General features: G+C 43.5%; 8 protein-coding genes across 20 annotated transcripts in view; 3 read left to right on the forward strand and 5 right to left on the reverse strand.

Moving 5' to 3' along the window:
* LOC105683033 (netrin receptor UNC5C) overlaps positions 1 to 14134 on the reverse strand; it is a 17503-nt gene extending 3369 nt beyond the window's left edge. Inside the window, exons 1-9 of one of the 2 annotated variants that reach the window (XM_020850705.2) lie at positions 13570 to 14134; positions 8156 to 8452; positions 4028 to 4441; positions 3129 to 3410; positions 2721 to 2888; positions 2528 to 2560; positions 1597 to 1761; positions 1348 to 1389; positions 16 to 153 (exon numbers count right to left, since the gene is read on the reverse strand). In XM_020850705.2, the coding sequence (XP_020706364.2) occupies positions 16 to 153; positions 1348 to 1389; positions 1597 to 1761; positions 2528 to 2560; positions 2721 to 2888; positions 3129 to 3410; positions 4028 to 4441; positions 8156 to 8258 (1345 nt within the window). In that variant the 5' untranslated portion in view covers positions 8259 to 8452; positions 13570 to 14134. The remainder of the gene's footprint in view (positions 1 to 15; positions 154 to 1347; positions 1390 to 1596; positions 1762 to 2527; positions 2561 to 2720; positions 2889 to 3128; positions 3411 to 4027; positions 4442 to 8155; positions 8453 to 13569) is intronic. The other variant, XM_012395320.3, reaches the window with a different exon arrangement.
* A 53285-nt stretch (positions 14135 to 67419) lies between these two features.
* On the forward strand, positions 67420 to 68691 carry LOC105683075 (NEDD8). Of its 2 annotated transcripts, none has more exons than XM_048650796.1 (4): positions 67420 to 67646; positions 67713 to 67730; positions 67969 to 68071; positions 68396 to 68691. In XM_048650796.1, exons 1-4 carry the CDS (start codon positions 67629 to 67631, stop codon positions 68464 to 68466), a joined length of 210 nt encoding a protein of 69 aa, XP_048506753.1. In that variant the 5' UTR covers positions 67420 to 67628; the 3' UTR covers positions 68467 to 68691. The 2 variants fall into 2 exon arrangements, with proteins under 2 accessions (XP_048506753.1, XP_012250830.1); XM_012395407.3 differs by having other exon boundaries at positions 67444 to 67646; positions 67969 to 68081.
* LOC105683073 (protein bric-a-brac 2-like) lies at positions 68153 to 86440 on the reverse strand. Of its 8 annotated transcripts, XM_012395397.3 has the most exons (7): positions 85933 to 86434; positions 85584 to 85778; positions 85311 to 85508; positions 84708 to 85227; positions 84561 to 84620; positions 78010 to 78090; positions 75288 to 76336 (listed from the first exon to the last, which is right to left on the reverse strand). In XM_012395397.3, exons 2-7 carry the CDS (start codon positions 85767 to 85769, stop codon positions 76077 to 76079), a joined length of 1305 nt encoding a protein of 434 aa, XP_012250820.1. In that variant the 5' UTR covers positions 85770 to 85778; positions 85933 to 86434; the 3' UTR covers positions 75288 to 76076. The 8 variants fall into 8 exon arrangements, with proteins under 8 accessions (XP_048506751.1, XP_048506750.1, XP_012250822.1 ...); XM_048650794.1 differs by lacking the exons at positions 75288 to 76336; positions 78010 to 78090 and adding an exon at positions 68153 to 69081 and having other exon boundaries at positions 85933 to 86433; XM_048650793.1 differs by lacking the exons at positions 75288 to 76336; positions 78010 to 78090 and adding an exon at positions 69598 to 70194 and having other exon boundaries at positions 85933 to 86436.
* A 62-nt stretch (positions 86441 to 86502) lies between these two features.
* LOC105683074 (39S ribosomal protein L14, mitochondrial) lies at positions 86503 to 87395 on the forward strand. 3 transcript variants are annotated; one of them, XM_012395405.3, is made up of 3 exons: positions 86503 to 86643; positions 86787 to 86981; positions 87063 to 87395. In XM_012395405.3, the coding sequence occupies exons 2-3, from the start codon at positions 86792 to 86794 to the stop codon at positions 87311 to 87313; spliced, it is 441 nt and encodes a 146-aa protein (XP_012250828.2). In that variant the 5' UTR covers positions 86503 to 86643; positions 86787 to 86791; the 3' UTR covers positions 87314 to 87395. The 3 variants fall into 3 exon arrangements, with proteins under 3 accessions (XP_012250828.2, XP_048506752.1, XP_012250826.2); XM_048650795.1 differs by having other exon boundaries at positions 86562 to 86690; XM_012395403.3 differs by having other exon boundaries at positions 86568 to 86714.
* Positions 87396 to 91182: 3787 nt separating this feature from the next.
* On the forward strand, positions 91183 to 109617 carry LOC105683022 (frizzled-4). Its single transcript, XM_012395305.3, has 7 exons — positions 91183 to 92252; positions 92618 to 92861; positions 93114 to 93369; positions 93540 to 93777; positions 101415 to 101641; positions 104715 to 105499; positions 106543 to 109617. The coding sequence occupies exons 1-6, from the start codon at positions 92020 to 92022 to the stop codon at positions 105485 to 105487; spliced, it is 1971 nt and encodes a 656-aa protein (XP_012250728.2). The 5' UTR covers positions 91183 to 92019; the 3' UTR covers positions 105488 to 105499; positions 106543 to 109617.
* LOC105683095 (V-type proton ATPase subunit D 1-like) lies at positions 105786 to 106635 on the reverse strand. The gene has a single exon (XM_012395444.3). The coding sequence runs from the start codon at positions 106633 to 106635 to the stop codon at positions 105844 to 105846; it is 792 nt and encodes a 263-aa protein (XP_012250867.2). The 3' UTR covers positions 105786 to 105843.
* Positions 109381 to 114352, reverse strand: LOC105683093 (recQ-mediated genome instability protein 1-like). Of its 2 annotated transcripts, none has more exons than XM_012395441.3 (9): positions 114213 to 114352; positions 111855 to 112072; positions 111634 to 111777; positions 111339 to 111539; positions 111103 to 111260; positions 110404 to 111028; positions 110024 to 110329; positions 109855 to 109950; positions 109381 to 109759 (listed from the first exon to the last, which is right to left on the reverse strand). In XM_012395441.3, the coding sequence occupies exons 2-9, from the start codon at positions 111966 to 111968 to the stop codon at positions 109604 to 109606; spliced, it is 1800 nt and encodes a 599-aa protein (XP_012250864.2). In that variant the 5' UTR covers positions 111969 to 112072; positions 114213 to 114352; the 3' UTR covers positions 109381 to 109603. The 2 variants fall into 2 exon arrangements, with proteins under 2 accessions (XP_012250864.2, XP_048506749.1); XM_048650792.1 differs by having other exon boundaries at positions 111855 to 112079; positions 114220 to 114350.
* A 9-nt stretch (positions 114353 to 114361) lies between these two features.
* Positions 114362 to 116165, reverse strand: LOC105683094 (26S proteasome non-ATPase regulatory subunit 5). Its single transcript, XM_012395442.3, has 2 exons — positions 115893 to 116165; positions 114362 to 115803 (listed from the first exon to the last, which is right to left on the reverse strand). Exons 1-2 carry the CDS (start codon positions 116087 to 116089, stop codon positions 114474 to 114476), a joined length of 1527 nt encoding a protein of 508 aa, XP_012250865.2. The 5' UTR covers positions 116090 to 116165; the 3' UTR covers positions 114362 to 114473.
* Between the last annotated feature and the right edge of the window lie 2779 nt (positions 116166 to 118944).

The raw sequence follows: 118944 nt of genomic DNA on the forward strand, positions 1-118944 counted from the left end.
ACACGCGAAACTTACCGTTGCGTGCCATAGAGTAAAGAGAGTGATCGCGACCTTTTCTTCGCAGCAATCTGGCGAGGAAAAAGGCCAATCCTCCTATAACGAGGCAGGCTACCGTGAGCCCGACGTACAGGGTGACATCCATTTGGCTGCTGGCTATAACAGAATACGGCAGTCGTTTGCATTTACGTTTGCTCTAGAGAACGTACTCCGCTCCGTTGGCTCGATAGGTCGATAGGTCGCGGTAGGAAGGCAGCGCGTACATATGTTACGGAAAAGCGATAAAGGGTGGGTCAGATCTTATCTGATATGGGGAAACTTTGGCGCAAAGTTACCCAGCTGCACGAGAATCGTTGCGTTCCATTGGTTCCGAAGACATTTTCAAACTCGATACCGAACACGGTTGTTTTTCACCATTCGCGGAACCGAGCTCCTTTTATTACCACGTTGAACCCCGACGAATCTGAGTAGCCCTGGCGCGTTGCTTCGCTACCCCCCATCGATCTTATCACGCGTAGAGTTACGCTCTACGTTGGAACGAGAAACGGACCTTATTCCAGCAAAGTTTTCCATCCTTTTCGCGCAACAAAGCTCGAAACTGCCGAAAGCTGGAGTGAATGTACCCCGTGAGTGCGAATGAACGTGTCGATCGATGCCGATACGGCGGCGACGCGCTCTTCGGCTGTGAAACAACTCGATGTGATAGCAGATTTGGTGTTTCGTCGGTCAGACCATTCGGCGACTTTAAATTACGCGACTTTCTTCATTACTCCGTAACGCCGTGGAAACGAAAGTCCCAGCTGTACACATTGCTGAAGATGAGCACAGGGAGTCGGTATATTAATAGTTTATCGCGTACGCTATCTCACGGATTTGTAAAGAGGGTCGCATTACAATTAGGTCGCTTAAATAATTAGCAAGTCCTGTAATTAAAAGTAAATATCAACCAGCGCTGAGCAAGCATCGGGCTCGCGCCTGGTGCATCCGCGGGCGCCAGACTTTCCCCCGCTTATTTACAAAACTCACGAAACCTGCACCGAAGTAAGCCCGCGGGTCGTTGAATGTTGAAGAAAATTACCCCCAATCTGTTCAAAGTAGCGTGAATCACTTTGTTTGTTGAAAAAATTTCGTTTCGTTTCCCGTCCTCTGATTTTTCATTCCCGTTTGAATTGATCGCGTATATGCGCGAACGCTGAGAATAATTCACTCGGCGTTCACGAGGTTCCCGGTTTCGTCTTACCCCGTTTCGCTCGTTATGTACACGGGACACGCGTTGCTCTCACATTCCACAAAGCAAAGTAGTCGGCACGGCGAAAAATCGCATCGCTTCGCGACAGACGTGAGACTTACCTTCTTCCGCAAGCTGAGCGCCGCCGATTTTAGCACTGCCGACTGAAAACAAATAAAATGCAACCGATGTTTACTCCTCCATCACGCAGAGCGGCGAAGGGAACGAGTTCGAAACGAACGCCGGGGGTACAGCGCGATTCAAAGAACACTGAATTGCAATTGGAACTTGGAAAAAAAATCTAGAATTTGACGCCGTCGAAATTTGAGCCCCGAAAGGTTTGGTTTTGACGGTTGTGGCGGAAAACTCACCGTTGCACATTCCACCGGTGCAGTTCGCCGCGCTGATATCTCGGCCTTGACACGGCCTTCCTCCGTGACTTGGTGGAGGATTGTCGCAATATCTCCTTCTCGTGTGCGAGCAATCACCCCCGCAAACCGACCACGCGGACCATGCCGACCACCTCCCGTCTACAGCTGGGGAGAAAAATTTTTCACTTCACTCCAAGTAATTCCCCATTAGAATTTCTCCGCTTCGGAATACCGGTAGGTTTTTTCCCCGATCTCCTGTACAAAGTGCTCAACGGATTCGGGATAACCCGAACCTGACGTTGCTTCAAAGAAACCCGGAATTTATTTCCATAGAAAGAGGAAAAATAAGTCGCTTCAAATCTTTAGAAAATGCTCAGCGATGTCTGCTGTTAAAGGCTGAAAAGTTTCGTAGCTAGGTGTATGTTGTCGGTAGAAGTCAATGGATCGCGATGATGATAAGAAACGTAGGCTACAAAAGGGACGCGTCAATAGACTCCCGTTGGTAATGTTCGTTGCGTGGGCGAGGCCGCACGCTGCACGGCTGTTCCTCCATTCATCGCTGCTGCTGACTCGACTATTATCATATTCCGAAATTTTTTCTTTTCTTTTCTTTTTTTTTTCCCTTTTTTTTTTTCACCGGCGAGAGAGTTGCCCAACTCTTTGAGTCGAGTACCCGACGCGGATCGCGTCATCTGCTTGCCGCGTTTCGTGACAAGGTTGCCTATCGTGACGATCGGTCAAAATCGACCGAAAGCCCGTGCGGTAGACCTCGAGAAACGAGATACCGTGATTATCGTATTGCATGGCGTGGGAACAGTTTTATCACGCGAATCGAATCGCATTATTTATCGCTCGGCCGTATCGAAATAATGGGCAAACCAATTTGCTGGTCCTTAAAGCAATCGCTCGTCGATTACACTCGGCCACTTACCCAGGGTATTTGTGAATTCCTCTATCGCTCCAGCTGCTCCGATAGTGATGCATGGGGTAAAACAAATATTGTCACTCGCGAAGGATTCACCTCGTGTTTATCGAATTCTCGAATCAACTCTCTCCCGTGCGACATTGATTCCAGAATCGAGTTTCGCAATCGCCGTCGACGAGACGTAAAAAGTGTTACTCACCGGGACACGCGGTGTTGCAGTCGTTCGTCTGGACCGGAGGACCTTTGCAGAAGTCACCTCCGTTGATCGGTAGGGGATTCGTACACGTTCTCGTCCTTTTTTGACCACCCTTACCGCAACGGGAATTGCACTCGGACCACGCCGACCACGATGACCATCCACCGTTCACTTTTTAGAAACACACAGAAAATCATTGATTCCGTAAATATCGGTGCTCGAGAAAAAAAGACTCGGGTGGTTTTTGACCACCGGAATTGCCGACGCGAATCTTTGTCGAGCCACTTTCGTAAGAGTGCCGCCATGATGTCCGCGCGAGCGAAATCGCAATCGGAATTGAAGACAATTGCCACTCGAGGCATAAACGAAGGTCGGGGGGAGCTACGATAAAATAGGCGATCTCTCGCTTACCGTAAACCGTGAGGCTCGCAGGGTCGCTGACCCTCTTCGCGGCAACGTTCTCAGCCACGCAGGTATAATTCGCCTGGTGGGTCAGCTTCGCTTGACCCAGAAGGAGGTGGCCGTCGCTGGATATGAGGAGAGTATCCGTAGGGGCGTCCAACGTCACTCCGTTTCGGAGCCAATAAACTCTAGGCGGCGGTACACCCGCGGGTGGTACGCAACGGATTTCGGTACCTTGACCTGCTTCAACCGAAACGGAATAAGGCGGTGACTCGAACTGCTTCTTCAGATCTGAAATAGGAGGAAATCCGAATTCGGGCTTACAATTAGCGTTGAAACAAATGATCGACGAATCCGTCGCGAAGGGGGCCAATCGAAACTGTATCGCGGGGTCAGGTTTACCCGGCGATCCGAACGGTCAGAAGCGACGCTCATTAAAAATCCGAACCGCTTGACTCGAATCTGTGATGGTTATCTAAATCCAGTTCCGCTTACCAAAGCGCCTAACGACGCATTAACATTTCAGCGTCGTCATCGCGCCGTTACCATCGGTTTATTGCAGGGCTCTCGTTTAATGATTACAAAATGACTGTGCAAGCCACGGCACGCGGTCCGGTGACCCGTCATCAAGAATATTACGCTAATGACTGTGATTAGATACAAGAGCAAAGCGCGATGGCCGCTCTGTTTCCCCGTAGTCGTCCGTGTCGCGTCCGCAGGTAAGAGCATCGCTTGAATTTAATCGACCCGACGCGAGTGGATTATTGTAATTACGGCTACCGGAGCCCTCGCCGTCAAACCCGTGAGATCCGTCTCTCTCTTTTTCCGGGACGTGCGATTCTCTCGTTCTTACTCTCGGCGAGTACTCGATTGTTGACGACGACCGATCGCGTACGTTCGATACTCACAAGCCACGTCCAGTGTAGCCGGTTGACTTTTGATTTGACCGGCGCTCGCCCAGGCGATGCATTCGCATTTGAACTTCTCCTGGCCGAAGTATTCCTCCACCTGGTTCCTGGTCACATTCAGCTCCGCCTCGACGATCCTCGTCCCGGTATGGGGATCGACGAACTCCGACTGCTGCGAGCCGACTGCTCGCTCTTTGTTGCAAATGAAATACAATTCCAACGCCTTCGCTGCCCTGCAATGAAGAGTTGCCGGCTTGCTCTTGACGACAAAAGAGTCCAGCGGTTCCGCGAGGAAGACCGGTAGAGAGTCGCTACCGCCCGATATCAGTTCGGCGTCCGTAGCGATCGTCGCCGACGGCATGTCGTCCTCCTCGAGAATGTAGGATTCCTCGTCTTCGCCGCCGTCTTCGGCTTCTGTAATTATAGAGAAACGGAGAGACGTCGTTGAGAAATATGATCACGCGTTTTCCCGCGGCCCAATTATTATTCCGCGAAGGAGCGCTCGTCTTCGTCGACGTCGAGTTCGACGAGTTAAGATCAGACCTCGCACGAACGGACGGACGGACGTCCAAACGTTGACCGACATATTATCACGGATTAGTACAAGTCCCATACATCCAAAGGCGGAGTCACACCCACACCTGGAGGCCGCCGCTTGTGCGCGCTCCGCGATCTACCCGCTATGACTTCTTGTTAGCTCGGATGGGCATATCCGTCTCATTAGTCGCTTTCAGTACGTTGACCGCAGATGAGTCGGTATTGGAGTTACGGGTATACGGAGCGAACGAAGTCGAGGGGCCGGGACAACAAATAGCGGATAGCCGATAGCGTTTAGAGTACATCTAGAGTATACGAAAACAACTCGGGACTGCGGACCGCACACGTCGCCTCTCAATTAACGAAATTACATCGTACCGCATAGGAGGCAAACAGCCGGAACAATCGGGGTCCCGGTGACCGAATGAGACGAGGAACGAGAGCAGAAAGAGAGACGAGAGCTAGTTAGTTCTTCTAGCATGCTTAACACCTAGCGCTGCTCTCTTCTTTTTTATTCAAAGATCAATTCGAGCCTACTTTCCGACGTCTCCAAAGGTCTCGCTCAATTTGGATTGCATGAGGAAGCTAAATCAAAAATAGGTGAAACTGCAGATGTTGGGAAAAAAAAACGTATCTTCCCTAGAGATCGAAATGAGGCAGCAAGATCTGGTGCTACGAGTCAGAAGAATAGTTTTGAAAAAATCAATCAACGAACGAAGATTTATGCTCCGATCTCAGGGCGTCGAAGATGGTCGATGCTCGATAGGGATATTTGTAAAGTCGCTTCGCCAGCTCCCGCTCGTAATCTTCGAGTCCCTTCTGCACCGCGGTTATCCAGAGAGCGTTCGACGATAAACGAAACGTAAAACGCCGAGGCGGAACGCCGAGTGACCGTAGATATATGTATATAATAATATATAACAATTTGTAGCGCACGCCGCACTAATCTGGTTCACGGGGTGCGATCGACCGTGAAAATCGGATTCATCGTCGATTTTGCTTATGTTCAACGCGGGCGCCGTCGATAACGTCGAAAAAAAGGAGATGACTCTTCGCAATTACTCGCCTCTCTTTGTCCTCGGATTATCCTCGTCGACGTTTTTCTTCTTCTTTTTTTTCTTCATTTTTATTTCGTATCGCCGACGCTTATTCTCTCGAAGAATTACGCGATTGAAAGAGGGTCTCTGGACTTTCTCCGGGGCGATCGGTTCAAGTACCTCGCCAGACTACATGTGCCTCGACTTTGAATTTATACGCGAATGTTCAGGGTCAGGTTTCGCGAAGGATACCATTAATTGCGGCGGGAGTCGGCTGCGGCGCTCCGGTATCTCCGGAGTAAAATGTGATCCGCGGCTACACGACGTTCTCCTCGGCTTGAAATATACGCACGGCCAACTTACATCATCATCCTCAATTAATGGAAGTGATTTTATCTCGGGGGGGAATTTAGCCGTGCGGTATGCCCGTGGATTTCAGATACGAGACTTTCTTCGCGGTACGGTTGCTCATTGAAAATCGCGCCCTTTAATTAGCGTATCAATGTTGTATCGCCGTTCGATACGATCGGCCGTCGCATTGCGGTGAACAATTGCCGGGAGAAGATTAATTATCGCGATTATTTGACTCGTACACACGGAGGGCAGACTCCGCGCGTATACCTCATACTATATACCCGCGTTCGGACGGCATCTCCGCGAGGAGCCTACGGAAACGATGAAGATAGCGCGAAACGTTTGCGCCATAACCGCCACGATGTACGCTAAGCCATGTAATTAAGCGAATAATAGAATCAGATACAGACCAGTCATGCCTAACCCCCGGAGTACGCCTGGCGCGATTCGATATCGATATTACGGCAATCGTGCGCCCGCTGCTATCCCGCTGCTATTTCTACCTCTTGGTTCTTGATAGCGGAGGAGAGGAAAAAAAAAAAAACCAAATCGGTCGAATAAAAATCAGCCGTAACTGAAATCTCGCGGGTCCAATTCCAAATCAAATATGAATCTCCGCGCGAACCCCCGGCACAGCCGCGCAATTGAGAATCATTGATTTACTCTCGTCACGGATTTTATGAATTCGTACGACGCCCTCGTGAAACAGTATAGGTTTAATTAATGCGACGTCACAAAAGGGGCTGTTTGCCCCCGTAAAGACTGGTATTAAATCGTTATCGTACTTTGCTACATACTGCTGAAATATCATTCGTCCGCACTGGAATTGTTCGAAAGTACTTTCGACTCTAATATGCGTATAGACCGTAACCGGATCGATTGAAAATACCCCGGGTAAAAACGAACCGGATAAAACGGGCGTTCGCCAACTTTCGCCGATTCTATTATACCGTCAATTCATGCGGTAATGCATCGGATCATACTGCTCCGATAAAATATCAACTCACACCGTTGAAACGGGGGGGGGGGGGGGGGGGGGGGGAAGTCTGCAATTATCCGCAGGAGATTGGTCGACCCCCCCCCCCCCCCCCCCCCCGCGGTGAAATATTGTTGCGGATAAACGGAGATAATGGCGGAACCGGAGTTACATAGTACAACCAGCTTTCAAAATTTCGGATACACGTAGTTAGGCAAATGCGAGAGAAAGAGTCGAAATGGGACCCGAATAACCTTGAGAAGTAACTACGATAATACGCGGCCCCGCCTTTCGCCGAGAAAGGCAGAGCCATTCATCACCGAAGCACGATAATAATAATTAGTCGATTCCCGACTATTTCTCATTTGCCAGCGTCGCTTTGAAACCAGCTCAAAACAGTGATCGATCATCGCGGTCCACGAGCACGACAGGCGAACCAACGGCAGCGGCGCACGAACCGTGCCGGACACACTCTACATACGATCCATTATAACGCGTGAACGCGCCATTTCTTTTCTCGCCCCCGATTTCCAGCGGATCTTCGATTCCACCGCGGTTCACCCCGTTCGCATCGAAGAGGGTAAATAATCGAGCGATCCGAAGACGTCGAGGTGGCGGGAAAATTCGATTCGAAATCGGCGCGATGTACGCGTAGGGTCCGCGGCGCTGTTGCGATGCGCCGCCGATCTCGCGTACACGGGGCGGAACTCGAGGCGTGCGAGAAAATCTCCGGAGAGCTATTAATCACCGAGGTGGTATAAATTAGGAAGAGACGGACATTTCGCAAATATAAGAGGGTAGCCCGTCGGTCGAAGTGTTTGAAGTGTAGCCGCACCGCGGGGACCGGAGATGATTCCAGAGGTGGCTTGGAAATAGATCGACTTAGGAAATTAAAGGATAAGGTCTGACGGTTGTATACAGTTTGTGACAGAGAACGAAGACGAATCATGTATAAAAGTAACGGATCTCTCGCGGAACTTTTCGAGACTTTGTACGACGGCTTATGAAACGTAAAGTAGCAGCTAAATATAAATGAACCGGCAGCTGATTAATCGCTGTCTTCGTTTCGGCACTAGTTCGCCGATCGTCATTAGTTACGGGCGTGCGCGCACCTCTTTCTCTCGCGCACCCTCTCCGCACAATGGTCGCGCGCCGAAGAGAGCGAAGAAAATTCGTACGGGACGAAAAAATTTTCGGGAAGTCCGAACCTCCGTTGCCACTCACCTTCGATGGAGCTGAACGGACGAACGCCCGGCAGCACGAGGTAGAACACCAGGAAAAATGCGCACAATCTGGGCTTCATGTTGGCAAGCTTCCGCGTTGTCATTCGTACATTTTTTGGTTCGACTATCGAGTGAATATAGCAGACCGAACGAACACCGAGAACACCAGAACGCACTCCACTACAACATCGTGTACAGATAACTGGTCACTCGAACACTTTGAGATAAACTTTGACACCGTCTTCTCGGTGAATCGCAGGATCCGACGCGGCGCGTCCACGAGGTTAACCGTCGATATCTGTAACAGAAAAAAAAAGAACATGGCTAATTGCCGATATCGATCCAAAGAACGACGATCGGAGAAGGTGACCCTTCAACCGTAGAAGTGGAGCAGATCTCGTCGTCGTCGTCGTCGTCGCGGTGGTGAGCGTACGGAATATTTCGGGTTGATTGAATATCCGTACGGTCGGTTCGTACGGTGTGCGACAGCTGGCCGTACCCCCAGATATATATTTAAATTATTTCGCCCGTTTCCCCCGACATGCCCGGTCGTAACGTACGCCGCGATTCTCGCTTCGCTCAGAATCGGATCGGCCGCAAACCTGGGCAGGAATTTTTCCCGCGGAAGTAGGAACTGTGTACAGGGGTAGTCGGTAGTCTTTTTTTTTTTTTTTTTCTCCGCGTAACGACTGTTCCGATCCCGAAAACGCAGACGTCGCGACGTCTGACAAGTACTTTTTGGGAGTATTCGAAAATTAGAGGGTAATTAACGAGTTGAACATTCCAGGTCTCTCCCGGGACTCCAAAGCCCTTATAAATTTGAAAACTCCGTTTCGAACAAATTTGGAAGTCGCATCGAAGCCAAGCACCATTGCTTCGCAATCCCTCCCGAAACATGCCTCGGAAAATCTAAATTCAAGGTATTACATAATCCCCCGCGCGAGAAAGTCAAGTTTTACCGTAGAGTTGGAAGTTTTAACTCTAATCTCTCACGTACCTCCTATCGACGAGTCACTCTCGCTCTCTGCGGAGCGAAGGTTTCGTCAGTTCGACAGTAGCTACGGATATTACGGATCTCAAAAGTGGAGACATCGAACAACCTTGAAAAATTTTCCGAACGGCTTCTCGTTAAATAGGAAATTACTCGAAGCCAGGATCGGTTCGGCGGTAACAAAACCGACGGTATTTTTACGTACCGTTACCCATACATGTACACGCCGGTAAAATGCCAAGTTGCAGGTTGACGCGTAATAAACGGGAACGTCATAATTTCGGCGGTAATCTGAAAAAGATCTGAAACATCCCATCAACAGAGATTCCCCATTGCTTAAGCCGTTGATCCGGGATTAAAATTCAATTTATAAACGGTTCGCGGTTGCATTACGCGCTCAGAGAAGCTTATAGAAATATTCTCGAATCCCCGGAGCGCTGTGTGTTAGTTGTACCGCATTTCACAGCGTGTTTGACTCGAATGGTCAGCTGACTCGTGTGTGCCTACGAGCCAAAATAAAGGAGACGAGAGAAAAAAAAAGGAAACAGAAAAAAAGAGGGCGTACGCGCAGCGCGGGATACCCGCGGAGCCATTGAGCTGGCGCAGCTCGCGATCATCCGCTGCATTTAGCGATTAGATGGCCAAGGATTTTTCTCCACTCCTCGAACCAGCGGCGGCGTTGCGCGTTGTACGACGTACGCCGATAAATGCACCGCGACGTCTGTGCAACGCGGAAGGGTTCGAGGAGTGAAAAAGCCCGTTCGTACACGTCGAGGGTAGGACGTGCGTACGCGTGTGCGCGTGTTTATTGACGGGCGAACGATTCAAGATCTGAATTGCGCGTGGTTCGAAGGGCTCCGGTTTCGACGCAACAATACATGCGACTAGTCAGGTAGAACGAAGGGACGTAACGGGCACCCAGCTGCGCGCCCCGGTACCGGGCTACCGGTTTTTAACTCCGTTTCCATTCGTCCGATGCGTATATTTCGTCTTTCTCGCTCCCTCCCTTTTTCCGTAATCCGAGAAGATTACCGGGCGAAATAAACATGTCAACCGCGCCGGGGCTGTGGGTTCGCAGCGTCTTTATGGACCGTAGATTCACCCGACGCGCTCCCTGCGCACCGGCGCGAGCGAGCGCACTTTTTCAAACAGATTCCCCGAAGATAACGTATTTTCGACGTTGTCACGACCAGATGCGCCCAGATGTGTCCTTAAATCTCACCACTCCGGGCCGGCACGTCTAAATCTTGAATCTCGAAACACACGCGCGCGCCGCGATGCCTCAGCGGACGTGGATCGGAAACAATTTCTGTAACCCGTTCCTATCTCACCTCGTCCGCGTGATTCCCTGCGGTCGGGCACCGCTGCCTCCCTATACATCCGACGTAATCGCGCCGGACGGTTTTGCTGCTCGCGAGGAAGACTACCGCGTTGTAAATTGTCGCGTACACACGAACGGCGCGGAAAATAACGCTCCGACGTACGGAGAGATTTGACAAGTATTTTAATCCCGGATCGGTTGGGTGCGAACAGGATCGTCGTCCCGGAAATAGCGCGGACATACGCGAACGGGTTTAACGTATACATGTCGCGGCGGAGGCATCGCGAGAAACGGCCACGAGCATACGATATCCCACACTCGCAAGAGCCGCGCTGGCTTCCGAGGGTCCTTGATGTTTTTACGTGTAACACGGACGTGTAACGTTCGTGCGATACACGACAGATATCCGTACCGATATAATTAAATGTGTATACGTATTCGAATGGCCGTGGCTACGAGTACATGAATAACTTCGGAGCTGCAGCTGACTTTGATGAGAGTATCCCCTCCCTCTCGATGCCGACAAACGGGCGAGACGGTAGAACTCCGAAAGATATTGTACGAACGCCGAAACGCGTGTTCCGGTAAATGGCGGGTGAAAAACGACGAGCGGAAAGAAACTCCGGGAGATATCGTCCGAATCGCACGACCCTCCCTCGGATGGAGAAATATCGGCGACTTCGAAGAGAGAGAAAAAAAAAAGGGACGCTCATTTCCCGCGTGCATCACCGCATTCGAATACGAAAGTCTCGTTGCCTGATTATCTCGACTTAAATTATTTCGACTCTGATCTTTTCGTTTTCAATTATAAAGAAGTCGGGGTCGTTCGTCGCCGAGGAGAGTCTGGGCCGTCCTCCTCGTCTCTGCAGCGGAACTTGAGATAAACTCGAGTGTATTTTTGCGTTCGACGTCTGCAAAAATTTGGTACAAGGGACGCGATCAATGGGATCATTTGAAGCACGTAGATAAATATCTCTCAACACCGCGTCGTTCTCATGGAAATATATTCCAATCTTCTGGCTCCACCGGAGTCTGAAATCGGAGGAAAGATTCTTCCCTCATGCGTGCATGTGTACAGTGTCGTAGTTGGAGAGAAAAATGAAGGTTGGACGACCAATGGGAAGATACAGAGAACGAAAGGAAAGAAAAAAAGAAGCACTCGAGGCTCTTGACTGTGTATTGATAGATTTTATTATGGAAACCGCACGAAACCATTCAACTGTAAATTGCCCATTCTACCATTCGGTGTTTCCCCTGTCATCCGACCTTCCATACGGACGCAGGTAGCACCGTGTTCTCATGACTCCTCACAAGGTGCAACTGCCGGACTACCCCCGACGCGACGGACGGTCGATCCCTCCTGTCTACTACGGTAGTCCGCAGATGTGGCACCACCACTGCATCTGCCAGGTGCCTTGGAAGCTGCACTTACGTACCTACGTATGTACACAGAAACGCAGACTCTACGTACACCGTCGGCCCTACCCACCCTGCAACTTTGAACTCTACATATTCCGATCCGCTGGCGGATCACGTGAGGCAACATCTCCCGAAAGCAAAAATGCCGAGGGAACGTATTCGTACATAAAAAAGAAAAAAGAAAAAAAAAAAACCATGAAAAATTTACTGCTCTGGCGAATGTGATCGCTGGCGCATCCAGTGACGGTATAGTAGAGACAGCTCGATCGCATATCCTGTAAATGCGCCGGTGAACATTTACACCACCGGAGTTCTCTCCGTCCTCTGTACCTATAACACTCGTGCGTTCGGTACGATATTTTTTCCAAAATCTTTCCATTGATTATTAATATTTCCATCGCATGTTTTTCAACGGCAGGGTATAAAAACCTCGGCTATCGTTCGGGAAAAAGCTTCTCCCCAACCGCGCCCATCATCTTTGCACGCCTATCACGTGCTAAGCATTTCCTGTTTGGCACGCTCTTAGGAGTAGTAGGGCGTGTAGGCGTGCTGTTTCTCTATCCGTCAGACTATCCATTGCTTCCGTCAGTCAGTATGTCAGCCTATCTCTTTGTCCCTTCGACTGTTCTTTTCGAAGCTGAAACTATAGATGAAATAAAACAAAGACGAGCTGCAAAGCCCGCACGCTTCTGGGGTCAAAGGCACCGTTTCCATACCTCTGCACCCCTCGGTGCGCTCCTATGCGAAATCTATGGTGCTATCGCCTTCGAATTCCTAGCGCAGCGAGCCCTTACGCAATGGAAATGGTATAGGCAGCGAGGTGTCGAGTATAACGACGATTACGAGCGGTGGCCCGAGGTACCGAAGCCCGCGGAATTATTCTTTGTGATTTATGAGATACTTGGATAGTTTTGTTTTTTTGTTTTTTTTCTTTTTCTTTTTCTTTTACGCCAGAAGCTATTCGCACGTACTCGCTCTGTGTCGCGTAATCCATTTATCCGCGCGTAGAGGTATTCTTCGTCCACCGTGCGGGGCCACGTTTCGCATTTCGCGACGCGTTTGCCGCTCGCACGACCGATAGCGAAATATTTTCCACCCCTGGCCGCTAAGCGACGCGCGACGGCCGCCACGAATCGCAGGGAATTCAAAATAAAGAAGACGCACGAGACGAAATTCTCCGACGTATCCGCGCGACCGTATAATAGCGTCGATGCGCGACGCGGGGTCGTAAAATCCCCGGTGATGTCGGAATGCCGTACGTCGGAGAAAACGAGTCGATGCTCGAGGCAGCGCGTCCTCCTCGACCGAAATTTCAAATTAATCGCCGGAGGCTCCGAGTTGTGATAATATTTGTTCGTTAATGAACAGAGTTACCGACAGCTTCGTCTTAGTCGTAATTGCGAATGGACCCACGCCGTTCACGTCTAACGAGAACACGAATTAGGGACCAACGATTATACATCGGGGTTTTATTGGAAGCGACTGTCTTTGTTCTTCGGAGTGCGCCGAGATCCCCGAAACTTACGATTAGCCGTGGACGGAGTGGCGGATAAAAGTAAGGCGCAGCTCCTACGTCGCGGTAGAAACGCCGCGACACCGCACAGCCGGGTGAATGTGGACAGTCGGCTTTCACGAGATTGTAGAAAAAAAATATGTACACTGTGTTTCCAGTGGAATTACTTACAGAAGCTGTTCCGGTGGCTAACAGTATCCATTGAAAAGCATTGCAACTCAAATAACACTGCACCGATACTTCCACATTCACAGTATACGAAACCCTCGCACCTCCGCGTTCTAACCGATATAATACTCTCCTACCACATCATCGAGCAGTTACTCAGAGCAAAATCATCGTCACCGCACTGCCTCATCTTTCGCGTAATCAAGCACATCGCGGGTCGTTTGACTCGGTCATCTTTCACCAAACCCCCCTTCGGAAGGCTTTTTGCAGTCCGGAACGAAGAGGTAATAGTTGCGAAGGGCTCACTTCTTCACGAAGGGCTGGACGGGTCGAGATGCACCTTGAAATTTCGACCGACCGTTCATGTTGAAAATGCGGAAATCATCCTCAATCGGAATTCCCATGAATGGGGACGCGAAGCACAACGTGAAAATCGCTCATATTAGGATGAAAGTTCGCTCTCCTCGCGGCAACCCTTAGCGCGGCCCACCAAGGCACGTTCAGCAGCGAAGAACTACCCTCGGACGATGTTAACGCACGCGTCCGCCGCGGGTAACTGAAGCCAACTGAACCTACAGGCAGGCAGGGCAGGAAAGCGTGGCGGCAAGAGGAGAGGGGCACGGCCCACGGGGCCAGGGGGACGTGGCGGTGCACGGGGGGGGGGGAGTTCGGAGGACGCGCGGTAACGTCGGGGCGAGGGAATACCCCGGTGGACCCTCTGGGATGCTGTGCGTGCCTTCGAACGACGGACCCGCAGCGAGAACTTTCCAGTGAATATTCAAGATCTTGGACGGCCTCGGTTTGGCGGCTCGCTGGCTTTTCGACTTTCCACGCGAGGCTGCGGGAACGCAGCGTGTGCAGCGGCCGACCGGATCATTTTGTTCCACCTTACGCGGCATCCCCGATAATTTCTCCCCCGGGGTATTACCGTAAGGATCGTGTCGTGGAATGATTTTCATTTTCGCGCGTTCGCTCGCGCGATTACGGCGTACTGTCGATGCGATTTTGATTGTCGTTGACGCACGGCGCGAATCCGATTTGGATTCGATTGTTTGACTTCGGAGTTGGTCTCTCGGAGCACCGCGTACCTCGCTGAGGTGGTGCACATACCCGACGCCAGTCTTTCACTTTTCGAATTCTTGTCAGCAACCACTTTTCCCCGATCGCTGAGACAATATTTGTTTTCGTCCGACGGGCGATACCTACCACTAAACGGGTATTGCCTCATTTTCATATTCCATCGGTCTATCGCGTATTTGTCGAAAGTGGAGAGCGTCGGGGTACCGCGTACCGCACTCTTCGCGCTCGAGACGGCTTCGGAGAAATTCTGTAATATCACGTCCGTTCACGCATCTCTCTAGCGTGCGTACGTTTCCCTTCGCAAAGATCATGATACAGCCACCGTGCAACGCGTTCGGGCACTCGATTTACCGCGTGATCGAGAACCGCGGTAAATTATCGTCGCGATTCGCGGCAGCTACATAAATCGCCCGAGGCTCGAGCGCTGGCCGCTGATCTTCTATTAACACGAGCGCGTGTGACTGGAGATTAAGTCGTAGGCTGGGAACGATGTCGCAGCGACTCGGAAAGGCAGCGGCTGGAATTCGGTTATTTCACTGGAAGTCGGACTAACGGACGCGCTTCGCACGCGTGTTTATTTATTTCGGTGCGCGTGATTTTTGTCTTTTTGTTTTGTTGTTGTTGTTTTTTTTGTCTACGTTCACGTGCGCTGCAGGCCGTTCGTTGGCTAGCGTTCGCATCCGTACCGGCGAAATACCTGGCGTCGATGCCTTCCGAGCTCCGCTCCGCTCCCGCCGATGTGGTGAAATGAAGCGTACGCGTTGTTGACGCAACACTTGCCCGGATAAATAAATATTGACTATCCAGCTGCAGGCACTGCAAACAAATTCATTAATAATACAAATTTGACCGTAGACGGGCGTCGGCGTATCACGTCGCGTTTGCCATACGTGACGTCACGTGGCGAGACGGGAGGCGACGAAGGACCAGCGCCTAGACCCACCGCGTTGGAAATCTGGCATCGATCTACGTCCGGGGGTGGGATTTAGCGTCGGGCCCGTGACAATTCAATGAAGTTGACTTCGTCGGCCCTCGTGCGCGACACGAGTTATACCACCACTCGCATATAATCATACTCGACATTTTACAATCGAATGATACAGTTCAATAACGGGAAGTTTAGCTACGGTGCAGCTCCACCCCGCCGCCGCCGACGCCGCCGCCGCATCTCTCGTTAGTTGCATTTGCGCCAAAACAAACCATAGCCCGCGGTTTCGACCGAGTGACAATTGATGTAAATCCGCTCGCCCGTAGTCGGGGAGGTGCAGTACGCCTCCGAATTGGCTGAAAATGGGACGAAATTAATTGGGCGTCAATTTTTTGAGTCCAGGTTTTCGATGAAATTTCACTTCATCGATACGACGGATGGGTGGCGAAATCGTTACTCCTTCGACGAGAGTCCTTCGACGATTATTTCACTCGTGAGCGAATAATCAGTCGCGTCTGGGAATGTCCTTTATTTCCATCGATTCGAATCCTATTGTTTTCGAACAATAGCATTAATCATATGCGATGCCGGCCACATCCTGTCGTATATGCGTTTAGCCGCAGGTGTTTCGTTCGACACTGTACAAAATCACGATTCTGGGCGAAAACCGTAAATCGACTGATTCGCCGTATCCCGATGTATTATGATCACGGGACAGAAGCGATCGTGACTCGTCGACTAAATTGAACTACGACTAAATAATCGCAAAAGGCGATCGAGGTATTCCAATTTTTTTCCGCTTCGCGGAGCGAAAAACGGGCGACAACTCAACGGTTTCAACGATCTCCGCGTCCGGCGGTCGGTGAAAGTAAACACGGCCGACGTCCACGTTGAATCCACAACGGCGTCGTTGCAGGTATACGAATTTGCATCGTCCGTAGTTAATGACGTACATCAGGGGTTCGAACGCGAAGATTCGAACGCACGGGACCGGCGACTCGTAATCATAATTATCCTCGCGATGATTTGACCCTGCGATCCGTCGCGGCGAAACCTCAAACGATAATTCGGTATTTTAAACATAGTTACTCGCGTCCCATTATAATAACTGTGGTGCAACGATCGTCTCGGCATAACCCTCGGCCAACGTAACGCCACACAGCCTCCGGCTCTCGCGGGGTCCCGGTTGAAAGGCCCGCCGCCCCGGAGGCTCCATGCAGTATCTGGCTGACCGCAGGTTTCGGAGTGACTCCTCGAGGGCTGAGGGATCGCAGGGTCCCGGTTCACCGGTTCCCCGGGGCCTCGGGACCGGGCCACACCCCCCACACCCCCCACACCCCCCACACCCCCCCCCTCGCCCGAGGGATCCGAGCCGTTTGCCAGCAGGGGGTGATCGTCGTCTCGGGTCCAAGACGCGCACAGCCCTTCTCCGATGCGTTTTTTCGAACGGTTCGAATTTTCAGCCCTCCCAACCGTCCCGGCCCGATGGGAGACCCGGAGAAAAACCGCCTTTTCCATCAACCGCATACTTCTTCTGGAGGGATGCTTTCGGGGACGAGTTTCGTACAGCAGCGTTGACAAGTAGGCGGTCGATGCCGGAATAGCCTGTGTCCTTCGGCTGCGGTGCGATTCGCGTGGTCGTTGTTGCATCGATGTCGAACGCGAGTCCCTTCGGCCACAAGTTGCACGTGTCGTTTTTCGGTACGGTTTCCACGACGTTTGAAAGCGACGGCTGGACGCTGGAATGAACGTCCGACTCGCTGACCGTGCGTCTTCGTAAATACGTCAGGTCGAGATGTAAAAAGTAATTAGCTCGTCAGTTGCCAGCCAATTGTTTCGTCGTAGGTTGGGGAGTCCGGGTCTACCTGGCACCTGCCCGCGTCTGCCGGCTTCCTACTTCTTCTTCTCACAGTGGCGACCGCGCTATCCACGCCTACTAATCTTATCTTTTATTGTTAGTCGAGTCGAAGAGCTCTCCGTCCTTATATATACCATTTAGTGTTTGCCTTCCTTGAGAGTAAACTCTTGTACGGTTGTTCGGCATCTCGGCATCCACTCGGAGAAACGCCAATCGTCGAAGACGCCGTGTCGGGGCAACGTGTTGCAGGAAATCACCGCCAACTCACCCCTAACTAAAAACCTCCTACGAGGAAATGCTTTTCAACATTCCTACGCGGTTGAAGCAACCGCCTGTCACTCTTTTTATCTTTGATTAACGTCCTTTTCAAAGCTTATTAAATTTTTGAGAACGAAGCACCGGGTTTAGAAAATTATTTCGAATTGTAGATCCAGAGCTCGCGGGGATCGAATGATAGTTTTAATAATTCCCTGCGATTCTTTTAATGTCGGAGGGGTTTGTATTTCCTCGAATAATTTCAACTCGGAGAACGATTCCGAGCCCCCCCGGCCCCGAGGGGCGGGGGCGGTGGTGGTGAAATATTTAAATAAAACGGAAATATAGAGTTCACTATACAATAAGGTATGTAATAGGTATGTATTGTACATAAATTTTCTACCGAGAGGAATTCTTCATTTTTCTTCAGAAGCACTATCCTCATTAATTTTGAAAAAGAAATTCAATATTTACTCGTCTCGAGTTACAGAAAGTTGTCCACCCCTGTGAAATTCGAGCCCCGTTATACTCTCCTCTTCGGTTCCGTGCGTCGTCTCGCTCATCCAGGACCTATTTCTCAAATGCACCGATGAATCTGGGTAGATTCTGACCTGAAAAAAGTCCTCCCTAGAAACGTACGAGCTATACACGACTCCCCCGGCCTTTTTCAGCTCTGTTATTTCCACGATCCTCCGCCCCAGCTGGTCCGTCGACCTCCCGGAGATTTTTAAGGAACGGATATATTTTTCCTCGGAAACTTTGAAAGGGTTATCTGAAAGGTGGAATCTTATCTCTCGAGGCCCTAAAACAAATGAATCCACTTTGGAGCCTCCGAGGGTGCGTATAAGGTGCGGATGCGTAAGCGCAGCTCTATACCTGAAATATCAAACGTTTTTTAAGAGACGTAAGATCCTCGCTAATAGCGGTTAATGGCTCGGATACACGGCGCACTCTACCGAGTACCGAAGATCATTATCGAAGCACCTTCGAATGCTCGAATATATAGGCCCGATGTTGAAACCCGCTGGATCTACGCGAGTCTCCCGATTCTCCGATCGATCACCTCAGAATTGTCGTTGACACCGACGTCGGCCGTCTTCGAGAAAAAAATCATTGACAGCTGCTCAAATCGAAACCGTGTCCTTGAAAAAGGGCTCATATCGTCGACGTTATTCGTTTACACAGGTACATACCTGGAGTATATCTGTGTCCCGGTTTGCGCGCGATTAATCTTCCGAGAATAGAAGGTATTGTTTGATCTGCAGGCAACTCGCGGTAATTTCGGATACCCATCCACCGAAACCCACAATCTTGAAGATTGCCTCCGAGAGGACGAGCGCCATTCAGATACGCCTATAGGTATAACTGTAATTGCCTAGAGTAGAATTATCTTTCCCTCCCCCTCCCCACAAGTTCTGCCCATATCCTTGAATTTCTGGTTGCAGCGGTGTAATTTATACAAACGAGATATGTATTCCCGACTTATTCTCCGAGATAATTGCGCGAGCCCCGCCTCGGGAATTCTAGGGAATGTATCGTCCCGGGAATGACGTCAACGGAGCATCGCGAACTTGTCAAACGAGATCGGTCAATTTTAAAGCCCTCGTCCGCTCCACGATCCGAGTCGGCGAAATCTTGGGATTCGCCTATGGTGGAGGCTAGGATCCACCGAGCTCCGAAATTCCCAAGACCCGATCCTTTTCGAGAACAGACAACAGTTTGCCATTAGTGCAATCTAATCGGGCAGCGTCCCTTAATAACAGGTTGGAGCTAGACCCTCTTTCTGAAGGCTGTTACTCCTGCGGCAGCGGAGCGCGCCTTCGTACGTCGACTGCACGGGGCCCCCGGACTCGCCCTCTGAATTTCCTACGAATTTTTGAATCCCCTTGCTCTATAATCTTTGTCTGGCGGCAATTAATGTTTAATGACAATACATGGGGCAAGGAATGCCGTTCAGAAGATACCGCTAATTGAAAACTGCGGTTTGGTAAAAGGCTATCCGTTCGTTCCGCGTGATTATACACATTATACGAGCGTATACGCGCGCGCGGCTGATATTCCGGTAAAATTTAGCGGACGCGGAGAAAATTCTACTTCTGTGGAGCCGAAATTCCATAAATTCCCGTTTCGGTTTTGTCTCGTTTATCGGGAGATAATTTCCAGCCGTCGCGACGATCTTCTTCGTTGGTGAATTTCGTTCGGTTTCGGTTTTTCGAATCGCTTCGCAAACAGGAGCGAAATTATTCCCGTCCGTGTGTATATTCCTTTGGTTTATTTTTTCCGATTCATCCTACACTCCTTTGTCCGCAGTCCCTGCACGTAGGTACTCGTGTTTCTCGTGGGAACGAAATTACAGCGAACAGAGCCTCAAATACCCTATAAATGAATTGATCACGTTATACGTTCTCAAAGTACAAACAAGTCCCGTAGTGACGTTTCCGGTAAGGTGATACCGCCTATTATACATGTGTTACGGCGTATACGCGACATCGTTTTACGTAATGGAAATCCCGACGCCTCGCTACCATTATATTAATGGAACAACGCGAAAATCCAGATTTATTTTTCAACCCGGAAACGTGAACGCCGTTATTTTCAACAAAGTAGAGCCGGTGAAAAGGTAGGACGAATGTATGGGCGAATAACTTTTTCGCAATTACGAGTACGTGGCGTTCTGAAAAAAAAATAATGGGGAGAAAAAAAAAAAAAAAAACAAGAAAAAAACAAAGAAAAAACAACGACGAGGCTGCAATTGTTTCTTGTTTCTATCCGTATCGGCGAGCAACGGGTCGTATTTCATTTGAGCTATTTAACATCCCATATGGTCCACTCGAAAGCACCTTAAAAACGTATTATATAGGGTAGGTATAGGTATAGGTATACCGTACGGCTGCAGTACGGTTAACTGACTCCACTTGGGTCGAATGCCCTCGAGACCGGGCGATCCATTGTTACCCAGAAACGCAACCGGTGAATGAAACGAATAATATGAAACAAGTCTGGCGTATCATCGGAATACATAAAGTAACTCCTCATATGTGGCGTTCGCTCGTTTGCCAAAACTAACTTTCACCAAGATCCAGCTTAGCTTTACGCACGATGATAAAAACCTCGATGTCCTTGATACACCTTTCTCTCATTTCCGGACCCTCCTGCGAATAATGGCGATTGCACGTACCTGTGCCATGCACTTCTATCCGCTGTAGGTCTACACGCAGATTTATGGTCAGCGGAACCAACAATTAGACCGACATGAATTGAAGACAATTCGAAGCCAGAATGGACGGAATCGAGGACAGCCAGCCCGCAGACGTCGCACAGGTTGAGCCGCCATTTTCCGAAATTAAATTTCACCGCTCCGTGTCACCGTGATTGGTGTAACCTCCTCGTTTTGCGCCCATTATCAGGATTGCCCCGATGTTCGGCTTGTTTTAATCGTTCGGAACGACGTTTCTAGCGAATTGAGAGAAAAGCACGGACTGGATGTATCGTCGATGTTTGTACGGAAAATAAACACCGACGACGACACGATGGATTCTCTCGTAATCGAACACGAGTATGAGTTATGAATTGAATACGAGAAAACTTGTTGTTCGGTCGTGGGCTCGGTTAGAAAATGTTTCGGTTCGTCGGACCGACGTACCCCGGCAAAAGCGAGATCTAGCCAGGTATTGAAAACGTGAATTTTCATCGGATACCTTTTCCCCTCCCAGCTGGCGCGGCTTTAAACATGACGCTCGAATAATTCCCGGCTTGACTCGAGCAACGCATCTGATCCCCACACTTTGGTCGCATCCCTGTCGAATATTCTGCTACCCACGTAAAACTTGCCGTCAACTAGGAGGAAATTTTCTGGAGTGTTCCTTTCTTTGGTCTTCCCTTTATGCCTCATATAGTCCTAAAACGCAATAGGTAGCCCCTCCGAAGAAAAGTATATAGGTACCCACGTGGAGTTGTATACTGGTGAAAAAAATTTCAGTTCTTTACGGAAGCTTGTTAACCTGAAATGTGAAAGCAAATCCTCATTGTTAAGGGCAAGTAACAATGAATGGCTTTTCCCCTCCGCTCGCGCTTCTCAGGTGTACGATTGTACTGCATTTTCCACAAAGGGCCTGGTGCCGCCCGCCCTTGTCTAATGGGTTTGTAATCACAGCTCCTCTGATCGCGGAAAGCTGCCAGAGATCAATTTTCATTTTTCCGATGTTCCACGTCGGGGGACTCTTCTCGTACCAACGGTAATTCTCTCTGGTAATTTTTAACGACGACGCTCCAGCTGCAGCTGCAGGCGATGCCGCCGTGGATACGTGTCCGACAACTGCGGTGAAACCAAATTTAACGGACGAGTTCACTTTTCGCGAACGCCGCGATCACCCGCGAAGTGATAAATGAATCTCGATGCTCCGGAATAAGCTGTCTTCGTGCGACGGGGCGACGTTTTATCTTGGTCCAGATTTGGGCGCATCAATTTTATTCAATAAAAGTTGTTTTATCAGGTTTAAGGCAGCCTGAAACAGACGGAGTTGGATACAGGCGCAACTTACCCGAGTCATCTCTTAATCCAGCCTTTTATATTTTTCTTCTCGCGTCTATCAATCACTTCCATGCCACCCCTTCCCTCTCATGTTTGGGATCTCGCGCGGCTCGACGCTCTCCCCCTCTCCCCCTCCCCCTCCCCCCCCTCCGTCGCTCTTTCTCTCTCGTTCCCGCGCGGTTATCCCCGTTTCCCGTTCTTTCCCTCTTTTTTCCCATCGTATCTCTTTCGTCTTCTTTCTTTTCTTCGCCAGCCCTTACGCACCGTCGCTGCGGGGGGCCGGGGTCGCCGCTTTTTCTCAGGTATATTCAGCTGTAACCCCTCACTGTGTAACCCAAAATCTTGCCTTGTTCTCAGCCGTGGGAGGTACTTGTCGACAAGATATTAATTATATTAATCACCGAGTTCGCTCGAAAGCCCAGCGATTGATACGACCGGTTGTATTTTATCGAAGAGGCGCGAGCGCGCGACCGTCCCGCGGGCGGGGATCGGGGCGGCGCGTCGACTTTCGGTTGCGCAACCGGAATATAAAATCAAAGTATTCTCCCTAATATGCAACGTTTCGTTACGAGGCATATCGACCGGCTGCACGGAGAGAACAAATCTGCAGAGCCGTCGATTCACCAGGTGAATCGAGGCGGCCCGAGGTACCCCCGGCGCGAATATATCTCCAAAAGGAAATTGGAAGCCTTTTACCAATTACGCGATCGAAGCCGAGGTGTAGGCAAGAGGACGTAGTCGAGTATCTCCGAACTGATTATCTCCGAATCGCAATTAATTTAATTGCATCGGCTCTCCTCGGCCGCCTGCTTTTTGCTAGTCCGAACGTATTTTTTTCGCCTCTCCCGCAAGAGGGGTATGAATAGCTTTTCTTTTATTGCCGTATTCAAATTACCGCTCTGTAAAGCCAGACGAATTTTCAGCGGGTTTCTCGGCTACCTCGGCGAGCCACCGTGCGCCCGGCTCGCGCTGACCCGGAGTTTTATGAGATTCGGTCGAACCCTCGGCGCTTCTTCTTCTTCCCACGAGAATATTCCGAGGCGAACCGCGGAAAAACATAACGGCGCAGACCGAGACCGAATAAATACATCGAGTATTTAGACGGCGAGGCAACCACAATTAAGTTACGCGGTCTCAAGTGGGGCAGGCTGATTGCGATATTGTGCCACGTTGCACGGATATACTCGAGAACTCGCCGGTTGGTTTACGCTACATGCGACCCACTGGTCGTTACAATAAGGAATTTTCATCCCGAAGACAAATGCCGTTTCGCAAGTATACGAGTACGAGCGGTACAAGTTTCACAAAGCCGCGCGGGTCAATAGAACGACCGACCGACCGACCGCCACTGCAGAGATATCGATAACCTCGCTATTTTACTCGTTGATCTTTTTATCGGGGCGCATTCTACATATTGTGCACCGGCCCAACATCTCTATCTCTCCACGTGATTTTATTTTACGCTCCGTTTACCATAAATCACATACTTTTTACCGTTACAGTTTTTCCGTTCAAGTTCCGACGTGGAAAGGGCTGATTAAACGGATTATTAATTGCCCACCGCCGACAGAGAGATGCGTAATGCTCACGTGATAAATTACCGAACCTTTTTTTTTTTACCGAGACACTTTATCGGATAAGAGGAATTTTTCAACGACCATTGAACGCCTACGTTTCTATACGTACGACGTACGTACCGTACCGTACACACACTTTTTACTTCAATAAGTACCAGAAGTAATCGACACCGTGCGCTCACGAATAAGTCTCATCGATTCGGCGCGATACCGACGTCGCCTCGAAGTAATATACCTGCGGGAGGGGAAAACAGATAAGGCCTTGCCGCGGCTCCGTAAAAATAATCGGACATGCCCCTATATCCGTGGCGCACACATGCAGATTTTAATCAGACCGAGGTAATTATCCGTAAGGCCAAACGGGGGTCAGCTGAAAAACATTTCGCAGAGCCTCGTAGTCTTTACCTTCTACCGCGGACCCCGAGTAATCGTTCGCCTCGAAAAGTAGCAACGGTACTACACAGATGTACATACATCCACATGTATCAGCGTTGCATCGACGTCATTCGATACACGGTGAAAATTTGGCGCCGATTGCCGACGATTATTGAATCGCGCAGTTTATTTCAGGACACGTCGCGTTAGTTTCCTCGCTACGAGACAAGGCCCTACGGGCGAACTGTCTTCGATAAGGCGACCTAGTTACACGCGAACTCGGGTTCGCCATCGACTCCGCACCGGCAACTCGGGACTCCGTCGAGGCGAGTAGATCGCCACGTCGCTCGTCGTTTAAACTTCGTCGAGGGGTTACGTGTACGCTGGAATTGTGTGGAAAATGAACACGACCGACGGCGGGAATGTATGGGTCGTTACGTTTATACACCCTTTGTAAATACACACCTGGTACGTACGGCGAGCGGGTATCGCTATATGTATTATACCGCTGATAGGAAGACGGTTACCGTTTCCGTGATGCAGGTAGGTCGAAAGGCGGTGCGCGTCGTCGTTTGTTTTCATTCGTGTGAAATTTACAAATCACACAACTTCCCCGAATGTCGTTTGTGCGGGGAAAATAACGCGGTGATGTATCGCGGGGCTGCGCACGTCCGTATACGATACAATTCTCCTATGTTGCAGTATTGTACACAAGGCACACGTACGTACGTATCTAAATGTTCTGACCTACGGCAAACTTTGCTCGACAATGCTCGCGAGTTGTGCACCCCGAGGTCTGACTCCCGCAATCTATGCACCTTTGATAAGATTCGGTCTGCGGCGACGGCGGCGGCGGCGGCGGCGCACGGGCAGCTGGTACTTCGTGAAAGGGAACTTTGCTCTCGTTCGTACAGGTTAAGCGACCTGCGATCGTATCGAGAACAAAGCAGGCGTCATGACTTGTTCGCGGTGAATCGTACGGCGGAGGATCAACCGCTGTTGTAAGATTATCGTGCGGTAATTCGAATTTTCGGTGTCGAGGCGAAGCGATCGCGATGATCTCGTCGCGCTCGTGAAAACGGAATCACCGGTTGGGGATCGGTGGGAAGAATACACGGAAGCTCGCTGGATGTTTTGGAAATTAGTAAACGAACGAATTTCGAATACCAAGAATTTCATTGGGTTCTCGCGGGTGTCGTGAGAGAGACCCGTGACAAATTGAATCACCCTTCACGGCCTGACAAACAAGACGTCGCGTCATTTTTCTCACACGCCAAGTACGCGCGTTTCAAGTCCCCCCCCCCCCCCCCCCCCCCAGTTTCGTTGCTCGCTCGCCGAAGCTATTCCAGAGAAACAGAATTCTGGAACGGTTCCAAGACGTTTTGCACCGACCGCCTCGCTTTGTTACCAAAACAAATTGCCGCGCGTGAAAAATAAGGTTCAAGGCTTAAGATGTGCTATAATAATTGCCAAGTGAATCCACTATGATGTATTTATATTTGCTACTCGGCGGTTGCCGCTTGGCATCTGAAACGGGCTTACTTTCCCCTGGGCTCCAACGTTCAATTCGCATACCGCGACGTTTCTGAAAATTCTCGTACGATTTACGAATCGCGGAGTTAGTTCGCTACATCGGTATATCTAGGGGAAGGCGGGGCGATGTGAAATCTATAAAAAAGAAATAAAATGAAAAATTTCAATCCAAAATTATATTTAAGCTCCTTCTCGATCATTTTGAACAAATTTTTGCGAAATTTTTGCGGTGCCCCGTTCTGCCCCGCGTTCCCCCGTATCGTGAAAAATCGTTGCGAGTCGAGAGAAATTATCGTATAGAGTCGAAAGTGACCACGAAAATTTATCCGCGCGTAGGTAGCGTATGCAAATTTTCGTGGCGACATCTTTTTGGTACATTTTAAACGGGTGGTACGACAAAAGGGTATTCCCCGTCCGCCCGCTTCGCCGGTGTACACTTATTGTTAGTCTGTACCCGAACCCCGCGGAAACAGAGGTAATATTTCACCCGAGATTACCGCGGAACTTGGTCTACGGTTCTATCTTACGAGGTACCGCGGTAAATAATTAATTTTCCGGCATATCTTTTGCGCTCGGGGTCGATCGGAATTCGGAGCGTTGCGGATCCGGAGCGATTCGCCTCGTCGGCGATATTCGTCGAATCGTCAATTGTACTCAGGTAACCTCGGCAACTGGTGAAAAATGACGTTATTCCTTGTTCACCCGAAGAAGCTAAAAATATCTACTCCGTATAACAGACGTATAGTTGTTACGAGCGACAACTAATTGTAAGTAGACGATGTAACGATGGTCTCATCGGATGAGTTTGAAGCGAACCGATCCGCGGACTGCCTTTTGCGGGTGGAAACGACGCCTCAAAGAATGATTTACTAACATTTTAATGAAGAAACGAAACAATAACGTATATTTTACGACACTTGTAAAACGGGAGGTCGTAAAACCAGTTGCGATCGTAGAATACGGAGGGAATGTTTCTCGTGGAACGATATTAAGCTGCGCAGCAATCAGACGTCCCCATCCCCGCGTGAAAGTCGAACGTATTATATTATTCTTCTTCCCTCTGTACCGAAACGACCGGGTGTGGGTATAGGAGCGTTTTAAACTACGATCGGACCATTTCCGCGAATCCTGTAAGAATTACCTCTGCCCGCGAAGGATCCGACCGACGCGACGGATCGTCCCGGCATGTTAATTATCCCCCGTAATGGAACGAGCGCGACCTTTGAGTGAACAAGGATTGACCCAAAACCAACAAGGATGTGGCTCGCGAGTCGAGGCTGCGGTTGCTCCTGGTGAACCTCAAAGACCGTATATTGATGGATGGTTAATAGAGAAACTCTATGATTCCACTTTGGTACAGGTAGGTGGTATACGTGTACGCGCGTACACGTACAACATTGATTAAGATTTGGTCGAAATATACCCGCCCTTACCAACAAGCGCGCGCCGGTGTTGCCAGGGTACCGTTGCAAGGGTCGCCCTACCTAATGGGCAATACGTGTTGAAACCCACTCCGGACTACCCTCGAATAAATTGGCGAGAGGTTCTCGTAAGCGATGTCATCTACTGGTCGCGCTACCAAATCCCGTAAATGTTACGGGAATACTTTCTTTCTTCGCCACTCCAACTTTCAAACTCATTCGCACTCGGGGAAACTCCGTCGCACATTCAGGTGCGGACTGTTGCCGTTGAGAAAAAGTGCGGGAATATCGAGATCGATGATTCTACGGTGTTGCGGGCGAGCTTCGCTCGGCGTAAATGGATCGGTTGATTAATCAATACGTCAGTCGTCTGTTCCATAGTTACCTATGTGTGCGCACATTGTGGTTTCCACGGGTGCCAGCATCGGATCTTCGGAACTGGGTGACGGCGGATCGGATCGCGGCATTGTTTCCCGCCTATTATACGGAATCGAGCTGGTGTTTACGCTCGCACAATGGACGTATCGATTATACGTCGGTATACAACGCGTACGTTGATTCAATTGGCCGAGCAGACGAAGTCGGTCGACGACTTTGTCCTTCGGCGAAGCGAAACAAATTTCCATCGGCGAAAAGTGTCGCCTGTTTTCCCATCGAGTTCTCGTTAGTTCGTCAAATTAACGACCCCGGACGTTCTTATTTTGAAAAAAAAAAAAAAAAAACTACGAGGACTCGCAAAGTTTTGAAAAAGAAATCAGGAGGAAGTGCCAATTTCGAGTCGTCCGATTGTTCGAAAATTGTATTCACACTTTCGCCGAGTTTATCTCGAAGGTATCGCCGGAGGCTCTCGGTCGCGATCATAAAATAGATGAACATGTTGTTCGGGTGACTTACAACGGGCGTTCGCGCAACGGGGACGACAAGGGCTGGTGAAAAGCATGGCTGAAAGCCCCCGCTAAGCGCAAAGGTCGAGGGGGATCCCCGCCGGGTCACACGGCTCGTAATGAGCTTCCCAGCCTGCTTGTAACGAGCAAAAACTTATCGTCTGCCCGTCCTGAATCTTCAGCTCCGAGTTCTGACACCCGACGTTTCCCCACTCGCAACTGCGAACTCCAGACATTTGATTTACTCGACCTACCACATAATTAGCTCCGCAATTAGAAAAAACAGGGTCTCTCTCCTGGCCCTCGCTTTTTCCTTCGGTCTGTTTTTTTTTTTTTCTTTCTTTCTTTCTTTCTTTCTTTTTTTTTTCTTCACCGCTGGCTTCTTTCATTCGCTATGAGTTGCCGAAAAAACTCTCTCTCTCGGATGACGGATTTTAACGAGGAGAATATGAGAATCGCACTTCTACGATATTCGCACCATTGGAAAGATTCAACAGCGTCGCGGACGCGGATCGGGAATCAAATTACTCTCGTTGTCGTTCGACGGAATGACGCGAGAAGTCGAGCGGAGACGTTTCTACGATGCACCGATTCCCGTCTATAACGTAATATCGGCTCGACAAAGTCGTCCCGTACATCAGATTTCATTCCACCTCATCGAATTCCACTACAACCCCTTGTCGCGGCCGAGGGCGGGCGGAGCGGATCACGGCGAACGGATTTCTGCGCACGATTATCCATACACGAACGATTTCCCATAGTTGTTTACTGCAAAGCGAATATAATCGGGGAAGTCAAATAATCTCGCGATACCGTTACATCGTAGGTATACCCCGCGGTACCTGAGGTACAACGCTACCCACTCGAGCACATAAAACAACCCCGCCCCCCTACAGACAAAAGTATTTCAGCTGGATTTTGATCGGCGAATTTTGAAAACTTCTAATTTAGAGTCCGCGGGATGAAAAATTAACGCGCAAGCTCGAGTAACTAGATTATCGTGCGTATAATGTACAACAGGCGCGTACGCGCGAGCCAGCGCTGCGTAACTTCCCTATTAACGTTCGTTTTCATCTAGACCAGTAGCCGGGGTAAATCCACCGGGCTGAGCCGGTCAGCCGTTAATTGACCATAAAGGCGAACTCGTCAAAAACACACTCGAGAACCCGAGACTCCGACGGTTCGTTACCGAGTAGGTAGTACATACATACCTATGTGTAATTCGAGCGCGACGCTATTCATCTTATTCAAAAATGGAGCTACTGCAATATTCACAGGGGCATAGAGTATACAGTACGTCTACCGCCTTCCTTGTTCGATCCGTAAATCGGTCGAATGTGTCCGTGTGCGTGGGCCGACGGATGGTAGAAAATATTATTTTACACAGCGGTCAGCTTTATCTACTCCATCCCTGACCCTCCGGTATATCAACACTTTTTCTAGCTCCGGAGGTTCACCTCGATGCCACGATGATATCAATGGGAAAATTCTTCGGGAAATAATATCGGGATAACGAAGGAAATAACGCTGCGTTTGTATCCCTGTCTTCCGGTAGGATTCCTAGGAGGAAATTCGACGGGCGCACCTATACCATCGGAATAACACGATTTCAACGATTTCAATTGGCTGCCACGCTTCGGTTGAAAAATAATACGGGAATTCTCCGAGTCAACCCGATCGCAGCCGGTGGCGCCAAGCGTGTTGCTTTAGGATCAAAGTATCCGCAGCTTGTAGGACACATGTTCGAATTTCATTCGGGCTCTTCCTAAGGCAACAAACGTATAGCCTCCCGGTCAGGCCACCACCGGGGTCCGTTCGCCGCCGCCGACCGCGGTAAAAAACAAGGTAACGTCACCGTGTAGCGACCGATCGAACTTGATCGTTCAATGCCGCGGAAAAAGAATGACCAGAGCTGCGAGACGCTGTAAGAGAATCACAAGCCCTAACGAAATTCCGCGAGTTCGTGATTGGAATCGTTTCTTCATTTTTAACCACGACGTTGTCCGAATCGAGAACATGCCTCTATTATCCTAATCTACATGGCGGCTCTCAAGACGTGAACTGGGGTTTTCTTACCTGCGAAGCATAGGGGCACACTGTAAGCGGAGCCGGAAACGCGTTTTTTCTTCTTTTTTTTTCTTGTCTCACAGTAGAAGACGCCCGGTTGTATCGAGGATGACGACGACGACGATGACGGTACCGGCATCGATCGTCCAACCGATCGATGTCTCCGCCAGGAAGCGTGTTCTTCATTTTCACGCGAGAGCCGGAAGTATCGGAATCGGAAGCGTGCTTTTGACCAGACTCGAGAAGGGATTAAAGCCGAGCATCGATCATTGCCGTCGGTCGCCGTGCCCCATGAGAGCGGAGGAAGGCCGAAAAAGAGTCCCGATGCGGAAGATGCGCCGCTGCGTTCCGAAAGGAATCCCCGAGGATTTCTCTCTCGGTAAGCAAACAACGCTTTGCCACGGGGATCACGTTTCTCAGTGGGACACCCGGTATTGTTTGTGCTAGGTGTTAGTAGTCCCCGGAACCCACCGTGTCGGCGCCGCACGCTCCCTAATAGTCATGTAGCTCCGTTATTCGCCGAGGAGATGCGGCACACGTGGGTGCTTACTGTTTACCCCGGCTTCCCGATGCGATAACGTTGATAATTCGGACGATGCGCTCCGCATACACACGTGGCCCAGGCCTCCGATATTTTGCATACGTCCGCCGCGTCCGACTCGGCGCAGCTATCAACGTCGAGCGTCGCGAAGTCCGATCGAAGGACTTCCGCGTATCGGGGGAACCTCCGTAAATATCTTTGGTCAAATAACGCCTCCTATCGGAGATACGAAAAAATGGGATCGCACGTTTCCGTCATATCTCTAAACTACCATCTCACCGGATTGGGCTACAACAAATATTTGGGTGACCGTATTTCGAAATTTGGAAGCGTCCTCTATCTGCGGTAGACGTTCGCCTCTTTCTCCATCGGGGATACCGATAAGCTTCGCCTTAATTTTGTGCACCGGATGCCGAAAACTGAGCAACAAATCGATCGTCGAGTCAAATCAATCGACTCCGAAATGATACGGATTCGCTCGATTCGCGATAGCGATCGCTACCGGTCAGGGGGATCGTTGCAGGGGTAATAAGGACGACTCGTCGTTTCTCTGGAGCATTGCGCCAAGTCCGCAGGGGGGGGGGGGGAGGGGGGAGGGGAGCGAGTCAAAGAGAAACGAGCTGGCAAAGGCCGACCCGTTCGAGTGACGCGCGGTAAGGTATGTGTGTATAAATTCCAGGGCGACCGAAGCATCCTGCGGGCGAGGAGGCGGAGAGCCGTAGAGAGGAAGGCGAAGGGGCACGGGGGTAGGGGGAAGCGGGTAAGCGAACGGATACCGGGATGTAAAAAATTGACCAGAAGAAATTTCACCAGCTTCAACTTAGATGTTGATTAATTATGCCGAACGAAAAACTCACCGCGTCGCGACCTTTTGCTTTTGTCGAGGACGAAATTCCGAGAAAGATTTCTCGGATAAAGAAGGCGACACAGGATTCGAGCGCCGAACGATTTTTGTTTCCTCCTACAATCGACTTTTTGAGCGCGGTAGGTGGGCAGCGCGACCGGGGCAACGATTTGACGAGATTACGATCGTGAAAATCACGCGACGCTTGAGACGAGGTCCGGTAATCCCTTCGTCGCGCATACGTAATCGGGAAAAAAAGGCTCGCGGTGGAGATTCGTCGACGGCCGCAGGTCGTCCGCGACGAATTCGGATTCAGCTGTCGCGAATCCCATTGTAACGTAGCTGCCAGGTGCAAGGCGCGGGCCGGTAGTCCTGACGATACGATGTCCCAATCCCGAGGAAAAGCTGGCTGGAACAAAGGGAGGCTGGACCTCGAAGACAAAGCGGCAGGAGATGCGCGCATCCTTTTATCCCGCTGCTTCCATTTGTCCCATCCCATTCAATGCAACTTATGAAAGTCCGTTCTGCAAAGTTAGTTCGTGGATTTAGCGGGGCTAGGAGCTCGCGATGACAATAGCTTTCGGTCGGCAGTTTCTCATTCCCGCAAGGATGCAGGACTCCGCCCGGAAGAACCTCCGGCGAGAGTGGAGCGGGCTCTCTCTCCCTCTCCCTCTCCCTCCCTCTCCCTCTCTCTCTCTCTCTCTCATTTCGGTCACAAGATTTAGAAGCCAATTTTCGCGAGCATTGACCAGACCCCCATCACCCCGTCGTCCTCGCTTGCTGACTGCAGTGTTCGGAAACCTGCTACGTTGGTGGGGTCCCCGTTATAATACGTACGCCGCCACGTTACCGTACAAACCGCGCTTGATGTATCAGCAATATGTAGGGTGCTCGACGTTGCGGTACATCTTTCACCCCCCGCATTACCGACCCCTCCTATATACAGGTATTTACCGGCGATGAAAATGAGGAGTTATATCCGCGCGCTCGCGAAATCGAAACCAGCTATAGGGTACCCGATCATGAGCTCACCCCTGTGGGTGGAATCCAGTTGAAAAAAAAAAAAATAAAAAAAAACAAACGAAAGTCGGAGCCGCCTGATGTCGAAGCGCGAGCAGAGATGGTGGCTGCAGTGGGAAAGTCGAGAGTTAGGTACGTTCGTCGGATAAGCTTTAAGCCGAGTGCTGCGCCTTAAACTGATAATTTCAATTTGAGTTTAGCCAGAAGCAACGGTGGCCGATACACAGAAGCGCATGAAAGCACTCAAAAAATACACAAGTCAAGTGTCGGATAAAGGAACACTCGTCCGATATGGATTTACAAGTCGGCCTTCCGTTCTACTCGACTCGCGCCGATCCAGTTTTCCCATGCGTTGGAAGTTGCGGAGCTTAAAATCGAGCTACCGGCGAGTCTCGGCGCAAAGAAGGCCGCGCTTTATATTATCCATCGGTTTGTAACGGCGGGGAGAAAGTTCTTGAAATATTTAGCCGCCGGTTATTATCGGAAGCTCTTTTGTTGGTCCGTCGAAGCCCGGCGAAGAGTATCCACCGCGAGATTCCGGCATTCGCGTGATTATAATCGGACGTGGTAAACCGCGGCGAAACAAGTTAACCAGACTTATTCATCGTCAGTCGGGAAGAACGAGTTTCAGGAGCGGGGCGTTACCCGAGACACTTCACCAGAGCTTATGACTCACAAGCCGCCCAAGCGCCAGGGCGAATAACCCAGGGGCGTGAGTGGAAGGAAGGAGGCGCGGCGGACGACGAAGACAGCAGAAATAGGGAACAGTGGTTGTTGTTCGACTATTTATTGTACTAAATATTCTTTACTCGTCGGTGTGCGGTTACGGAGCGTTGTGGTCGTGGCGGCCGCAGCCGTTCTCATGCCGCACTTAGTCTTCGCTCGGCAGGCTTGGGAAGATTACCGGTACAGAATGTTTAGTTACCAGACGTACACTAAACTCGCGTCGCCTCGCCTCCGCCTCTCGAGGTCCGCTACCGACGACTCTCGTGAGATCGTAAAACATTGAGCACCTAAAGTCTACCCACTGTCGTTTGTTTCGCGGCAGAAATCCTCCGGTACGCGATCGACGACCACCGGGGGCGGCGAAAAACAAAAAAACATATGTGTACATACATGTATATATATGTGATACGGGTCAGTACGGCGTAATTCCACTTTAGGAATGTATAATAAATTTTTCATATAATCGCGTCGTTCGTGGACAGCCGGCTGTATCCCCCGAACGCGCTACGGGGGAGTTTCATTTCGCAAAGACCTCGCGCCGCTGTCATTTTACCGCGAAGCAGCAGCTGCCACCTCCGCGGAGCATTTAAGCGTGCATTAACTTTAATCGAGAATCTGACCGTAATATTATGCATACGCGTTAAATATCTCATCTCCGCGGAGGCTGCGGAACATTCGCTGAAATAGTTTGCAACGGAGCGACGGTTGTATACGACGAAAAAGACGATCAAAATTTAAATGAAAATAAGTTCGGTTGAAGAAAAAACAAAAAAAAAACAAAAAAAAAAAAAACCTCCGCGAAACAGCGACGACCAAATGAAGGTAAAACGCGTAACGGGAGGAACCGCGTCGCGATAATGATAACATGAGACTCGGAGCTCTCCGATTGGTCGGAAATTCTTCGGGGTTGTAGTTTCGGCCGCGAATGAACCAACTTTTTTTTGCTATTCCCCGTCCGATGACGAATCGAGGCGAACCTCGTCTCCGAGGACTTCGGATTGACCCGGTTACAATCGCGACGGGGTTTGCCTCAGCGACGATCGAAGGAGTTTAATTAATCCCGGAGTGGTGTACGTATACGTATACCTAGACGCCGATGGGGATTCACGCGGTTGGGACCGAAGCGTAGACGCGGAGCGACCGTCGCGTTAACGAAGCCGCAACACACGCGCAGCAATTAATGGTCTATCAAATTGCGCCAAACAAATTTCGTAAGAACGTCTTGGCGGTGCAGGTTCCCGCAAGTTCTAGGGTTTCCTACCGCTTCGTAGTAAGCTATTCCGCAGTCAGCGGGTACGACGCGGTATTAACCCACTACCGAAACGTGGCTCTATCCGGGCATTCACCCGACGCGAGTAAAAAGATGTCCATAAACGTCTTAGCACTTTGTGGGTTGCACTTAATTAAAGTGCGGCCTCTGTGAGTAATGCCGAAGAGCTTTCCCTACCCTCCCGCCCACCGCCTGCAGCTCGAACTCCCGCCCCGAGAAATCCGCGTGGACTTGCGAACCTCTTATTACTGCAGTCTCGCTGACTAAACGTATGCATATCGTCGTAAATGTAACGCGCATTGTGCCACATTAATACCCCCGCACCGCGGCCGATACGCGACTCGGCGTACAAAGCGCGTCGTTCTCGCCGTACGGATCCGCGCTAGGCACTTTGCCCGAAAGTGGTCCAGCCTTACGTCATAAGTACGAGGAAACTGTGCAGCGCGGATTAGACTTTGAGAGAGAGAGTCTTAATTCACGGGGATGCAAAACTGAACTTACGAAATGTAAAGTTATTCAAAACTTGCTTTTCTCAGAGGTAGTTTTCGTTTAATCTGTCTCCGTAGTAGCGCGAGAAGTTTTTACACGGTACCGGGGGGGGGGGTGTACGTAGGTACGCTACCTCCGAGTTTACAGCCCGCAATTTCTCAGCAACTTATTCGCAGCGCAAACACAGCTGATATACGTAATTTAACTATACGCGGCACATTATACGAGACACGAGGCTGCAAAGCGCGTAAAACGCTGTCATCGCGTCGTATTTCCGGATTATCTGCAATAGAAGCGATCGCCGGCGATAAATTATCGAGGATTAGAGAAAAAGTGAACCGCGCTATTTTCCGGACAAACCCCCGGGGAGATGTCGCGATAACCGAAGCTTTTTTTTATGTAACCCCGTAACAACGAGTCGAATCCGTGTGGAATTTCTTTTGTACAGCGAGTGTCCGCGTACGCAACGGCGAGGCCCCACCGTCAACGAAATATCTCCGGTTGACCTTCGGATTAATCAATATCTTGTACGTCGGGATGATACGAAGTGAAATGCGAAATATAGTATACGGTAGTCCGACCATAAACATCGAGTCAGCGGGAGGGCTGATCTATGACTCAGAATCGGTCGTAGGAAACGCGCTTCGATGAGCGCGCGTATAAAATTGTGACGCAGCGTTTTACAACAAAGAAAATCCTCGACCCCTCGAGTCGTCGAGGATTTTGAAGAAGAAGGATTCGCCCGAATTCGAGTACGAAACAACGGGACGAGGTTGCAGTTCGGTAACCCGGCGGGTTCGTCGATCGGTGGAAGATTTTTTCACCAAGTTCCGGGGGGGGTTGGAAAAAGTTGAGAAAGTATACGTCGACGAATGTAACTGAGGAAAATTCGAACGAAACACGAAGTTCTACTCGGGCCTCGCTCTCCCGCAATCAATCATGTCTCTTTTACGGTCGCGGGGGGGATTCTGCTCGAATCCCCAAGGTGACGCCGGTAATCAAAATCACTGATGACGTAGTTAACCGAAGAGGTCCCCGCGAGACCCACGCATCCATCTTGATCGGAGAACTGCGACGCGAAAGCGCCGAACCGACTTATTTTTAAAGTCCGGAAGAGACTGGGTGGCAAATTTTTGCTCGAACTCGTATTCGCTACGGTTGGTCTACGCGCGCGCGACATATCGCACAGGGATGCGAAATTGAATTAAATCTGGAACCCGGTCCCCTCCGAAGGAAGGAGCTTCGGTCGGTTCGAAAACGACGTCGCCCAAACAACCGCCTCGATGACGGACTGGCCACTTTACGAGGTTGGCATTCCACGCACGAGCGGCCCGTTGGCGATATGTTCATCACTTATTGCCCTTTAATCCATCGCCGAGCATTTCGCGAAGGGTGGAGGGTATGAGCTCAGACTACCCCGAAATAAAGCGACCGCGTAAAATACCAACGGCCTGCAGAATCCGCGTATCCGAATTCTAAAGGTCGCGTAAATTTCATTTACGGCGACGGTCTGACGGAAGAGAGGAACGGTTATTCGAAAGACGTCGGGGAGCCTCCGACGCGCGGAGTGGCTCATTGTCGGAGACAAGGTGAATTTTTACGCGAGCGGAAGCCTCCGCGGAATGTCAACATTGACAATGTCCCGTGTCAAGATTAATATCGAGTTAATTTTCAATTTTTACCCCCGAGGCGGACAATAGCGACGATTTTCATTTAACAAAAGTCCGTCCGTAAAACAATGGGATATATGTATGTGGGGAGATCTTTTGTGGTACCGGCGAATTTCACGAGGGTAAAGCCTTTCCATTAAAGTGATGACGTCGTTACCGTGAAACACCAGCCGAAGTGAAAAGCATATAGAAAGAGAAGCCGCAACGGTGGGAACCCTGAAATCGTTATCCCCTTAGTCGGAGAAATCAATCCTCCTGATTCATTAGTATCAACTTGATGACCTCTTAATGAACTGTCGGGGATCCTTTCTCGCTGGGAGGGTTCCCGTGCCCGGAAATGCAAGCTCAGAATTTCGTCGATGATTTTGGGGACGAAGGTTTCTCAACTACGGAATGACGAAAGTTCGCCATGCATAAAGGGCCACGTGAAGCTAGGTGGGGCCATTTCGGGGGTAGCTCGAAATACCGCGGTTGTCGATAAAATTTCATCAAGCGCCGAAGCTCTGGCGTCGGAGATTCCGGCAAGATGTACCGTGTTACTAAATTCGAGATGGAGTGTAAACGAGATATTGAATCAGATTACAAATCGTTTGACAACATCGTCGCTCCGCTGAAAAGCAGGTAACATTCTATTGGAAGTACCGGTCTGAAGAGGCTCCGCCATTGTTGTAGAAATCCATTGTTGGACGTACTTGTCAGCGGAGCGGATCTCTAAATACGCGCGTATTGGACCGCGCACACCGATACGCCTCTTCGCCCGTTGTTACAAACGGTGCGCGTGTGAAACCGTGTAGAAATAATACAAGGATAGGAAAAGCGTTCGCCAACCGCCGAGCTGGCGATACGCGTCTTACACCGCTTCGCTCGTTTACTTCGCTATGAGTAAGAACGTACAAACGATCAGAGAAATTCCCTATAATTGTACTTGGAGTATTTCTGCAAACTGTCGAAACAAACTCCGCTCACGAATTGACTTGTACGGCGAACGCTCAGCAGCTACTCATTCTGGCGCCTTTTGTCGAGGTATTACTTGCAAATTTCAACGGATTCGCTCGGCGTCCTCTTCTCTCGACGTTGCACCGCGCTTCCGTCCGCTCCTCTCTTTTTTCAAGCCCTTCTGGTTTCCCTTTTGTCTCCGAGGGCCGGCCGAGTGGGTGACACTGTTAGTTGAAAAGATAAACAAATAAGAAAGGATTTCATTCGATAGCGACCATTCTTCGGAGCTCGAAATGTCGCGTGCTTAGTGAATCTCGATAAATATTTAATACCGCGCGTTTATTTGCGATTCCTCGGGCTGTCGCATTGAGGTGCATCGAGGCTCTCGTGGAACCCCCGACTCGAGCGGCACTCGACGAAGGGACTGTCAAGAGCGACTTCCCTCCTCTAATTCTCTTCTCTGTCATTCTCTTCGCTTCTATGCCCGTCTCTTCGCCACGTTCTGTTTTATTTTATCTCCTCTATTTTTTTTTTTTCTTTTTCATTCCTCCGCGCCCCTGACTTTCCCGTCTTTTCAATCTCTGTGCTCCGCTTCCACCCACCCACCCACCCACCGGGTGATCTTCCTACGGAGTCTACAACCGCGAGAAGCGAACCGCTCCGCTCCGCTGCTGAGTCACACGCTTCACTCACTTCAGACTCGAGTGTGTGACTGACTTTTTGGATAAAACGTTTCTCGATCTTCCGAACCTCGAGCGGTAATCGGTAGGCTCGACCGAGACGCGACTATACAATACAATATACGTCGGAGGCGAGTGCCGTTTCGGGGCACCCGTTCCCCCTCGTCATGGCGTCGGACATTTCCGTGTATAAAACGGTCGTCGTTACAAAGAAAGGGGTTAATTATCCCAATCGACGTCGAAAGCATTTTTCGACGAGGTGGTCATGTTTCGGTAGGGCAAAAGGCAAAAATAGCAAACAAATCTCAAAGGAACGAAAGGAGGAAGGAAGAGCGGCGAGTCGCGGGCGACGAGGTGATTCGCGAGATAAGTTATAATATTCTATCGCGTGAATTTCGCGTGGTCCGCGACGCGGAAATGAAAGTGAGATAAAAAGAAGGGAGGGCAAAAGGATGACGTGGAAACTGTTGGCGACGGGGAAAAGAAGAAAGCCGTGGCGAGGTGCGGAGAGTTATGAGAGTGAACGCAGACCCCAAAAAGTGTAGCTTTATTTTTCCGGACGGCATCCGGTTTGCTCGGGGTTAATATTTCACGTGCATGGGTGTTCCGGCGTTGAGAAAATAGAAAGAGGGTTTGTGAAGTTATGAGCCACCTTCCGCCGGAACGGCTGGACTCCCACCGCGTGATTTAAAACCAGGAAAAAAAACATCTTTTTGATCCAATGAAATCTGGAAATCGCTGGGAAGCAAATTAAATCTACGGTATACCTCGAGTCTGCGTCGCGAGGAACACTCGGTAACCGTGACTCCGAAAAAAAATAATAATGTTTCTCATCCACTTCGGGGTGTAAGAAACCAAAGCTCTGGGGACCCGACAGCGGAAAGATAAGAACATGTTCAATTTCAACGCGACCCGATACGCGCGAACACCTTCGAGGACGGTGCGCCGGTTTGACTTTGCCGATTAATGAAGGAAGCTTTTATATAATCGCACCTGAGGAACAGCGAACGTATTTTCTTTACCCCGATCGATATCGGGGCGGAAATCATCCGAGATAACGACGAGCCGGCAACGAAAGTATATCGATTAATCCTAATCCCGAGGACGATTATTGAGGTGCAAGATAAGTTCCGAACTTCACGCATCGGGAAATGACGCTCCCAGCCATCACTATACTCGGCGGGTTTAGTCGGGTGAAATCAAAGTTGCTAACGCGCGCTCGCTTTGATTAATTACAGGGGCGTCTCGCGGAGGCGCCGTTACCCAAACTAGACGCATTTCAACCGCTACGACTGCGATTATTCATTCTCGGATTTCGAACATCTCGCGCACGTGCGGAGTTCGAAATGCCTCCAGGTAAAATGCCGCGGGTCTTTTATTTTCTCCGGAACGACGAAATCGGGACAAAATCGCCGCGATCCTCCGGGCGAATATCATCCGACGGTAGTTTATACCGTACAATAGGTACCGTACTTTAGCTTTCGTCACCGTTTGCTTTGTAACAAAATATATGCATTTTTAACGTTATCCGTCACACTTGAGAGCCGCACAGTCGACTACATTACCGAATGGAAGCAAGAAAGTTGCGGGCATCCAGTTCCAGCCCCTTGAAATAATAATGCCTATAAACCGGAGTGAAAATGATAGCTCTCGCGGTAAAAGCTTCTGCATGAAGTGGGAAATTATTCCGCACCGGATCATGCGCAGTGTTGGTACAAATTATGCAGTGGTCGGATCGCTCGGGGTGCAGTCGTTCCGTGTCATAATCGCGAAGGAACGAGGCGAGTGAAAATAATTGATTATGGGGGAACCCGATGTATGCGCTCGAAGTTTTCAATTCGTGGGTATGGATTCACTGGCGACACGCGCGAATGACACGTACAACGAGTAGCGTCATATTCGCGCAGAGCGAGGCCCGATTTTTCGCGAATTATTTCCAGGGGCTCCGCGGCAACGATTCCGAAAACTTTTACATTTTTCACATAACAATTTCACCCGGTATTATTTCGCACGAATTCGCAAGACGAACCGCGCCGCGGAGTGAAATATCGTAGCCATTAACCTATTCATTATGTGGAGCCTTTACAGCTAGAACGCTTACCTTTTTCCCTTTAACGTCGTGATTCTTTGTTTTTCGGATGAATTACGGCGGGGCTCGGGTCCCCGCTACCGCGCACTGCAGATCCGCCGACCGGCTATGGAGAATAATATTAAGCGCTCGAACTTTACCATGACAATTCGAGAGAAACTGATTTAATAATGGACAACTTTGTAGTATAATGCGACTTTTTTTTTCCATTTGATTTTTTTTTTTGCCGTGTTTTTGCGTTCAACTTTTCAATTGCGCGGAGTGTTTTTTTCCCACTGCGATCGCGCGACGATAACCGGGGCGGGGGGGGGGGGGAGGAGCTACCGGTTTTCAGGATTAAAATTAATTGACCCATAAAAGTAAATCATCCTTGGCGACTCGCTGAATTCTGGTAAAACCTCGCAAAATGAATAATCGCGTGGACCGCGTTATTTGCAAGCACTCCGAAAGACGATCGTTCGGTACTCGATGATTATTTTTCGGCGATTAAATGGCGCGTGACCAACAAACTTTACAAACGCGCGAGCGATTGTCAATTAAACTAGCATTACAGAGGCTAGACTTTGGCAAAAACGTGCCCCGGGTGGCCGCACCGCTGACGACACTATAGGTGCATGAGCGATCGAAAGCGCGATAAGAAAGCGATGTTGAAAATTGGTACAATTTGGCATTTGCACGACGCAGCAGCTTGCGAGGGGCGGTTTGCGATCGTGTAGCGCGCGGACGTGGCGACGCGTGTGCGACGCGAGAGTCGAGATATCGCGCGGGGACCCCGTATACGCGCCACTTTCCTACACACGAAAGTATCCCCCCCCGGGCTTCAGAAGTTGATTCACAAAGAAAGAGCTGACGAGTGGAATAAAATTAACGGTGAAATAAGCTTAACGAGACGCTGAAAAGTAACCGGCGTTCAGCTTTTCCCGAAACGCTTGGGAAATACTTGATCACATTTTCCGAGAGCGGCAGTTTTTTGAACATATATAGTTCATTGTCGCAAGAGGAGATAAAGCCGGTGCGGATATGCCGCCTCGATATCGGCCCGCATGACGGAGCTGGAGTGTAGCGAGTGCGGAAAAAAGTTATTCACTTCCTAATTGCCCCGAGAATAGTCGAACCCTCTGGTATAAAAAAAGTTTTCCATTCCGAACGAGTTTCCGAATCAGTTGCATCGCGTTGAAAGACGAACATCTATGTTGGTCAAAGCCTCGTCGACTATTCTGATTGAATTTAGGTTTTTTCACGCATGAAGTATAACGGGGTTAATCTGACTCACGAATCTACCGCCTAAGTTATGCTACAATTGAAACCGATTGGGGTGTCTAAATTTTTCCACTCCAACAAACATCTCGGTAGAGACGGATTAATTTAGTCAGCAGATCCGGATTCCAGAGCTCCGAATCCAAACTTAAAAAAACAAATCAAAGGTGGGCCAAAAATAAACAAAAAAAAAAACAAAAAAACATTTCGCACGATATCAGAAGTTACAGTATGGTGATGCGCCATTTGGAAACTTTGTCCACCTTGTCGGTACGTCTATGGCGTAAGATTCCGTCTTCGATGGCTTCTTCAGCGCCAATTAACCTGAGTCAGCCATCGCTCGAGGAACACGGTGGTCCGGAGACCCTAAAAAACTAGCTTACTCGCGACGGTGCGAGGATATCAGGTGAACGGAATAAGTACAGCGTATCAGTGGGCACATCGCTTTCTTCCGCGTTCGACCTTAATTTCCGTTTGCGCTGTTATTGCCTTAGAGTGACGATAAGCCGATATCTTAGCGAAAAGTTTCGAAACGCTCAAGGGGGAACGACACACCTCGAGGTACGGGAGCTACGGGGTGCCCCCACGTCCACGGCCCCATGTAGGCTCGAAAGCCTCGTGACCTTGATCAGGTATTAGTCGTAAGTCATTTGGCTTCTGTTATGGAAAGAAGCTTTTCCTTTTATCGTCTGCACCCCCTACGCCAGGGATCGCGAGAGAGTTATATATCTTGTCGCAGTTCCTGTTGATGACAGGATAAAAGAGTCTTACAGTTCTTCGCGTTCGTAGTCCCGGCTTTCCTTCTTATCTTGTTCCTCATCCTCGTCCTCGTTCTCATAATTTTCATCTTAGTTTTTGTCCTCATCTTCTTTCTCGAATTCATCTTCGCCCCGCCAGACCCCGAGTCCTCGCTTCGCTTTGTCCAAGTTAAACAATGTCCCCGACTTTTGTCGCTGCTCTCAGGGCCCACGTATATATATGTATGTGTACCTTAAGGTTATTGCAGATGGCGTTTCCCATCGACTCGATTGTCTCGTTGTTAAACCAGCGAGCCTAAAAAACTTTTCGTCGAGTTGCAAAGTTCTTTCATTCGTCCGAAAATGATAACATTTAACCGTTGTTCTCCTTCGAAAATGAGAGTAACAAAAGCAAAAAACAAAGAAGAAGAAAAAATCCGAAAACACGAAAAACAAATCGTCGGAATCGATTCTCATTGCGTGCGACGATTCCATGCGGGGGCAAAGGTCCGCGAAAGAATAAAGATCATCAAGTTATTCGAGTTTACGTGGGCGTCCGCGACACGGTAATGCGGCGACGTATACTTTAACGTCGCCACCGCGAACGTCGCACGATAAATAAGTAACGCGGACTCTGGCGAGGAACAAGAGGAAAGAAAAACGTACCCACCGCTCGAAGCCTGGATTACGACCAGTTGGAAATATAATGATTTCTTCCACGGCGTAGCGCTAAATATACAGTATATCAAATTATCGGGTGCTGCAAAATTCATGGACGGTATACGGAGACGGGGTACGAAGACCGAAGTAGCTCTGTACGGGGGATATTTATTATTTGAACTTCTCCCCCGTTTCGTACCCGCGGACTATTTCTATTTCCATGTCTTCTAAATTAATTATTCCCTATTTCCGGTCGATACCGCAACGCCACTCGGTGATACCCCGTCATTATTCAACCGTAGATCGAACCCTCTACCTCGTGCACGAATACCGCTTCGCAACGTCGACTCCCGCAATCAATAAGGTGAATCCCCCAACATCGCCCGACGATCCTCGACAGGACTAGATGTATACTTTGCAAATCGATACACCTCTATGTACCTGTGCACATCCGGCATTTCGAACGATGGAAATACACCGTTTTTCCTTCGTCTTTTTTTTTTACGGCTGGGATCTTTACATCGGCGATTTATATCGCATGATACTTATACCGCGGTATACTGTACATACATATAGATACAAGAAACCGCTCGGAACGATTCCTCAGATTTCTTTTTTCACCGAACACCTCGACGATGAATTTATTCGTGTTTCGAGAAGCAAGAGATTCGGAGGATACGAGTATCAAAGTTTTCTTGGTATTTGTGTTGCCCAGGTACCCAGTGGAGCGATGCAGGCGCCTTTTCCTCTCTCGATTTCCATTCGGAGTGACGGAGGCGTTTACCGCACCCGCATGCGTTTCCGTACATCACCACCACCACCACCACCACCGCCACCACCACCACCGCCGCCGCCGCCAGAATACACGGTTCTTCGCGTATGAGTGTAACTTACCAGTCCCGCATGGCTCGGTGGCGCGCGAAACACGAAATCTCGTTCGGATTTTGCCGATCGGCTTAAGTTGAGCCACCGTGAGCATCGGTGCAGCTGTCCAAGTCCTCCCTCCATCGAGGACGACACTCCAGTGCGAACCCCGCGCCGGCTCTACACCCGCCGAAATCATTACTTATGCAAGCCCCACCCACACCATCTCCGAAACTATAAGAGCTTCGGCTCGGCGGGCGGGCGGGCGGGCGGGTCGTCCAATATTGCGCCGTTACACTTGAACTGGTAACAGTCGCCCGCCGTCTCCTTCGCCGAGGATTCCCGGGATCCGAGTAAGAATTGACAAGCTGACGACGACGCTATGAAAAAATCGAGTCTAACGACGATCCCCGAACCACGAGCGAAACAACAACAACAACAACTCTCGCCGTGGCGGGAAATTTATTTCAATTTTGCATGTAATTCATCCGCGCCTCGTATAAACATCGCCGGGGCGAGCGGCCGAACCATTACAGAAAGTGTCGTCCTCGCCGTATCGATCAACGGTGGCTCGATTCCTCATCTGCATTTTCATGTAGTTTTAGCTACATTTTCGGGTTACACACGACGCAATATTTTCATCGATTTCGCGAGTCACCTATATGCGAATTTTTCATCCGCGGGGAACGCCGTCGCGATCATCCGCGGCGATAAGGCATGACGATTCGCAACTATCCTTGAGAGAAGAGGAGAAAAAAAAAAAAGAATGAAAAAAAGGAGAAAAATTCGAGACGAGATATACCGACGAGCCAGCAGCTGAATTAATTCCAAACGTAAGGGGGGAAAAACATGTCCCACTATACGGCGCCTTCAGTCGAGTTCCCAGCACCGCAAAATTGCTGCGCTGACCCTCGGGTCACACTAATGTATGCAAACGTAAGACTGTAAGACTTTACATGCCCTGGCTCGCTCACCGGACCTCGGGATGTCCACGATTTTTTGATTTTTTACTCCCCTTCGGCATTCGTGTCTGCCGGTCTCGTCTATAGAGACTCTACTTGATCTATAACTCGACGGTAGACTTGTAAAATGCGAAAGGTTTGCGGCAATGTAGATTTATGGCTACCTACTCCGTCTCCGCTCGCTCCCCGTTTCTATCGACTCTTCTATTAAATCGTCCACGTACATACATACCTACCTACCTATACCCCACCTATAGGAAAATCGCGATGCTCGATACTCGGCGATGTTGTACACTGCGGGAAATGGAATGGGATAATTTCGCGATCGCAAATTACATTTTCCGCGAGAAAATGCGCCACTTTCCTTTCCATTGTTCAATTTTTCATCAGTCGCTACGGTGGGGAAAGAGAAAAAAAAAAAAAAAAAAAAAAAAAAAAAAAAGAAGAGTAATAGAAAATGCAGCGGAACGTCCAATCGGTTCGAGCGTTGAATGATATATGGAATAGAAAAGTCCGCAGCCGAGCCGGATAATCGAATAATTATCGAATTATCTGACGAATGGAAGGGGAATCTAAAAAATGCAAAAATTTAGTAGTCACCGGTCGGGCAAGAAACTGCGTGCGATTCGGCGTTCGCGAAGAGCGAATAGCGCGTACGAAAATAAATCTTACCCCGAAGTAGTCGTACGATTCTCTTGACCCTACAAATGAGACGCGCTCCTTAATTACACATTCTCCGGGGGACAAAAAGAATATGATACACAAACGACGGCGGGTCGTCGAATGCCTAAAACCAGCAGCAGCAGCAGCGGCAGCGCGGCCGCGGCACGAGAGTCCCCTGTGTTTTGTACGAACGCGGGGCGCAGTTCTTTACAGTTTCTGGAGAGTTTCTCGTCCAGCGGTTTCGTCGGCAACGAGCCACCGCACCGAGTCCCCGACAATGGAACACAACAATGCGGCGAGCGCGCATTGTCTTCATGGTTTATCGCTTCCTTCGATTGCCAAGTACACGACGACGACGACTGGACGTAGACGAGAACCGTGGCAAAGGGCAGCGAGGGGGGGGGGAAACCGGGAAGAGAACGAATGACAAAAGTCGCCCGGGTCACCGTCGGCGGACGGACACGCTCTTTCTCGCCAGCGGGAAACCCCTTGATCGTCGTTAGCCCCCCTTCGATACGCGCGCTCGTCGTCGAACCTCCGCCGCCGCCATTTTCCAATTTTCAATCACCGCGGAGTTTTCGTCGTACCAGATGTCCGCGCGTACGTACGTATATAACGGACATCGCTCAATAAGCGGAAACAGATGCGAGGAAATCATTGAGCAGAAATTATAAGCGAGTCGAACGCGACGCGACGCGCCTTGGATGGTACGTAGATACGTACATCGCCGGGACGACGTTGTTATAAACGCGTAAGTGTACAGGAGAATCTAAATACCCATATGTTTTCGAACGCGGAGTCCGTAGCGAACGATAGCTAGACGACGTACGCGCGGATGAATTTCTCGCAATTTATATTTTGAGCGTCATAAACACATCCTCTGAATCATAGCATTAGCGCGTATTTTAGTCGGCCTCGTATATAAATTCGTTATTCAACACACCATTAAGTGCGACCGAAGAAGAGGCCGGGGTGTGGAGAAACGAGGAGGAACGGAGAAGAGACACCGCGCCCCATAAATCGCAATTACGGGGCGCTGCTAGAATTTGTCTCCCGAGATCTAAGCAGTCCGCTGCTCCGGCCCACGGCACCAGAACGAAAAGCCCAAGAGTAATTCCGACGGTAGCTAAGATCGCTTTTTTCTCAAATTCACCGCTCGTATAACCGATCCCCCGATCTCTTCCCGACGAACGATATCATCGAATACCCGCACCGTATCGTATACCTGCCTATGTCGCGTCTCGCCTCGTCCGGAACCCTGCACAAAGGAAGCCGATGCAACGGCGGGGTGTACGTGTACAACCGTTGTACGCCGACGCGTTACGCGTGCCGAGGAATTTCCCGTTTCGCGCAAATTAATACGGATCAATTTCCCAATTAGAAATTATAATTCGGTAGCCGGTGCGCGGGGTACGTACAACTTGACGCACAAAGGCCGCGAGAGGTCCGTATCCGCGAGAGCGTTTTGTTAATATGCACTCAACTTCGCAGACTGTGCGTGTTGCTTTAATAAACGTACATTTCAATTACGAATGTATTCCGGCGGAACACGCGCGTACCACCCACGCGGTGGACGAGGAACCCGTTCGTGTATTTTAGAACCGCGGAGTGAGCGAGAAGGAGACGGCGATACCGAGGACGGCGAAAGGGAGAAGGAGCCGGTGAGAAGAGATCGGGCACGGCCGAGGGTTAATAAAACATCGGTTACGCATCGGGGGACCACCCAGAAGTTTGCTTTACAAATCAAAGGAATAAATAAAAAAAAAAAAAAAAAAAAAAAAAAAAAGAAACAAATAAATCAACTCGACGAATTCGAGTCAGCGTTTGCCGAAGCGTTCGCGTCGTATGCAGGGGGTCATCCGTTCTTCTTTTTTTATTTTTTTATTTTTTTTTTGCCATCTGATCGAACGAGGCGGATGCCCGTATTACTCCTCGCTCGATGCAACGCTTTATGATCCGGCCACAGATTTGACAATCCACATCGATCGTGATCGTTGAAATATTGAAGACTAATTCCGAGAGAGCCCGCGGAGGTTTTGTCTTCAAGGGCGTCCGGCGGCCGGTTTTCATTTTAATTCCATAAGCCCCTGCCGCGGCAGGAGTTAGGCGACGCGCATTCTTGATATTAAATTGATATTAAGGATCAACTGCCTTCATCGCGCCGTTATATTGCGCGTGCTACCTCATGGAAAGGGTGCGGGATTTTGGCTTAAGAAACACTCTGAACGGATTCTTCCGCTACTCCGCAATAACATCCGAAACTAATCGAACGGCTCGAGTAGGATGGAAAAAGGGCGATAAAATTAGACTCGAAAGCTGCCGAACGCCGACGATGACCTACGACGTCCAACCTTTGACAAAATTTGACGCGAAAAACCGACGATGAGTCGACGTCGATCGATTATCGTGGGGGCTCAACCAGGTTGAGGAAAACTAGGAGATATCGGAGGCATTTGACCGTAAAATTCGCTATCCCAGTTGTTGAAGAACGCGTCGTCGTCCGCAAAGCCCCCACGTATCGCGCCCCCTTCGTTAGAATAATCCCAGTAGGAGAGTTTTGGCGAAACGTAAGCGAACGGAAATCTCTGAGAGACGATCGTTCACCTGGATCAAACAAAGGATTGCGGAATCAGAGGGAAATCTGTTCGGCTTGTATTTTGGTTAGCTAACGTTGAAACAACAACAGCAACGGTAATAGCAACAAACACCCCGAAACCCGAAGGTCTCGAATCCCAATGGGCGACTACCTGAAACCGCCAAGATTTGCGAGGTCGTCGTTGTTATTGGTATGCAAATAGTGTCGCCTAAAGCGCCCGGAAAACGTGATATATACCAACCTGTCTCCGAATCAAACGGGCGTACGTAAACCAGCTACGTGCCAGCAGCGGGAAATCTCATACGTTTATGCATAGTTGTATACGTCTACCGTGATCGAGGTGCGGTAGGGAAACCCCAGGTCTTCTTGGGCAGCAGCTCTCGTCTATGAACAAAGGTGTACGTACGCCTTTTAGTTTTGGGTCCGTATTCACGAGCCGCTTTCATAGCGCTAAAAGTGTAAAGCTAATTTTTTTATTCGTCAGAATTAGGTTGTGAAAAACATGTAGGGGAAAAGCACGCCTATAAAGGCGGATCAAAAGTTTATGACATAAAAGATGCGCTAACAATACACATGTTTATTTCCAAATAATCTTTAACATTTTGACTTTGCATAAACTGCTTCATAAACATAACGAAAAAATCTTTTATTAGAATTTGAACAATAACCAAAATATTTGCGATTCCCATTTACCCGATAGAAACCGAAAAAAAAATGAAAAAATAATAAATTTTTCATGTCGTATTTTTGCAAAACTCATGTGTTTAACACCCGCGGGGTATTTAGGAACAATTTCGGGGTCAATAGAAAGGTTCCCAAGTACCCCGCGGAAGCAAATAAACGAAAAATGGCTGTCTTATAAAGAAACGTTGATAAATAATTAAAAAGTAAATCGAACTTCAAAGTTCATACGAAACTTTAAACAACCACAAAATTTGTATCAAATATGAATACGAGTAGATGGGCTTTCATCGAAATGTACATAACTCGAGAATCACAAGAACGCTAGACGAATATTTTAAATAGACTTACCTTCGATAGAACGCGTGATTTGTCTTTTCGATTTGGGTTTCTATACTGAGCATATTGCTAGGGGCAATTCAACCCATAATGCTAAAAAAATGCGTAGTTGAGGAAACTATGAAATATTAGCCAATTCTCAATTACTCCGTTTTCCCCTAATAAGATAGTTTCAGAGCTGAAAAAGGTCTCGGAATACGGACCCGAGTCTCTTCCTCTCTTTGGTACAGACTATTTTCCTTTTGACGTCACTTCAAGGTCGCTCGGACCTATTTTCCGTGTCTCCGTTCTCGACGCTCGCTCAATTTCGTGGTAACGCGGATACGTCGCTGGATCGTAGACTTTGTCGTCCACGATCCGTAGGGAGCTTAAATAGGTATTGTACGCGGAACTGCGAAAAAGTCCGGCTCGAATATTTCCTTCTCTATCTCCCCCTCTCGTTTCCGTTTCACCCTCTACTCTTTTTATCGAAAAAAGTGGCGCGAAATTGGCTCTCCCGCCTGCAGGGTATACGCAAAATGAAAGAGCTGCGGGGAGAGGACAAGTCAGCGTGAACAACGCGAGCGCCACAACGAGCCGCTGCACCCGCAACGGATGCGTTACACGCGCATCTGGGGGGACGGGGATCTATGAGAACGCGCCGCTACGCGTCTATCCGTTGTTAATTATGGCGTAATTGTCAATTTCCAGGATTCGGAATTGGTCAAACAACGTTTTTCGACGGTTAAAACGGACACGCGGTTCGAACGTAGCGAGAAGAGGTGTCCCACCGCCGCGCCACCCTCCCCCGCGGTAGCCGGATAGGCAAGTATTTGATCATGCCGCGAAAGTCTAATGAAGAACACAGCCCATTGTTGGTGATGCGTATCTCCATTATTTTTCGCCGTTATTAAAAAAAACCTGCTCCCAAGCAGACAAAGAATTCGACAGGCATTGTCCCTCCGTCTCTTGGGAGTTTTGTCCTCGCTAAAATGTCCATGAATGTCGCACACGCATGTAGAAGACAGAGCGGCTCGAATACGCGCCGGGAGTGGGGGGTGGGGATCAATTGGGAATTCCACGGAAAACCCTCGTGTCACGAGCTCGCGTTTAATTTCTCGCGGACCACTCGAAGGCCTCTCAATCCCTCGCGCTGACAGTGGCCGATGGAGCCGAAATGAGGAGAGACTCGGAACTTCGATAGTCCACCTACAGTGAAAACGGAAGGGAGTCCGCAGATTCGTGGATCGACGGGAGGCGGTCGTTCCGCTCTTCTTTCAACCGTACGGTTCAGTTCTTTGTAAAACGGCCCCCTGTGCCTAACGGTATTCATAAATTTCTACCCACGTGACAGTCACACCCGCTCTCGTTATCGTACAATAGGTGGCCTCGGCGAATACGTACGTTGACACACGTTTGTATTACACCTGTGCCCAACACCTCTCAATCGTCCGTCATTTCGCTCTTTCCCCGCAATCGTACGCTTTGTACGCGTGACGCGATAACGTTCGCTGCTCGTGACGTGCGAATCTGACTAACGATCGCGCAAGAAATATGAATATTCAACTTGTATATAATCGGAGTCGAGTCGACGATTGGAAAGGGGGGTGGGGGGTGGGGGCTGCGCCAAGTCGGAAATTGTCCCATCTCAAGGAGGAATTAGATCTGGAAGAGTGTCGACGTCGCGGGAAATATCGCGAGTGAAAAATTAGTCGTCCTGGCGCGGAACAGGGATTAGCGTACGTCGCCGTTCCGTTCGCCGATACCTCGATTCGTCGGGTGACGGTTGGGTGAATAATTAAATTCAATGAGGCGTTATCGAGGCGCGCGTGGGGTGCGCGTGGTGCTCGACGGTGGCGAGCGAGGATAGGAAATAGAGACTGCAGGCCAGCGGCGGACTTAAATAGGTGTATGGCGATGCGTCGTGTAGTAGGGGGTTGGTACAACTACTTCGGTCAGGCTAATGGTTATGGTAACATTGCGTGCAATCCCATTAGCAGCGATGCAATTTCCTCTATCTATCACACCCTATTAAATGGCATATTGCCACAGCGACACGGCAATCGTCTACGCCGTCTAATCGCTTAGCGTTGATTTTAACACTCTTCGCGGACGTGTGTTTAATATTCGCACGTGACCCGAAAACGAGAGCCAATCAGGCGATTACCCTGAACGCCTCCGCTCTCCGCACTCCGCTCTCCGCACTGCACCGGCACACGGATTCGGATTCGGAAATTTCGCAAAGAATTCCTCCTTGCGTTTTCCCCGAGTGAGAAACTTGTTGAATTTATTTTTCCCGATCACGACCATGAGTCAGACGGAGATGTTGGACCATTCCGATGATTCGATCTTACTGTTCGGTGTAACTTACGTGCGAAATGATGGATCGTTCTTCGGCTAAGAAAGAGAAAAATATTCGAAAAAGGATCAAAGTAAAGTCGAGTTTTACTCGGTCCTTAGGGCGGGTCTAGTATCGACGTGGGACTCGGAGGGCCGGGATTTAACTAAAACCATAAGGGTCGAGTTGGCAAGGAAATAACGTTGGAACGTCAGCTGGCTACGGTAAGTGAGTTGCGATCCTAGGTGGGTGATGATTCCGGCGAAACTTCAAGAACGAAGGGATGCGAAGGATTTCTCGTCCGCGCCAGCTGTTACACTTTGTTTCCAAAACGTATAGAAGATGGCTTCACTTCCAAGTTCTCCCGGGGTTCTTCCCTTTTCTACCTTCTGAACTTACAATGTTTAAGAATACGCCGCCGAAACGATGGAGATAAACCGCGTAAGCGGACGAAAGATGCGACCGTCTCGGCGCAGTGTACGCGTGTATGTATACTTATTTCGATTAACGCAAAACTCTCAACACCGGCAGCCGTATAGCCGGAAGATGCAAATTCGCTCTCAAGGGCGGAATCTACAGGCGAATAAAAAGTGGAGGGCGAACGGGGTAAATTTAGTCACTCTGTACGAAAAGGGTGAGAGTAAGAGGATTGTGCCGCAACCTTACCGCACGAGGAGAGTTAGAAGTGGGGGGGGGGGGGGCGCGGGATCTTCACGTCGCCAAGCGCATACAAATGTCCTCCACGTGCGTTATACTCTGCCGCAGTCCAAAACCCAAACCAAAAAAAAGTTTGCTCAAACACGAGGCTCGTTGAGCCGTTTCGGACTTCAACCCACGACACGGCAGACAGATCGGCGAACTGCAACCAATATCATCCCCGTTCGCGCGCGTACCCGTACTCATTTTTTATCCTCCCTCGTTCGCTTTTATTTCCCCTTTTATCGGACCGTTTAAATCGCCTGCGTGTCTATCCGAATGGCACCATTTTTGGCTGACCAGAGACCGTGGTTCGAATCTCCATGAAGGTCTCGGTTTTTCCCATTTTTGCACTCGAAGAAGACGCAGGAAACCCTTCGCACTGATTTTGTACGTGTGCATGACGTGCGCTTCGTTCAGTCGTCGGTTCGTTTCTTCCTGAATCGTATGTATATTTCGCGGGACGAGAAGCGGACAGGACGATCACGAGCAAAATGAATACTTACGTGATAATATGCAAACACATGAGGCGACGCGTGTTTGAGTGGCACTCTCCGAGAATGAACGTGAAATTTGAGCCGAACAAATAAAAGTCCATTTAGGTGTTAGCCTCTCAGTATTTGGGGCGACTGATCCTATTTACGCAGATCTCGGCGATGATTTCACCCGCTTATAGACGCGTAACGAGCGTCCGATATCGAGTATGGGAGATTGATTTTGTCGAAGTACTCCGCTTCAGATTGACCAAAAAACTTGGCTGTGGCAACTTTTATGAAAAAAATTCGCCGATGCTTTCGCTTGTTTTTTCTTTAAAAATTTCGTTCGCCGAATAAGTCGAAGACTGCCGAAGCGAACCAGTCGGAGATCCAGTCCGTCGATTCGTTCTCAAGTTATCGTCCGCCATAAATTTGATCAGGTGCGGTTCGACTGAAAATACTCGGGGGTGATTCTCCGGACTCGAGGGGTGGACATTAGGTGAAAACGCGACCCCTTTCATTTTCGGCTCGATCGCGATAACTTCCCTTTTTGCTTCCGATGCGAGGCCGGAAGTTGAAAAACCGAAGGAAGCAATTCTCTCCTCGGTTATTCTCGCCGCCCGAAATCCCCATATCCTCGGGCAATCGTCGAGTTTGTTAATCGCGGTCGTATGAATTTCCACGGTAACTCGCGTCGAGGGTTAGCGTTCGTTGAAACGGGCGGCAACTTTTCTTCGAGAAAATTAATCAAACTCCGAAATCATTTGGTTATGGTAATTTTCGTGCGTACACGCGGCCGTACAGGTACAACTACAAGCATTCGAATGCGAAGTACACCGTCTCGTTGGCAACTCCATAAAGTAAGAACAAAAACCGCGCCCCTCGACGATCATTTTTAACTTGATCGTTGATACACAGAACGCACGAAGATCACGTAGATCAAAAATCTCCCCGTGGGTTTAATTAGGCATGCTCAAAGTTATCGGAGAATCAGCAGCTCGTTAGCATGTTTTAATTGGCGGCTGTGAATGAGATCGTGAAGCGCGATAATCGGTACCTAACGAATGTGTCCCGGTCACAACACTTGTTAAGTCCAGATATCGAGCTGCGCATGTGTTTGCTCACCTTGAAAATTGAGCACTTAACATTCTGGTCAAATTTCTCGTTGAAACTTGCGACGTGTCGCCGCCCTCCGCGACCGACGGTATATACCTACCTATAGAGCGATCGAATTAATATCCACCGAATATTGACCAAGGGTCCGCGAAAATTCGATCGGAATATGTGCAGCGCCGGCGGTAGAACGCGACGCGTTTCAGAGCTCCGCTCTTCGTGCATCCAACTTTTATCCGGGCAATTTTCCCTACCCTGCACTCGATAACGCTTCGGGGAATTCCTTCGAATTGATAAGAACCATTCGGTAATTGAAATTGAAGAAAATCGCTATTGGAATCTGGCAGAGTTCCGTGCGAATAGCAACCCCGGACGCACTCCACTCGCGCGAACTCAATTTTGTAACGCTGAATAAAAAGAAGAAATCCTCAAATCGAACCGGAACGTTTCATCGCTATGGAGATCGGCCAGCTGACCCCGTACACGAGAGTAACATTGCGGACGTGGGGTCGGAACAACGTTTTGTTCTCTTAATTCTGAAAGATGTCGTTTATTTAATTTCCACGATAACGATCGGGCGAGCGCGCGCTGCCCCGCCGTTGAACGTGGCGTGACAAATATAAAATCTCTCTTCGGTCTGTGATCTATGTTATTAAGTGAGCGAACAAGTGAGAGCGAGTGAGTGGAAATTACGTGCAATTACGAACGGATTTGAATTTAACAATCCCTATTCCCGCATTTCGCCCCATGTAACCACCACCCTTACATTAGTCCGGTATTCACGGTGCGGCGTTACGTACCTCGTTGTTCGCGTGTATATATACGGGCACACATCCCCGCGCACTAATCATACTCGTTAGAACCCATTTTATTCGCACAGTTTCTGTAAAGCTAATCAAGAGTTCTTTGTGCGTCGGAAAACAAAATTACAGGCTGACCTCCGATAAACAAACCCACTACAATCAACAACCTATGCGCGGACATAGTACAATAATTGAAGGTGAGGACAAGGTTCGATCGATCGATCGGTTAACATCGTTCGTAGAAACCTCGTTGCGTAATAAATTTCACGTTGCAGATTCCGCGATACCGATCCGAGCATGCGCGGTCTCGTTTTCAGACAACTTTGACGGATCTCCATCCCTTTCCGAGTGATTAACCGACACGCAGAGAGTTGCGCAATCTTCAATTTTATTCAATTTCACAAATTCTCTCGTCTACTTAACACGGTATTCCGATGCCAGATAGGGGAGAGATGCGGAGCACGAGGGAGCTCTTAACATGGACGAAGCTGTAGCTCGCGCTCACCCAATCTCGGAAACTTCCTACGTGCTTCGAGATTAGGCAATAAAATTGTAATGAAAGAAAGAAGGCATGAATAAAAATGAGACTTCTCCGGAATTGGCCTACCTACGGAACGCGCGGGAGTCGAAAGAAGGGTCAGAGGTACTCTTCGCGCTCCTGCCCCCGAAATATTTCAAAATCAGAAAATCGGCGAAATTTCGCATCGTCGCTTCGATTCGCAGCATCTCCCGGGTCGGTCCGAAATCATGGGGGGGGGGAGGGGGGAAGGGGAGGTTGGGGAGGTTGGAGAGGTAACAGTTGTTTCGTTAAACGCTTTGGCACTTTTAATTCTTTATTGAAGCACGTGTCCTCCGTTGCGGCGGTGACTCAGCGAACCCCCTCGCCTCGGTACATATCGAGCCCTCAAGACTCTTCGGTCTGTAATTAATTCACCGTGAAATGCTACATCAATTGGTAATGGGCCATGTGGCGTACGTCTCCGATACCCGGGCTCGTGTTCGCGAGAGCCCCGCTGCGGCTTATTAATTATTCAAATATTTCCGCCGAACCGTGCAGGCCCCGTACAACAGCGACTCGGTTAGCGACGATATACTCGCGCGTCGCGTGGTTATACAGACGCCGTAGTTCCGATGACAAGATTGATTACGTTATCCGACGGTCGGTTCGTTCCGCGTCTTTCCGAAACCGTCGCCCGATCAAATTTTACGTCCGCGTCGGAGCTTTTGTCATTCGTATACGGTATCGAGTTGGCCAGGCCGCAGCCGCAGTTCTTACGAAATTCCGGTTACAGCAGCCGAACGGTGCAGCCAGGAACGAGCCAATCGGTGCGTGAAGTGGACGCTTCCTATACGACGAACCTGCGAAACGTGCGCGAGTGCGTGAGGGATTTCAGCTACAGATGTCTGATTATCGCGTAGCGGAGCAACGACACCCTACCTAACGCATCAACGACGCTGCGCCACCGACACCGGAGCGTCTGCACCCGGTACAATTACATCTACCTGCCGCATCGCGGATGTACGATGAAAACCCACCAGACTGTTTGAAATTTGAACTACACCGGAGTTATCGCGCACATTAACTTGCACCCGAATAGTACCAGGAATATTATACTCGATACCGTCGGTTTATGTACCTGTAGTGTAGAGGTATGCATACGTGCATGTTAAACTGTACGACGTAGGTTACAATCGCAGCGCGCAAACTAAACGCATTCGATCACTTGGTTTTGCTCCGGAAAAAGAACGCGAACAACGAAGATATATATGAGATTCCTCGTTCGTGAAAGTCTCCGTTCGAACTACGTTGGATTATTATGAAGAAAAAAAAATCATCGCTTTTATCATTATCGATAACTCAACGGCGTTGAAGTCTCCGAAGTGCGCGGAGCGATTAAGAAGGCGTTCGTCGATGACGGGGTAATAAACATCAAGAATTCCATGTTTCGAATCGTTCGGCGTCGAAAACTGCGCGTTAACGTTGTCGTAGCTAGTTTATAGAATGATAAACTTCCGTTGAAATTATTCACGCCGTCGTCCGAAAGAGGAATAAGCGATTGATAGCAGTCTGCAGTTTTAGGGACGTCGGGATTCGGCGGCTGGTACATCGGGCTAGACTCGGAGCATTTCTGGCGCCACTGCGGAAGCCATCTTGTTTATATCCGCAATTAACAAGTTCGCCTATTATGTCGAATTGCACCAACACTTGTTAGCGGTTGGTTAACGAGTATAGGGTAGCTACCCGGTACCTCCATTGATTTTACATTGACAATGAGGAAAACGGTAACGCGTTTATTGCCGTTGGGAATTCGTCTCCAAAACTGACGATTCTCCCTCCTCGGACAACGGTGATCGATATCGCGGACTCATTTTTCCTTTTCGCCAGTGACGGGAGCCGAAAATATAAAATGCAAGTAAATTATTGACTACATGTAAATCCGATTTTGCGTTCTGTAGTCTCTTGGAAATTCGGCGATGATCCGGCCGTCATATCGCGAGTACGAATCCTTTTCACCGAAATCCAGTCCATCGCATACCGAAATGTGATCGGTAAACATGGCAGGGACCGGATCGTTCGGGAAATGAAAGAATCTTCCTTCCTCTTTGAATTTGGGATGCATCGGGACGTGGAACGAGTCAATATTTAATCAGCAATTTCCCATATAGGGGCACGATAGTCGTAACTCTTAGGTAGAAGAAATACGGCCGAATATTCATAAATATCCTGTAGGTATCGAGCGAATCGCCGAACCTCGGGAACTCTCGTATATATATGTACGTATATTAGAGAGGATTGTTAAGGATAAGCTCTATAGAATACGTACGAGAATCAAAAGGAGAACTAGTAGAGCCTTAAAGTCCTGAGTGCACAGGAATATAATTGCTTGGCGAATCGGTCAAGCGTGAATCTTTTTGATATAACATCCAGGGGCCTTGATTGCAAACGGGATTTCCGCAAAAAGTACTTCGCTCTTAACTTTGCGAAGTTGCAGTAGAACGCTGCAATTCTTCGGGCGGTGAATAACTCAATTTTCAAGCCGAAGACTCCATTAATTATTCATAGAGCTATGAGTCCGTTCCAATCTCTTTCTCACGGCCGTGCGTTCGAATTCACCTTATCGTTCCTGCGGGCGTTTCGAATTCTGGGATTCGGTGATTCGGTGGGGAGAGGAAATCTTGAATCACGTCTATCACGATCTGTTGATAAGCGGAGACGTAAACCGAGCGGTGCACCTCGTTTAGATATACACCCTGCGTGCACCTGTGTATAAGTATATACACAATACATACGTAGGTGCCCACCCATACCACGAGTCATTGAATAGAGTTCGATTGAAGGCGTAGAGCTGATCTCCATGACAACGGGGACAGAGAGTGAATGCGTCGTTATAGCTCAAAGAGACGTTGACACGTCGGAATCTCCATATTTAAAGATCCATATCCTTCCGACGGCAGTCACCGGGCGTCCCGGCGTCCATTCATTCGAATCTCAACGTCGACGCACCCCCTACCTATTCTCGATCCAGATTCCGTAGCGCTGGATAACCCCGTCGAAATCAAAGACAGCTGCACCTGTTCTTCGATAATAAACGCCATCCACCCCGCATCGTCTCCAAAGTACCAAATATCCTCACGATTGATTCATCTGGATATCGGCGAATTTTCGCCGCACCAATTCCAGTTCGCGTCATCGAATCATACCGAATATAACGAATCTGGTACAATAAATGCGATCGGTCCCTTGAAACGCGGGTGGAGTAATTTTTTCCACGCAACGTCTCATTCCACATTTCGCCATGAATTTGGCCGACTCGGTCTCAAGACTAACGATAAAGTATAACTAGTACGAAATTGGCGCACAGGCTACTTCCCACGATATGATCATTGGATTGGTCTTCCGATGGAATCGTGAGCGCAGGTCAGTTTGGCCGTTGAACCCCCGACAATATCACAACTTTCCGATCCGACGACTATACCTAATCGTCTGATTTGTGCAGCAAATATTTTGGAGAAGATCGTCATTCGCTGGATATCGTCCGCCCATTTTCAGCGGTTGAAATCGCAGGTGCGAAACGATTCGGCGGAGCGGTAGCGTAACACCCGCGGCTTCTTTGATCAATTTTATTTCTCAAGCCGTGGAAAGAAAATGAACCTCCATCCTAGATGCGATGTTGGATTTTTCTACGCGTGACTTCTGCAATAATACGACGTCGTAATACGGACCTTATCGACGCATTCGTCGCGAGGCATATTCATGTGAAACTTGACGGACGGACATAATCCTCCAAAGAGAAGTCAATTCCGCGAACGAAGCCAATTACTTATTAATTAGTTCCGTTGAAGCAGCGTAACAGAAACTGTACTCGGCGTAACTCCGTCTCAAGAATAGCTCAAGACTAGTTTGGAGCGAACTGCTAAGTCAGCCGGCCGAAACCGTCCCTTCACTGTCCGCCTGTAATTATATATTCTTAGCTCTTAACTCTAACCGAGCTGCTAGCTTTACGCCAGGAATGCCGTAAACGCACCGCGCGCATAAAGTGGAAACACATGTGACGGTATAACTATGTACACATATATACCCACGTAATACCGATCCTATCTCCCGTGGCGCCAACCAAGGGACGGGAAAGACGGAGCGAGCGTGTGTGTGAGCCTGGAAAAAAGTTTAAAGAAGGAGGAGGCGGGGGTATCGAGAGCTTCGCCGAGGGTAGTCGCGGGGGCCAGACGTCGGGGTGACTGGAAGGGCATGTGGCTAGCGGCGGAAGTTCGCACCGGTGAGTTCAACTCCGACACTGATCTCTATTGATACCGCACGTCTTCGCGAGGAGGCGAGGGTCTAGCGACAATTTCGGTCTACCGCGAATCGAAGGTGTTGGTGACGCTCCCCCCCCTCGAAGACGGCAGCGGGGCGATGAGAGGATATATTTCGCGACAAACGCTCTTGTTCCGCAGTAGCTAAGAACGGGGTTTACAGCTTCAATTATGTGGCCCAATTAGCCGAACCCTTGCGGATCTTAAATTGCTGGCGCCCGCGCCTCCTCAATTGTACCAAGGCAGCGTTCCGCACGCTATAGGTGTGGATGTTGGTTACTTCTAATAACCGGGTGGCGGGGGGGGGGGGGGGGGGGGAAACTTATCGATCGTAACCTACCCTTAGGACAAAAACGAATCCAATTAAGCCGCGACATCCTAAAAACTAACACACAATGCAGCGGTCAAATTTAAACATAGTTGGACTGCCGGTGCAGAAAACTTTATACGAGGGGGGGGGGGGGCAGAACGGGGTCTGCCTGTGATTAATTTCTCATGAAAGTTGTACGACGCGTACAAAGTTTTCTTTTTTTTTTTTTTTCCCGTTTTAATATCCATTGTCCGAAAGCCGGGTTGGGGTCGCGGATGCTGTACGGTTCTCGAGCCGCATACGTGAGGTTTTCAAGTGAATACTTCGAATTGTTTTCCAGCCGCCATTATGCACCTGGTGGATAACTGCGAATGGATATAGTATACATATACCTATACCGTTGAATACCGTAATAGTGAAATTGAATATGAAGATTTTAGCGGAAAGACAGAAGGTTCGAAGGACCCGGAAATAATTTGTTTGAACTTAACAAGCAAATCGGCTGAGCGAAGTAAAATTCAATTGTGATCCATCCCCGTAATTGGCTCAAATCAAGGCACGTACTCGCTGGAAGGATAAGGAATGATTAGGATGCCAGGTCGGTCGGGTGGACCGGGAAGAGAAGGTGGAATATACACGCTCCTCCGTGCTTATCGAGTCCCCCCTTCCCCTCACCCCTCGGAGTTCGATCACTCGCTCTCTCTCTCTCCCTCTCTCTCCCTCTCTCCCTTTTTATCTCCAGCTCTCCCTGTTCCCTCTTCACCTCCTTTTTCTCTTATTTTTTCGACCTCTCTTTCTGTTTACCTCTCTCTTCGAGAGGCAGGAAGCATTTCACGCTCTGTCAAGCGGCAGACGCCACTCCAGGGATTACCTTCAATTGATCCGCCCTCGCTCCCTTCCTTTTCCTTTTCCTCTTTCACTTCCTCTCCCTCTTCCCTCTTCGACTCGGTCTTCTTCATCTCCCACCGTTCGTTGCCCACGTCGCTTCCACTTCTGGCATTAAATTTGATGCTCTGCACTAGCATCGAGAATTTGGCTACTATATCTTATTACTGCATTCTACATCTGGAATGAAATTCCATCGCGGACGACCACACGGAGTTCGAACTTCATCGGTGTCGAGAAACCGCGAGATGGCCTCACGCTTCGTAAACACATAGGTGGACGAGAGGAGGGAAAATCTGGGATGCGGGATCCTCAACCCTCTCCCGTTACTTCGCTTTGTACTTTTTCACGTCGATGACGAGTAGAGTTCTAGTGGACGGATTCGTTCGAGAGAACATCGTACGTAGGGACACGCAGGATCGGCAAGGAGACGAGTCCCCCCGGATGACGGTGGCAAGCTCATACTTCCTGAGTAAGGCGTTTGATCAACCATTCTTTGCTCAAATCCTCCCGCTCTCTGATCCCCCTATCAAAGATCCTGCTTTTTCACATTCCGCGTTCCCTTTTTTCCACTGGGTTACCAATAGCGGGAAATACATCGTTAAACGTTGCAACGTCGACGAGACGAGAAAAAGTAAAGACCCTGGCGTAGTTAGCTGGGCTTTTGTCCTTGCACCAAATGCAAGGGTGCACTTGCACGCCTGATTTCCTACATACCGTGTACTCACCCTGTATAATTCCTTGGATCCCTCCGATCCAGAACCAAAAGATAAAAGGGAAGCGTGTAAGAGAGCGAAAGCGAGAAGATCGAAGGGACATCCGGCCGGAAAAAGTAGTCACAGTAGTAGCGGTGGAAGTAGTGGTAGAAATAAGTGGTGGAACTCGGCGTGCTGTTTTTGACAGTAGAAAATACTAGACGGTCGTCATTCTCTTACGGCAATTTAATATCAGCCAGCCAATGACTGTACGTACCACCCCAAATTTTATTTTCCTTCTGCACGAGAACGTGAAAAATTGTTATCCTTTTTGGAGGATGAAATTTATTTTCGGAGTCCAAAGAGTCGATTGTTCTATTTTTCGAGCCGAGTATGATCCTTTCTAATATCGATCGTGTTAATGCATTTTGACTTATTCGTTCATACGAAGGATTTGTTTCAGTTTCCCCTTCACGATTTAACTATAGAGTAAAATCGAATACGTTTATTAGGGATAGAGATCTTCTCACGCTAGGAGAATAAGTTACATCCGGGGGTTCGTTGACAAAATGACAATCAACGTAGGTTGCGGACTCGGGGCCCCACCGAGGTCGCGTGCACGTCTAGGGTGCAGACTCGTGCAGGTTTCGTGTTACATTTTCATTCGGCTAATTGCTCTTTAACTATTGGCAATCTCCACTTCTTTACAATTTCTTTCACGCGGATCAAAGTCACGGCGGTGGAAACTTCGGTCTAGCATTCCGTATTTTCTCTGGAGGTATATTTCGAAAAATAAAGTCTCTGAAATCCCGTATTAAAAATTACGACTCGTCTATATCGTCAAATTCAAATTGATACAAAACTGTAGTATTCGATATCACGGAGGGATTAACCCCCGTGTTCGTTAGACCAGCTGTTCCCAATTCCTTGCAAAGTCCACTGTTTCTATTTTGTCCTTGGTCCGGCCGCTGGCTACGAATCACCAAAGGGGTATCGCTTTATTATTTTTCCGCCTTGTCCAATGGTTTATTTTTTCCTCTCTTTTTATTGACACACCGCGTGTACCGACCAATCAATTTCGAAAGCTATGTTACAAAAAATAAAAAAAAATAAAAACAAGCAACACGAAACCGACACCAATTACCGAGCCACATGGGGTACGGAGTGGGGTAAGGCCGCGCTGCGGATCTATCCATAGTATCTAGGCGAGACGTGAAAGCGTGGAGACAAACGAAAACGGGGTTCATATGTATATTTACCAGAGGAGAAGACCCATGCGGTAATACGGCGGGTACGGGTATACGGGGATCTATTCGGTGTCCGGCGAGTAACCTCAAGTAACCGGAGATCGTAAACGCGTTAGGCGCCGAGAAGCCGAAGTCTTAGGACTTTGAGGTAAGCTCCCGGCTTATAACTTGCCTCGGACAAGGCATTGCCAGACCGACTACAGAACTAGCCCGTTAATTGAATCTGCACGACAAGAGAAATACTCTATCTGCACAGACGCAGCTGTTAGCCGTCGCTTGAGCCCTTCGACAAAAATCAATGCGAATTCATTATAGAAATATCCGAAGAGATTGCCATGCCGTTGGAATCGCGCTCGCCGATCTTTGTTATTTTTCCTACTTACTCACCCCGGGTACCCGTCACGGCACACGTGACAGGCATCCATATTTAATTCGCGTGTAAAATTTGTATATGGGGCGTGCGTGTATCTTTTTTCGCTTCATTTTGATCGTACAAGTTGTGAAAAATAAATGGTATATTTTCAAAGGGAACACCTGCGAACCACAGCGGCCGTGGGGTTGACGGGCTTTTTATACAAGCTCGCGAAAAAATAGGATAAACGCCGATGTGTGAAAGATTCTTCGAAATTGGACTACGGATTTATGGGAAAAGTTTTTACAGCCACTAACAATAAGTTTCGACGTGCTTACGCTGCGCCTGTGCAACGAAAGATAAGTCCAGGGAACGCTTAGAGGCTCTCACCGACGATTAGTGGGAAAACTGTTCTCCGAAAGAAAAGAAAGCCCATGTTGCCGGGATGCTGGTTTATCCAATCTTGCGCTCTAGAGAAGTGTTCTTAGGAATCCTTTTCATCGAACACCTCGAGTCCTGATCTTCTGAAGACGGAATTCACCTGCTCTGACAGACGAGGCGTACCTGCTTAGAACTTTGTCTCGTGACCGGGCACCTGAGATGACTACGAGATGTGAAATAATTTTGTTCATTAATGTATGCGTAACTGTGATAACGTGTATGATATTGATATCGCAATATGGTACATCCAGCTAGTGATCAAAAATTGTTAGTTGTAAGTCAATAAGACTGTATCACGGGAGGCGTGAGCGTGAATAAAGCGTTAAGAGATCATCTGACGGTAGTCTCGCCCGCTTACTGCCGACACTTAATCCTAATTGACTTGCTTCGGGAGCTACGATTGAGGGAGTCTTCGCTCACTCAGCCAGAATTGCGACTATATAAAATTATACCCAGATGTACGAATATCGCGATTCTTTTCATTACGTATAGCTTAATTTAGTAGACGAATTCATGCTCCTAAGATCGATGAAAGGACTATACCATGATAGAACAGGAAAAAAAAAATTAGATTTTTGGCCGAAACATCGAAAAAATTTGAGGGCTATTATTATACCTTTGATCTTTTTCGATTTTGGGACTACAAACCCAAATTTTAATGTATGCATACCCCAAACTCAGGAATTCGAATCTGCTAACTAATTTTATACCTATATTTACCGAAATGATGGAATTATCGTCAGTTCTTCGCCTTTCGGAGCAGAAAAATCGAGACAGGCATACATAGTATATTGATTTTCAGGAAATGGTGAAGCGAAGTGGTTAAAAAACTCCGTGGCACGTGATTTATTATTCCGCGATCCACGGTTGACACTTGGATCGGTGAAGAGCCGGACCTACCGCAAGTGCACTTGTTTCATTACCGCTCTTTTGAAATCGTGGTAAGATCTGATCACTCGCGCCGTCTTGGTAGATCACAGGAGCACGGGACGTATGCAAATCCGTCGTCCTCCGACTCTTCGCCGGCTCTTGTACATCTTTCTTGCCCGCGAGCGGAGGTAGCGGCAACAGTTGAACTCTTTGATCTATTGTTTTTCTCACAAAGATGTGAAACCCCTCGGGAATCGTCGTCATACGACAAAAAAAAAAAAGGGGGGGGATTCTAATTTGACGAATGAGAAAGTTTTAAGGAGCGAACTTGTCTACGTATTTTCGGGCTGACAAAGGGCTTCACTCGCCATGCCGCTGACTAGGCAGACAGGGTGGTTGCACCACTGCACCATTGGGGGTGGGTAAAGAGCCATCTGCTTGTGATAGAGATGGAATAGCGATGGGAAGACACTGGAGACCAGCGAGGTCGAGGTAAAAGATTCATGCCGGATGATAAAAGGGACCCGGAGGTGACGAGCGATCCAACCCGCGCCTCGTACACCACCCTCGACGCGACGAGGAGCGAGCAACGTAGGTATGTACCATACAACACGGACGAAAAATACATCTCACGTGTAAAAGGGGCCAGTGGGCGATCGCTTGAATTACATCGTGAGTCTGCTTGTCACGTCTCAAGTAAAACTCAACGAATGTTCATATGGCGGTAAAGTGGTGACGTTCCAAAACGTTTTTTCACTATTTCTTCTTTTAGAATTTTTAACAATTATCGGGCGTTACCAAAGTCAAGGCTCCGCATGAGCAAAATACTACGTTCGTGTAATATCCCACGTTCTCTGCACTGTACATAGATAGGTCTGGTCAGATGAACGAGCTTTTTCATCTTCAGTCGAATGGCCTCCCTTCGTATCGGCTCGCAGTGCAGCATGAACTAATTCAATCGAAAAGTTCGAGGAAAAGTTGCATAACGGAAAAAACTTTTATTTCATACAATCATATTATGACAACGTCGAGGCGAAGCACTTCTCCATTTGTATGATTGAATTTCACGTGACGGGTATAGACATATAGAAATAAAACTACGCTTTTCTATTAACTATGCAGAAACGAAACTGTCGCAATTCTGGTTCCTTAAATCATTCCAGTGATCTCGCGAGCTTTGACCAAACACGTTGCAAGCTAAACAAATAGACGTGGAATGATCGTCGATCACAACTGCAAAGCTTCGAGCAGAATTGACTGAGAATAGTTGAGGGTATAGCTGCACTCACCGTTAATTGATTGAAAGTCGAGTACTAACGGAGTTTTAAAAGCAGCCTGAGCCAGGGTAACGTTCTACTCCTATCCGACATTTTGAAAAATTGTCGGGGTTGATAAGGATAAGGGGAAATCTGAAAAATATCATTACGGTAAAAAAAAAATGAAAAAATTCTACGCTGACAATACGCGGCGACCTGAAAATGGATTATATACAAATGGCGAATTTATGCATTTATTAAAGATTACCCATCGTACGTCACGGAAATCGGATGACTCCACCAGAACCCCCTCGGCATATCATTACTTCGGCCCACTCGAGTATGCCTGCGTTTAACGACCAACATTCCCATCCACGCCCCCATTCCCTGCTTCGGGTATATCTGCCCGGGTAACAAAAACCCACGCCGAGGGGCAAAGAGTGCTTTCGACGTCTCAATTGACTCGATATAATACCCGCTGATTTATATCCTAATTTTCAATAGATCTTGGCATTGTCTTCTTCCATTGGCAACCGTAATATCCATCGCTCGCTCGCAGGTAACTCCGGAAGAAAGAGGGGGCTCGACGATGCTCACGCCCGCGTTGCGATCGACTGAACGATGCCCGTACATTTCATTCCATTTCTCTAACCGTTGCACACGCACGCTTTTCAGACGTTCCATTCCATTAGCATCTGCTGGTCGTACTATGTTTGTACCTGTACCATGGGGAGTCCGGATCTTATATCATGAAGAATAAAGTTTTTCAATCTCATTGTCAAAGAATAACATACACCTATTCGATTTTACGAACGATCAGATATCAGCACAATGTACCAAATGCAGGATATGTAATACGTCACGTAGATAGACCGTCTGAATTTCTCCTGGTTGCTATAAAAAAAACTCTTGAACTGTTCGTGATTGATTCGGTTTGATTCTGGTCTCGGGTCTACGGAGTATCTCCGTCGTATGATCCAATTTATACCAAGACGCTCTTCACCTATGGCTTCGATCACTTAGCGAGGTTTCAGGTCGTTGAAGGTTGTAAGCTATCGCACAGGTGCGGGCCATCCAGTGGCATTAAGTTTCTCGCAATTACAATGTTGAAAACCTTCACACAGGATGTTAATCGATACCGCTAAGTTTCTTCGTTAATTAATGAGTCGGCTTGATTACCAAAAAGTCCTGAGCATTGCACCATATACTCTCCGCATTAGCGTCAATTCACCCAGGTGTAGCATGCATCACGTGCACCCTGGAACTTTAAGCCTCCTACAAACACAGTGCCTATCGGTCCTTTCAGGATATTTAAGTAATCCATAAATCTTATGATGTGTGGTACGAGAAATCAAAAGTTCAAGGAGGCAGCTGCAGAAATAAGTATGCAGAAAAGATCAACATGAACAGAATGAAGCTTTATTTTTTATTCATAGAAATTAAAGATAGCTGTTATTGTATATCTTCTTTTTCGACTTTCCAGCAGCAATGTACGCGCGCCACATTGCAGTGTTCTTTCATGTTATAAGTTTTCATTTTTTGGTGAATTTCATATTCAAGACTATGCGAATGATTGTCGTCTGCATCCCATGAAGTTGGTGAAAACCGTTTCAATTCGCTCTGAAATATGTAGACAAGCAACGGTAGAGTTTGAATTGTTACTTTGATTTCGAATTACACCATCTAACCGAAAAATTGTCTTAATCGAATATAAGACTTTTATCTCGATTTGTATCTCGAATGATGCACGTCGCTTGCGTGTTCTTTATTGATAATAACTAATTAAGAGTAACCAATATAATTTCTTCATCATTTGTTTACAATAACTACAATTATTTTTCATATTTCCCTCGGCTGTTGTTTCATAAACAAACCATTGGAACTTGACTTATAATTAACTTTTTGCGCAACTTGTAGAAATTCGAATCGGTTCACCTAAATGAGGGTAGTTCATCTGTCGGCGCCACCATACAGAGTCGATTCCCCGTTAGCAAAAGCGCAGGCGCTAAATCATTGATGCCATATGCGGTGCAACAAGTGAGTCGCGTAGCAGGTAGAACCTTCTACTGCGATCTGGTGTAGACTTGCAGAACAAATTTAGTAGACAAGGCTCGTTGCGTTTGGGAGTGTTTGGAGCACTAACCTATCAGTGTTTTGCAGTCACCGCAATCGTGATTTGATTGGACTCAAATTTGGCCAAAGTCGGGCAAATTAGACAATAATAATATCATAAGATAGAATAAATATCCACCAAAGATGTTGATCAAAGTAAAGGTAATAATTTCTGATCTATCAATAAGATTTCTAATTTCGTCTTTTAACCTCTTGTCATTGTTTCAGACTCTTACCGGAAAAGAGGCAAGTACCTACTAAACAAGCAATTCATGTACAGTTAACCTTATAAGTGAAAATTATTGATGATCCCTGATGATAAAAAATACATTTCATTCTGTGACAAAAGTTATACATACTCAGAATTTGTTCCTCAATATAATTTGGAGTTCTCGAATAAGCTGCCAGCAGCGAGGTTCTACCTCAAATCTGTCAGCTGATTTCTGCTTCACTTTATCCAACCATCTGTCAATAATGTTTTCAGATTGAAATCGACATAGAGCCAACTGATAAGGTGGAGAGAATTAAAGAAAGGGTAGAGGAAAAAGAGGGAATACCACCTCAACAACAGAGATTAATATTTTCTGGTAAACAAATGTGCGTTGTAACGTCAATTGTATTAAAAAATATAGCATGTATGATCCAAGATCTGATCAGATTTGATCCAGTGATTTAGAACAATATCTTTATTTGCACTTACAAGTAATAATACAATTTACTTTTTAGTTTCCATGGTTTTTTAAAGTAAATTTTAGTTTTTTCGTTGAATTTATTTTACACCAAGTTTTCTGGTTTTACTGATGTGTAATTCTAAATGACACAGTGTCCTTAGTTGTTTATACTAACATAAACATTGTTTCAGATAACAGATCTTTCTCCTATTTCCCATTATGCTTATCTTTGTTTTATAGGCACGATGAGAAAACAGCGCAGGACTACAAAGTACAAGGTGGTTCCGTACTCCATTTGGTTCTCGCATTGAGAGGTGGCTGTGGCAGAGGCCAATAATTACTAAATTTCACCAAAATTGACAAACCTCTCTTCTTTGCCCTGGCTTGCACCCGAGACCAGCGACGGACGAATCAAGCTCCAACACAGGGCCATGAACAGTGTGTATGTGGGAAAATTACACGAGCTTCAAAGCACATTATTAAGAAATGAATTCGCAATCCAACGGATGATATTTAATAAAATAATTTAATTGTAATTCATTTGCTTCTATGAGTTGATCATTGTTGTCCAGACCCGCTACGTGAAAACTCTAAACAATTTAGCCTTATAAAATACCCGTTTTGACTTGAAATTCCATGAATCACTGCCTATTTTCTCATTCTTTGTGTTCATCTAGTTTTAAGGAAAAATGAATTATTTTAAGATCTATGATAGCGACTAAAATGCGTTGCTCGACTCCACTTTGTTTTGAAGTATCGGTTACAGATGTCACAATAGGCCGCTGACTCAGGTGATTGCTCATGCTTTGATGCTATGTGTCGCAGAAGTGCATGTTGCGTTGTAAACGATACTCCGCATTTAGTGCAGTACAATATCGGAGAACTGAAGTTACGCAGCCTAGGCCTCGTGAATTCAAATCGGCTCTCTATAAATTTATATCATTGTTTATCATTATTTTTCAGAAATTACTTCTTCATCCGTATCATTAATTATAAGCAATTGAATCTATCAATAAGACGTAAGTTCCATATTAGCTGTGAAACAAATTGTTGTAAATAAGTCAGGTACATCACAGTCGTCCATCATCTATTTTGTTTCGTTTTGATTTGGATAAGGAAGAAAGCGGGTAAGATTGATCCTGTCAAGCAAATCTTTGTATAATACACATCATGCCATGCGATACGCCGTTAGTACCAAACAAATTATTTACAGACACTCAAGTGTTACTTGTTTTCACTCTACTCTTTAGTTTATGCAAAGCCTCCACCCCACACTACGTAGCTGAAAGTAACAAACAGTATATACTCTTGAAATTTCATTAAGGTTGTTATTTAATAAATCAATATGTTTGTAACTATCACGTTATTCGTATGATTGTGTATCCTCATCCGAAAAAACTATTTCAGTCCGATTCGGGGTGAAATTTTAAATCATGTAGTAATCTTGAAAGCACACAGTTATTATTGGAGCTCTTTTGTGAAAAAAAAAACTTTTCTTGCTTACAATTCGCTCAAGAGAAACAATTAAAATTCTTATCAATTATATTCGTATTACGGTATTTTCTGTCTTATCTGTAACAATATTATCCTGACGAGTAACCGACAACATTACAACGATTTTGAGAAATGAATCTTACCTGGACGCGGTTTGGATTTCAGCTTGAATTATTCTGAGTAACAATAATTATTCCATGAAGTGATAGCTGTTACAAAGAAATCTTTAATCTAGAACGAGATACGCTACTTGCTTTTGAAGGCTGAATTTATTCTGTTATGCGTATCTGGAGTTGTAGTTTTGCATTTCCCACGACGCGACCAATCCACCGAATGTTTTTGTAGCAAGTGTCGTACAAGGTGAGGTTTGCGGCTAAATACTTTTCCACATAGATAACAAATCGTCTGACCCCAGTGAAGTTTGAAATGTCCGGTCATTGTCTGTAGGTGAGAATACTTTGCTCCGCACATCTTGCACACGTACTTCACACGTCCCGTAGCTTCTGTTATCGGGTACCAAAGATCGGTCCTTTTCATACTCCCACCTATTCCATTGAGAAAATTCCATCAATAAGTAGGAGATAATCAAATCGAAATTCCTCACTTACATAAAATAGCTCACCATATCTTTTTTTCTCACTTAACAGTCATCATAACTATCCTACCATCGGAAAATATTCAATTCTTTTCTGAGTAAATTTGGACCTTTCTCTCAAAACTTCGAACCTACACTATGCTCAACAATGACAACTTCAAGCAGTAGTATTACTAAACATAAATTTCTCGAAAACAAACGTTAGTTAATATAGTTCTGCGCTTGATGAATAAGTGTGTGAGTTCATTCATTTGTCAAATTAATTGTATAAGAACATCTAGATTATTTTTATTTTGGAATAAGGTACTTCATTTTAATGAGTGGCATTCTTTAAAAAGGATTTTTTTACAATAGTTAGCAACATATTTTTCTTTTCATTTTATTGACATTTTGTTCGTATTTCCAAGCAAAAAGACATATGTGTCTTACAATCGTATGTATATTTAATCTGGCAAATTTTCATTTTAACAAAGAAATCATCACGAAAAATATTTGTTTCTTTTTTTAACTCCGCCTTTAGGGATGTAATCGGATTATTAAGATAGATAAAAATTATTCATGATAACACTTAGAATAGTATAGTATCAGACAAAAATTTGAATATGTAGGAACATGATTGATGATTGCATAAACGACGCTGAAAGTGTTTATTTTATGTAAACCGATTAATTTACGTCAAGATGAATACAAAGATTTGCTTGCTAACTCCAAATTGTCTTTTTCAAACTTAAAACTACTATGCGTAGCACATGAAATCTAATGTATTCTATAAGTTCGCCAACGTTTTTTCTATAAGTTTTATCTGGAATAATCCATTTGAGCAGAACAAAGCACAAGTTGTTTACACATATTCTGATCATGAAAGCTATGTTTAAATAATTGCAAATGAGAATAGGATGTGTCGTAATGAAGATAGAAGACAAATGAAAGAAAAGGAAAATATTAAAAAAAAATAGAAGAATATTAACAACTAACTAGGCTGCAAATCCAGTGACTGATTACTTTTCTGTTGCATTTCGTTTTTAGACTTTCCTTTTCCTTTTAATTAAGATTAATGTTTTGTAGGATCACGTCGCCTTTTCATTCTCTTTTGCCATTGCATATTGTGTTTGAGATGCATGTGACGACGCAAATCAGTTCTACGACTTAGAGTGGTGTGACAGAGGACGCAGGTTGTCTTGTTTCGATGCACTTCAAGGTGCTGGCTGAGTGAAGCAAGGTGCTTGTAAACACTTCCGCAGAGACTGCACGCAAAACGCCCTGGGCCCTGCATCACCATATGAGCAGTTGTTTCGCCAACATGCTCCTGTTTGCGACCACCCACCCCCTCTGCAACACATAACACCTTTGTGACCCCAATTACTTGTAATATCATTTATTTATTACAATAACTCTTGATATAACTTTCAGGACTCATTCTGAATCAATTTAGTATGTCTCCAGTATTCGAAATTCAAAAAAGACAACGATGTTCTTTTTTCTATATCGTCATTGTCATAGTCATCATATTTCATATATCATGTACTTTTTCTAATTCCATCTGTCGTTATACACATTCAATTACTTAACCAACGCTAGTTATATGTTTCTGGGTATATTAAATTATTAATAATAATACTAATAAAATTTAATGAAAAATAGTCAATTGGCTTTGATGATATATTATTCCTTGTTTGCTGCGGCATTCAGGCGTTATAATACGTCACAACAATTCTTTGGCATGCTTTTCCAGTCCAATTTAATATTTCATTTTTATCGGTAAATGGTTGTGTTAATATAAATTGGTATTGGAAAAAACAAAATAAGAACAATAGAATACGTAAAATACTAACAAACATTCCATAGTTCACACATAAAACTTTGTGTCTGAGTTGAGTTTCCAAGAGAAGTGATTGATCCACGTTGGCAATTAGCATGTCATCGTTTTTCAATCAAACACATTTCAGTTGCTTTATTGAAAAGAATAAACTGATGATTAGTTGAGTCACCACGAAACAAAAAACAACACACTCATGCGTACAAACATGTGTCACATATAAGTAGTTAAAAATTCGAAAAACACGGATTTCACGGCTGATTTATAAATATAATTGGTGAATATACTATTATATTGTAATGATAGAATATTAGTACGTTATACAATTTTCTCTCCATCTGAAAACTCACGGGTAAAAAATACATCTTATAATAATAAGTTTTTAAACTTTTATTATTCACACACATCATTTTACAATATTCTCCCCTTTGCTTTTTTTGATTTTTTTTTAATGGGTCATAAGCATATAAGTATGTATATATTATATTTGGTTAAAGATGATTTTATAAATAATAATAATCTGCCTAATTACCTCATTTTTTTCAATTATTCTAGGTATAATATATATGGTATATATTGTACTTGGTTGTTTTAGCAGTTTATTACTATTTTTTTGGTTTTTTCTTTTTTTCATTTGTAGTTACTTTGAGGAATGTGCAGATGATATCTCGTACCCACAATACCGGCATATTGATTGATAAATAACAAAAGAAAATTGTGATGTGCAATGATATCGCATCAATGAGCAAAAAAAAATAAAATATATATATATATATATATCGATTTAGTATTAATCAAACATAAACTAATTGGTATTTTCTCATTTTCGTTTCTAAACAAAATAAACACTTATTATATTAAATTATACACATATGGCGAACTAATAATGAAGAGATAATAAGATATATTTGTTTTTTTTCTCTATAAATCACAAAATAACTCGCAAATAACTGTAAATTTTTAAATAATAATTTTCGGTTTTTTTTTTGGTATAATTTCAAAGCACGATTATAATAATCAACTATAAGATATGATTTTTATATTAGCCTTATTTGGTTTTGTTTTTTTTAGTTAACTGATGGACTGAAATAAAGTTACATGCATTATTGCACTACTAAAAAGTTCGAAAATGGAAAACATTGTAACAGAAAATAATTGAACAAAAAATTTCTATCGTTCCTTGATCGGGCCTTAGAACGTAAAGGTATAATTAATATCAACATCATGATATAATTACATTTTCAGTGAATGGAGATGGATATGGATTTTTTCAGAACGCAATCTTTGGCAAGCATAGTTTCATGATTAACCCTGGCAATTAGAAGCTTAAGAAAATAACGGAAAAAAGGAGTAAAACAAAAAGTGAAAAAGTGATTCCACAGACAAGAATAAAAAAAAAGGTGGATGCACATTCCTCTTCAACGCGCTGTACCTTATACCACTATACAATGTAAGTACCAAAATTAATTTCTGACTAGATAAAATAAACAGTTGTTATCATAATTATTATTACTATTATATTATTATTATTATAATTTATATTTATATCATTTCTTTTTTTTGGTTTGCGTAGTATAATAAGGTCTCTGGTCACTCATACATACATATAAAAAATGTTATTTGTATATTTTGTTTTGTTCTTATAATATGAATGACTAGGGTTGGATGAATTTAATTTATATATAAATAATAATAACTAATCGTATTATTGTTGAATATTAAGAACAAAACAATATTGAAATATATATATGTATATATCAATGTGCTTGCATATATACCTAGATATATATATATTAATGTATCTGTATATGTATTCATAGAGATGTGATCTTTGGTATACAACTTATCACTGTATAAAACTAAGGAATAGGACTAGAAGTAATTCTTTCAACGCTGCTTTCTCTAATGCGTATGGTGGTAAATGTCGTATTAGCCTCAACGCTCGTAGCATTCTGCGTAGAAATATTTGACGTGGGTAACGGAGTTGAAGTATGTAAGGGCTCTGGTGGAGCTCCAGAACCTGGCCAACCGTGACGATTTCTGAGATGACGTTTCATGTGTGTTGTACGGCTGAGTACTTTGTGGCAAACTGGGCACTGGGTTGTTCCTTTATGCATGTTCATATGCTTATACATTGAATCCCGATTCCAAAATGATTTACCACATAGTTTGCATGAATGTAACGGGTGTTCGATGACCACTGTGCGAGAATCTAAATCAAATAAGATAATCATACCAATGGAGAAAACATCCCCCATTTCAAAATTTATAAAAATGTATATGCATACAATACACAGATATCTCATGTATCTGTTCGTACCTAATTTTTTGGTCATTTTTTTTCATCTTTTGACGATATGACACTAACTAATCATACTTCCAAGTTATGGAACATCGTTAGGAATATATTCAATAATAATCAAGAAAAAAGAATGAAGAATTTAATTTAATATATAAGCATACTAAGATGAAGAAAAATGATAAAGTTGAAATAAAAATTGTATTATTTTGTGCGACGACATACTCACTCTTGGTCAATCATGCTATATGCGAGGCGAGGAGGGCACTTTAAAGAGACTCAGTACACTCGGTAGGTACAATACTCTTTTGCATTTAATTTTATGAAAAACCTCATGCATAATGTTATTTGGTAGTTTCATTAACGCTGACCAAAAAAATCGGAAAATAAATAAACAACCGAACGAGAACTACAAAAATTACACACCTATTACATCATATATCTATGCGTAGTACTGTATATCATTTATCAAATTCATATTGTCAAATGATACTACCAATAGACAAAAAATAAATGAAAATTTCTACGAAAAAAAGGAACGAAAACAAAAAACACTGACAAAATAACTTTCGTTTTTCTCAAGTAACTGACGATTACTCATGTGCAGTGTACCGACAATCATTTGTTTGCTGGGTTTTTTTTCTAATCTCATTTGTCGTTCATGACAACAGTATACAATGCAGCGGAAGCTAATGAATTAGGTACATAATTTGTCTTTCGCTACTGATTGAGGGGCATAACGTCATCGGTTGTGCGTTGCTTTAAATATCGGGCATCATGGTAGGAATAAGTTCAAGTATTTGGTTACCAAATATTGTTCGTTTTCATCAGCGATTGATGCACAGAGAGGTTCATGATAAATGGGAAAACACTGAGTTTTCACATCTGATCAACGACAATCAGGAGTTACGTATGTATACATATGGTGTAAATTTAAAAAAACGCATTGTTTATTTTGTGATTACAGTAAATCATATTCATAGTACAATTTTTGAACCTAACTTACTTTGATGAATTTAAGTCGAGTTTATAAGTTAATAATTCACAATAACTGCGAGAGTATTTTCTCGATTATTGAGAATGTTTGAAATCGTTAAAACTTTTTACACCATCAAATTATTCCAATAATTATTTATTGCACACAGCTGTAGATACCACAATAGGACTAAATCGTGCTTGCTTGAATTATCAAGTTTTTTAACACAGAATATCAAGGACTGTACTATTTACAAAAGACGCCAAATGAAGTTGACGAAAAGAATAAAATAAAAATTTTCAGGATAAACATCAGATGAAGTAAATGCCAATATTATTATCGAACATTGATTCGAATTGGAAATGTGAAATACAAGCTCCGACATTAAATCAATCATGTCCTATTGCAATAGCGATTGCTATAATCTGGACTCTTTATTAGACTCTATCGTGGTACGTGAGTAGCGACAAAAATATGTCTGGAGTAATTTTGTTATTTTTCTCAGACCCAACTTTTCATAAAAAGAAATGTCTTCACTCTTCGTGCACCTCATTTTCAATCACTTATGCCCAGCGGTTCTACTTAAATCTAATAGTTTTTTCAGATGATTTTATCGGATCTGTGATAAAATGATTGCAAAAAAATGTATAATAAAACTTATGTATAATAATTACAATTATATTGCAGAATTAGGAGTCCTTTTGGGAGTCAATTATTTTTTTTTTTTTTTCGTTCCGAGTTTTACTTCAGTCCGTGCACATTTACCATGTGGCATCGCATTGTATACTTGCGGGTGAAGACTGCTTGACATATCGGACAAATAGTGTCACCTCTGTGTATACTTCGATGATGAGCTAGGGAGTCGCCACGATTGTAGGTTTTTCCACAAACATCACAAACCCAACGACCGCTTCCATCGTGAAGTCGCCTCGACCTTCGTCTGACATCGTAACCAAAGGTTGTAAGAAGTGGATTCCCAACAGATGTTTGGTATTTTGATTCTGCGCATACAATCCAAAGTGTTTTCCCATACACACAGAGCAACTAGTAAATACAGTTAATCGCTACTAGCTTTTACTCTTACTCCATAACTCTATCGTTAGAAAAAGAAATTGTCCATTTTCATTATTCTCTAATCAAAAGTCGCAAGTACAGAGTGATCCCCACAAGCATATTGAATATTTTAGACCGTAAACCAGAGGGAAAAAATTCTTTTGTAATTGTCTGTTTTTTTTTCTTTGCTGTATTGATAGGAAATATCTGTAGTTGAAGCTGGAAAGATTTGGAACCAAGTGACTGATATTTCATAAGTTATATATCCGTGTTAATCATTTTGAAAAATAAAAAATCAAGAGCACAGCTCAAGATTATCTTATGATACCAAAGTTTGTGTCTCTCTCCATACATTTTTCGAATAATTTAAGCTGAATCCTCACAGCATTAATACTCATAAAGAATGTCAACAACAGTTCGTATATATACATATAGAAATATACAAATTCGTTAGAAAAAAAATATATATACCCTTCGAGCTAATGTGTGTATGTGTAATCCAAACTGGACGCAGAAGAAAAGATACTATTACAGATACTCAGAATAAATTACATTCACAAAAATTTTTCACCAAATTGTAAAAATTGGTTGTATGTAGCTGAGGAATTTTTGTTGTTGAATGAAACATATTTCTAATGTTAATAAAGTTTCATATCACAGCAATATACGATACAGGTGTATACCTTTATTGTATATTCTTGTTTCTTTTCTATGGCAATGAGATATTTTTGTTTTCGTTATATTTGGAATGCAAAATAAGAGTTCAACGAAACTGTACTGTAGTACTGTATTTCCACTTGGTTGTGAAGAAAACAAAAAAAATTATAAGAGCAAATATACCTGCAATTTCTTCCGGAAACTCATTTAGATAGCACTTAATTAAACAAAATTCATTTAATTCAATATTTTTTGTTTCTAAAATTTTTAGTCATTAGCCAGAATTGCTCAAGTTTTCTTTTTTTTTTTTCTTTAAAGAAACTGAAATAATCTATCTCCATCAGCATGAATAATTAGTTGTTACAATAGTAATAACAATATTAGGTACAATAAAATTAATAATACTATTAATTGACGTAAATAAGACAAACTATTAGTGAAATCAGTTCCGATACGGTGGTTATATGAAGTATACCATTTCCTATGATACACATTCTTCAATATTCCAAAAAAATATCATCTCCGTAGAAGAATAGTATATATTATATAATAAATAATGTGATTTATCGTTTAATTTTCAAAAATATAAGCTTTGGACCGGTTGGATGTTTTCTAGGATGACTTTTTAAGTGAAATATAATGTTTCACTTTTTTCTCTATAATTCATGGCGTTTCAAATGGGGATTGATCTTTTAGGAAGAAAATAGATTAAATACTCATTTGATGAGTAGTGAGTAAATATATCAACGTCGGAAATTCAATTTGGCATCAACGCTAAATGAACATTTATGAATGCGTAACAAATGAGCTTTCATATCATAACTTCTACTGAATATACGATGACAAATTGGACACTTTGTTTGTCCCGTGTGTAAATCTTTGTGAAGGGTTAATGACATAGGGTGTTTGAAACCCTTCCAACAAATTCTACAGCGGAACAACAACTCTGTTTCTGAAGAGTTACCAAAATCATCGTCAATTATTGTTGACCCCAAATCAGCATTTGGACCATAGATATTACCGCTTCCAATATCCCCGGATGTTTCTACAAATAAAAATAAACATCACATCCATGAGTGTGATCATTTATTCAACAAAATGAAAATATGACGCATTTGCCCAATTAACAACAAAGCGTAAGCTGGAAGGGTAAGCCTACGTTCAGACAAGGAGTAACATGAAACAAAATATATTTAAATAAGCGCCCCATCATCCTAGTTTCCAACCAACAAAGTCTAGCGATCCTAAAACATTTAATATACCGTAGTCGACGATCCTTTGCAAGTTCATTTTGCAAGCAGACTCAAGTACAAAACCAAGTCTGAAGGATTTTAACTGGAATATTCAATGCCTTCAATTCTCTATCTATATATTACATTACAAGAAGGCTTTGTGCTGTACGACAACAGGATATTGCAAGCGTATCTTCTCTTATGGTTGTTACAAAGTTGAACAAAACTAACGAGTCGACGCGCATTTATATTAACCTAAGATCCTTGATTGTTATTGTAGACAAAGCAACATCAAAGAATACAATTTCATATTCTGGCAAGACGGCTGATCGTCGAAACTTTAAAATAGTATCACTTAAAACTACTTTAGAAATATTAAATTCACACATTGGTGTATTTAATCTTATGATACAGTAAAAATTATGTTATGTACAAATGATTGTTATACACTGAAGACTAAGTTAGTTTTCAATTTTATCACAGAACAATTATTGGAATTCTTCGATCTTTTTGAAATCAAAAATAAACAAAACACCAGCGACCTCGACTTGGTTCCTTATTATCAAAGAGTCTGTGGGACGGCTTTTAGCGCTTTCATAAAAAATTATTAGAATTTTCCAAAGGCTTTGAAGCAAGTCCTTGCTTTTAAAATTCAATGTTGAAACAGTAGATAATAAATTTTGAGATCTTTGTGTAATCTAACAAAATTAGAGAGCAGAGCTGATCAACGAATGATCATCACATTACGTTGAAAATATGGATTTTATCTTTTTCTTTTTGTTTATCATTAAACAGTGATAAGTTTTCCTCTTTTCATCATTTATGATGAGATAAAAAAAATTTCTACCTTAAATAAAAGACGTCAATTCTGTTTATTTAAAGTTATCAAATTGCAAGTGGTAATAAAATGGTTGCTGAGAATATATTAATTGACAAAAACCAATTGATGCTATCGGTAATTTGGTTTTTTTTTCTCATTCATTTTCTTCTAAGACTTTCATACATAATTAAGTGACTTTCTGGAATCATCTTTAATCTTGCTCGCAACTTTGATCAGTTGTAACATCTGAATATTTGAAATGTTTCTGTAATCACGTACATTGTTGATTTTCCTTATTTTTCTATATTTTTTAAAAACATGGTGGGTATTAGTTAACTTCTGAAGCACGGTATTGCAGAGGCTTGGTTGGTGCTACGGAGGGGGAATGTGAGGAATAGCTCGCATTTCATGAAACTCTGTAAAACATGGCCAGCGGCATAAACAGGCATTGCAGGGCCAACATTTGAAGCGTGTCTGCCTGAGTTTTCCCCTTGATGTAAGTACTCCGAGCCGCTTGCAGTGTACACATACTTTCCCATGACCATTTGCTTTGCTGAGGCTATGTGGTTGACCAGATACGTATGAAATCCCTCCTGGAGAAAATTGGCCAAATTCTTCAGTTAATTCAAACACTTACAATATGTGCACATGCAGCAACCATTAGTAACGTAGTGTAGTGATCAATCCCAGCACCAACCCGTAGCCGTAAGCGTAACTATAATCAGCAACCAATACCCACAATGTGGTCGTATGTACGTAGCATTGCCATGTGCTAATCAATTATGCTCCCTTATTGTTTCCACAATAATTGATGCATCTATGGTTATTCTATTTAATATGTTTTATTTATCCATAATTATTCGTTCAATAGGTGTTAGATATGTGAATGATGATTCATACAGCTGTCATAATAGTATTGTCCATAAATATCTTCTGTTGCATTTAATTTCAATCATTTTATTTTGATTTCAAATATTCGCAGGTCAGTTTATGATACAATGTGCTGAATTTAATCATTTACACACAAGTTCGCTCAACTATTGAATATTTATTTTGTATCTTCTTTTGCTTCTAATAGTAAGTGGGTAAAAGTTTATTGATTATTTTGCTGTACTTTTTTCCAACTTTTCAAGGCAAAAGGCGTCGATTGATAGTCTAATTGTTACAGAATAGTATAAACAAACACACAAGATCTCTTCTTTCTTATTTTCATTTTTCAGGGAAAGTGTTAGATAGAATTAAGAGTATATTACAGTGAGTGATTGTACAGAAATGAAATATGCTGTCAGGGAAACCTTAGAATGATATTTCGAAATAACAAATACCTTAGATCATAAGTATTTCATAAAGCTTTTACAGCAAGATAGTAAGCTCAGTCCTGCTATGAAATTAATTTAATTTTGAACCATATATCGGTGAATCTTAATCAAATCTTTTTTACTTCGAATTAGAGTTATCGAAATTTAAAATGCAGTGATTAATTTTGATTGCTCAGCAAGCCACTCAAAAAAACTCAACAGTTTTGAATGGCGTAGAAATACAGTACCACAAGTTTTCTATCAAAAGGTGCTATCGCTTAATATTTTTATCATTTTGATCTCAAACTAAAAGACGCTGAGATTGAAAGTGGGCTCTCCGTATCATATATTTTCCATCATCATCTCACACTACACAGTGCTGAGATTAAAAGTATTTTTTCCGTATCATTATGTGAAAGTAAGGTAATCACGTCATATTTCACATAAATGTTATGAAAATCATTCCTTCTATGTTGTAATATATATTAATTGTATCTAGGTATACATTTATACTGAAGTGTAAATAATATTAATGTTATGACGTGTACTATGGAATTTGGTAGTATTTTTTCTACCGACAGTGTGATATTAATAGGATTAAAAACTTATGATAATATTTCATAAGAAAAGCCAATTGACGAAGTAATAATAAAACTACTTTCTCCCTGAATAAATTCTATGAGTCTATCATCAAAATGTCAATTACTAAAACAAAAATCAATTATTATCATCCTGTGCCGCAAATTTTTCTTCAGCAAACTATGTGGTCATATATATACATTACACAGATGTATATTACACATATATATTTGTACACATGGCAAGTTTGCTAGTCACCCTCTTGCCTATACATTGTGTGGCCGAGGGTGTCATGATCCATCTCTCACACATGTGCACATACATATACATATATCACATTTTTTCCAATTATCATCCTGCTTAGTGCAATACTGTATGCACTGCTCACTTCCTTACGGGCGTTTTTTTTTTCCCACACAAAAATGAACAATGAACCAAACACCCAATACACTAAATGTTCAGATTTGAAATTGTGAGAATTGGACTGAAATAGTTTTCCTTGGAACAAATAATGAAGAAAATGTCAGATATATAAATCCAACACAGAATTTGAGAATATTATTCAAAAGCACGTTATGAAATAAAATTACCAAACCAAATGATTTACAGATTGAAGATTGTTCATGTACACATATGTCAAGGAGATTAAAGTAACTTGAATTTGATTTTAACGTTCAATGCTAAAACTTGAAACCTCCAATCTTTGCTATTGAAACAAATAGTTTCAGCTATATTTCTTCATACAGGCCCTTGTTTCTGTCAGTATATTTGGTTCATTTCATATGTAAGCTAACAAATCAGAGTGATCATATGTGATTGATCAAAGAACTATACTCAGACTCAGATCGATTTTTCATTTTGGTAATAAAATATGAATGTCCAAGCTTAAATGTCTGATGAAGAAAAAAATTTAAATTAAAAATGGATACACCAACTATTGTTGCTAGTAAGGAACTTTCAAACGATTAGGGAAGTCTTGCGATTGAAAACTTGGAATGTCAAGCTCTTCTCTTTTTATTATCTTATTTAAATGAAAAGAAAAGGAGTTGTATGTGAAACTGATAAATGGTGCATGCTATCATCTTAGCTTTGTAAATTAATTCATTTACTTACCTATTTTTTAACCGTATATGTGTTGTTTTTTCTTTTTCTTTTTTTTTTTGTGTTCAGTAGATAAGAATCGTACATAATTAAGTTTAATAATAGGGTAATACCAAAATAATCATAATAATCATAACAACCACAATAATAATGATAATCATAGTAACAATACGAAAAATAATCTGTAATAATAACAAAGGTTGGTTGGAAAATATAGCAGTTTGCTTTTAACATGCCACCGTCACCACCACCACCACCGCTTGTCGATTTACATCAATATTATTTTTCTCTTTAAATCAAAGAAATCAAGAGTAACGAAATTCGTCTACTTAAGGAATGCTTTTCTCCATGACACTTCATGGACCTTATATTCTTTTTCTAAATACCATACAAAAAAACTCATGGAAACGTTTAACTGTTAACATAAGAAAAACATCATTGTAACTCAGTTGGAATTGAATGATAACAATAAATAATAACATTGTCCTCCAACAAAAATGAAAAGAACGTGAAAAATCTTTGACTACTTGAAGAATGTAATGTTGATGTCAGACTGTTAACGAAATTCTCGTACTTTCCATATAAATTTCGATGTCAACAAAATGCATCTTGGCAAACAAACAAACAATAATATTTATCACTTTCTACTATATTAACCATATGTATAGAATATAAGTACATATAACAGCTAATGATACACCGTCTAATGACATACCATTATTGAATCGCGTTTGTCGAGAGTATTAAAAAATCATTGTGATTTTGAGATATTGATCTCAGTTACACACGTAAAGGTAGATGTGAAAACATATTGTCAAAGAACAGTGCGCTTAGGAGTTAGTGCAGATGAAGAGCATAGTGGTGGTTTCTTTTTCGTTCTTGGCTGGTATTGGTTATTGAAAATAAAAATTAAGAAAAAAAAATGCTGATTGTCGGCACACATACAGCACTTGGCAATGCTCACTATTATCTACAGCTCAACCTACACCCGAGTGCCTGTACCACACCTTTTCACATTCAAAAAATTCCATGCACTCTTTACGCTAGGAAGGCATCTTAGTATAGGTATGTAGTGATAGTAAATGAAAACGAGTAGTTTTGAGTTTGATATTTGGTCAGTATAAATTTCATGAAGAATGTACCCAAAAATAAATTAATCAATGCTGTCCCCTGAATCATCGTTATCGCATACATATCGTGTCAATTGTGGACTTGACAAAAAAAGCTGTTTCAGCTCCACAAACTAATGAAAGGAAACGAGAAGATAAAGCCATAAAAATGCTTGTGTGCCGAATTTCGATTTATACAGTTGAAGATTCCAATTCCTGTTCTGATTTAACAATGAGCATTGAACTTTATTTTACAGAAATCTATGTCGAGTCCATGACATGATATCATGTGAGTAAAGATTTTTTTGTCGGTTCAGAACTCCATAGTTTGAAAGATAAGTTTTTCTCTCTAACTCTCCATTGCGTTTGGCGCAAGTTCTGCACTGACTAGTTATTTGGATTTTTTGGTCAAAACTTTATCGTGATACGCGGAGAGATTTTCTTTGGAAAAATTATTTGGTTTTTTTACCACACCTGAATTATACGTATATGGTATTATGCAATCATATCAATATCAAAGATTCAAATAGAATTACTTGTCATAATCTGTTGGCTTTTAATTCCATAGAATGTTTTGAACATGAAACAGAGAAGTTGAAACTAAGCCAACTGAAGATAAACACTGAAAATAGGAATTACAATGTATTTCAAAAACTTGTCACATTCTATAGAATAATCGCCAAATTGCCAGAGTAAATTTCGAATTTTTTGTCTACTTTTTTCCTCTAAATCACAGAATGCAAGTACCTTTGACATATGAGATACATAATCTTGATTTTATGCATTTTGTGTATAAAGATATAACCGAGCCGCTGCTGCAATGCATTCCCCGTTTTACCCATAGTTGATGAAAAGAAATTTCTGTTCTTTGTTCGAATCAGTAAGAAATTGAACAATGATGATATTTTGTCAGTGGTGATAAACTTTGCGGAGCAAAAATTTGGTCAATAGAAAATATTACTGTTAACAAAGTTCAATCAAACCAAAGCGTCTTAAGCATACAGAAGTAAAGAATTGGTATCAAAACTTCCACCTGTTTAATATATATTAGTCGATGAGGTGAAGCTATGTGCATAAGGAGAAGTGAGAAATGAGAATCATAATACAGTGAAAGCAATATAGACGTAATCATGTCCTAAGATTCTGAATATTTTATGTGCTCTTGATAGCAGAATAATAAAAAATTAATACATATCTTTCTGTAAAATCGATTTCTCATAGACATAAACCGACGAAAAGTAATATCATGGGTTATTCAAGATAAACAATTCGAACAAATGAATTTTTTCATTGATGATATTAATTGAGGATATGGCAACAGCAGCAGGCTTGATAATAAATATATAGCGTATGGTAATTCTCAAACAAAAACTCACCCTGTGCTGCCTCCTGCGATAATCTTTCTCCAGATGTACTCGGCTTGGACAGCAAATGGCCTGAGAAAAATAGGAGGTTATGTAATTTCAAGTATAAGGCACACTTAGGAAATCGAGCTGCGTAATGAACTGTAAAAAGGTTCTCACCCTGGTCCACGGAAAGATTCTTGGTTTCTAATGACGCATCAGAGGTAGACTGATTAGCAGAATAAAATGAGTGACTAATATCCGGCTTATGTTCATGATTGAATTTGCCTTCGGATGGATTAACTTCCAAGGCGATCCTGTTCGTTGAACTTTCACCTGCACTTTGTTCTTCGTAACTACAACTGCTGCCATCTTGTTCAAGGTATTCTGGCATTTCAAGTTTCAAATTTGGCATCAGGGGAATTATTTCAACCGAATCACCTGATGTAGTGTTGCTGTCAGAAGTTGTCTTTCGTTCTGAATCTTTAGAAGATACTGTGTTGCTTGTTGTTCCTTTATCCACGTTAGACCCACTTTCACGACATTTTCGGCGTTTATTTGGTGGAGTTTCTGTCTGTATATCGAGAGTGGAAAAATGGGCTGGTGAAGAGGGTGAAGTTGAACCGTGATTACTCGTTGTTAATGCACTTGGAGCATTTTGGAGCTGTACTTCTGGTTCGTTCGGAAGATCCGTGTCATCCTGCGATATGAATAAAATAATTGATAACAATGAAAAATGCAAAAAACGGGAAACGTTTTGATCAAAGAAATCTGAAATGCTACCTCGAGCATACTATCCGTGTCCTTTCCTGTACCGTCTGTTAGACCCTGAACTGCAAGAAGTTCTGCCGTTGTGAGGAAACTGCCGAGTTGTTCTTGAACTACGTTTACTTCCCCTTGGTACATGAAGTCGACCAGGGCAGCAAGGTCATCAAATTTAACATTTCGAAATATTATGACTGGGTGCTGACATGGGTTTTCCTGTTAATTTAAAATTGTATGTTGAAGAATCAAGGGGCTACATATCTAATTAAGGTTCGTATATTCCAGACTTACCTTGAATAAGTCCCTGAAATATGTGCTGCATGCGGATAATAGCATTTTGTGCGCTCTTATTCGCTTTCCTTCACAACTTAATGTGACGTCGACCAAATCCTCATCAGATCGTAGTGTGTCAAATGCACATGTTATGTGTTTAAGATAGTTGTTCCATCGTAATGAAAATTGTTGACTCGAACCCATGCTGATTTACTGATAGAGAGGAATTGTGTTTCATAATTATTACAATATCACGGAGCTTCCTATAAATCATGTTTATCGGGAAAGCTTAGGACTAAGGATAAGTTTTTAGAAAATGAATATTTGAAAATGACTCAATTATACAATAGAATATAACACAACTCACCTTAATGTATCAATGATGGCTATCAAATTTGATCGGTAATATATTATGCAGCTGTTGGTCAAAGGTGGAGAACAAACCTTTAGGTTGAAAAGTCAATAAAAATTATTGATTTGAGAACTTTAATGAGTGTCACTATTCAAGGGAGTTCATATATTTCGGATATTAGACTGTAGTTTAGGTTATGGAAAATTATCTACACACATGTGTGATACGGGAAATAAGGATTGTAAACAGTGAAGCACGTCGAGGGGAGGCTTTCATTGCACTGCTTGGCTGTGTGGATCTATGGTTGTATTTACACACGCAGGATGGTTTTCTTAAGCGGACTAGATGACGATGATTTATAGATTGTTTTTACACATTAATATTCTAACATTACGTAATGCACTTATTTTCTAATACTCTGTCAACCAACTTCACCCCCTTTATCCAACCCAACACTATTACAATTTCACGAAATCACACTTTTCACCCAAATGACAGCTGGCCACCATTTTCCCTTTCGGAAAACACGACGATGGTGCTGCGTGCGTCGTGTATTTCATAAAAAGATGCTATTTAGCCACCCTACCGTCCTGGTTAACTACCAAATTTCCGACATCCAAACCAATCCAAACTCTACAGGCAAAGTAGGATACTCTCGTCACTACCAACGCCACGCATGACATCAGCTTCGAGGAAATTGTGGTTTTTAGCAGACGACAAAGAGCTGTAGGTTACGCTATTTTGTTCGAATGGATTCTAAATCGTTATAGAGCATAAGATCTTTATTAGTTTACTCGGTTTGTTGCAACAGTTTATTAGTTTAAAGTTTATCAACCTTCAAATAACTAAATTCCAACTTTCTTTTACAGGTAAAATGGTTTTGTGCGTTTCTAGATTAGGCCTGATGTCCAGGAGTATCCACACGACGTTAGTATCTCAAGAAATACAAAAGATGACACGCTTGAGAGTCGTGGATAACAGTGAAATAGGAAAACGTGCAATGCTCGAAGGCAAACCACCCAGATGTATTCATGTATATAATAAGCAAAGCGTTGGATTCCTCGGTAGGAAAAATTCTGTTTATTTCTAGAATAACGATTCTGTGAGGATAAGCTTGACTCTTTCTTATTTTTCCATTATTATAGGTGACCAAGTTTTGGTAGCGATAAAAGGCGAGAAGAAGAAAGGAATTCTAGTAGGTCTGAAGCAGAAACAAAAGCCTAATGTTCCAAAGTTCGATAGTAATAACATTGTACTCATAAACGACGATGGATCGCCCATTGGTACCAGAATCCACGTCCCTATACCCCATGTTCTTAGAACGAAACTCAGTAAGCAATGTAAAAAAGGTGTAGACTACACTAAAATACTTGCCATTGCTCAAAGATTTGTCTAGAAAACCTATCATATTAATGGCTTGTCTTCTAATATTTGATAATAAATGGCATAGCAAGTACAGGATTTAAGCCATAACGCAATGACAGGCGAACAATTTTATGATCTTGTAGCTCCCACCCCTACCCATTACCTATAACCCGATCATACACTCACAATTAAAGATGGAGAGAGATGGAGTATTTATTCCGATACAATGGATCTAGAGCTACGCTGATTGAAAAAAAAATGGAACAGGGTGTAAAGCATCATACAGAGGTACTCTCGGCATACGAAATACAGACAAATCTGGAGAACCGAGAATCAATTAAAGACCTTCAAAAACTGTGTGAGGGTACAATGAATGTAGACACCGAATTGCATTTTTTGAGATATAATATAAAAGTCACAGTTTTTTCTACAAGTATCGATTCATCAAGATTTCATCATGTTTCATCAACGATGACAAGACTGAATATTGTACATTAATCACGCTTCCCATAGGATCATGATTTTGGACCTCATCAGAATAGCAATCAGACTAGACTTACTTCACTAAATACCTCTGTTATTTTTTTTTTTTCTTTCTACACAGATTTTTTTATAGTCATATTGAAAGATTCTAAATTGCTTCTCAATTGAGGTCCAGGCAACCACTTTCAAACTTCGTACACACTAGATATGAGCTCTGTAACATAGTCCGGATACGGGTAAAAAAATTGTAAGTTGACACTAAAGAAATCTCGCTGATGGAGGCTCTTCCCATTATTCTGAGAGATATGGACCCTATGATAATCTAGACGTTTCTGCGATCGAATTCCTTTTCAGGAAGTGATTGTTCAAATTGAATGTTGGGTACAGTGCTAGAAAAGAAACTGCAACCTTTTCCATTTACCAATATATTAAGTGGGATGATAGATCACAAGTATCAATTCAGACTGTGGTATAGTCTGATAATCAGCTAATATGCACTCATAATGCGAGTGATTACTTTGTTGTAGATAGCCCAGTTCAAAAATTATGATCACTCCGTTTCTTATCTGGCGGATCTACTATACAAACTTTCAATAACAGAAAAAAAAAACAGACAATGGCCCACACTACCTAGTATTTTTTTATTGGTAATATAACCGTCAACTACATTGCCCATCTATCCTTAATTGTAAGTATAATATGAACAGTCCATGTGATTCAACTGACAATGAGTTAATACCATTGGTACGTACGTCGTCTTGGATCAGTTCAGATTTGTTTTCCAGACCACATACGTTTGTATCGTGGTTTGTATGCAGCAGTGTTTGTAGACCCCACTGTACTCATCTTTTCAAGCGACACATGATCGATTGCATTGTGTAGCATCACTGAGTATATACATACATATGTATATCAGTGTGTAGCATCATAGGTCGAGCATAGGTCTAAAATTCAATGACAACTTCAGGGCCTCAAATCCGATCCAATCGGTAGTGCTGAACGTCAATTATGGTCTCTAATTATGCCGCGAAAGAGATGAGATTATTTGTGTCATGCGCGGTTTGGACGCCTGAAAAAATGAAATAATTGATTGAAATTGTGAAAATATGTGGAGGTTTGATGAAAAAGTTGGTTCCTCGATCCACCGGGAGTCCGATGCATCATGCGAAAAAGTTTTGACTGAACCTCCGCCTGTCCCTCCAAATGAAATTGATTACGCTACGACAATCGGTGAAAATTTAGCGAAGCGCATAAATAATGCTGGTGAATTATGATTGCAAGATTAGAGCATCAAATTGTTTATTAAATAGAAAAAGTTTTGAATTGATTTAATTGGGTATCCCAGATGACGAAGAACGTAGAACAGCGTACGATAATTATTGGATCGAAAAATTATCATGCATGGACAAAACTCATACTATCAATTGGAAGCTGGACCCGAATGAGATTTATAAAATCGAGAAAAGACTTCACGATTACGTCAGCGATGGTAAAAATTGCCCACTGGATCGAACGCGGGTATAAGATAAAATACATATGCGAGTTATGGAAATCAGTATATTTTGTGTACATTAATGATGATTATTCTATTTCATTTCCAAACGATCTGCTTCACAGGTCACGCAGTGCTACCTCCACAATAGTCGGGAAACTTTGAAATGCTCAAGGGATGTTGATGCCTTCATGAAATGCGTTTATGCTCATTTTTACCAATCTGTTAGATCTAATGATGCTGACTCCACAAAAAACGGAAAAACTGAAAAGCAAATTTCCTACACCGAGAGATTTGAACGCGGTTATTGAGCGCGGTGATCCCTTATTTGTTGTTCTAAATGTATTGTTTCGTTTCAATTTTAAAGAATTTTTTTTCAGAAGGATTAACTGCGCGATAAGATTATACGGCACGTTGTCGGTATCACTTTTTTAAAATGAAAAAAGGCTGTTGCAGTCATATTTTACACGCGGTGCAGCGTTCTCTTCTACAAACAATTACACACTTTACCTTATTAGCTTATTATCATTACGTCATGTTCGGTTTAATTTATTTGAGCCACGCAAAGCCGCATTATTCCTTTGATGTTATGCGAAAATTAATTCCTGCATACAATGTTTTTATTTTTTTTCTAAATTCGAGCACTATTTCACAATTTCTAGTTAGCATTTAATATAGCAGAAATGCTATGCATGTGAAAATAAAAACCGAGTAATGCACGCACGCGGTTATAACGAGTTACTGACAAGCGAAATTGATTCTCCACTCGCTTCGGAAGTCTGCAATTTAGGGAATTTTTGGATAGAAATCGAACCCGAAAAATTCAAGACCCACCGTATACGCGAGCGTATAATCGGCTGTCTTGTTTTCGGGAGTTTGTATGTATAAGTTTTAGCCGCCCGGTTTTAGCCCTACTCTTCTCCTTGTTCTTCCTTCTGTTCCTGGTTCAGAGCCAAAGGTGCAGCAGCAGCAACGGCAACAGCAGCCAGCAGGTTCTCATTATCATATCCTACATCCCGGTGTTTGGCGGTGGTTAAGACCGGCTTTATGGGCTGTATTTTCTCGGTATAATTGGGGCCCGCTATATTCTCTTTCCCCCGTGCGTCCCTCACTTCCCTCTACATCAGGAGAATTTCAAGCCGCCCAGCCCCTCGCCGTAGGGCATTTATTATCGCGGTGGAAAGCCTTTTCCTTTTTTGGTAACATAAATTAGTGTCTTGCCTGCGCTGCGGGCTCGCCACGCAGTGCAAACAATATAAATGCAAAGGCTGGAGCGGCATCGGTCCATATTACCCATGTGAAATACGTATTTGCCAAATACAGTTGAAACAAAGCCTAATAATCTCCGTGTAAAATGCCATATTACGTTAGATCGATTTAAAACAAATAATTCAAGCACGAGTTTAACGATTACGTATATTCTGACAGTGACCGAAACACGCTTATTGTTAGATTCAGAACGAGATTCAGAAACTTCTGTAAAAACAGCACGTTTTGCACGTATAGCCGCCGTCTTGGAATTCGATGAATCATATATGAACTCTAAAATTAATAATTCCAATCATAGTGAAGCATGGCAGAAAAAGGACGGTAAAACAAAAAGAAAAAAGTTTGCCATCAGAGAAAAGTCTGCAGGTAAACAGGGATGTGAATTTCGATTTTTGTTACTCTATTTTGAATTTTGATTCGCGGCTGTCCCCCTATAAAACACGCGTACTTATTCAACTCGTTTACATTGAAAAGGTGTGAATACGCCTCGTTTAATGCGTCGCCCCTTTTCCCTTCCTTTCCACGTTGCGTTTACGGAATGCGCGTGTGTCGAGATCACTTGGGCCGGTTTGCTTGTCGGAGGGGGATTTAATTAACGAGGTATCTCATCTCGTAGCGCAGAGAAGAGTGAAAAACGAAGAAAGAAGAACGAACGAACGAGCCGCCACGCCGTACTGGTTGGCTCACCAAGGGCTCGAAAGTAGGGGAAATTTAGCGGAGGGGATAAACGGTCGTCGTCTTGTGCTCCCCCCAACGTCCTCATTGCCATCTAGAGTCCAGAACCCCAATCCAAATATCCCCGCGCTCAGTCGCGCCGAAGTCGCCGAATCGGGTGGTTTTATGTCGGTCTCCACATTGTATTGCAAGCACGTGTACTTTATTTTATCGTTATATCCAAACAGTATTCGTCGCCGTTGCAGCGGATCGAGAGCGTTTTGTTTTAATCACCTATTTTATGCTAGTGCAAATAAAAACGCACCCGTGTTGATTAATTATGTCGATATCCTAGTGCATCGTTTTCACTCATTGATGATTTTCAATCAGTGGTCTAGACTCATTCACATTTAACAAAACAGTGCAAAAATCACTTGGTATCCACAGTGCAGTTGTTAAATTCGATTTCCAAAGACTGTTAGCTTAGCATTGAGATTGAGAATAACCATAATAATGAGGTAAAACGTTTGTCAGATCGTGATTCAAGAGACCCTTCTCACTGTCGAACGATGTGAAAAAGCGAAAGCAGTATCGCAGATCGTTTCATTTATTTCATTTGACTTTTAACTGGTTTTGACGACAGGCACTAAGTAGAGTTTGGTGCGTGGAACGCTTTGTATAATTACAAGCCTCGGGTGATTATCGTTAATTTTATCGATCGGTTATCTGCGAGTGGTGATAATAATCTAATGAAAGCAGATGACGAATGACTGTCAATCTGTATCAATATCTGGAATAATTCGAATAAACGAGTGACTTGAAAGTGGTTAAACGGCAATATGTCGTTTAAAAATGTTATCTCGTTTTCGTTCTTGTCTATATTATTGGTGTTGATGAACTTTTCGGTGCCAATTTACTCTACTCATGGTGTATGCGAACCAATAAGGATTGAAATGTGCCGTGGTGTTGGTTATAACGTAACGGCGATGCCAAATTTAGTTGGAAATGAAATTCAAAGGGAGGCTGATTTTACCCTGCAAACTTTCAGCCCTTTGATTCAATACGGATGCAGGTAATTTTCATTTTATTTTGATTATGCACCTTGGTGAATTGAATAGAAAATTCCAATTTCATCAGCGACCGATTTTTCAATGAGAAAGAATTTTCTTTATTGTCTTGCTGAAAACTACCTACTACTTCACCCTGACCACCATAGCATCAACGGACGATACAAGTCTTCAGCCAACGACCATAAGTGTACTTACAATTAGATCCGCTAAAACACGTAGACTCTCTAATTGTAATATCTTGGAGAGTTGAGTAAAAAAATCCGGCCATCTATAGGTTAATTAAACACATCCGCGATATGCCTGTACTTTTAATGAACGCGAAAAATGAAAACTCTGCAACCTTGATTTTTTTCATTCTAATTTTCAGCGCACAGCTTCATTTGTTCCTGTGTTCAGTGTACGCCCCGATGTGTACCGAAAAGGTACCTTCGCCGATCGGTCCTTGCAGGGGTCTTTGCGAGCAAGTTAGAGCCAGATGTTACCCAGTTCTATTGGGCTTTGGTTTCCCATGGCCAGCCGCTTTGAATTGCTCGAAATTCCCACCCGAAAACAATCACCAACACATGTGTATGGAAGGACCTGGCGAACCCGGACCCGCCAATCCAGTCCAGGTAAATGAACGAATAAATATATCATACGTGAACATATTGATGAACGAACAAATGAATACGGTGTCGATCGATTCAAAATTCCCGAAAAATCGCTCTACGTGAACGTGATCCAACGTGATACGCAACGTTTCGCCCAATTTTCTAATCTGCTGGGACCAATTAGGTTGCTCCCAGTAGAATTTCAATTTTTTTTCTCTCTCTTCGCGACACAATGACATTTCGAGACTGACGGTTCATTTTTTAATTTTCCAGGCGATCGGCGACGGGAACGGTCCCTTGGGATGTTCCTGGTATGCGAAATCAGGTCTCTACGTATTTCTGAATCGTTCCGGTCGTTGTGCCGCAACTTGTGACGCGGATGTGTTATGGTCTCAAAAGGATAAGAGATTAACAGAGGGTTGGATAGCGGCATCGGCCACCGTCTGTCTCATATCAGTGGCAGCGGCGATCCTGGCTCTCCTGAAACCGTACAAAAATCAACACCCTCGGGGCGTCGCGGACTCCGTAGGTTAGTGCAAAAAATCAAACGAGAGGAAAAAAAAAAGTGAAAAGATCTCGAATAACAAGAAAAAACAAAAATCGAGAGTACAAAATGGAACAATCTCCCATTGTTTTCTTGTTCTTTTATTTTTCTTATTCATTGTTGTACATACCTGAATGTATAATATCAAATTACAGAAAGAGCAATAGCGTGTCTCGCCCTATGTCACGCGGCGGTGGCAGTTGGTCATGTGATACGTTTGGCAGCCGGGAAATTTGCGGTCGCTTGCACACCAGCGATGTCTCTTCACCCTCCAGAACTAGTGGTAATAGCGCAACAACAGCATCAGTACCTCACTCAGGACGGACTCTCTAACCCCTACTGCGCTCTTGTATTCCTCCTCAGATATTACTTCGGAAACGCCGCCAGTGTATGGTGAGTCTCTATATTTATCAACCTCGTATTACTCGATTGACTCGAATTGGATCAGTTTTGCGAGAAAATTACTTTTTCGCATTCTCTGTATTTCTCTAACATTTCGAACCCGTACCACCCGGGCACAGGTGTTCGGGAAATCCTCAGTTAGTTAGTATTTCGCGACAAACTCTAGCGATGATCTCAGGGACGGCACAGTAAACAAAAAATCTGGAACTTGCTAATGTTAATTGTTTGGTAAAAAGTACTATAACATTGTCGTAACATTGCAATGGGGACCGATCTCATGTAGCACTATTTTATTTAGAGGTCAACGTGTTATTGACAAAAGGTTCAACATACCTGATCGTATTTTTAATCCAATTAGAATAATTTGTAAGGCGATGAAAAGTACCCCGGAAAACAGAGTTTTCGAATTCGTGAATGATAAAAAAAAAAAAAAAAAAAAAAAATTTAAGAAGAAATTGAATTCGTAATTCCGAGTGCCTTCAAGTCGAAGCCTCTGAGAGCTAGTCATCTGCGGCAATGTGTGGATGTTGAGAAAAGGAGGAGAAGAAAAGGTATAGGTATAAGGGAATGAGTGCAGCACAACTAGCATCAGCATCGGCAGCAACAGCACACGGGATACAGGGATAATAATCTGGCAACAGTGTTGGTTCCCCGCGTGCCGCTAACGAGCCACCCGACTCCCATCTCATCCCGTTTACGTTGAGAGACCGATTTCTTATATACCAAGAATATAACGGGTGGATTTTATTCGTTTCTACTCCCAACGATTATTATATTACATCGAGAATCACCATCTCTTTTTCCTTTCTATTCCTTTTGGTTTTCGTTTGGAGAAATTTTCAACACCACTAAAATCCAAACTGATAGATTATCAGCAACGAAGATAAAAAACCGTGACGACAAAAATTTATTTCAGCAATTCACAAATCGTCGATGTTGACTCTTGTTCTTCTCGTTTTTTCAAATTTTTCCACATTGTTTGCTCAGTATATTGCGCGCCATATACATACTAGAATACTGACCGAAGTGAAAATAGTTTTGAAATTAATATTTTACGCGATGATGATATAAATAACACAGGGTACGTAGCTGATACTAAAGCAGATGGATCGAGGAGAGAACCTTGTTGCCAGATAGGAATATAGTGGTAGAGTCGAGAGTCAATGGCATTCCTGCATCCAGCAACAAGCAACAGCACCAAACAGTCGAGAGTCGAAAGGCGGGGAAGAAGGAAGAGAGAAAACCTTGGGTCGAGAGTATAACCTAACCATTTTTTGATTTTTTTTTCTCTTGTACAGTAGTATTATTCTTCGTCCACATTTTCTTCTTATTTTACTCCTGTTTCGCCCGGTATGATATGGAGGGAGAGAAAAAAACGAGAAAATGATTATGCTGAGAGAGAGAGAGAGAATAAGGATAACGACATAGAAATAGTTTCCCCAGGAGTGAACCACAGAATCAAATAACGTTCTACAATCGTAAATACTAGTTGCTATCACAGGTACAGCAATTTTCTCTCGGTTCATGGATTCGAACAAATACAAGAACAATACCAATGTCAACAACCTTTTTTTCTTGAAGTTCACATTTATCAAGTGCTTCCTATATACAATTGAATTTTCGATTAGTCTTATTTGAATCATCCTTAGCATTGTTCTCAGGTAACGAAACAAAACAAAAAACTTGGGATAAAGAAATTCTAACACTTTTTAGTCCGCTTTTTCTTCATTCCTTGGTCAGATTTTTTACGATTGCAATATCTTATAATATTTACGATGTATAAATAGCGTGCCAACGGTCGATTATTAATTCAAACAAGGTGCTCGTGGTGCAACACTACGTTCAACAGTTCCCTTCCGTCTAATTGGACGCATGATGCTCTGATGCCATGCATAACTGGTTACTTGGTCAGCCACACCATAACATACCATATCATACTTTACCATATTATACCCCGGGGATACACATTGTGTACATTATGTATAATTTTCCACGCGTGTAATTTACAATAATACAGTATCTGTTGAATTAAGAGATCGTTACTACTTAGCATGCACGCTGTATTCGCGTATAGGACCCTATTGTTTCAATCTTGCCTCGCATTAAGATGTGAACGTCGTGTCGTTGGGAATGCGAATCTTCAAGCAACTATACGCGATCTAATTGAACTTTGACCCTTGGGAGAACTTCTAGATTATTTAATAACGACTGCGCAGCTAATCGAGTTAAACTTTGCCCCTCGTACATGTAGTGAGAGACAATCGTCACTAGCTCACAGTACAATTGTTATTTGTAGTACTAACGTGATTTTAGCACATGTGTAACGCGAAGAGTATTTTTGTGCAATTTTTATTTTGTGTGCGGGAGCCTGGGTGTGTGTTTTCTGTACAATAGAGGAGGAAAAATCGGGGCACGGTAACACGTAAAAACTATTCTAAAATAGAAATGCTGATCGCAATAAAGAATATGGGAATGAGTGGATACTTGGTCGGAAAAATAGATCGAACAAAAGATGAAAAGAAGGGAGTAAGAGAAGACTTATAAGTATGCATTATTCCCAAACTCTCTTCTCTAACTTTTTTTCGACCTTTCTCTTTATACTCCGAACGAAAGACCTGCTGGTAGAGTCCGTTTACTGTAAAGACGCAACCAACGGGTTTGGTTCTTGGACCGACCAGGTCGGTTCAGTTGCCATCGTACCTCCCAAAAGTCTAAAGGCTTCTTTCGGCTTTTGGTCGAACCAACGAACGAACGATGGAACGACTGCGGCACAGACCCTGGGTGCGATGTTTATCGGTCTCGATGTAAATTATGGCGCCCGGTCTAAGACATGCCCTCCTCCCTCTTCTTTTCTCCCTTTTCGCTCCAGTCTCTCACAATCAGTCCTTGCTCCTGCAGACCCCTATACTGGAATACTACTACTCTGCATTGTTAACGATCCACAATTCGGTATATCTACGAGAATCTAATCGAAAATCTAATCATCGTGTGCAGCGGTTGGCTTGTTCCTTTTTTTCGCATGCGTTGAAAACGCACCTCGAATTACTCATGGGGTTAGAGAAAGTTAGGCCAGAATTATGTTTGAGCACCCAAATAACGAGCGTCTCCGAACTATACATTGAACACATGCATGTATTCACCTACAAGAGAAAGAGCAGCAGCCTGTACTCCGTTGCTTTCAAGAACCGCCTCCAGCAAACAGCACCAGCAACAATTCTGAAACGGGCAGCAGGGTCGATCAGCTCTTTCAGATTTACGAACGTCGTCAGAGACTCGCATCCGTCTATCTATCTATCATCCATCCATCCATCCATCCATCCATCCATCCATCTACCCCGGACCTCCCCTTTTATTACCTTCATCATCGAGAAGAGAAGCAAAATTTATGATTTTTTTGAAACGTCGTCTACGATATCGTGTAACTCGTTACAATGACGATGACGATGATCGATAACTTATATATGCATATGGTTATGCGTTATGGTGTTAGATTATGAAGAGAAAAGATAAAAGAGTTTAAAAAATGACGATATAAAATTAGTTTTTGGGAATGTTTCGATGGTATCGTGGTCAGCCTTGTTCGATAAGTATTTGTTGAAAAGAAACGTCTTTTCATTGGACGAACCGTTTTCGAGATCACCCCCGAATTTGAATATTATATTAGAATTTCGTGGAAATCCATAGACGACCGTTCGTGAGTTCGCGGAATCCGGGTGTATTATCAGAAAAAATTCCAACATTTACTATCTACAAATTTGGTTGTTTGTATTTCTCGTCCACCGTATCTTATAGACCGCGGTTTCGAATCTTTCAATTTTTAGATTATTCTGGCATTTTCAGTTAGCAGCATAAATATCAGACTGATTATGAGGTACCGCAGTATGTGATTTTGACCGGGATATATCCGAGGGATGAGATGTGGTGGTTAGAGAGAGTTTGTTGAACGATGGATGTGGATGGGCGGAATGCCTTTTCGGCGGGGGAGGAGAAGGGCGGGACGCGCATAACGACTCGCTAACTAACAAAACAAACACAAAGTCGCCAGTCCTGAGCCCGGCGCATCACCCAGAGCCGGAGATCTCATCTTCTCGATGATTATACACCTTGGGGCATGGACTGGACGTAGACGTCGACATGGACATGAACATGAACATGAACATGAACACGTGGAACTGAATCTCTACAACCTTCCTTGACTTCGCTATGTTTCACTCTACTTCACTTGACGTTGCATCAGCAGCAGTTGCCAGCTGAAAGAAGTTAAAAAGACGAGAATATGAGATCAGCAGATGATGCACCAGCACCTCAGAGAAGAAAGAGCGTAAGGAGAAGGTATAGGAGGAAGAACTAAAAGGCAAAAGTTATGGACTATCTGGAGAGGGGGGTGAAATGGCAGGGGGGCTAAACCTCAGACAGGGTTGCCGTAGAACATCGGAGAGAACAGGAAGAAAAAAAAAGATGAAAAGTGAAGAGACGAGCCCCATTATAGATGCCGATGAAAGATTAACGGGGAACCGAAGAACCAACGCAACCGCCGAGCCCTGCAACGACCGAGAAGGAGGAAGATGTAATGCACATAGAGAGCTGCGTCGTTTTCTTCTTTATTTTTCTTCTCATTTTTCTTATTACTTTTCGACGCTCATCCGCTGCTATTAAGGTATAATTCAAATTTTGTACCGACTTGCGATTTATATAAGAAAGCACTTTTTTTCATTCTTAGAGACTCCAGCAGTGATCCAAGTTCCACGCTTCATCAAGTATTATGAAATATAGCTTTGCAAGCCTCCCTAGCTTTATCAAATAAATACCCATTTTTGTATGCCGATACGGAAATGCGAAGCGAAGACCACCCGTACTTTTAATCCCCCCTCCCGTACAGCATCCACCGTGCAGCCTAAAAATAACTAAACGAATCCGAAAACTTATGGACTGCACTGTACGCTTCAACATTTTCTATACATGTCTCTACGAAGATCATTATTGGAAAAAATTGAATTTGAACGGCAACGTCGAATAACATTATACATATGTGTATACACAAACACGTATGAAGATGTATTAATTAATTCATTGATGTGTGCAATGCCGGTTAAATAATCGAAATTATTTGCCACGTTTGCTACATGCTGCTATTACACTTAAAATCATCTTGACCGCGTCATGTGTGCTATTTCGAAGTTTGGAATCACTCAAATTTCGTCTATTGGAATTGAAATCGTTATAAGTATTTGCTTCTGCGTACGTAGCGTAATTTTTATGCATGTAATATAGAAAATTTCGACTAAAGAATTTATAATAAAAGAATGCTGTACATAAAGCAGAAGCTGCACGTAGTATAGGTAAAAGTATTACAAGGGCGGTGTTTGTTTTCGAATAAAGACCAGAATTAGAAGAACCACCTAGTGTATGCATGTATTATGTACATCGTGCATATGGTATACTAGGGTATGTATGTACTCACGTATAGTATTGATATTGTAGGTAGTTATGTTCCAGTGAATGTATAGGTACAACTGATGCTTCAGTCTTACTGCAATAGGCAGCCGGTGAGCATATATTTGATGAAAAGGGTCCAAGACAACCGGTAGCCATGTTTTTTTACCACTTGAGTTATACCTTTCTTCAAACGCTTCCAACTTCCAGTATAGTGGTACAAATGTTGCTGTTAGAAGGCAGGACATTTGGTTTTTACGTATATTTTTTTTTTCCTCGAATGTTAATTATATACGTCCTGAAAATATTTCACACGCCGCCACTGTGTACGTCGATCCAAGAAATTCTCTATTTTCAAAAAAATACGAAAAAGAGAAAAAGAGCGAATGATTGACAGAGGAGCGTTGCATGTTCTGCATACATAAGCGAATAAGTAAAAATAAAAGAAAAAAAGATGAAAAAAAAGGTTTGAGGTGAAAGAGAATGAATTCGAGGATTGTGAATGAATGAGAGAATTATATATGGTCGGAATCGGCGCTTGTACTGCAGGCATAATACTGTACTCTGCATTGAGCTTGTGAAAATAATACAAAACAAACGCCAAGAGACCGTGGAAAAAAGATAATCATGTTTGACTGAAAGGAATAGGAAATGTTCATTCGTTTGTTAGAAAAAGAGATAATTCTCGCAGAAACGCAACACATGAGATTTCACACATAAAAATCTTCGATACAGCATCATCTGCAGGTGTCGTCAGCGGCGATACCGCTGAATGCAGCATGGCTTAAATCCACACACAGCGATCGTAAGAGATTATTTGGTGTGACGGAAAACGGAATGTCGCGTATACTTACAAAGTTGCCTCGGGACGATGAAAGTGGTAAAATCCCTTAAAATTTAGGCCTGATAGCCCCAAGATGTATTAATATACAGTATGTATAGTATACGCAGCATACATATGTATAGATAATAATGCCTTTCCTAGCACAGGTAGCAGCGACATAAGCAGCAGCAGCAGCAGCATCTCTCTTTTTTACACATACACGATACATATGGGTGAGAAAACCTGTTTTCGACACGCAACGCGTTTCACAGCTTACGAGAATGAACTGTGTAAAAAAATTCTTTTTTCAAAATAAATAAAAATACGTCAAACAGAAAGTATATAAGAAAGAGAAGTACAGACCGAAGACCGCGCGCGGCGAGAGCTACTCTCGTGCCCCGGTAACAAGCTTTTCAAAGCTTGTTCTCTTACCCCTTTTCACATAATAGGTATATCGTGTAGATATAGTTGATGCAGCGCTGCACTGCGCTGGCTGTAACTAAATACCATGAAAGTCTGACCGAGGCGACAAGAAAAAAGAAATGAGAAAACCAGCATAGCAAAAGAACAAGAAAAAAAATAACCGCTTATTATACCACTGCGAATAAAATAATAATTTGAGAAATGGTATAACAAAACAAAAGAAACATGCTTTCATCCCCTACTGCGTTATCGTGTACCTATGTAATTTTCATATCGACTCATACAATGTTAATAACAATAATTGTTAGGATGCGCGACGTGGTCACAGTGTTCTCTTGATTTTGAAAATGTATGAAGTTATATCTTTTTGTACGATAATAATAATTTAATTATTCTGATATCTGCGTTCTCTTGATTTTGAAAATGTATGAGGCTATATCTTTTTGTACGATCATAATAATTTAATTATTATGATATCTGCGTATACATATTACACTTACGGGTATAATGAATACGATTATATATGTACCTATAATGAATTCATTTTTAAACAATGTATCATAGAATTATTGAGCATTTTTGGGGCTGACCCGCTGTAGAGGATACTTTCAAGTTTTGTGCCCGTATGCATTAATTAAGCGCTTTTAACGTATCCCAGATATTAATATTAGGCAAGTATACCTATGGTATATTATACACATGTAGTTATAATCCTCTGTATAGGTATTCGTTGTGTGGACTGACCGCGGTGGTCATCTATCATATTTAATTACCGTTTCATACTTTTATGCGTACTCTTGCGTGCATGTGTGGATAGGATATACCTACGTATCTACCTACAGATGTGCATCATTCAGCTCATGTTTTATACATTTCAGTCTCTTCCTTTTTACTCTCATTGGTATTATGTTTTATTTTATTCTAATTTTTTTTATTTTTTCTTTTTCAGGTGGGTAGTCGTCTGCGCATGGTGGTGTATTTCGACAAGAAGATGGACTAAATCGAAGTCCTTGGGATTGGCTGGAGGCAATTCAACCTCTAGGGAATTACAAGATCAAGGTTTTGGATTACAACAAGGATGTTCGACACTCGGTACAGTAGCTTCCTGGGGATTACCTGCCGTTCACACTATTGCCGTACTTGTAACGAGGGACGTCGACGCGGACGAGCTAACTGGTGAGTTTTCGAATAAAAAATGTCACTACTGATTCATTTCCGTTTTTTCATTTCAAATTTTTCGTCATATTCTATCCAAAATTTTAACAGGTTCTGATATAACATGATATTGTGATGTGGGCTATTCTGATTGTAAGTTCTGGTGCTGCGCTTATGCTCCCTGTCACGGCTGCACCTATATTCAACTTTATGTACCCACCTACCTATATAACATATGCTTTCGAGCCACAGCGATAAGATAAATGTAGGAGTTTATAGACTGTGGGTCATACATATAATATGAGAGAACTAGCACACAGATTTTATTCGTCGACTGTTTTTCATATGTCAGTGAATCGTGCCATAGCTGAGAAACCAAATTGTCCAAAGTGTGATAAAAATATTCAAAACTCGTTTCCTGAGCTTTTCGACATTCGGATCTCAGTGTATGCAGCGCTTTTTCCCACAGTGTTCGTTACTTTAGGCGCAGCAAATTCGCACACTGAAGGAGTTCTAAACCTGGAGGAATTGGAAGACTGCAACGAAAATACACCTTGATATTTAACAAACGAGAAGAGCGAAAAGAACAATACGAAAAATATAGGCGAATCTGCAGCAGATCGCATGCGATGTAGCTTCTGTAAAATATATTGAGGTTTCTACCGCGCTCCATTATGCAGCCTTGTGTAATGGTATTGGTATAATCTCACAGTGTATTATATAGCATGATCGGCATTGTGAACGAACAACCAAAGGAAATTATTTGCATACTGCATCTGGCGGCGTTCGCAGTGCCGCGGCATAGGTAGCCCATAGGATCGCATGGCGGCGGGCAAAAGCGAAGAGAATTTCTTAAACTGAACGTTGATCGTGCCATGCGATGTCTCCGCGAAAACATTCAAACATCGAACCTCTGCTAAATCTCCTATACATGGGGTGCAGCGCGAGCTGGGACCAGTCTTCGTTATGTCCTCTGCGCCGCGAGCTTGCCATGTGGACAATAAATCTTTCTTTTATTTATTCATTTATTTACTTTTCAGTTTTTCTTATTGTTAGCCAGTATTCTATAGATAGTATGTGGACGTATAAAAATGACTTATTGTTAGAAATACGCTATGCGATACTAAAAATAATAATTGGCCAGCTTGCATGCATGCACCGATGTGTGCTTATCATAAGTACGTCCTCAACGTTTATCATTTGAGAATGTTTTGATTCTGCAAATTCTGGTGCGCCATACACAAGAAGCTATCTTGCGGATGACTTTGTTCCTCATAATGAGGTCTACGTCTGAATGTTACGCAACATAAGACCACCCGGTAGAATTTTTGCCGCCTCGCGCAAAGTCCAGAGTTAGAAACTCCCGCGAGTTCTTCTTGGACTCTCGTTGTTGCTGCTGCTTCCGTTGTTCCTGGACCTTTGGCTGCCGTAAGTATACTTGCGGCCATGGTTGCAGCGGCAGCTCTGAGGACAGTGACAAGTTGTAGAGCGGGTCTTTGGCTACATTTATTTGCATTGAATGTCGGATGCATTCTTACCTTTTATACCTATACCTACCTCTCTACTACCCAACTTCTCGGTGTACCAACGTAGGTATGGGACAGTTTTTATAAATCATCCGAACATTACATCCCTCAGGCGCATCCTCGCTTCGGTCGTCGTTGTTTATACTCTACATGTTAGATTGATAATTTTCTTCCTCGATTATATTCACCATCTCCATTTTCTCATCTTATCTCTTCTGTTGAGACGAAAGAATTATTTACTCTAGATATTACCGATACCTGACAATGAAACTAGAATTTAGGTAGCATCTAGCGCGAAAGAAAAGCATCAACAACATTCTTATCAAACTTTTGAACGTTATTACAACATAAAAATCTAACCGTGTAACATACGAGTTATCCCCACGTTTGTAGCAGAACCTTCTCGGGGCCCTCGGGGAACGAGAGTCGGGAGAGATTCCTTAGTTGAGATAAGCCTGGGACCCGCGTATGTCTACCGGGAATTTATCGGGCTCGTGCAATCTGATTGGAGAACGTGCCTTTCGACGTCGAGACTTCGAAGTTGCGACGCCTCTGCAGAAATATCAGCTCGTTGAGAACTTTGCTGTATAGCTGTTTTATTTTTTTGATATTTTTATTTCCCTTATTTTTGTTGCTGTTTTTTTTTTCTGTCTACTGTACATTTTGATCTGCTTTCTCAACTACTTGCAGTTGCGCAGCGTCGACGTTCAACGCCTCCGTGAGATCTTGTTCCTAATTTCTGAAAAGACCAGCTATCACTATTTCTTGTTGAATATAAGTTGCATAACTGCTCCGTGCAATGACTTCCATGCAGAAAAACGAATTAGATAAATTGGGTAAAATGAAAGTAAAAAAAAAAAAGATAGAAAATAAACGAGATCCGGGAACTGGAGACGCGTGCCGTTTGAAACATCTTAACGCTGTAGTAACTGCAGTGGTCTCGGAAGGTCATAAAAGAAAAAGAGTCGCGCGCGTCTTCTGCACTGACTAGTTTTTGCAACTGTTGATGGTTGAAATTGCGAACGGGATGAAGTGGACGCGATATTTTTACCGGTTCCGGTAGTCTCGTCGTTGATGTTCGCCGTGTCGCGATGCACCGCTAGCTATTTTAGTTTTTGTCAACACTCACTTTTGTTCCATTTCTATACTTTTTTGGTTTCTCTTTCCCTTTCGCATTCGTACATATAGGATGCCGTGGACGCGCGGCTCTGATCCTGATTGTCCAAAGCTTAAAATAAAATCTCTGCTATGTCCTGAAGGACAGCATCAACAACAATGACAACGAAAAGAACTTAAGTAGCGAAACCCCAGCCACGATAAAATGCCACTTTTTATCCATTGCGTTTCACATCCTACCCGAGGTTACTTCCAGGATACATAACTGTACCCTGCGTATCAACTTTTTACTCACCTGATCCACAATCCTGTGTAACACCAACATACTTTTGTATCATAATCGTTTTGGTCAACTAAATTCTTCCGTCACACTAATGAATAAAAAAATATCGTATCTCTTTATCTCCTCTATGACTCATTCTAATGAATTTTTGTACTTTTTGCTTTTACAGGAAGTTGTTTCGTCGGTCAGCAAAGCACGAGATCACTCTTGGTCCTTGTATTAGCACCTCAGTTCGTCTACATATTTTTCGGGCTGTCTTTTCTGTTGACCGGAATGATGACTCTGCTTTTACCTCGACCATCGGTGACCCCCTCACCAGTCTTGAACCCTTTGACCCCTGCTAGCACCCTGGGTAGCAGACAACAGCGCAGTAACAATTTTCTTGCTAAAATTCCTCCAGTCATTGACTCTCAACAAAAACAAAAATCAGCTTTAGTGCGAATGGGAATATTTGCCTGCGTTTACGCTGCAGTAATTATAACTGCTGCTGGAATCAGTTTTTACGAATGGTGGAACAGAGATTCTTGGCTTAGGGCACCAGAGCCATCGACGTCACCTAAAGCACCATCAAAGCCGTTGCTCCAACTTTTTCTTATACGATCGGTCGCAACTTTGGTAGCTGGGGTAATGGCAGCGGCATGGATTTGGTGGCCTAATGTCGTATATATTTGGCGACGTTTACCACCCTGCAAGCAGCCACCTCATAAATGTCACCCTCACACCGGACTTCAAGTTCCTGTTGTCAGATGCTACAGCGCAGGATCTACGACCACCAACTCACACCAAATTCATCACCTCAATCACCTAGCGCCGCAACATCCCCTACTCAGGACTACCACTCCTAATGTTAGTAATGGACAAATTATTCAAGGTCCTTACAGAAGCCATAAAAAACATAGAAAACATAGGAAACATCACAGTGGTAGCGAAACTCAAGTCTAACATTAAGAAAAGGTAGGAATTTGAAACTAGCTTATCATTCTTGCCCCCTTTTTTTTTTATTCTATAAAAACATATTAGAGGCAGAGTAGTAAGACGCTTAACTTTATCACCCTGATTTTTTTCTCTTGTTGATATTTTTTTATTTTCCTCAATTTTTGAAATTAATCTTTTGTTTCAAGGTGATAGAGTCAAGTTAATTACGGTGTTGCAATATTTATTAATTATTATAATGATCTACAGGTCACGAGTATTTGACTATTTTTTTGGTATGTCTCCGTTACTGCTTGTTGTGTATGTTTGTATGTGTGAATGAATGCTCGTTTGTTTCTTTAAAAAAATGTTTTATGTAACTGATATCAGTTTTTTGGATCTCTTCGGCGATTGCTGCAGCAATTACATTTTTTCTTGGGGTTGTCCTGCTTGGAAAATTTACGTAGCGGAGGTGGTTGAATAATGTCCGCCTCGACGTCATCTTTGTGATCTCGTTTATCATCTTGCTTAAATTTTTCCAATTTTTTTAATTTGAGTTTTTTTATTCTATAAAAATCCTCTCGATCCATTTCATCAAGTTCCGAAATGATGTAGGTCAAAGTATTATCAATTCTTGGTATCACCACGTGTTCTATAGCCGCTATTCTTTTGCTCGTTACTCTCAATGCCTCGTCTAAAGTAACGAAACTAACTTGTAGCCCAGCAATATCAACTAACAATTTTATCAGGTTGGAAAAATTAGTCTTAGCTATTCCAAGCTCTTGGCCACCTCTAGATAAGCCAGCAAACTTGTATACATCGTTTACTAATTTGTCTTGGTAACTTTTAAACACTTTAATTTTCACACCTCCGATATTTTCATCTGCCGTACTAATTTTGATTAAAGCATCTGTCGCAACATTTTCCAAAATCATTGCACTTAAATCAACTGTTACGAAACGTACTTTGGCGAGAGATATTAATGATTCACTCAATGCTTTGCTCATTACTGTCTTCAATTCACTCAATTTAGCTAAAATTGATTGATAGTGTAACTGCAAAGCTGTTTTTTTCTGCCTTAACAGTTGGTGACCTCGTATAGTAGCAGTTCTTCTAGATTTTAACGTTACCAAGGCACCCCTTGTAGGAAAGATAGAGAGCCTTTCTTCAGATGACATTTTTTTCTGGTTTTGTTTTTTTGGTTATACTTCAGAGCGAAAATGCTATACGTTGATGATTTGGAAAGAGTTAATTTTCTTGATCATAAAATGACAAAAGACTGATAATTTAAAACAAATAAGGGTTACAAGAGATCCTCCAACAGCTGCCACCCGAGTCTAGACGAAATGTGAGGGGTGATAAACTAGACGGTAGAAAAGGGAGATTTAAAACGTAAAAAACATCCTGAATAAAATAATCTAACTTAAAAACAAGCTTGCTTACCTGTCGCTCAAAATTTCTGACGTGCGTGTAAACATTGAAAGCAAAGCGTTCATCGCTGGAGTTGAATGTCATGTTATCTTTATGGGGTGACATGGAGGAAACGTTAGAGTCATATGTATACGATAATAAACACAATCGATTAGATAAATATATTTTTATGCATCCCATTCTCATTGCAAGAACAGAAAAACCAGATGATCATTTACCATTAAATTTCGGGTTAATTTTTTTTCTCTCCCTAGCTCAGTGGATTTTTCTGTCAATTTGTACTTTTCTGCACTAACCATTTATGTAAAGAACTAAAATGGAAAGGAGTTAAAAACCGAAATCATCATTAAGGCAGCTCTAAAATATTTCTGTTACTACTGGTGCAGCTAGTGCTGTTACTACCACTACTATTATTATTATTTTTATTATTATCATCTTGATCATTAATATTATCGTTTCCATCATCATAATTTTTCTGATTTCATATGTACAAATAAATAAATACATAATGAACATAAGAAGAAATTGAAAGCTCGGAATGAACAAAATGCCGCCTGATAAATGCCTACACAATACAAAGTTATTATATTGTGATAAACAGAAAAACAAAATTTTTCTTATTGTTCCTTAAGATAAAAATGTAAATAATAATAATAATAATAATATCAAAACTAAGGTTCTTTGATATTAGGTTTTATGATGTAATCTTCTATTTTATTTTAATTTCTTTTTAGCTTGCAATTGAAATGACTAAAATAATGTAGTGAAACTCAACTTTTGACGTACTACAATTACATTCATGTATTTGTTAATTATGTATGAAAATAGATTTTTAGTAATAATACATAGCTGTAGCATACATATAAAATAATATGTAAAACTTAAGAGAAAAAAACTACGAAGACTTTTATATGTTATAAATAATAATAAAATTCATGTTCTATAGTTACATGCCGCAGATAAAACGACCATGATACATTTTTAGATCGGTTAGGAGGATGTTGTTTGGATTTGTGATGTGTTTTCTCTGTCTCATCTTCTTCTCGATCTTCTTCAATTTTAACATTCCAATAAATCGATCAATTCAGTCATTAGATTCGAATTTTTGAGCTCGATAAGGCCTACAAATATACCGAAAAATAATAGATCGTTTCTTCATCCCGACAAAAGTTAAAAATATACAAAGGTATACATTTTTTTTCGTAATATTTCGATGTATTCATATATATTTTGATCTGAGAAACACCGATCCATCGATTGAACTATCGATGGGCTACGACTAACGCCAATCCAAATGTCTTCATTTTTCTGCTCCAAAAACCGAAAAACCCGCGATAAATCGATCATTTCGACAGATAGATCAATTAAGTCAGTAGATTCGGATTCCTGAGCTCATAATACGTATGAACATTAAACGAAAAAGTATCTCGATTCTTGGCTCCAATCACAAACTATAGCCACAGCATTTTTATAATCAAAAATTAGATATTTGTCTAAACATTTCAGCGCATTTTGACCTCAACAATTGATAGTAGCGCGCGCAATGCTAGTCCAAATTCAAATTAGGTAACAATAGCGTCCCGCCGACTGATCACGTGCCGAAAAAAGTGAGTGAATTAAAATGGCGCCCTAGAACTTTTTGTCGAATCTATAAGCCTCCGTTTGAAGTTTATTGTTAGAAGTGTACTAAACGTTGTGAAATTGTTGATAAAATCGAGTAAACTCAGTGTTGAAAAATACGTGAACGATAACATTGTGTAGCGAAGCATGGCACGGTATACATTCAAATGGGAACCATCAGATTTGAAACGATGCGTAACATACTATGCCTTCTGATGAAAGATGTAACATATCAGTGACTGTGCGGCAAATCAGCCTTTTCAATGAGTTGGAACTCTAACAACATTGTAAAGTAATTATTTCAATTCAAGATTAAATCTCAAGCATTAAAAGCAAGTTTTCTAAGTTATCACAATCTCTTGTTATCGTATATTGTGTACCAAGGGCGTAAAATGGGCTTTTTCAAACCCAGTGTGAAGTTTGCAGTACGAATTTGCAGTATGTAGCAACAAACCTACTACATTGATATACGAACTAAAGTTTCGGTTGTTTGATAGACTCTATATTACATATGCAGATCGGTGATAGAGATGGTTAACTTGATATTGAGTGATTTGTCATGCTACTGCGAGAGAGCGGCCTACCACCCAGTTTTTTCTCACCAGTGTTGGTGTGCACATGCTATCATTTTATTACTAATCTCCGGTCAATGATTTTATAGTCTAAGACATTACAATCTATTTTACGCGGTCGAATTTGGACAACTGTAACATATTTTGTAATAATTATTCATGATTTTTGTGAAAATTTTTAACAATTTTTTAGCGGACGACAAAGATTGAAAATCTTCCGCTATTGTGAGCAGCGGGCGTTTTTCAGTTCTTATCGCCCGCCGGTCTATGAACGGTCAGGTAAAAAGAACGCGAAAATCGTGCTAGTAATAAAAAAAAATATTTTTATTTGTTCGTTTTTTCTACGGTGGTTATTTATTGATCTACATTTATATTGGGCAAGACCAGGACTTTTGAAATAAAGCCAAGTCCGGACTAATCTTGTCTAATGCCTGAGTACAAAATTAAAGTAATTATATAATGATAATGTACAATGAGTTATAAACAGTTTGAAAAATTTTACTTTTTCCAATGCGAATAAAATTCAGATAGCCAATAGTTTTACTCGCTTTTGTATCAGTTGTTTATGCTCCTCTGTGAGTTCCCTGATGTCTACTACCTTTGGAACATCATTTTCACGTAGTTCAATTTCCATAAGGGCATCCATGCGTTGCACTCTCGCTTCTGCGTTGCGAAAGCCCTGTAAGACAAAGATATCGAGGAATACAAATAGATCGTTGAAATAGATCCGCCTACAATTATAATCTCTCGGTAGGGTTTGAAAAATTCAAATACTTTTCTCAGGAATTCCTCCACCTCTGGATTTGTTTTGCGGAGTTTTTTTTTTGCAACAAATTCTGCTACTGAAAATCCGATCATATCCTCGAGAACCTTATTGAAACAATTTCATGGTGTTAGTTCTTCTAAATGTCATCAACTTTTTTTCTAATATGGTTATATGTACCTCAGATGAAAAGGTGATATCCAGGCTAGCCGTGTAATCCGTTATTGTGGCTTTGAGATCCCAACTTTTATCTTTTTTATTTAAACTTCCATGCTTCGTGACTCTCCCTCTGACCGTCCTGAAATGACCAATACCTTTGACTGGTTCGCTGATGATGTCACATATAAAGTCGCAGATTTTTGGTGGCATTTCTTCCTTTGGAGGCATTTTTTTGACAAAGTCAGTCATCTTTCTATATCCTTTACTCAGTGCAGTAGTGTCAAGGCATTTCAGCTTCGGACTGCAACTTGGAGGTGAAAAGACGTCCTGAAAAAATATGTGAAGGTAGAACAAACTTTACGTTAGATTATTTATCAACAAAATACAAAATAAATTCCCACCGCTGATCGTTTGCCGTTCGATGAGGCCGTGCTCTTTATTTTTTCCTGATGTGTTTTCCTTGCCACTCCGATCACGGAACTTGGAAGATGTAGTACTGGCTCTTTATTGCGGTCCGCATCAATATTATGCATAACTCTATCAAGCTCTTGGTCAAAATCAAAGTCATCGTCATCGTCCACCAAAATTACCTCTGGAGCAAGGGCATTGTTGGTAGTTGTAGAATTGCACGCAGGGTTCCCTGCCTTTGCAGTAGTGGCCAGAACTTTCTTTGCCACTATAAAATTGCTCGGTTCTGCTACCAGTGGTTTTAATTGACTATCCACCACAGATGTGAGCTTCCTGTCATTTCCAGATTGTTTTTTGCCCTCTGCTATTGCTGCTGATTGGCTGATATTACGATGAGGTGATTCAGAATGGTATTTAAGTTCTCTTCCTGTACTAGGATTCACAGGTGAAGATACAGTCTGAACTCTAGCTTCGTTAGTCTTCACAGACATTTCGATCTGCGATATTTGATGTAAATCAATTTCGAAGTCATCCTCCTCAATAAATGTGTTGATAGGTTCGGGTACATTGTTTTCTTTATTACTCTCACCGTATGGATTTTCATTTTCTTCCATGCCCCTAAAAATTGAATGGACTTAAATTTCACAAGTGTTTTCAAAAATGATAGATTTTTCGAATATAGAATTTCTTACACCGCCCTGGCCAGTACATTTTCAAGAGCGTTTGTTTTCAGCAACGAATCAACCTCTCCTCCGATTCCTTTATAGTTCGATGGAGTCAACAACAGAATGCCTCTTCTGCACGTAACAGGACCCATTATCAATATTTTAAATCCTGGTAGCAAAGTTTCCTGTGGGAAGTTGATGTCATTAGATTTTCCTCCGAATTAGCACACTTGAGTGGAATGTTTTGCATCAATCCTGTCTACCTTCAACTGAAGGATTGGCTTATACTCAATTCCCAGTAAATCTTGAATCCCATCGGTCAAGTGTAACTGCAGCATTCTTTTTCCCTTTGGTTCCCAAGCTGGCGCTTCAACAGCTGTTGCTTTTATGTTGATTTCGGAAACATTGCGAATTTTCTGTAACTGGCTGTACTTTGACTGAGATACATCGCAGATGCTGTCCACCTAAAAACCAATGGAAATATATATGCTGTCTATGATTTCAAACCTGACGCACAGTAAAATTTCGGGGATTAGTATGATCAAAATTTATCTGAACCTGAAGCATGTATTTTCCAGTAAGTTCGACTTTCATTTGCTGTTTCAAGTTTCGAGGAAGAGTGGGATTTTCGTTGTTCAGCTCTCGAAGGTCGCTGAGGAGCCATTGTGACATTACAAAATCTTCTATAGTTTTCTGAGTACTCTGTATAAACGCAAAATCGGTAATAAGAGCGTTTTCATTCACCAATTTCACTTTCAAGCAGTACAAACTTAACCTACAACTCCGTTTTCTGAAATGTGATATTCAACGCATTCTCTCAGCCAGAGATCGTTCATTAGATAATGCTTTGATTTTAGACTCAATTTCAAATTACGCAATAAACCCTCATCCATTTTCGATAACGCTCATCATAAACTTATTAACTCAAGTTTAAATGGCATTCAGTCAATGCTGTCATTTCTTTGATTTCTATCGCTACTAGCGCAATCCCCCGTGACTGCCGTCGTTGAGTGTAGATAGGAATAGAGGTGCGGAAGACGTGGTGGGGGTATGCTTATGTACTTTTCCTTATATACAAGAGCTTTGCCTCCCCACTAGTAGATGGCGCTGACAAAAATTGCCCGATTTTACGCACACGCAGAGCGGTCTCGCGTACATGAGATTACCACATGCAAAGGCTCACGGACGGCCCGAGCTTTCCCTCCCCACTACTTGGTGCGCTGCAGTCGGTCACTTACACGCATACGGGTCCCTGTAAATGATATGCACGCACACAATCGATTCTCGCTGGCGCGCGGCGTTCCGCGATTTCAACTCATTGCCAGAATCAGAGCAATCGAGCAACTCACAAGGGGAGGTTGAGAACTCGTCGTCATCGATTTCGGCCAAATTCACAGTATATGTTGGGCTCGACTAGAACTTAAAGTGAGCCAAGTAAAAAGACGAGATGGCCAAGCGTTTTGCAGATATTATTGTTTAAACATTTTATGTGTAGTACACAAGCTTTTTAAGATTACGTGTGGAACAAATAATGGTCAGCGCAGCGGCAAGCGTTCGGATTCATAGCATGAGGCTCGTGGGTTCGATTCCGTGTGCGTGGGGTTTTTCTTGAGGTTTTTTTTTTTTTTCAATTTGGATCTCATTTACGTCGAAAATAAAATGAAATGATGTCAAATATGTAGTATCCACTCTGTTCCAGGCACAGAATCAATTCTACTGTCTGCCATTTTCGAAAGATTTGATTCTCGCTGGCGCACGGTGTTCCGATTTTGATCTTACGCGTCGATCGAGAAACTGGCAATTGTGTAGCTTGCGGGGTTGCGGAAAGCGCATACAGAAAGTAATCGAATTAGCACTAGGTGAATTTTTTTTATTTCCTAATTGTTACTGTCAAAATAAGAACTAAGTAAATGAACCATGTAAAATAAAGGGAAACGAATCTGTCGCAGTACCTCACGGGTGATTTGGAAAACTGCGAGTTATGAGACCAGAATTGCAAATTAATTAGTTCCAAAACTTCGAATTAAAACTGGAAATTAAATTTTCAGTGAAAAATGATATGTGTAATTTTGAATTCGAATCATAATATTAAAAATCAGAAACGGGTTTTTAACTCAAAAATTAAGATTGAGGAGTTTCAAAATAAATTTCTTATTCGAATGACAGAACTAAAAAATTGAAAATTACTTTTTCATTCGAATGATGTAATTAAGGATGCAGATAATATTGTATTACTTAGTTCTTATTTTGACAGTAACAATTGGGGAATAAAAAAAATTCACCTAGTGCTAATTCGATTACTTTCTGTATGCGCTTTTCGCAACCCCTCAAGCTACACAATTGCCAGTTTCTCGATCGACGCGTAAGATCAAAATCGGAACACCGTGCGCCAGCGAGAATCAAATCTTTCGAAAATGGCAGACAGTAAAATTGATTCTGTGCCTGGAACAGAGTGGATACTACATATTTGACATCATTTCATTTTATTTTCGACGTAAATGAGATCCAAATTGAAAAAAAAAAAAAACCAAAAGAAAAACCCCACGCACACGGAATCGAACCCACGAGCCTCATGCTATGAATCCGAACGCTTGCCGCTGCGCTGACCATTATTTGTTCCACACGTAATCTTAAAAAGCTTGTGTACTACACATAAAATGTTTAAACAATAATATCTGCAAAACGCTTGGCCATCTCGTCTTTTTACTTGGCTCACTTTAAGTTCTAGTCGAGCCCAACATATACTGTGAATTTGGCCGAAATCGATGACGACGAGTTCTCAACCTCCCCTTGTAAGTTGCTCGATTGCTCTGATTCTGGCAATGAGTTGAAATAGCGGAACGCCGCGCGCCAGCGAGAATCGATTGTGTGCGTGAATATCATTTACAGGGACCCGTATGCGTGTAAGTGACCGACTGCAGCGCACCAAGTAGTGGGGAGGGAAAGCTCGGGCCGTCCGTGAGCCTTTGCATGTGGTAATCTCATGTACGCGAGACCGCTCTGCGTGTGCGTAAAATCGGGCAATTTTTGTCAGCGCCATCTACTAGTGGGGAGGCAAAGCTCTTGTATATAAGGAAAAGTACATAAGCATACCCCCACCACGTCTTCCGCACCTCTATTCCTATCTACACTCAACGCTGCCGTAACGCCGCGGTGGTTGCCATGCATGGTTACCACCATGCTACCATGGTTACCACTTTTCAAATCGGCGAATTGCACACTGGGTAATGTGTTTGAAAGTCATGTAATGAAAGTATAAAAGGGAATCTCCACAAATGATAATCCATTTTACAAACCTTTAGAAATTTTATTAGATCATATTATATACTGATAACTCTCACAGTTAAGACTCAAACCTTACACCAAATTTTTTTCTGATGACTCAAAATTTTCAGAGATTACAAAGCTCCTTCCGTTGCAACGTCTGTAATGGTTTCCACATACATCGGCCCCTCAGTTACAAATTGTTTGAACCTCTGAATTGTATTAGCGTCAAATATATCTGCAGTTGTTCTGCTTAAGGTTCTGACTACTTCAAATTTAGCTTCTTTGCATTCTTTGAAGCTCTCAATGCTTCTGTCTAACAAGAATTCTATGAGTCCAGGAGCATTAGCTATGTACTCCTGGCCCCACATTTGCAAAGCGATAATTCCCAGCACCTCCAATCCAGCTCCTCTAATGTCAGCAAAAGGCTGCTTACAAAAACTGACTATTAGATCAAGTGGATCATCGCCTAGTAAATCAAACCATGATTTAGTCAATGATAAGATTCTGTTGTCTTGTTCAAATTCTTCCACCTTCAATATTAGCCCAAGATTATTCAGAGCTCTTATCTTGATCTCTGACGGCAATCTCCTCAACACATCAGCAAGCTTTTTTAAAACTCTGGGCATCGCATCACCCAGATCATCAAGTGCATATTTACCTTCTACTCGGACTGAGATATGACCCAAAGTGTCTAGAGCAATTGGTAGAATTTGTAGGTTCTCGGCCTCAATGACTTCGAATAATGCAGCGATTACACCAGGATAATTGGAAAATATTTCGTTGGGGGTATTCTGAGCAACATTTCCAAAAAATTTTATCAACCCTGGAATAAGTAAAGATGACAGTGGGTCTTCATTTGCTTGCACAATTTTTTCTGCCAATTCTTGCAAGACGTCATTCCTTTCAAGGTAGTTGAGACCTTCGGGATGTAGAGCCAGCTTAGTTACCAACTCTAGAGCATTGAGCTGTACCAGTATCTCGTTATCTGATAAAAGCAATATGAGATTATTCAGGAATCCAGCTTCCTCGCACGCTTGAAGTCCTTCTTTTGAATGCACCGATATATCGACGATTATCTCTAAGACTCTAAAACCAACAGTGCTGTTCTTAGATATCAGCTCTGTTAGATCCTTGTGGAATTGTTTGCAGAGAATTTTTAGCCCGTTAGCATCTTCACCAATTTTCTTCAATATGACTCCAGACATTTGGACGATAGTTAGATCCTCGTCAGCCACGTTCTTGAGAATAAGATCAAGTACGTAAGAATCCTTACACAAAATCGACAATGCTATGGGATCCTGTATTGTTCTTGTCAATTCCCGAAGTGTTAACATCTTGACCGGAACTTCGTTAACCCTCAATGCAGTTATTAACGCCTCCCGATATTTGCTGTACACTTCGCCTCCCTCCAATGTATCAAACAATTTTCGGAGTATGTCACATAGTGGATCGATCAACTCCCTGGTAAAAAGTAAAGATTAATAGTACGAAAAGATGTTTAGCTGTAAAGTACAATTTATTCCCTTTTAATTATGTTGAATCTTTTTTACCTATCATCTGAAGCAAGCTCCGGTAAAACGAGGTTGTAATTCACATTTTGCGCAATTTCTTTCAGTTGATCAGTAGGAAGTGTCTCTAATTTAGCCTTAATTTCTTCGATAGCTGATTTTTTTGTATCCCTATCGCTTATTTCGGGCAATTTGGAGAAGTTTTCCGTTAACTGCGTCATTCTGTCATTCACCGACATGATTTGTCAAAAAATTGCGATTTCAGAATCCGACCATGTTTTGATTTTCAGACATTAACTGCTTCACACTAACGACATCGACTGAGAAGTTCGTCAGCTAGTGGTTAGGAACAAGTTAGGAAGTTACCCACTGATACCAAGAACAGACATTTGTAGTAAGCAAATTGTTGGTAAAACAGAATTGTTGCTTGAAAGTAACATCAGTCAATAAAACTGCAATGGAAATTGAATTACTACATCCGTAATTTAAACAAAACCTGAATGCTGAAATCTGTAATCAGTGAACTGAAATTCATAATTCCATTGATTTATACATTAAGCGAACGTCAATATATCCATGAATTTAGTTTTATCAGTCAATAATTGAGATATAGCTATGCTTCCTCAGGGCTGCCTTACAGTTCCTATAAACTCCTTGCCGATAACGCCTTCTCGATATTTCAACCTAGAGACCCTTTTTCAACCATATGAAGTGCTGTGATCTGTTGGAATATTTGAGTTTCTTTAGTAAATAAATATCATCATCCCCATCCCTTCGCTTTTTCAAACCCTACACCGTTTTGGAATTATCGAAATCCCTGACATCTATGTATAGGTCAGTCACAGAATAAATTTGTGTCTATACAAGAAGACCAACTAAATAATGCATAAATAACAAATCAATGATCAAAAAATGCCGATTCCTTTTTGTTCTCTATCCAATTCTCAAAAGGCGTTTTCGATAACTTGTTATCATTTCCTCTCGTAGTTTGCTATTTGAAAGAATGAATTCAATTATTAGGTCGATACATTAAAAATGAAAAATATCCAAAAAAAAGCCTACTGACAAGAAAAGTTCCGGGTGACAGTCTTTGCATAAGCTGTTTTTTTTCCTTGTCACGTGCATGTCAATCAATCGTGTTACCTTTAGGGGTTTTCTACGCGAACAATGGCCGCTCGGAAAAAGGTCCTCATCATGCGTCTTACCTTATGTATGTTATGTGTATATGCATGTGTATAATGGTACCACTTTACGCCAATTAGCCTCAAACATAACTGATCAAAGAAACACCGCCGCCGCCGTCACTGTCGCCTCTAACTTTTTTTAAATTTATTTTGTCGTTTCTGGTTGCTAGTTTTGATGCAGAGTTCTGCCGTGTGTAATTGATGCCGGAAAAAAACACCTAACAAATAAAGCTTCGCAGCCATCCTTCATTTCATTTCAATCACACGATACACCCATTTTGTTTAATTTCAGAACTATTCTCATTTTCCTTTACCACTTACGATTATAGGGTCAGTTTCAGAATTGTCGGATGTCTGTACTTACATCGCCCGCCTTCATTCTCAGTTTATGCGGCAATAGTTTTATGAAGTTGAGCACCATTCTCCGTCATTATGTTATGGCGTAGGGCCCACGGGTGGGACTCAAGCGGACCGAATCTCCCCTTCACGGCTTAAAAAGGTCAATCGCGATGCCCGACGCGCCGCAGCAACTGCGTCCTGGAAATGAAAGACCACAACGATCTTCGTCCAGCCTAATGTGCGATCTCGAAAAATCACTTACGAAACTTTTTTCCCAACTGAAATTCTCCAAAAATAGAAATTTGGAGCAATAACGTCGGAAAAATTAGAAGAAAAAATCATGTATATAATTTTTATTTCCAAATTGAAAATAATTTTTCACACATCGGGAGTTTCATTTTTGTGGATTACTTACTCGGATCATGAAGATCTTATTCTAGAATCAAGAATTTCGGTCTCGATAAGAATAGTTTTTTCTTCGGAACTGTACGCATTGTGCATTTAAACATATCAGATATGGTCCAAATGATGGTGAAGTTGCGGGATGATGATGCGATGATGATGATGATGATGCTGCCGCTGAACCTACTGCGTCGTATTATACATATATTATGTGTGATAATACCTTATGCTTCGCTCGCATGCATGCGCGGTCGGGCAAGCGATCAGGTTCATTAATCTCTTGGCTCCAGGCGTAATGAACCCTAATGACCAGTGCTATCAATTAATACTACCTCCTTTATATCCTGCATGTGAAATTATAGCTGCACATAGATACAAATACTGCTTTTAAAATGCGCGCACTATTACGTTCTTATGCATGCGGGGTAATTAGAAAAAAAATTGGTCAATTTTTAGATGTCTCTGCAGCCACTTTAACAATAGGCAGAATTCCGTTTGCACCCCAGCAATGAAGAAAAAAACACTTGTATTTACAAGTTTTTTAGGTCGTTAAATATAAAAATTTGGGGTGAAAATATTTAATCTTAATTTGAAATTCGTGCTTGATAGATCGCACCGATCACGAAAAGTCTCAGCTTCATTCTCACAGAATGCATGTACATGTATGTATGTGTGTATAATGTGTACATACCCATATAGGTAATTACCATGGCTCCAAAATATGACTGTCCTATCATATTTCTTATTCTCGTAATGTGGATTTAAATTACACCCCACGTATAACAGAATTATACAAAAAATAAAAAAATAATACAACAAATTGACACAACAAAAACAAAGGAAACGGAAAAACAGCCACCGGCACCAAGAGCTATAATTACAACACGGCAAATTATATATAAGAATATTGCGTAACCAATATTAAAACACCTTGGGTATAGGCACAGTACATGAGGATTGTATAGGTGTGGGTTCCAATTGAGAATTTCTGTAGTTGATTATTGAAGAGAAAAAAGGTAAGAAATTAAAATAATGATCTCTATAGTATCATAGCTACTTGCTTAAACGCTTTGAACTTGAGTCGAGTAATAATACGAATAAAAACTGATCGGATTTGAGCTTACTTTATAAAATCGGTTTTATATCGGAGCATCATGACGTCGATCGCA

This window comes from Athalia rosae, chromosome 2 (assembly GCF_917208135.1).
Source record: "Athalia rosae chromosome 2, iyAthRosa1.1, whole genome shotgun sequence".
In the NCBI taxonomy this organism is placed as follows: domain Eukaryota; kingdom Metazoa; phylum Arthropoda; class Insecta; order Hymenoptera; family Athaliidae; genus Athalia; species Athalia rosae.

Coding starts and splice junctions, on each gene's coding strand:
- LOC105683073 (XM_025746502.2), bottom strand. CDS start 85,769: ATGGGTTCGAGTCAACAATTTTCATTACGATGGAACAACTATCTTAAA. Junction 85,509..85,583: donor ATTTCAGGGACTTATTCAAG/GTAAGTCTGGAA, acceptor TTAAATTAACAG/GAAAACCCATGTCAGCACCC. Junction 74,273..84,560: donor ATCGCAGGAGGCAGCACAGG/GTGAGTTTTTGT, acceptor TATTTGATTTAG/ATTCTCGCACAGTGGTCATC.
- LOC105683022 (XM_012395305.3), top strand. CDS start 92,020: ATGTCGTTTAAAAATGTTATCTCGTTTTCGTTCTTGTCTATATTATTG. Junction 93,370..93,539: donor GGGCGTCGCGGACTCCGTAG/GTTAGTGCAAAA, acceptor ATCAAATTACAG/AAAGAGCAATAGCGTGTCTC. Junction 93,778..101,414: donor GGAAACGCCGCCAGTGTATG/GTGAGTCTCTAT, acceptor TTTCTTTTTCAG/GTGGGTAGTCGTCTGCGCAT.
- LOC105683093 (XM_012395441.3), bottom strand. CDS start 111,968: ATGGATGAGGGTTTATTGCGTAATTTGAAATTGAGTCTAAAATCAAAG. Junction 111,778..111,854: donor ACATTTCAGAAAACGGAGTT/GTAGGTTAAGTT, acceptor GCGTTTATACAG/AGTACTCAGAAAACTATAGA. Junction 109,951..110,023: donor ATATCACCTTTTCATCTGAG/GTACATATAACC, acceptor TGTTTCAATAAG/GTTCTCGAGGATATGATCGG.
- LOC105683074 (XM_012395405.3), top strand. CDS start 86,792: ATGGTTTTGTGCGTTTCTAGATTAGGCCTGATGTCCAGGAGTATCCAC. Junction 86,982..87,062: donor GCAAAGCGTTGGATTCCTCG/GTAGGAAAAATT, acceptor CCATTATTATAG/GTGACCAAGTTTTGGTAGCG.
- LOC105683095 (XM_012395444.3), bottom strand. CDS start 106,635: ATGTCATCTGAAGAAAGGCTCTCTATCTTTCCTACAAGGGGTGCCTTG.
- LOC105683075 (XM_012395407.3), top strand. Junction 68,082..68,395: donor ATATTTTCTGGTAAACAAAT/GTGCGTTGTAAC, acceptor TTTGTTTTATAG/GCACGATGAGAAAACAGCGC.
- LOC105683094 (XM_012395442.3), bottom strand. CDS start 116,089: ATGTCGGTGAATGACAGAATGACGCAGTTAACGGAAAACTTCTCCAAA. Junction 115,804..115,892: donor GAGCTTGCTTCAGATGATAG/GTAAAAAAGATT, acceptor ACTTTTTACCAG/GGAGTTGATCGATCCACTAT.